The sequence below is a fragment of the Schistocerca cancellata genome, chromosome 4 (assembly GCF_023864275.1).
Source record: "Schistocerca cancellata isolate TAMUIC-IGC-003103 chromosome 4, iqSchCanc2.1, whole genome shotgun sequence".
Classification (NCBI taxonomy): domain Eukaryota; kingdom Metazoa; phylum Arthropoda; class Insecta; order Orthoptera; family Acrididae; genus Schistocerca; species Schistocerca cancellata.
Window position 1 is genome coordinate 143,869,155 of NC_064629.1, and position 134,954 is coordinate 144,004,108.

General features: G+C 41.9%; 1 protein-coding gene across 1 annotated transcript; it reads right to left on the reverse strand.

The window, feature by feature from the left end:
- Window positions 1–16,037: 16,037 nt before the first annotated feature.
- Window positions 16,038–92,885, reverse strand: LOC126183933 (uncharacterized). The gene is made up of 3 exons (XM_049926280.1): window positions 92,753–92,885; window positions 40,009–40,121; window positions 16,038–17,035 (listed from the first exon to the last, which is right to left on the reverse strand). The coding sequence occupies exons 1-3, from the start codon at window positions 92,883–92,885 to the stop codon at window positions 16,862–16,864; spliced, it is 420 nt and encodes a 139-aa protein (XP_049782237.1). The 3' UTR covers window positions 16,038–16,861.
- Between the last annotated feature and the right edge of the window lie 42,069 nt (window positions 92,886–134,954).

Here is a 134,954-nt window from a genome sequence, read left to right on the forward strand (position 1 = left end):
GAATCAACAAAATTATAGAAAAAATAATATTTTATAAGGAAAAAATATAACAATTAAAATGTAGGGTGCGATTTTTTTTCCTTATAATGTACATAATAGGTGGAATTAAGTAGGTTTAGTATCTCAGCTATCATGTTGTGCATATGTGGTAAAAATTTGGTCTCTCCCAAATGTTTAACATTGGATTAAATGGTACCTTAATTTGAGGAAGCATTTTGGAAAAAAATTGCATCAATTTCGTTGTAATTTTTTTATAAACCTAAGCATGTTAAAAAATATTCAAAATAATTCTAATTTGTTTAGAAATTGTGGTGCATTACCTGATATCAACAAAAAATTTGTAAAACATATACACTCCTGGAAATTGAAATAAGAACACCGTGAATTCATTGTCCCAGGAAGGGGAAACTTTATTGACACATTCCTGGGGTCAGATACATCACATGATCACACTGACAGAACCACAGGCACATAGACACAGGCAACAGAGCATGCACAATGTCGGCACTAGTACAGTGTATATCCACCTTTCGCAGCAATCCAGGCTGCTATTCTCCCATGGAGACGATCGTAGAGATGCTGGATGTAGTCCTGTGGAACGGCTTGCCATGCCATTTCCACCTGGCGCCTCAGTTGGACCAGCGTTAGTGCTGGACGTGCAGACCGCGTGAGACGACGCTTCATCCAGTCCCAAACATGCTCAATGGGGGACAGATCCGGAGATCTTGCTGGCCAGGGTAGTTGACTTACACCTTCTAGAGCACGTTGGGTGGCACGGGATACATGCGGACGTGCATTGTCCTGTTGGAACAGCAAGTTCCCTTGCCGGTCTAGGAATGGTAGAACGATGGGTTCGATGACGGTTTGGATGTACCGTGCACTATTCAGTGTCCCCTCGACGATCACCAGTGGTGTACGGCCAGTGTAGGAGATCGCTCCCCACACCATGATGCCGGGTGTTGGCCCTGTGTGCCTCGGTCGTATGCAGTCCTGATTGTGGCGCTCACCTGCACGGCGCCAAACACGCATACGACCATCATTGGCACCAAGAAGCGACTCTCATCGCTGAAGACGACACGTCTCCATTCGTCCCTCCATTCACGCCTGTCGCGACACCACTGGAGGCGGGCTGCACGATGTTGGGGCGTGAGCGGAAGACGGCCTAACGGTGTGCGGGACCGTAGCCCAGCTTCATGCAGACGGTTGCGAATGGTCCTCGCCGATACCCCAGGAGCAACAGTGTCCCTAATTTGCTGGGAAGTGGCGGTGCGGTCCCCTACGGCACTGCGTAGGATCCTACGGTCTTGGCGTGCATCCGTGCGTCGCTGCGGTCCGGTCCCAGGTCGACGGGCACGTGCACCTTCCGCCGACCACTGGCGACAACATCGATGTACTGTGGAGACCTCACGCCCCACGTGTTGAGCAATTCGGCGGTACGTCCACCCGGCCTCCCGCATGCCCACTATACGCCCTCGCTCAAAGTCCGTCAACTGCACATACGGTTCACATCCACGCTGTCGCGGCATGCTACCAGTGTTAAAGACTGCGATGGAGCTCCGTATGCCACGGCAAACTGGCTGACACTGGCGGCGGCGGTGCACAAATGCTGCGCAGCTAGCGGCATTCGACGGCCAACACCGCGGTTCCTGGTGTGTCCGCTGTGCCGTGCGTGTGATCATTGCTTGTACAGCCCTCTCGCAGTGTCCGGAGCAAGTATGGTGGGTCTGACACACCGGTGTCAATGTGTTCTTTTTTCCATTTCCAGGAGTGTACTTTATAAACAGTGCCTGAAAGAAATAGGTGTTCATTTTTACATAATATTGAGCCAGAAAAGTATCCTGTACCCTTAAACAATCCCCAACAACCAGTGCCAGCGTCAGATCTGATTCCCTCCCACCTGCTGAGTCTCAACTGGAAACGCCTCTGCTGGAAGAACTTCTACCGGAAACGCCTGTTCTGTTTATCGAACCAGAGTCGCCTATTCCAGACTTGCAGAAAGTAGAAGTAGGCCTGCCACCGTCAGAAGTACCACTGGTTGCAAGACCTCCTTCAAACGCGCTGCCAATAGGATACGCAAAACCATTGCAGTAGGCTACATATCCACTTACTAACGTAGCGACGATAACTTAGACATATAGGCTACTATATATATTCGTAAGTTACAATTTCCCTGTTAAAATGAGCAAGAACAAATGCTGGTTCCACATCCCATGAAGGCTTATAATTTCTATTTTGGGCCTACTCCCACAGGAGTTAGGCGATTTGCCTACACGAATGCTCTTGCATCTAAAAGAAAAGTGCCGAAAAATTGGACAGTAAATGAAATCGCAGGGCCTGACTAGTTCACTTCGTTTTTAATAGGAAACACTAAAATTTCAATCAGAACTCCACAGGCCACTAGTATTCCTCGGTTAACTGGCTCAAATAGCTCTGAGCACTATGGGACTTAACATCTGTGGTCATCAGTCCCCTAGAACTTAGAACTACTTAAACCTAACTAACCTAAGGACATCACACACATCCATGCCCGAGGCAGGATTCGAACCTGCGACCGTAGCGGTCACGCGAATCCAGTCTGAAGCGCCTAGAACCGCATGGCCACACCGGCTGGTCTCTCGGGTAACTAGCTTTAGTAGGACAAACGTTGATATGTTTTTAATAATTTCAGAACTGTGATAAAGCGATTAAACTTTGGGCCTAACGGCATATGGAATGTCGACGAAACGGGGATAACCACAGTCCAAAAGCCAGATACAACAGTAGCAGATAAATTAAACTCAGCAGAAAGAGGAACTGTGGTGACGGCAGCATTTGCTGTAAATGCTGCAGGAAACGTTATCCTAGCATTTCTGATTTTCTCGAGGGTAAAATTTCACCAACATTTTGTACGTGATGGCATCACTGGATGTGATGGTGATGCTAACCCATCAGGTTGGGTGATAGAAAAAAGAATTGTTAAATTCGCCAAGCACTTTGTGAGCTATGCATGTTGCTCAGATAAACGACCGAGTCTGCTTCCTCTGCACAATCGTGATTCCCATCTCTCAGCAGAAGTCCTGGGCTACTTCAAGGCTAACGGTGTTACTTTGCCATTCCCTCCTCACTGCAGTCATAACCTGCAACTCTTAGATCGCAGTGTCTATGGGCCCCTGAAAAATTAATTTAATATTGCTTCAGATGTCTGGGTGCGTATAAATAAAAGACCTACGACAGTTTACGATATTCCGTCTATTTTGGATAGAGCTGCTCCAGTGGCGTTAGCACCAGTCAGTTTTATGGAGGGTTTTAAAGTTTCGTGGATTTTCCTACTAATTCCTGAAATATTTACAGACACGGATTTTATGCCATTCTACTTTGCTGACTGGCCAGCTGCTGCCGTATCAAATCTTGAAAGCACCAACAATACTGAACAGACTTCAAACTTGCCAGAAAAACTGACTGTTCATAGTCTCAATTCAAACATATTGGAAACGTTTGATCCTTCTACACCAACACAAGCTAGAACTTTCGAAGAAGCTGGTCTGTCGAGTTCCACTCACACTTTCGATGTTGCTTATCGAGAAGGAGTTCCTTCTACAGCCAAACAGACTTGGCCTACACCAGAAGTAATTTGGACTTTTGTGAAGGCGGCATAAAATCCGACTTATCATAGAAAGAAAAAATGGAAGTCAGCTGTACTGACTGATACTCCTGTTAAAAATCAGCTGAAAATGGGGAACGATTTATCTAGAAAAAGGAATCACATAAAAGGGGTGAGAAAAAATGAAATCTAATCCGGGACAGGAAGCTTTTTGGACATTCGTATTCAAATGTAAAATGTATTAGAACATCAAATCCTAAAAGAAGTTATAAAACGCTTACCTTCAAGTGATGGACAAGATGAAGACTGTTTATGCATTTATTGCTTTGAACTTTACGGCAAATATGTAAGAGAAAAGTGGGTGTGCTGCACAAAATGTGTGCATGAAGACTGTACCAAAAGGGGTGTTACATGTTTTGTTCGCCTTCATTGTGATTCAGACAATGACGACTTCTGTTAAAAAAACTGTCATTGTAAAATCGTTAAGTGATAGTTATTGTATAATCATTAAATGGCATTTATTTTCTATACCCAACTACTTCCTCTATCCTACTATTGTTATGCCATCGAAGTTAACAATAAAAAATACATATTCAGCTAAAAGCAAGATTTGTGACCTGTGTTTTACCATTTTAAATAAATTTGAAAATTTGCTCATGTTCATTTTCAGTAGGCTGGAAAACGTGCCCTGCATATGGGGCACTTTTTCGAACATAACACGATCAGACTTTGCCATTTGCTGTCAGAAACTGTATTCACTTCTTTGAAAAATAATTGTGCTAGTTCGTAGGTAAAGGTATAGGAAATATAACGATATCCTATTTACCTAAAAAAAAGATAAAAATGAAAAATACAAAAATAAAAGTGTAAAAAGTTGTAAAAATTACCCTAGTCTCCCATAACATTTGCAGAGATGACATCTGCACTGACGGCCGTAACGTGTTTCTCGTGTGTGTGTGTGTGTGTGTGTGTGTGTGTGTGTGTGTGTGTGTGTGTGTGCGTGCGTGCGTGCGTGTGTGTGTGTGTGTGTGTGTGTGTGTGTGTACGTATGCGAGAGAGAGAGAGAGAGAGAGAGAGAGAGAGAGAGAAGGAGAGGGAGAGAGTGATGGCGACAATTTATGCAACTGAGAGGCAAATATCTTTGAACATGACAGTAATTAAAGCTAAGCTTATGTATTTTCTTGACATGGAATTATTGAACATAACGCCATTTTACGTAACACAGAAGCACACATCTGTAAAAATGGCGCCAATTCAAGTGAAATTTACCTGATTTTTTTTCGGAAATACTGCATCCCTTGAACCTGCTACCATTTTTACGCAATTAATACGCATCACCATCAACAGTGTCAGATGCTCTCACTTCAAGAGACACTGTGGAGAGATTTGTAATTTAGTCCACGACATTGACACAAATTCTGGTGATCAGGAACTTTATGCTACCACCGTCCCCCTTCTCCTCCCAAACCCCCGTTGCCATCCAAATACTGGCAGTGAAACTGTTCCACCAGAAGGATTCGAGCTGGCTGAGATCAGGCCACAGCAATTAGAGACAGTGGCCCCTGTGTGGTGTGAGTTCTGTTTGTGTGAATGTGTGTGTGCTTTCTATTTCCGAGGAAGGCTTAATGTCCGAAAGCTTAGTTTAGTAGTCGTTTCTTAGTGTCTGTCTGCGACTCATTTCCTCCTTTATGTGGTGAGCAGCAATCTATCTTTTCACAATAATGTTTTATTCCATCCTGGATTTCCATTATTTGGCTTGAGACAAATTAATAAACACTGCGCAAGAGAATTAAAGGATCATTTTTTCGAAACCCGATAACTGTCTCCCATTGCGATGCATAAATTTGAAATTGGACTCCAAGGTGCCTACAACCTTCTTCTGCAATGATACAAAAGCGTGACGCCCAGCAACGTTACTCACGGGCTCGGCGATGCTTCAAACAGCAAGGTGTCGATGCATCCGAAAAACGGGACGCAGCTCAAAAGTTCATGTGAGCTGTAAGGTGCGTTAATAATGTCACATTGGCACCAGATTTCACCACAGATCTTCCCAGCACCACGTGGACGTGTCACACGATGAGAAGGTCGTCAACACTGTCTTGCCCGTATTTCATACCTTATTTAGTCGTCTCTATAATGGAGGTCAAAACCGTGACACCCAGCAACGAAATCACATGGATTACTTATGTGTGGCCGATGAAAACATTTCAGACAAACCACCGCCCAGAATCAGCACGAAAAGGCCTCAGGGGTGGCATAAAGGGCGTCAATGAAACCATCCTTCTCTTGGGGCACTGATCCCACTCATTTCGCGATCGAAAGCGACAGTTCACAGTGCGATGAGCAACAGGGAGATGTTCCTGAGAACCTTTGGCACTACTGACACACTCAGATGTTTCAGCCCTTCTCTAAGGACAATATGGGGTTGCATACCCACTGAATGTGATCGCACCCCTTTGGAGTGCAGGGCAACCCCAATGTTTGCTCTCGTGTACAGGTTGGAACCACTACAGACCATTCGAAACCATTCTACGAAATTTGGTCGTGATCTGAAGCATCAAATGGTAGTTACGCTTTTCCAACCCTCCCGTTTTCCACCCTACTGTGGCGTGATCAGACAGGAGTACAACGTTAACATTTGCCTGAATACAATGGCAAGCGGTCCTTCTAAGAGCCTCCAGTTCGGCAACATCATTGGTGCCACCCACGCACATTTGTTGAGAACGTTAGAAATATACATTGAGAAATTTCTCTACCAAATCCCCCTTGCGGCCTCTCCAGCACCCGAGGGTTAAGGCAACCCCTTCGACATCTCTTTGGTCAGTTTTGCCTACCTTAAGGCGCTCGAGCAGTAGCCAGGCTGAAATGGTATCGAAGTTTCTGACAGCTGCATTTTTAATGTGCTAACAAAGTTGCGTGGCTGGCACCAAGGGTTTCGATGAACTGGGGGAGGGGCCCTTTGCCGTTTTATTCACGCACATGTTAATGTTGCACTCAGGTCTGATCATGTTGCAGGAGGATTGAAAAAGCGTAAGAACCCTTCGATGCTCTGGATCACGTTCAGTTTTCGTCGAACGGTTTTGAATGGTCCGTTGTCGTTCCAACCTATACACGAGAGCAAACATTGCAGTTTCCATGCACTCCAAAGGGGTGCGAACACGTTCAATGGGGATGCAGCCCCACAGTGACCTTAGAGAAGGGCTGAAACGTCCAAGGGTGTCATCAGTGTCAAAAGTTGTTAGGAACGACTTCCTGGTGCTCATCGCACTGCGAACTGTCATGATGTTTATATCTTGTGTGTGTATGAGCCACGCAAACAAACTTGTTATTCACGCCATGCCACGCATTTCCATGTGGTCTATACCGCAAATTAAGAAGTCTTCGTCTGAACATCCACAAAACTACACAACACATTAAATTCAACAATATATGTAAATGTAACGATCTTTTACCTAAATATATCAATGTAAAGATTAAAAACATTTCACCCAGCGCCATATAAGCAATGCATGCTGCTCAGAAAATGTGGCTAAAATACGAAATCAAATTCCTATACTCTAAAAAACAAGAGCTAAATTATGAGTTGTATAAGACACATTTACAACTCTCACACACAATTAATAATATGACAGTTTTTTTCCATCTGGTCAACAAGGTCGATAACCACAAAAAAACTGCTGTACAAAGAATGGAAACAGTTCATAGAAGAAAGATCAACTAACTCAAAAAACTGCAGTCACAACATGATACCTTTACACACAGCCAAGAAAAACACACACTCAAATACTACCCAAGATTAGTGAACCTTACTGACACACAGTTAAACAGTAAAGAGGGACAGCTGTTGGAGAAAGGATTAAAATACAATATAAATTCATAAATGGATGAATGTTACTTAGAAAATCTAATTACAGAAGGAAAAAGTATTTTAACAAGGGAAGATAGGAATGAAAACAGCAGTGTCAACATTGGACTAACTAGAGAACCAGTAAAAAAAGAAATACAGAATATAATAAGCAATATATAAACACAACACAAAAACAACAAAAACACAGAATCTACAACACTCAGGAAACTTAGGAGAAAACTTAAAAATGAAAATATTATCATTTCAAAACAGACAAGGGGAACACAGTAGTACTGATAGACAAAGAACAATACATTGAAAAAACACAAGAATTCATCTCACAAAATAACATTACAAAATTAAAATCAGACCCAAGAAACAGATTCCACACAAAAGTAAAAAACACTCTGAAAAATATTGACGTCATACTGGATAACACAGAGAAAAGAAAGTTGACACAGGTAAATCGGACTGCACCTATCCTCCAAAGCCAATAAAAAATCCACAAACTGAATCTTCATGTGTGGGCAATACTGTATTCTTGAAAATCCCCCTCTTACAAGATTGCAGAATACATGTTAAAATTACTGTCTGAAAATTTCAAAGTACAAGAAGACAGAACCATTAAAAACACTACAAAGCTAATACACTCCTGGAAATGGAAAAAAGAACACATTGACACCGGTGTGTCAGACCCACCATACTTGCTCCGGACACTGCGAGAGGGCTGTACAAGCAATGATCACACGCACGGCACAGCGGACACACCAGGAACCGCGGTGTTGGCCGTCGAATGGCGCTAGCTGCGCAGCATTTGTGCACCGCCGCCGTCAGTGTCAGCCAGTTTGCCGTGGCATACGGAGCTCCATCGCAGTCTTTAACACTGGTAGCATGCCGCGACAGCGTGGACATGAACCGTATGTGCAGCTGACGGACTTTGAGCGAGGGCGTATAGTGGGCATGCGGGAGGCCGAATTGCTCAACACGTGGGGCGTGAGGTCTCCACAGTACATCGATGTTGTCGCCAGTGGTCGGCGGAAGGTGCACGTGCCCGTCGACCTGGGACCGGACCGCAGCGACGCACGGATGCACGCCAAGACCGTAGGATCCTACGCAGTGCCGTAGGGGACCGCCCCGCCACTTCCCAGCAAATTAGGGACACTGTTGCTCCTGGGGTATCGGCGAGGACCATTCGCAACCGTCTCCATGAAGCTGGGCTACGGTCCCGCACACCGTTAGGCCGTCTTCCGCTCACGCCCCAACATCGTGCAGCCCGCCTCCAGTGGTGTCGCGACAGGCGTGAATGGAGGGACGAATGGAGACGTGTCGTCTTCAGCGATGAGAGTCGCTTCTGCCTTGGTGCCAATGATGGCCGTATGCGTGTTTGGCGCCGTGCAGGTGAGCGCCATAATCGGGACTGCATACGACCGAGGCACACAGGGCCAACACCCGGCATCATGGTGTGGGGAGCGATCTCCTACACTGGCCCTACACCACTGGTGATCGTCGAGGGGACACTGAATAGTGCACGGTACATCCAAACCGTCATCGAACCCATCGTTCTACCATTCCTAGACCGGCAAGGGAACTTGCTGTTCCAACAGGACAATGCACGTCCGCATGTATCCCGTGCCACCCAACGTGCTCTAGAAGGTGTAAGTCAACTACCCTGGCCAGCAAGATCTCCGGATCTGTCCCCCATTGAGCATGTTTGGGACTGGATGAAGCGTCGTCTCACGCGGTCTGCACGTCCAGCACGAACGCTGGTCCAACTGAGGCGCCAGGTGGAAATGGCATGGCAAGCCGTTCCACAGGACTACATCCAGCATCTCTATGATCGTCTCCATGGGAGAATAGCAGCCTGCATTGCTGCGAAAGGTGGATATACACTGTACTAGTGCCGACATTGTGCATGCTCTGTTGCCTGTGTCTATGTGCCTGTGGTTCTGTCAGTGTGATCATGTGATGTATCTGACCCCAGGAATGTGTCAATAAAGTTTCCCCTTCCTGGGACAATGAATTCACGGTGTTCTTATTTCAATTTCCAGGAGTGTACAACAAATAAAAGATATAAAAATCCCAGACACAGCAACACTCCTCTTATTTGATATAGAAAGCATGTATTCCAATATACCAGTACTAGAAACAATAGTAATCATAGATAAGAACCTGAAAACTTAGTCAACTCCCAGATGAACCGATTAAGGATATACGCACATTAATAAAGCTCATAACAGAGCAAAATTACTTCCAATTCAATGATTAATTTTATTTACAAGAAGGTGGATTACCAATGGGGTCCCCAGTTTCAGGAGCCCTAGCAAATACTTTTGTAAACCACACTGAACAAATCAGTTTCACAACTGAAAGACAACAGAACAACCAAATTAACTTTCTGGATACAATAATCGAAAAAAACAACAATAAGCATATGTTTGAAACATATGTTTTAAATAACAATAAGCATGTGTTTGAAATTAACTGTTAACCCACAGCAACGGACATTATCATTCCCCAGTCCTTGAACTATCCACACTCACAAAGGCAAGCAGCACTTTGACACGTGCTCCATAGACTCAACACAGTGCCACTCACCAAAGAAAGCTACCAAAAAGAACTGTACATAATAATGCAGATAGCACAAAACAATGGTTATAATAATAACATAGTCACAAAGCTAAACAACAAAATTAAAAGTAAAATAAAAGCAGAAAGCATCAAACCGCAGACAACACAACAGAACCAAACACAAACACGCAGGCCGGCCGGTGTGGCCATGCGGTTCTAAGTGCATCAGTTTGGAACCGCGTGACCGCTACGGTCGCAGGTTCGAATCCTGCCTCGGGCATGGATGTGTGTGATGTCCTTAGGTTAGTTAGGTTTAAGTAGTTCTAAGTTCTAGGAGACTGATGACCTCAGTAGTTAAGTCCCATAGTGCTGAGAGCCATTCACAAACACACAGTCCCATAACAGCTACACAGGATAATCAGAAAATGTTGAAAGAAAACATACGATGGTACACAATGACATACAAACACAAATTCACCAATGAAATCACCAAATTTTCAAACGACAGGGAATAAACATGGCATACACAACAGACAATTCTATACAAAAATACACCTTAAAAGTGACAAAAAATAGAGACATACACCAGAAAGCAGGTATATATCACCTAGAGTATAACACTTGTGAAGGCAGATACATAGGACAAACAGGTAGAACATTTGATGTAAGGTACAACGAACACATGGGAACCTGGAGAAACCACTCAACATTTGTAAACACCTAAGACAACATGACCACAAACGAACCACTAGAGAAGATGATATGAAAATAATTCAAATCAACAATAAAAACACTTCCTAACCCTGCCTAAAAATTACCACATACAGAAAACCAAACAGAAAGGAAAACCCTGCTGAATGATCAAGTACATGTGCCAAGCAATTCATTATTTACACTACTAGATAAAATAATAGAATAACGCTCCCAAAGGGGATTAATATAATAATACTATCTAATATAATAATAATACCACTCAACATGTTTACACTCACTTATCCACGAACCCCTCCAAAGAATATTGAAACAAAAAGTCAAATCAGCTGTCACGAAAGCTTTCAACCACTCGCTAACGGCTACTACAACACTAAACAATTCAAACCGACAACCTCCCCCACTCTATCTCTCTCTCATACACACACAAGGTATAAACATCATGAACAGAAGTTAGTCTTAAACATATACTTCGTTAGGTTGGCAACAAGTAGGTAAACATGCCAAAGAAGGGGAAACGTAATGGAGTTGCAATATTTACGTTGTGAAAAGCAGCGAACGACGAAACAGTTATATCGAGTGGCAAAAGAACAATAGTACACCACAAACAGAAAAAGAACATGGTGAACAGTGTGAAGAAGGTCAGAGCGCAAAGTTGTGCTTATATGTCAGTAATAAAGTGGCAGTGCGACCTCCAGACAAGGTGTCAGGAAACGAAGATCAGCAAATCAGAAGTAATTACTTTTTTACATAAGAAATCGAAACGTGAACTGTTTAATAATCCAAAACTAACAAAACTGTATCGTTATAGATCCCACTGATGATGCCTTACAACGAGAAAAGGGCGAAACGCGTCTGGGATAAATAAATTACGTGGCAGCAGGAAAAGGTGGTTTTATTTACAAAACAAGTACAGGGTGTCCCAAAAAGAATGACCCGACTTTAAACACACTTATTTATTAGGAAGAAGGACTTAACACCAACAAATTGCATACTAAATTACTCAGAAAAGACGGAAGTTCATAAAAATCCATCATAAATGTTCAGTATGTCCTCCATTGGCTGCACGAATGACATCTAGCTGATAGCCGAATTCATCCCAAACTGAGCGTAAGGTGTCTTCTGTCACTGAAGCTACAACAGCTGATGTTCTGGTTTTTAGTTCATCAGTGTGACGAGGTTAGGGAGGAACGTAAACACATTGTTTAATATATCCCCACAGGAAGAAATCGAATATGAAACGCCCGCTGAACTGCGATCATTGATTGAGTACGATTAAATTCAATAATACAATACGCCTTCTGTTGCGATCATTGATTGAGTACGATTAAATTCAATAATACAATACGCCTTCTGTTGCGCGGACGCGCTATTGCGCCAGACTGGCTGCACGCTCCAGGTCAGCGCTCGTAGCGACATCTAGCGGATTTTTTCTGAAACTTTAGACCACGCCGATTACATCTAACGTTGTGTCTCTTACCTAGTGACATTTGTCTCACTATTATTACAAGTTAAAATCGGGTCATTCTTTTTGGAGCTCCCTGTATTTCAATGCTTGCTGCGGAGGATAACCATGCAAACAATCTTGTCATATAATTAGCTAATTTGGATGTCAGGAGCATCGCCATTGAAAATATGTAATATCCTAATTTGTTAGTTAAAACCGCCATATAAGTTGACAATTATGTGACCGTTATTGGTAAACGTCTATGGTATGTGCTACAAAAGTTGTGCATGAGCTGCCAGTCGATGATAGACGTGCGTCCAGTGCTATTACTGCAACAGATAAATTAAAAAAGTAATATCTTTTGGGCATCTTAGGTCAATATATACCGGATGTCTGTCCTAAGAGTCACCAGGCGTAGTTTCTCTCGTGTTTCGGCGGGTATTTGCAGTTTCCTTTTTGCATTGTATAGCTGGAGTCAGCCTAAGCAGTCACTGCTCGTCACACAGCAGAAGCGTCGATTTGTTTCCTGTTACAAAGAAAATTGTTTTCAAATTTGTATTCGGCGTGCCCGTTCGTTAAAGCGCTTCCAGATTACTCTAGTCAGATATTTATTTTATCGATATGCATTAACAGGGACAGTAAAACTGGGGGAATGAACAGCTATCTAATAGCGACTCTGTAGCGCTGCATTCTTGGCGGCAGCAGTCAGCGCGGGCCAGGTCAATGGTTTCGCTGCCGGAGTGCTGGTTATTCCTCGGGTTGTACTGTCCCTGTTGAGATATACGGATAAAACAAATATCTGACTAGAGTAATTTAGGAGCGCTCTGCCGAACGGGCACGTAAAATTCCGCATTAAAAATCATTTTGTTTGTAACGGGAAACAAACCCACGAGTTCCGTCGACGCTGAGCGTCGCATGGAAGACGTGGTAAGCATTATTTAATAGGGCTGATTCCAGCTACACTATGCTAAAACTAAATTGTGAATACCTCATGAAATACCACAGAAAATGCGCTAGACAGCTCGTAGGAGAGACAGCTGAGAAACTCATCGTTGCCCGGGTATTTATTTATTCCGTTCTGTTACTCCGCCTCTTCCTCCCTCCTTTCTCTGTCCAATCCCTCCTCCCCCCCCCCCCCCCACGCCTCTCTCTACCCATCCCTCTGATACTGTCCACCTCCTCTCCCTTTGTCTGTCCATTTCCTGCTCGCCTTCCCTCTGTCAATCGGCTTCTCCCCCTCTCTCTGTCAATTTCCTGTTCCCCTCTTACTTACCATATCCTCCCATCCTCTCTCTGCCCATCTCCTCCTCCACCTCTCTCTGTCCATCTCCTCATCGCATCTCTCCCTCTCCACCGCCTCCTCCCCCTCCCTCCTCTTTCCACCACCCTTCTATCGCCTCCATTCTCACCCCTATGGGAAGTTGGTGGCTTGTATACCCAAAGTATTTATTTCCAGTTAGTAAGTAATATGTGTGCCTAGTTTGGATGAAATCGATACAGGGGTGTAGGAGGAAATGTTGAACACTTGAGTATGTGCCATATATTGCACACATATATGTCTTATTCTCTGCTCTTTTGAACTATGCGACTCTAGAGAGGATGCTGAACTTATCTGAGGTATTTAATAGCATGGTTTGATCTTAGGCTCAGTTATACATTGACATAATTATTGGCTCATCACAGCGCTCATTCTAGCGATCTGGTTGACACACTGGATAGCACAAATAAGAGACAAATTGAATTTCATACTTTTCAAAGCATTCCAAGTCAACGAAACACAGGAAACAGACACCAAGAGGTTGTTTTAGAACGTTGTTACGTCACCGCCTCTCATCTAAACCCTCACCCCTAGCGGTCGTGTGGAATCTTACTCCCACAGTATTTTTATACAAGTAAGAAGTCATATACCTAACATATTTGGTTGAAATTGCTCCAGATGTTGATGGGTTATGCTCCAGTGACATCCCCTTTTCATTCCCACCTCCGTGGGCAGTTGATGGTTCTTACCCCCAAAGTGCTCCTCTCTTAGGTAGCAAGTGATATGTGTACCAAATCGGCCGAATAGTTTAGGAGATGCTACATGTACAAACACACATATAAGAGGAGTAAATCGTAATCGCGTAGGTAGAGATCATGACTCTACAGAGGACGTGTAAGGGCTTGCCAGCGAAACATCTTCAGTATACTCGAAACAACCTTGGCGACACGTGAGTGGGCCCTTACACACACTCCATATCGTCCTGATCTTTGCCCATGCGATTTCCACGTTTTTGGAGGCCTGAAGAAAGACATTCGTGGTTGTCACTTTGGTTTGGACGAAGAGGTGCATGTCTGGGTTCAGTCATGGTTCTGCAGGCAGCTACAAACATTTTTCCACAAGGGCACTGATTGTCTTGTTTCACAGTATGATAGATGTACTGACAGTTAGGGTGAATACTTTTGAAATAGTGAAGTGGGAAATGAAATGAAACTTCTCAGGTTGAGATGGTATGTGATTACAAAATCGAGTCAAATTTACATAGAACTTTGCACGATGAGCCCAATTACCAATATGATGTTGCCCTCCCCCTCCCTCAACCCTCCTTCTGGCCTGGATGCATGCACTGATTCGGTTGGGAAGGGTGTCATAAGCCATTGCATCCTCTCCTGAGGCAAGCTCACTCACTACTGTTGTAACTTTTTCTAAATATCTCAGATATTGGCAGTCGGAAAGATATGAAGTTCGAGCCAATTTTTACACATGTGCAATATGCGTACAATCATTGTCTTGTTGCTTAACGGCATCACGATACTGTCACGTGGGAGGTAATGGATGAGGATGCAGGATGTCTGTGACATACCACTGCGTCATTACAGTACACTCAGTCACTGCTAGCCCTAACCTGAAGTTACACCCAATGGCTCCCTACACTACGAGTAACGCCACTGTGCCTCTCCAAAACATTGGCAAAATGGAACCTCCCCCCAGGTTGGCACTATAGTTGCCGACGGTGGTCATCTGGAAAAGTGCAGAACAGCGATTGATCGATGTCGTTCCTTAGTATTCCATGTGCCCACGTCACAGAAGCCTATTTGTGGAATGTTAACTCTCTAATGCAGTTTTTGCATACCAGAATTGTTTAGTTACAGTTCCCTGAAGTATGTATAACGCTCACAAGAATGCATTATTGTACTTCATGGTTAGTGTGTTACAAGGCGCGGTAGATCTGTTGATCTGTAAATGTAATTTTCATGTCGTACATATACACTGTTGCAACAATAAACTGGGAGTCAGTTGGAAACCTCTGACAGGGTGTACTAATTTTTTCCTGTGTAACAAGAGCCGAGAAGCTTTGACCTAAAATGAGACCATTTTGAAATTTTTGTAACAAGGTGGGTCCAACTACATCGCCTGAAAAATCCATGGACGTTTAGTATGCCAGTTATAAAGGCTTCTGAATCGCCAGTTACAAACCCAACAGTTGCTGTTTGCTCTAAATTGGATACTGAAATCAGGAAAAAGTAAGGCTCTTTATGACAAAAAGCAAATTCCAGCCTGGGCGCAGATCACCATAACACAATTTATAGGTATACCTAATACTGTACGTTTGATGCTTCGCAAGTGACAGGAGATTAAGGCTGTGACAGGATGTCACGCAAGATACTAATTAAGGTTTCAAGTTCGTCTACGGCACACAAAAGCATAATGTACAAGTAGTCTATGCATCCAGTTATATAGTTTCTTTAACTTTCAAATATTTTAGCAGTAATAATTAATTGCTGCTATTTCTGGTCGTATTGTAGCTTCTTTTATTTGTGTAAGCTGCCAACAAAGAAATTGATATTGAAGACACCAACAGATACTTAATGTTTTTTGGGTTTATTTTGCTACAATTGAACGTATATTGAGAGCGGATGACAATTTTAAAGTAAAAAAATACTGCTGGAACACAAAGCGGTAGTAAATATTTTACGATACGGCACAACGGATGTCAGAGGGGACATCAAGGCCCTAAACTCGTAGGCTAAACAAAACTAGAAATAAATATACAAAATAAATATAATTTTTTGCTATAAATACCTAATAATTCCTGTAATGAGGCAAATATTTATGAATAAATATTTTCAAATTTAAGTATGTAAATACCTCACTTGCACTATATGTACGTACACAAATAGAACAGGCTTTAACACAATACTCAGTTAACTTACATGATACAGAAATAAATAAAATGGAAATTGTTTATGATAATGACACAACAAACAGATGATTCTGATAAAACCCAGAAATATAGCTGAAAATGTTTATACCTAAATAAAATCATATTGTAGTGAGACGATATGCTGCAAAATGCAAGTGACATTATAGTGGTTACATGAACATTTGATTTAAAACACTGGAAACTAACAGGTGAAATAAAGGAAATATGTCTTAGTATATCACCTTTTTCATTTGACCCTTTACGATAGTATGAATCTCTGACAATAGGAACAATGATTTAAGTGAGAACACTTCAATCAGTTATGCAGTATTAATGACAGGAAAACCAAATAGAGTACGAAATTTTGAATTGCCAATACTGAAAAAATATGTAAGAAGGTGAACTGAAGGAGGTCTGTTTGCCACAGATTTAAATAATGATCACATGCATGAAAGACGTTACATCCGTGCAGCTATAAAATACACAAAGTACAATGGCTCAGGTATTCAGAAGCAAACAGAAAGCGTTCATCTGTTGAACCATGCTCCAATTTCAGGGCCTCCATTGTAGCCATAGTGTGCTTCGGCAAGATTATCCTTGTACACATTGTCTTGCGACTGCAGCGCCGCATTCCGCAACACGTTGAAGAGCAGCAACAAGAGTGCAACCTTCCCAACAAACAGCGACTTTACAGCCATCATCTGTGAACAGAAAGACGATCTCTCATGAGCCTCGCCAAGTCACATGTCTGTATGAAAGAGTAGTTCACTATATGGTGTAAGGGTCAGTCAAATGAAAACGAGACATATGAAAAAATGCAAGTAAACTGTTTATTATTTCAAAATAAATCACCATAACTTAATATATTTATTTCACTGTGAGACAAGACGGCCAGTTCCTGCATGGGAAAATGTTTTTGGTTGCCTAGAGAACGGTGATTGCACCCAAGCGTGCACCTCTTCGTCCACAACAAATCGATGGCCAAGAATGTCTTTTTTCAGGGCACCAAAAATATGGAAATTGCATGGGGAGATATGTGGGTGGCATGGAGGATGTGTAAGGGCTTTCCACCGAAACTTCCACAGTAGACTCGAAACAACATAAATGAGTGAAGTTCGATGGAAATAAAATATCAATACGAGATACAAAATTTCAGAAGATACTTTACTCATAACCAACGGGTATACACAAAATCATTTGAGCGTCGCCATCCCTCCCTCGCCCCCCTCTCCCTCGAATCCTAACATTCCACATGGGAAAAAATGTTCTTTGCTGATAACGCAATATTACAGTTTCTCACAAAACGAGAGAACTCTTACAGAGAAATCAAATCGAGCAACCCTCAAGGAAGTTTACAAGGGGCCAACGTGCAATTTTTAAAAATATTTGTGCCCTTAGAATACTATCATCAGCGTGTAACAGCCAGTGTTTTTTAATTAAATCATATTCATATGTACATTCAGTTTTAGCTATGGAATTCTTTTCTGGAGAATAAATGCATAAAACATGAACATTATTTTAAAAGTACACAAGAGGACCATAAGAATAATAACGAAAAATTGTAGTCTAGTCAATTGTAAATATCTGTTCAAAACATTAAGGGTTTTAACTATACAGTGTGAATACCAATCAGTTATGCACATAAAAATAACATTATAAAATGCACATACTGCTCAGTCAGTCACATGGTACAAGATCTGAACTCAGTTCACTTTTACTAAGAACAAATAAACATAAAACTGAAACTGGTATTTTCTTCCAAGCAATAAAACTACAATATATTACCCAAGCATATCGAAAAGAGATTACTAAAAGGAACCTATTTAAAGAGGTAGTTAAACAGTACCCATTTTGCAATACATTCTGTACCATAAAAGATTGCTTAGAGAGCACAGAGTAGGAGTATGGTACAAAATTTAACATAAGTAAATATAATTATGATAGTAATAATAATCATAGCTGTGGTCCAGACATCATATGGTAGAGTTACATTATGAAGTAATATATGTATAGTATGTGCAGTGATTGGTGGCTAGAAATGAATGAACTGTATTCTGCATTATTAAATAAATTATTTGCAAAACAATATTCTACATTAGGGGTAAACAGAATGATGTAGCTCCACTTTAAGCTAACAGGTCTTGTATTGAAAGGATAGAGGTTCCAGTCTTCATCCAGCCATCTTGGTTTAGGTTTTCCATGCTTTCCCTAAATTACTTCATGCAAGTGCCAAGATGTTCGTACTGTAAGGCCACAACTAACTGCTAGTCCCATCCTTATCAAATTAGATCTGTAAATATGTAAATGTCTATATATATAAATTATTTTTGTTCATGTTAAATTGAGAGACCCAGTATCCTTGTAAAAGTGATCTACAGTCATCTGTGGATGAGTAATACTACTGCTACTACTACTACTATTGTATCCTGCATCTCTCAGAATTGTGGAGTGCTGTCGTGCCTCTGTCACCAAGCTCACAGCTCAGCATACTCAGTGTCTTTCCCACGGAAATTTTAGCCGCATTTCCTTCCCAAACTATGAAATCATTCCTGAGATTGACAAACCTTATCAACTGGCCTCCTGTTACCTAAGGCCCATTTCTTGTCTCTTGCCAATATAGATCCCACGTCCTGGTTTTTATATTCCTGCCTCTCCAGTACAATCTAAATCGATATGCTTTTCTATAAAATGTTACTGGTAGCCCGCAATACAATCATTCTCACTGGATTGACGATGACACACATCACCAGCATCTCTTCAAGCATCAGCATTTAATTATCATTCCTAGTTATGTGTTTTTATGTATTATATTCGTGGCCAGCCCATCCACTACCAGTGGGATGTAAATAACAGATGAGGTCTTTAAAAATGCTACATGACAGTATATTGGCCACATATTTAAACTCCATTGGAATGCACTTCCAGTTAATTATATCCACCTAACTCCAGGCTTTCTACCTAACCATCCACCCTATGTAGTCACAAAGAATATCACAACTACTATTTCATAACCATAAATAGGCATATCTCATGGACCCACCCCATTACAAGTCTTTTATCTTCTTATGCATAGCTCATGTCTCAAAACCATTCTACCTCATGTAGATACACAAATATGTTAATGATGTCGCCTTATGGAACTTACAACTCTCCATTCGCCCCGAATGAACCCACCTGAATAGCTTCTCTACTTGGTGCAAGCAGTGCTACCTCTCCACCAACCCTGCAAAAACACAGGCAATAGTTATACAAAAGTCCACCTAAGCCTGCCACCTTCGTCACCGCTACTTAACAGACCACAAGAAGGCATCACACGAAAATACCTAGAACTAAGACTGCAGATAAACTAATTTGGAATCCTCGCTGACTAATCACAAGAAAGAAAGCTCCTATTGGAATAAAGTGACTAGATTTACTAACCAACTAAGAATGGTGAGTAAACCTCAAGACCATTATCCACACATGAAAGACTCATCTGTACCATCCTCACCTATTCAAATGCTTCACAGACCTCCATTCCTCCCAAGCTTAACCACTCCCTACAAATACTTGAACCACATGCACTCCATCGTCCTTTCTACGTTCGACAAAGTGCTTCCACCCACATCTTGCTGTACCAGCTCAATATTGCGACACCTGCTCAGACATATGGAAGACCTTCTTGTGTTCTATAACTGCCATAAATGTGACTCTCAAATCCTCATTCTATGACCCACGAGTTGGGAGACTCCTTCGGAAATCACAGTAATCCAGTCATGATCTTAGATTACGTTTGAGCAGACAGACAATTTATTTTCGACCTCCCAGTAAGGTACTTGAATGTATCAAGTGCCACGTCATCACTGGAATGTGCTGAACAATTGAACACAAAACTTGCAAACAAGTTAGTAGTAGGGAATTAGGAAAGCTGGCACAGTCTGCATTATTTCAAAATTTTCCCCATCTGATAATGCCAGGCAGTGTTGCCATATTTTCCCCTACTCCTCTCCTCACCCCTATGATGTCACAATCAAAGATGGCGGAAGTAGTCCACTTGTCCTAAATTATTCTCCCATCTTGATGGTTCAAATGGCTCTGAGCACTATGGGACTTAACATCTGACGTCATCAGTCCCCTAGACTTAGAACTACTAAAATCTAACTAATCTAAGGACGTCACACACATCCATGCCTGAGGCAGGATTCGAACCTGGTTACAATGGCCAGCCCATCTTGAGGTTCACACCCCCTCATGAGTGATGTCTTCACGCAGTATAGGAGTGTGTGGTCCAGGGCCCAAATTGTGGTACACTGGTTTGATGATGTACATATTTGACAATAGGGACAGTTTAACACATGCAGTCATGGCACTCCTGCTCACCTTTGTTACCCTGCTTCATTAGTAGCGTACCTGTGGTTGCAGATTCATGACAGTTATGCACAGTTTAAAAGCCTTACAGAGAATAGGCTAAATGACCAGTCTTCAGACAGGAGACCACAACAGCACACAATGCAAGAATATTAAAAGTGTTGTGCAAACGTGAAGATAGAAGTATAACATATAACTGCTAAGAGTATCAGAAATGGCCGAAAGGCAATTACAAAACAATGCTAGACAAAGAAGTTCAGGTCAAGCTCCACACCCTATTGACGTCTGTGTTCGCAATTTGTGGGAGTTGTCACAAGTTAAATTCTTCCACCATAAATAATAATATAGGCAAGTGTAAAATTTACAATGTTTTCATTTCAGAATGCACACAATTTTGTTATAGTTTTTTTGAATAGTTAAAACTTTCATTCTTCTAGACATATCAGTTGCATAAGAAGGATAATTTTGAATGAAAATGAATGGACTTAAATTTACATCACTATTTAATTGAGTTATTCTGGTAAATTCTCTGTGAGAATCATGAGCCTTTAAGAAATTATTTGGTGGTTTGACACCGAATAGTTTTCCAGAAAAAACTTCATTTCTACCATCTTTAACACAGATATTTTTAATTTAACATAATCGAATAAAGAAGAATCAAGAAATTAATTAGTTTTTCGATTAGCTTGAAAAAAAAACGAAAATGAAGCAATGCATAAAAATTCTATAGATTTATAATGATTAGTAATACCTACTTCAAAATTTCTTTTTCCCTGTAATTCATGAAATTGAATTGTTTGAAGTTCAAAGAAAGAAACTGGAATTTTTGGATTTTTAAGGCTCTCTTGATCTAATTCAAGTGACTGTTCTGGTTCAGGAACATGAATTTCCATAATTTTTTACCTTCCTTTCAAAGTGTAGAGTCATCGTTTCCGTAGTCCAGGAAATTAGTCATCACGATATTTTTTCGAACTCCAAGTAATAATTACAATTAAATCACCTTCAGACATAATTTCTATATAATCTTCAAAAACTTGACCAAATAATTCTAAACGATAAACATCTTTGTTTGGTTTAGTTTCAATATATCCATTGTTAAGAATATGTCCTTCCATATTTCATTCACTCAAAAGGGAAGAAGATACTTGAATAAGAGTTGAAGAAGAAATAAATGGCTGCTAGATTCTAAATAAAATATAATTTCCTTTTTTAATTGTAATAAAATCAAATGTTTTTAAAATATAATTATCAATTAGTTTAACATTTGATTTACGTTCACATGCAAAAAAAATCACTTCCATCTCTGAAAATATCAAAAGTGATATAAAGTGGTGTAAAATTTGGATGAATCCAACCACTACCAATATTAATATTAATTTTAGTTTCCTTGCTAGAATTTTTAAATTCGTTTTTGTTTTCTCATTAATGGAAAATGAGTAAAACTTTGGATGTGGTTCATAAATTATTATGGGGAAAAATTTATTAATTCATTAATAAAACAACTGTAACATAAGAACCATTAAAGTCAATTACATTATCATTTGCATCAGTTCTAGTTATTTTTAAATTCTAAATAGTATTGAAAATCGTAATTTTTATAGGGTGATTTGGTTCATAAATTATTGGACCACCAAATTCAGAATGCTTAAATGAAGCAATAATATTAGTTTCTCCATGAAAATTATCGTTATGCTTAACAAACATTCCATCATTCAAATTAAAATTTACAATAATTAATTCAAAGAGAATAGTTCTTTGTCCATAATTAATTTTTTATGATTTTCGATAGCAATTCTATTTAAACTTTTATCTGCTTTAATATGAACATTAGTATTGTTCAAATGAATAAATTTTTATAAACTTTTCAAACGAAATTCACTGACCATAAAATTCTATTGTTTTTCCACTTCTGTAAAGTTTATTATTTCTTGAAGTAATATTTGGAGTTAAAAAAAGTTGAATAAAAACCAACTAGTGCAACATTTTTATGAGTTTCTCTTATTGGAACAGTTAATATAATCTTCATAATGGAATAATTATCACACAATAGAAATAATCTAATCATTAATATTAGCAAAACTTAAGTAAATAAATGACAGTCTGGGAACAAAAAATGTGAAATCCAGAAAGGAAATTAAAAAATAAACATGCTAAACTTTTACCAAATTCTATTCAATGTGCTGTTAGAGGACCAAATGGATGTAGAAAAACCACATTAATAATTGATGATTATATTTTAAATGCTGGACGGTTTAATGGGAAAAAATAAACATTTGTATGTTTATTCAAAAAGTTTTGATCAATCAAAATATTAAGAAATTTATAAAAATATATAAAAAATTGAGGACCAGGTTAATGAAATAATTGTTAATTTATTGTAAATAAAAGACGAAATTTTTCTATTGGATGAATGTCAAGATAATTCAGTTTTAGTTTTTGATAATTTCTTTCTTGAAATTCAAGATTTTGTTAGAGAATATTGCACTAGGGGAAGACCTAAAGGAATAGATTGTTGTTATTTAAGGCTAACATATTTCCAAAAAATTAGTTAGAGATAATTTTAAGTATTAAAATATATTCAAACAAGATGAAACAAGTCAATTTATATTTATCATGCATTTGTTGGCGGTGATTTAAAGTTTGTTAAATGTAAAGAAACATGTAGTAAATATTGGAAAAGATGATTTTGGTTTTATAACAATATATATGACAAGGCAAATTAATGAAGGTATAAATTAAGAATTTCTTAAATGCTGAATATAAAAAAATATAATGTCATGAAGTGTAGCCAACAGTTACACTTAAATAATACATAAATTTAATGTAAATTTTAAATTGCATTAGTTATTCTAAATAATTTTTTGCAAAATACGATCTAGAAATTGTTAAAAAGCCAAACAAAATAAAAAATAAAACAATTAAAATAAAAGTTTAAAAATGAAAAAAAACAAAAACAGAATATGAAAAATTTGAAAAAGAAGATCAACCAGTTTCAGTTACAGGAATAAAAGTTACCCATGGAATTGAAGAATTAGGATTAAAAATTTTAAAAGCAATTGGAGAAAACAGAGAAATTAAAAAACAAATGGTTCCTCATAACCAACATCATTTAGAAGAATTCAATGATATTCAAACAATTAAACAATATGTGAATCAGAAATAAATAGTCTGTTAGAGAATTATGAAAAAGAAAGAAAATTGGAAAACTAATATGTTGAAAATAAAAATATAGGCAAAAGAATGTTGGAGTATGTTAATCATAGTGAAGATAATGTTTTTGGTTTTAGACCAGCTGGACAATTTAAATATGTGTAAAACTACCAGTAGAATTCAATGGAGACAAATTTAATAATTGGTGAAAAAGAATCTGAAGGAACAGATGAGTTAATGAAACTTTTAACTACAAAACAAATAACTATATCTGATGTTGGAACAGAATTTGAATACGTTGATTTTCAAAATAATGCAAGATCTTTATTCGATTCAGATGTTGTATATAATGAAAGTAATAAAAATAATATAAAATCAAGTACAGGAAATTAATATATAAACTTGATAGAAACAATTGTTGATCATATTTTCCTGGTTTTCCAGAAATCTTGGTAATCATTTGAATAAGATTGTGAAGGTTAAATAAAAAATTATTCAGAAAAACCAAATAAATATACTTGGATGAATCATCTCAGAGATTTAATTGAAAGATTAACAGTTCCACATGTTGAAGTATTAGTAGGAAACAAAAAATATCGTAATGATAAAATTGGAATAACTCAGATATTATCAAACAAATTTAGTCAGTTTATTAAATGATCCCAAAAGGAATTCCTTGATTTAATTATATTTAAGAATAATTTACCACACATATTATGGAAAAGTCAAAAATAAGGAAAATGTTTAGTTAATACATCAATTAACAAATTACTATTTAAATACATTTATCAGGTTGCAGTTGTTGTGGTTTAGGAACAAAATTATGAGAAAGATTATCTAGAAATGATAAAAGTATAAACAGATAAATTAAAAAATGTGAAGCACATATTATTTTTTATAAAAGTAATAAAGAATTAGAAAAAAAGACATGAAGGAGATGAAAAATTACAGTTATTTGCAAAAGAAATATTGTATGCATATGACTCCTCATTAGGAAATAAACTGTTGAGACAGCAGTTAGCAGAAAACGAAATTTAGGAATGAGTTTAAATGCTGACAAAAATGGATGGCATATATAAAGATTCTTTATTAATTTTCAGTCTACATAAATGAATAACTTTTAAATTGATTATACTTTGTTACCTAGTGCCAAACTAAGACCAAAATCAAAAACTTAAACTCAATAATGAATAATAAAATATTATTAACCAATTTTAACTGATGTGCAAAAAAAAGAGAATAAAACTGGTAGAAATTTTCTTACATCATTAACTGTTCTTGTTGTGAAAATGATTGTTTTGTTGAATATTTAACAAAGAAAAAAGAAACAAAACATGAAGGTGGATTTTTACCATTATTTTTAGCTGCATTACCTTATGTGGCAATAATTGGTTCACTTGCTGGTGGAGCTGCAGTAATCACAAATGCAGTTTTATATAGGAAAAGGCAATAAAGAATCAGAAAAACAAAAAAAAGACACAGTTTGTAAATGGAAAAAAAGGAAGGGAGTAAAAAATTTCAAAGGAATAATCACACATTTTAATAATCCCTTACCTAATTTTTACATAGAAGAATTATTTAAACAATGAAAAATTAAACATTTTCATGCTGATTTTATGACTAATGAATTTCCTAATGAACCAAAAAAATTAGAATGTGGAATAGTAAATTTAGATACTTTTGATCATTTTGTAACTCATTGGATTGTTGTTATAGAAATGAAGATGTAAAATTAGTTTCTGATTCATAAGGAGGAAATATACCAAAACAACTAGTTAACTATCTGGGAAAAAATAGTTTATATCACAATATCGATAGAAATCGAAATTTTAATGAAGCAATTTGTGGGCATTAGTGTTTATTTGTTTTAATGCTATTATTAATGAATTATAAGTTAGTGATGTTTGAAATTTAATAAATAGACATTTTTGGACTAAAATCATTGAAAATTCGTAATCGTTAGAATGTGTGAACATTACGGAAGGTGAACTACTCGCTGTTGAGAGGAATGTTGTTACATGTATTGCCAAATGCATTGAGGTTGACAGACATCATTTTGAGCATTTATTGCATTAATGTGGTATTTACAGGTAATCATGATGTAACAGCATACGTTCTCAGAAATGATACGTTCACAATGGTACATGTAACACATTGGAACAACCGAAATAAAACGTTCAAACGTACCTACGTTCTGTATTTTAATTTAAAAAACCTACCTGTTACCAACTGTTCGTCTAAAATTGTGAGCCATATGTTTGTGACCATTACAGTCCCATCTATCACAAAGCGAGAAAAGTGGTCCAACTAAAACATTCATATTTCTTTATGTGCTACACGAATATGTAATAAAAAATGGAGGTTCCTATTTAAAAAGACGCAGTTGATATCCGTTTGACCTATGGCAGCGCCATCTCGCGGGCCAAACATAGCGGCATCCGGTTCCCCCTTCAAACTAGACGAGTTTCTTTCTTTGTAGTTTTTTCGTTTGCTGCTTATTTTGTGAGGTATTTGGCCCGGTCACTATCAAATGGATCACCCTGTATGTCAGGAATGACGGTTTGCCCATCATTCCGTTAATGGTCACAGTTATTGTGATATTTACGTAAAGTAAGACACTACGCGAAATTCGGAAAAATTGTGCAATGAAAAATAGAAGTCGCTATAATTTTATATTTGATGCATATTAAATAATATGTTGTTGCATATGAAATTTAGCTAACATATTGAATATTTCTATAGACTTGGACAGAGGTAGCTATCTGCCACCAATGTCGAGGAAATTCATCTGATGTAGCACTCTCATTCGCTATCGCGCGGCGCCAGTGATAAAGCTAGAGTGAAATATCTACCAGTTTCCTCATATTTAATAAACGGTTTCAGATATCGAAATGAGATTTTGGCAAATCATAGCATGCAAAGAGGAGAGTATTTTACCATACCGTTATTATGTAAAACTTCATTATCTACATACTTTTTCAGTGAAAGAATGTAATTTTTAAGGCAATCGATAGCTGGTGAAGCGAGAAATGTTATGGGTTTTTACACTTCTTTTGTACCAAGGATGTGCTTTTTGATAAGCTATCTAGTTTACTTTTCCTCAGTTCCTCACTCAATAAACCACTGCTTCAGAATTCTCACGCAATTGTGTCTGCACGTGTTAGTGAGGTGAGACAGTGTAAAATCCTCTGTGTTTTGTCAAAAGAGGCAAATTTTGACATGGTAACCAAAGAAATGTGTAGGTTTTACTCAAAATTCGCCACTGATGACGTTTCTCTGAAAATAACATATGGTTGACAAGCCAGGTAAAAAATAAATCGCTGCATTTTCGGCGGAATTCATTTTAGATACTAACGAAAGCAGTGGCGACAGAAGATCTTTCTGAATGGCCACCATGCAAGTGTGGATGTGGAAGGGCCCTATTTAATATTTATAAAAAATGTGAGCATAGGCTTCACTTTAGAACGGCACTCCCCTTCCAGCGCTTCCCATTTCCCCTACAGCACTCTAAGCACCCCCCCCCCCCCTCGACCACCACCACCGCCACTGCCACTCTCCCCATGCTTCCCCAGCTTCAGATTTTCCTGCTTCGTTATCATGTCGAAATATTTATTTCTCAACATAGTTACACTGGCGACAAACAAATATCTCCCAACGAGTGACCAGTTTGTTGAAACCGTCACTTTGGAATGTTTGACTTTTTTGATGGAGTCACAACATCGCCTGTGCTTGCACAGCTTCATCATTATCAAACTGAAGTCCTCAAAGGTGTTCTTTAAGTTTTGGAAACAGATGAAAACCGAATGGGGCCAAGTCGAGGCTGTATGAAGAATCGTCCATGACAGTGAACCCGAGGGGTCTGACTGTTGCAGATGTCGCAGCACACATGTGTGGTCTTGTTTTGTCATGCTAAAGGAAAGGACTAACTCTTCGAATTCGAAACTCAATTACAGCACGCCGTTTCTCACGGACTGGCATTGTTGAGTTATACACCACCACCTTACACGCAACTTGCGTCAGCGAAGCGGGAAAGTCGACCGAGAAACATGCTTGACATACACACATCGAAAAAAATTTTGCATCACCCAGGTTCCCAGGACTCCTGAAGATAGACGTTGACTGTGGACATTGTATCACAGACACAGTCCCTTACACTGTTCAGAGATGTCACTAAGCGTAACCAAAAATGTAAACAACCATGCATGAGCAGCGCCAATTACACGGAGTTGGGCCGACAGCCGATCAGTTCCAGACATTCCACCAGGAAGGAGGTACACGGCTCGTGTTGTCTGTAGTCCGTCAATACCGCGGTTCGATCACGACCGCATTGTTACTTTTTGCCAGGAATGGCTCTCAACAAGGGAAGTGTCCAGGTCTCTCGGAGTGAACCAAAGCGGTAGCATGGAGGAGATACAGACAGCAAGGAACTGTCGATGACATGCCTAGCTCAGCCGCCCAAGGGCTACTACTACATTGGATGACCGCTACCTGCGGTTGTGGCTCGGAGGAACCCTGACAGCAACGCCACCATGTTGAATAATGCTTTTCGTGAAGCCACAGGACGTCGTGCTACGACTCAAACTGTCCACAACTGGCTGCATGATGCGCAGCTTTACTCCCGACGTCCATGGCGAGGTCCATCTTCGCAACCACGACACCATGCAGCACGGTACGGATGGGCCCAACAACGTCTCAAAAAAATGGTTCAAATGGCTCTGAACACTATGGGACTTAACATCTGTGGTCATCAGTCCCCTAGAACTTAGAACTACTTAAACCTAACTAACCTAAGGACATCACACACATCCATGCCCGAGGCAGGATTCGAACCTGCGGCCGTAGCGGCCACGCGGTTCCCGACAAGCGCCTATAGCCGCACGGCCACCCCGGCCGGCCAACAACATCTCAGATGGACCGCTCAGGATTGGCATCACGTTCTCTTCACCGATGAGTGTCGCATATGCCTTCAACCAGACAATTGTCGGAGACGTGTTTGGAGGCAACCCAGTCAGGATGAACCCCTTAGACATACTGTCCAGCGAGTGCAGCAAGATGGGGGTTCCCTGCTGTTTTGGCGTGGCATTGTGAGGGGACGACGTACGCCGCTGGTGGTCAAGGAAGGCGCCATAACGGCTGTACGATACGTGAATGCCATCCTCGGACCGATAGTGCATCCGTTTCAGCATCATATTGGCGAGGCATTCGTCTTAATGCACGACAATTCGTGCCACATCGTGCACATCTTGTGAATGACTTCCTTCAGGATAATGACATCGCTCGACTAGAGTGGCGAGCGTGTTCTCCAGACATGAACCCTATCGCACATGCCTGGGATAGATTGAAAAGGGCTGTTTATGAACGACGTGAGCTACCAACCACTCTGAGGGCTCTACGCCATATCGCCGCTGAGGAGTGGGACAATCTGGACCAGCAGTGCCGTGATGAACTTGTGGATAGTATGCCATGACGAATACAGGCAGGCATTAATGCAAGAGGACGTGCTACTGGGTATTAAAAGTACCGGTGTTTCCAGAAATCTAGACCACCACCTCTGAAGGTGTCACTATATGGCGGTACAACATGCAATGTGTGGTTTTCATGAGCAATAAAAAGGGCGGAAATGATGTTTATGTTGATTTCTATTCCAGTTTTCTGTACAGGTTCCGGAACTCTCGGAACCGTACAGGTTTCGGAACTCTCGGAACCGAGGTGATGCAAAACTTTTTTTGATGTGTGCATTTTTGTGGAACATTAATACATTGTATTCAAACTAAATTAATTTTAGTATGTTTTTGTACGATGTAAAACGGAATATTTAGACCTGTTTAAATAGTATGAAAAATAAAAATAATGAATGACTACATGTCAATCCATTTCGAAAGGTTGCCACAGGTCCGTTTGTAATGTGCTCGTGGCACTGCGCTGGTAAATACGTAGTTGTCGCCAGCAGTAGTGAGGTACTGTGTATACACATCTACTACAGGGTGGTCCATCGATAGTGACCGGGGAAAATATCTCACGAAATAAGCATCAAACGAAAAAACTACAAAGACCGAAACTCGTCTAGTTTGAAGGGGGAAACCAGATGGCGCTATGGTTGGCCCGCTAGGTGGCGCTGCCATAGGTCAAACGGATATCAACTGCGTTTTTTTTTAAATAGGAACCCCCATTTTTATTACATATTCGTGTAGTACGTAAAGAAATACGAATGTTATGGTTGGACCACTTTTTTCGCTTTGTGATAGATGGCGCTGTAACAGTCACAAACGTATAAGTACGTGGTATCACGTGACATTCCGCCAGTGCGGACGGTATTTGCTTCGTGATACATTACCCGTGTCTAAACGGACCGTTTACCAATTGCGGAAAAGGTCGATATCATGTTGATGTATGGCTATTGTGATCAAAATGCCCAACGGGCGTGTGCTATGTATGCTGCTCGGTATCCTGGGCGACATCATCCAAGTGTCCAGACCGTTCGCCGGATAGTTACGTTATTTAAGGAAACAGGAAATGTTCAGCCACATGTGAAACGTCACCCACGACCTGCAACAAATGATGATGCCCAAAAAGGTGTTTTAGCTGCTGTCGCGGCTAATCCGAACAACAGTAGCAGAAAAATTGCGCTAGAATCGGGAATCTCAAAAACGTCGGTGTTGAGAATGCTACATCAACATCTCTTGCACCCGTACCATATTTCTATGCACCAGGAATTGCATGGCGAGGAGTTTGAACGTCGTATACAGTTCTGCCACTGGGCACAAGAGAAATTACGAGTGATGACAGATTTTTTTGCACGCTTTCTATTTAGCGACGAAGCGTCATTCACCAACAGCAGTAGCGTAAACCGGCATAATATTCACTATTGGGCAATGGAAAATCCACGACGGCTGCGACAAGTGGATCATCAGCGACCTTGGCGGGTTAGTGTATGGTGCGGCATTGTGGGAGGAAGGATAATTGGCCCCCATTTTATCGATGGCGATCTAAATTGTGCAATGTATGCTGATTTCCTACGTAATGTTCTACCGATGTTATTACAAGATGTTTCACTGCATGACAGAATGGCGATATACTTCCAACATGATGGATTTCGGGCAGATAGCTCGAGTGCGATTGAAGCGGTATTGAATAGCATATTTCATGACAGGTGGATTGGTCGTCGAAGCACCATACCACGGCCTGTACGTTCAGCGGATGTGACGTCCCCGGATTTCTTTCTGTGGGGAAAGTTGAAGGATATTTGCTATCGTGATCCACCGACAACGCCTGACAACATGCTCCAGCGCATTGTCAATGCATGTGCGAACATTACGGAAGGCGAACTACTCAGTGTTGAGAGGAATGTCGTTACACATATTGCCAAATGTATTGAGGTTGACGGACATCATTTTGAGCATTGATTGCATTAATGTGGTATTTACAGGTAATCACGCTGTAACAGCATGCGTTCTCAGAAATTATAAGTTCACAAAGGTACATGTATCACATTGGAACAACCAAACTAAAATGTTCAAACGTACCTACGTTCTGTATTTTAATTTAAAAAATCTTCATGTTACCAACTGTTCGTCTAAAATTGTGAGCCACATGTTTGTGACTCTTACAGCGCCATCTATCACAAAACGAAAAAAGTGGTCCAACTAAAACATTCATATTTCTTTACGTACTACACGAATATGTAATAAAAATGGGGGTTCCTACTTAAGAAAGCGTAGTTGATATCTAGCGGGTCAACCATAGCGCCATCTGGTTTCCCCCTTCAAGCTAGACAAGTTTCGTTCTTTGTAATTTTTTCGCTTAACGCTTATTTCGTGAGATATTTGGCCCGGTCACGATCAATGGACCACCCTGTATACTGTTTGCGCTTGGCTATCTGCGTTTTCAAACCAGACAGTCATGTGATTCTTTCAAAGAGAGTTCATTCAAGAGAGATGAAAAACTGTATGCTATATTGCATTTAATTCCAACGGCGATAGTGACTCAGCACATAAGATGCACACAGTGCGCCTGTGATTACTTCATTACGGACCTAAAGTCACTAAAACACCTTCACATGATTCGAGTTTCGATACTATTATGATTTTATGGCAAGCTCGGGTGAGAAGCATAAGACAAAGTCCACTTTCTTCAATGAAGGTGACTGAAAGGACAATGGCTCGCTACATTATCAGAAAATATGAAAAATATTACTATAAACGTACAGTAACGTCTGAAACAAGCATTAAGACAAGGACACCAAGCAATTTACTAGGATTCGATGCTATAGGTCTATGGTAGCGTTTTTATTTGTACATAGTAAGATGGGTGACCCCCCATGAACCATGGACCTTGCCGTCGGTGGGGAGGCTTGAGTGCCTCAGCGATACAGATAGCCATACCGTAGGTGCAACCACAAAAAAATGGTTCAAATGGCTCTGAGCACTATGGGACTTAACATCTGTGGTCATCAGTCCCCTAGAACTTAGAACTACTTAAACATAACTAACCTAAGGACATCACACACATCCATGCCCGAGGCAGGATTCGAACCTGCGACCGTAGCAGTCGCGCGGTTCCGGACTGCGCGCCTAGAACCGCGAGATCACCGTGGCCGGCTGCAACCACAACGGAGGGGTATCTGTTGAGAGGGCAGACAAACGTGTGGTTCCTGAAGAGGGGGAGCAGCTTTTTCAGTAGTTGCAGGGGCAACAGCCTGGATGATTGACTGATCTGGCCTTGCAACACTAACCAAAACGGCCTTGCTGTGCTGGTACTGCGAACGGCTGAAAGCAAGGGGAAACTACAGCCGTAATTTTTCCCGAGGGCATGCAGCTTTACTGTATGGTTAAATGATGATGGCGTCCTCTTGGGTAAAATATTCCGGAGGTAAAATAGTCCCCCATTCGGATCTCCAGGCGGGGACTACTCAAGAGGATCTCGTTATCAGAAGGAAGAAAACTGGCGTTCTACGGATCGGAGCGTGGAATGTCAGATCCCTTAATCGGGCAGGTAGGTTATAAAATTTAAAAAGGGAAATGGATAGGTTAAAGTTAGATATAGTGGGAATTAGTGAAGTTCGGTGGCAGGAGCAGCAAGACTTCTGGTCGGGTGACTACAGGGTTATAAACACAAAATCAAATAGGGGTAATGCAGGAGTACGTTTAACAATGAATAGGAAAATAGGAATGCGGGTAAGGTACTACAAACAGCATAATGAACGCATTATTGTGGCCAAGATAGATACGAAGCCCACGCCTACCACAGTAGTACAAGTTTATATGCCAACTAGCTCTGCAGATGACGAAGAAATTGAAGAAATGTATGATGAAATAAAAGAAATTATTCAGATAGTGAACGGAGACGAAAATTTAATAGTCATGGGTGACTGGAATTCGTCAGTAGGAAAAGGGAGAGAAGGAAACGTAGTAGGTGAATATGGATTGGGGGTAAGAAACGAAAGAGGAAGCCGCCTGGTAGAATTTTGCGCAGAGCACAACTTAATCATAGCTAACACTTGGTTCAAGAATCATAAAAGAAGACTGTATACATGGTAGAAGCCTAGAGATACTGACAGATTTCAGATAGATTATATAATGGTAAGACAGAGATTTAGGAACCAGGTTTTAAATTGCGAGACATTTCCAGGGGCAGATGTGGACTCTGACAACAGTCTATTGGTTATGAACTGTAGATTAAAACTGAAGAAACTGCAAAAAGGTGGGAATTTAAGGAGATGGGACCTTGATAAACTGAAAGAACTAGAGGTTGTAGAGAGTTTCAGGGAGATCATAAGGGAACAATTGACAAGAATGGGGGAAAGAAATACAGTGAAGAAGAATGGGTAGCTTTGAGAGATGAAGTAGTGAAGGCAGCAGAGGATCAAGTAGGAAAAAAGACGAGGGCTAGTAGAAATCCTTGGGTAACAGAAGAAATATTGAATTTAATTGATGAAAGGAGAAAATATAAAAATGCAGTAAATGAAGCAGGCAAAAAGGAACACAAACGTCTCAAAAATGAGATCGACAGGAAGTGCAAAATGGCTAAGCAGGCATGGCTAGAGGACAAATGTAAGGATGTACAGGCTTATCACACTAGGGATCAGATAGATACTGTCTACAGGAAAATTAAAGAGACCTTTGGAGAAAAGAGCACCACTTGTATGAATATCAAGAGCTCAGATGGAAACCCAGTTCTAAGCAAAGAAGGGAAAGCAGAAAGGTGGAAGGAGTACATACAGGGTCTATACAAGGGCGATGTACTTGAGGACAATATTTTGGAAATGGAAGAGGATGTAGATGAAGATGAAGTGGGAGATATGATACCGCGTGAAGAGTTCGACAGAGCACAGAAAGACCTGAGTCGAAACAAAGCCCCGGGAGTAGACAACATTTCATTAGAACTACTGAAAGCCTTGGGAGAGCCAGTCCTGACAAAACTGTACCATGTGGTGAGCAAGATGTATGAGGCAGGCGAAATACCCTCAGACTTCAAGAAGAATATAATAATTCCAATCCCAAAGAAAGCAGGTGTTGACAGATGTGAAAATTACCGAACTATCAGATTAATAAGTCACGGCTGCAAAATACTAACGCGAATTCTTTACAGACGAATGGAAAAACTAGTAGAAGCCGACCTCGGGGAAGATCAGTTTGGATTTCGTAGAAATATCGGAACATGTGAGGCAATACTGACCCTACGACTTATCTTAGAAGCTAGATTAAGGAAAGGCAAACCTACGTTTCTAGCATTTGTAGACTTAGAGAAAGCTTTTGACAATGTTGACTGGAATACTCTCTTTCAAATTCTGAAGGTGGCAGGGGTAAAATACAGCGAGCGAAAAGTTATTTACAATTTGTACAGAAACCAGATTGCAGTTATAAGAGTCGAGGGACATGAAAGGGAAGCAGTGGTTGGGAAGGGAGTGAGACAGGGTTGTAGCCTCTTCCCGATGTTATTCAATCTGTATATTGAGTAGGTATTAAAGTCTATGGAGAAGAAATAAAAACCTTGAGGTTCACCGATGACATTGTAATTCTGTCAGAGACAGCAAGGGACTTGGAAGAGCAGTTGAACGGAATGGATAGTGTTTTGAAAGGAGGATATGAGATGAACATCAACAAAAGCAAAACGAGGATAATGGAATGTAGTCGAATTCAGTCAGGTGATGCTGAAGGAATTAGATTAGGAAATGAGACACTTAAAGTAGTAAAGGAGTTTTGCTATTTGGGGGGCATAATAACTGATGATGGTCAAAGTAGAGAGGATATAAAATGTAGACTGGGATTGGTAAGGAAAGCGTTTCAGAAGAAGAGAAATTTGTTAACATCGAGTATAGATTTAAGTGTCAGGAAGTCGTTTCTGAAAGTATTTGTATGGAGTGTAGCCATGTATGGAAGTGAAACATGGACGATAAATAGTTTGGACAAGAAGAGAGTAGAATCTTTCGAAATGTGGTGCTGCTGAAGAATGCTGAAGATTAGATGGGTAGATCACATAACTAATGAGGAAGTGTTGAATAGGAATGGGGAGAAGAGAAGTTTGTGGCACAACTTGACTAGAAGAAGGGATCGGTTGGTAGGACATGTTCTGAGGCATCAAGGGATCACCATTTTGGTATTGGAGGGCAGTGTGGAGGGTAAAAATCGTAGAGGGAGACCAAGAGACGAATACACTAAGCAGATTCAGAAGGATGTAGGTTGCAGTAGGTACTGGGAGATGAAGAAGCTTGCACATGATAGAGTAGCATGGAGAGCTGCATCAAACCAGTCTCAGGACTGAAGACCACAGCAACAACAAAGATGGGTGATTACTCAAATGGTTTAGACACATGCGCTCTTTGTTAAGTTTGTTTCACATCTTTCTTTCTTTTATAACTACTATTTATGAGTGATTCTTCGAGAATAAACGCGGTAGTATCGTAAAAAGTGTCATTGTTTTATTCGTAAGTATGTGAGATGTATTACAAAAACTTCTGCTTCGAAGGGATGGTCGAATGTCAAAATGAGACGCTGTACATGTTTTTATGTAAAAGGCCCGCAGTTGATTCAGTATCTCGGTATATACAAAAGATACTACTGTTGACCTGACAGGAAAATAATTGTCCTTTGCTCACTAAAAGTTCTCGGAAACCTTGTTTCGATACCTTGAACCGTCTATGAAATATTAGCGGTGCCTGCGTGACGTGTGACATCGTAGAGATATGTTCGAATGGGCCGTGATACATTCTCCGTCGTTAATAAGAGCGAGGAGTGATGCTGTCTGCTGCGAGACAAGGCACTCCTTGACCTGCTTCCGGATGGCCAGAGGAGGTCAGCCATCCACTGACCCGCCCAAACATCTCGTCGGACTCGCCGCCGTCCCGTTTCCTTGGAGCAGTCCGCGCCGACTTTCGGAACAGGTGCCGGCTTCAGAACCTGTTTTTATTACATACCGAGACCGCGGGCAACGGACCTGGACTCTTCGTCACTGCGGGGTTCATCTTCCAGCGTCACTAAAGGAACTCGGTATGCCTGACTCCGTCTCCTCCACATAAGAAAGCTAGCGTGGGAAAGCTTACTTTTGTCACAGAGAGCGCTAACTACAGCAATAACTCGTTAGAGTTTCTTTCGCTTTATTACTGGACTGACAGGCAGGAAAAAAAGACATCGGCAGCATCCGAGAATCTTGAAATTTGTGCCACATGTAGGTGAACTTCGGGTATCATGGAATAGTCGGGCAATACGGAATACCATGATTTTCCATCTGTCCGCCCCCGGTAGCTGAGTGGTATGCCGGCACGGTAGCTCAGCGTGTTCGGTCAGAGAGCTGGTTGGCCTCTGTAATAAAAAAAAACTGAGTGAAACGATCAACAACGAACTTGAACGGATGTCATGTGACGTCCGCAACGACCAACAACAACGATCAACAACGAACAAAAATGAAAAAAAAAAAAAGAGTGGTCAGCGCGACGGAATGTCAATCCTAAGGGCCCGGGTTCGATTCCCGGCTGGGTCGGAGATTTTCTCCGCTCAGGGACTGGGTGTTGTGTTGTCATAATCATCATCATTTCATCCCCATCGACGAGCAAGTCGCCGAAGTGGCGTCAAATCGAAAGACTTGCACCCGGCGAACGGTCTACCCGACGGGAGGCCCCAGTGACACGACATATTTTTTTTTTTTTTTTTTGTTTTTCATCTGTCGAGTGATCTCCCAAACGAGAGATGCACGAACTATTTCAAAATGTTTCCGTGTTTCTCTGTTGCAAGTCTAGATCGTCTCCAGACATCGTGTGAGCTGTGGCGCGGAAAACACTTTTCGCTCCCGCGCAAAACTTTTGCAGATAGGTTTTAAAAAATATAAAATAATTATTGAAAATGTACCATAACGATTAAAAATATGCAATTTATTAAGTAAATGACTAGTAGATCGTTATGTTTTCCTCGATTTTTGGCTATGGATACAGTTGATTCTATTGACATGTTATGAAGCCTAAGATGGCATGTTGGCAGTATGAAATACTTCGTAGTCCATATAATATGACATAAAATCCAGTATATTCAACGCAATATGATAGCAGATTATTTCTTATAAGCCATAACATATATTTAAGAAAATCTCTGTTGTAATTGGCCTACCTCCGTAGTTCAGTGGTCAGCGTGTCTGACTATGTGGAAGGTTGGTTGGTTGGTTTGAGGATTAAAGGGACCAAACTGCAGGGGTCATCGGTCCCTTGTTTCATAAACACACAGAGCACAGGTAAACCATCCATTAGTCATTCGAAGCACAAGATAAAAATTTCAGGGGAAGAACTATGTGGAAGGACACGGCTTTGATTCCCGACACTTCCTAGGACTTTTCCTCGGTGGGAGCAATGGAACTAGGTGCACTCAGCCGTGATAATAATGATGTAGAATTACTGCTTTGCGAAAGAAAGTTTTCAGATGATGGAAGAGAAATAAGGATTGGGTGCGTTGTTTATGAAATGTGGACCCATCTTAACTGTACGAAGACAGTGAATGAAGATTACATGTGCTACTTTTAAAATAGACGAATGTAAAACAAATCATCTCCGTCACGTAAACGAATACCCCTATTGAATGGAAAACAAGTCATATCTGTTATGTAAGCAAATAATTGTTTTAGAACTTCATTTAGAGGATAATAAACTTCGACAGTTTACACTGAAGCGCCAAAGAAACTGATACAGGCGTGCGTATTCAAATACGGAGATATGTAAACAGGCAGAATACGGCGCTGCCGTCGGTAACGCCTACATAAAACAACAAGTGTCTGGCGCAGTTGTTAGATCGGTTATTGCTGTTTTAATGGCAGTTTATCAAGATTTATATTAGTTTGAACGTGGTGTTATAGCCAGCGTGCGAGCGATGGGGCTCAGGATCTCCGAGATAGCGATGAAGTGGGGATTTTCGCGTTCGACGATTTCACGAGTGTACCGTGAATATCAGGAATCCGGTAAAACACCAAATCTCCGACATCGCCGTGGCCGCAAAAACATCCAGGAAGAACGGGACCAACTACGACTGAAGAGAATCTTTCAACATGACAGAAGTGCAACCCTTCCGCTTATTGCTGCAAATTTCAATGCTGAGCCATCAACAAGTGTCAGCGTGCGATCCATTCAACGAAACGTCATCGATATGGGCTTTCGGAGCCGAAGTCCCACTCGTGTACCCTTGATGACTGCACGACACAAGGCTTTACGCCTCACCTGGGCCCGTCAACACCGAAATTGGACTGTTGATGACTGGAAACATGTTGCCTGGTCGACGTCTCGTTTCATATTGTATCGAGCGGATTGACGTGTACGGGTATGGAAGCATCCTCATGATTCCATGAACCCTGCAGGTCAGCAGGGTACTGTTCAAGCTGGTGGAAGCTCTGTAATGGCTGGTTCAAATGGCTCTGAGCACTATGGTACTTAACATCTATGGTCATCAGTCCCCTAGAACTTAGAACTAACTAACCTAAGGACAGCACACAACACCCAGCCATCACGAGGCAGAGAAAATCCCTGACCCCGCCGGGAATCGAACCCGGGAACCCGGGCGTGAGAAGCGAGAACGCTACCGCACGACCACGAGATGCGGGCGAAGCTCTGTAATGATGTGGGACGTGTGCAGTTGGAGTGATGTGGGACCCCTGATACGTCTAGATACCACTGTGACAGGTGAAACATACGTAAGCATCCTGTGTGATCACCTGCATCCATTCATGTCCATTGTGCATTACGGCGGACTTGTGCAAATCCAGCACGTCCAGAACTGCTGCAGAGTGACTCCAGGAACACTCTTCTGAGTTTAAACAGTTCCGCTGGCCACCAAACTCCCCAGACGTAAGCATTATTGAGCATGCTTGGGATGCCTTGCAACATGCTGTTCAGAAGACATCTCCACCCCCTCGCACTCTTACGGACAGCCCTGCAGGATTCATGGTGTCAATTTCCACCACTTCAGACATTAGTCGAGTCCATGCCACGTCGTGTTGCGGCAGTTCTGTATTCTCTCAGGGGAATTAACACGATATTAGGTACGGCTGGCAAATGGCTCTGAGCACTATGGGACTCAACAGCTGTGGTCATAAGTCCCCTAGAACTTAGAACTACTTAAACCTAACTAACCTAAGGACAGCACACAACACCCAGCCATCACGAGGCAGAGAAAATCCCTGACCCCGCCGGGAATCGAACCCGGGAACCCGGGCGTGGGAAGCGAGAACGCTACCGCACGACCACGAGATGCGGGCTATTAGGTACGTGTAACAGTTTCTTTGGCTCTTCAGTGTACTGCAGGAAAGACATACGTGGTTCTTGTTATGTGTACAATAAATACATTCTTGTACCAATGCTCATTGTCAGTGCTTCGTTTTTACTTTATTAAGTGACAAATTAGTTCACTCAGAAGCTTTGCCTTTCAGCTGGTACTGTGTAACACAGCAGATCATTAGTACTGAATAACGTGTAATGTAACTTGATCAACACAAGTAGGTTCAATAGTAAACGTACAATAGCGTATTACAATGGAAATACTTGTCAGCTTAGTAAAATATCGATTCCTCATAAACAACAGTTTCAAAAACACTGGTGATGACTCTGTTCTATTTGAAACTCCATATTTAACTCGATGGAACTACCATTCTGTGAAGTACAGTGCATACTAAAGGAGCTGTTTCAAATTCCAAGTATATAAGTGTGGCATACCTTCAGTGAAGTGAGGAAAAATGGCAGCACCACGGCCTGTATGATGAATGGTATGAGCAGCATCGGCCACATGTCTCCGATCTCTTGTTTCTTTTTTCTGGCATCGTTCATGTCTGGAAAAGTTATTAGTGCGATGGTGAGAAAGTCAAAAAGCAAGCCAAATTCAACATTCACAAACGTTTTTTTCCAAATCCAAAATAAACTTTGTTGCGCTGTTGATGCATAGTGTTCCGAAAATAGTTACGTACGTCAACACTTCACATTCTGTGCTACATATATTAAGGAACCAAGAGGAAAGTTGCGTAGATCTGAAAAGTTTTGAGAAAGAAAATTAATGAGAACATGATGCGAAATAACGAAAGGTTAATGTATCCCAAACGCCCGTATTCTATAGCTCCATAGCAGTGTGTCTTGAATGACAACGGTGCATTCTGAAATTACTGAAGGATAAAAGGTGAAATACGAGGACAAAATTGTACGCATTGTAGAGGATTCAAAACTGAACAAATTGAGAGAAAAAAACTAATCGGCGCAGATGAAAATATTTTTAGTAGTGCAAACAATTTAAATCTTATTACGACAACTTAATCTCATATCAGCTGTTCAAAGTGAACAATACAAAATGTAAGAAGTTAGGTAATGCAGTGTGGCGCTGAACAACCCATTAGCAGAACTGAACTCTGGGGTCAAAATCATTTGACCCCATAGCTTCGAGTCGTTTTTTACTATAGGAGTATAACTGTTGCTCCCCAGTCCGCAGATTATTGCAAGCTGACGTGTGTTTATAATGAAGAATTTTGTTCCAGACGATCCAACTCCATCTGCTCAAACGGTACTGTGCGAACAGCCTTTCTCGAGAACGTTAGTCAGCTCTGTGTATCTTGAAAGACTCAGTTCCTTGAACGCTTACATACCTTGCCATAATTTTTTCCCAATTCGGATAGTACCTGTTGCGAAACTTTTCTCTATACATTCCGCTGGCTTCCCGAACACTAAATCCTACTGTACCATGCATAAAATGCGATTCTACAAGATCCTATAACGAGTAATGCTCCAATTTCGACTGCCACTCAGAACTGTAGACTGTGGTAAACCAACCAACCAAAAAACACAAAACAGGATTTTCTACAAGGGAATAAAATTGTACAATAAATTTCCCGAAGATATTAAAGAGACAACTGAAATCCAAATGTTTAAAAAGTCAATTAAAGCATGCTTATTAAATCATTCATACTATAAAGTCAAGGATTATTTAGGTAACAGAGAGTAGGCAATAGTACGAAACTGATATTATTTAATAAGAAAAAACTGTCATTCTACACCGAACTGTCATAGTTGAATGAACCACATTGTAAGATCCTATTCTGTAATAGATACTTCTAACTCCTCCCCATTTTATTGAATTCAACATCTCATTAATTGCGGTGAGGTGCTTACTACAATATTTCAGACAGTGCTGGGGCACAACACGTTGAATGCAATAGATTGGCGAAAGTGTCATTAGTGTATCGATGCCAGCCGAAAGTGCGCGAGAGCGCGCGTTTGTGTGTGTGTGTGTGTGTGTGTGTGTGTGCGTATGTGAATTTCTAAGGGACCAAACGGCTGAGCCCATCGGTCCCTAGACTTGCACACACTTAAACTAACGTATTACGCTAAGAACAACACACACATCCATGTCCGAGGGAGGATTCGAACCTCCGGGGGTAGGGACCGCGCAATCCGTGACATGGCGCCTCAAACCGCGCGTCTCTCTCTCTCTCTCTCTCTCTCTCTCTCTGTGTGTGTTTGTGTGTGTGTGTGTGTGAGTGAGACAGACAGACAGAAAGAGAGAGATAGAGAGAGAGAGAGAGAGAGAGAGAGAGATTGAGAGAGAGCAATATAGTGAAGTGTTTAATTATGTGTAGTATGGGCAGTGACAGGTGATGTGATACAGTGTAAAATCAATTTGGTTTAGATCACTTGCAAACTCTTTTGCAAATATGACAAAAAATATTGTACTCAATACATCAAAATTAGTAGCACAACTTCAGATAATACTATTGTATGCATGACTTGTTTAATTTCTTCAAAACTGTTTCCTTTTTAATTAAAAAGACATGTCTGATATTTTGTAAATGATCTATGGATGAATAGAGAACTAACTAAATAACCAACGTGAGCAATTTATTGACGATCGTGTATTGTTTTTAAGGCAGTGTCTATAAAGAGGATGCTGCAGGAAGCTACATGCTGTAAAATATATCCCCTTTACAAATATTTGACTCACACGCATTGCCGATTCAAGACCTTGCGTTGCTTGAAATATTCCGACCACTGGTTCCTTGTCTCAAACCACTGAGTTTAACGTCCTGTCTACCAATGCTGTAAGCGGTACAGTGACATTTGCTCTTTAGATAATCAGACAGATGAAACAGGAATTCGGAATTTTACCTTCAATGGTAACATTTATATTTATAAATAAATCAATTTAAAAATTACAGAACCACCAGTATATTCGAGACCGATGAAGCATCCGCTACTAGGACACGGAGAGGTGAGCCACCCTCGGATCGAAACCGCCCGGCGTATTAATGGCGAAGGCCTGAGTGGCGGGCAGCCTGCATGTAGCTTTTAGGCGGTTTCTCACATCCAACTACGTGAATAATGGGCTGATACCCACTTCCCGTCCCAGTTACAAGATTCTAAAACTGTTGAAAAACGTTCTCACACTTGCACATGATATAACACTCGACTCAGGCAGGTGGAGTACACAAATTCCATCCATGAGGGGGAGAGGTGGTGGGAGGGGGGAGGGGCGGGAAGAGGTGGTATCACTAAGGGCAGCCGGCCACCCGCAACCACCAACATTGCCAAATCCGAATTAAAATTGCCGACCTGTTGGAGACACAGAATAAGACCAGGAAGAAGAATTTCCAAAATTTCACAGATTACTTTCGGAGAATAAAGAAGCTTGGAAACTATATCGGAGTCTCGGAAATGACAAAGAGTTCTCGACCTTATAAATTACATTTAATAAAAATATTTTTCAGTTGCTTGCGGCGAGCCTGCTCGTGTGGATGGACTTGCGGCCTGACCAGTAATTCCAGCCAGATAAAGGCACCCAGTCACGGAATGCCAACAACACATCCGACGTAGTTCGTGAATCCACAGGTACATCCAGCAAAACGCAGAATGTTGACTGACGGATGTTAGAAAGGAAATTATCTTGTCTAAACTAAAATAAATAAATAAACAAATAAAACGCGCACTTCCCGAGCGTTCTCGAAAACGATGTGTGCTAGTCATAGTCTGCAGACCAGCATATACACTACTGGCCATTAAAATTGCTACACCAAGAAGAAATGCAGATGATAAACGGGTATTCATTGGTCAAATATATTATCCTATAACTGACATGTGATTACATTTTCACGCAATTTGGGTGCATAGATCCTGAGAAATCAGTACCCAGAACAACCACCTCTGGCCCTAATAACGGCCTTGATAACCCTGGGCATTGAGTCAAACAGAGCTTGGATGGCGTGTACAGGTACAGCTGCCCATGCAGCTTCAACACGATACCACAGTTCATCAAGAGTAGTGACTGGCGTATTGTGACGAGCCAGTTGCTCGGCCACCATTGACCAGACGTTTTCAATTGGTGAGAGATTTGGAGAATGTGCTGGCCAGGGCAGCAGTCGAACGTTTTCTGTATCCAGAAAGGCCCGTACAGGACCGGCAACATGCGGTCATGCATTATCCTGCTGAAATGTACGGTTTCGCAGGGATCGAATGAAGGGTAGAGCCACGGGTCGTAACACATCTGAAATGTAACGTCCACTGTTCAAAGTGCCGTCAATGCGAACAAGAGGTGACCGAGATGTGTAACCAATGGCACACCATACCATCACGCCGGGTGATACGCCAGTATGGCGATGACGAATACACGCTTCCAATGTGCGTTCACCGCGAAGTCGCCAAACAGGGATGCTATCATCATGATGCTGTAAACAGAACCTGGATTCATCCGAAAAAATGACGTTTTGCCATTCGTGCACCTAGGTTCATCGTTGAGTACACCATCGCAGGCGCTCCTGTCTGAGATGGAGCGTCAAGAGTAACCGCAGCCATGGTCTCCGAGCTGATAGTCCACGCTGCTGCAAACATCGTCGAACTGTTCGTGCAGATGGTTGTTGTCTTGCAAACGTCCCCATCTGTTGACTCAGGAATCGAGACGTGGCTGCACGATCCGTTACAGCCATGCGGATAAGACGCCTGTCATCTCGACTGCTAGTGATACGGGGCCGTTGGTATCCAGCACGGCGTTCCGTATTACCCGCCTGATCCTCCGATTCCATATTCTGCTAACAGTCATTGGATCTCGACCACCGCGAGCAGCAACGTCGCGATACGATAAACTGCAATCGCGATAGGCTACAATCCGATCTTTATCAAAGTCGGAAACGTGATGGTACGCATTTCTCCTCCTTACACGAGGCATCACAACAACGTTTCACCAGGCAACGCCGGTCAACTGCTGTTTGTGTATATGAGAAATCGGTTGGAAACTTTCCTCATGTCAGCACGTTGTAGGTGTCGCCACCGGCGCCAACCTTGTGTGAATGTTCTGAAAAGCTAATCATTTGCATATCACAGCATCTTCTTCCGGTCGGTTAAATTTCACGTCTGTAGCACGTCATCTTCGTGGTGTAGCAATTTTAATGGCCAGTAGTGTATAATGGCAGTGCTTTGAGAAATTATTATAAATGTGAACGCACACTTCAGTTATATATTCTGTAAATTATAAAGTTATCATAGTTGTAAGAGTATGTTGCTATTATGGTGTTTAAATTAACTGAGTGACGCATGTACTTCTCAAATTTCAAACGGTATACTTTTTGAATTGTAATTTCTTCGTCGTTGCGCTAAAAGAATGTACTATTAAGTCAAGTAAACAAGTTATTATTATTATTATTATTATTATTATTACATTAAAATGTTTAATCTATTTCGTATACAGGGTGAGTCAGGAGGAAAAATGAAATGATAGGGTGGTACTGATGGCCGGGAGGCTCCATCCGGGGAAGATCGGCCGCCGAGTTGCAAGTCTTATTGCAGTCGACGCCACATTGGGCGACTTGCGTACCGGTGATAAGGATAACACAACATCCGCTCCACGAGCCGAGAAAATCACCAACCCGGTCGTGAAGCGAACCCGGGCCCACCACATGGGAGGCAAACACGTTATCACTTAGCTGAGCAGGCAGACACTCAGCAAGAAAGTTACATGCTTCGAGGGGTGATGGTATTAGTGATTCTGAACGATAAGTCATGTCAAAATATATCCTGCTCTTAACGGTTTCCGAGGAAGCTAATAAAAGCAACAGGGACCAGGATAAATGCAAGGGATAGTAAATGGAACACTGTGATATCATATTTTGTTTAACTGTGTACATTTCCTCTCAAAAGATGGTCAAAAAGCCCATCATCAACTGTTTTGACTGTACACGTAACAGCACCACAGTACCGGCACACTGGTGTAACCACTTTGGTACTGAGATTGGAGGCAAACAACATGTGCACTTGCAGGACTCGTCGCCTCACCACATGTGAACTGCGCCTTGAAATGGCCAGTACAGACAACATCTAATGTTGCTGTGGATGTATTCGCATGTGACAGCTGGTGAAGAAAGACCTGCGACTGATGCCTGTGATTTTCAAACAGCCTTATGTCGGACACGGCTAAGAAAATTGTGTGTGTTCATTTGAAGATTTTTGTTCAGGATCACCAATACTATCAACCCTCAAAGTATGTACCTTTCCTCCTGACTCACCTTGTGTTTTATGATAATTAAACAGTACCTTGGACCCGAATCTGGTCGGCCTTATGACGTCCAAAAAATCCAGAGAAACACGCACAAATATCTTGACTTAGCTGGGAGTACGAGACGGTACTCAAGTGCTGGGAAATATTTCAGCCACGACGAAGAAAAACAATATCTCTCTGAAGTGATGATGTAGTTAACCAAAAGTATGCCCCAGCTCTTTTGTGCCAAGACGGAGGCGAGAAGTGAACGAATGCCACCAGTTCTAGGCACCTGACGGTAACAATTTTGGAGCAACCAGTATGTCATGAATTGTGAGTCACATGATAAACCCACACAGAGGGTACAGGAATGAGGTGATGACGGAATCTTAGGATGCAGCAAGGAAAGACGGCAGATGCGGGCGACCGGAAAACGCCAGGACGAACTACTTCTTACGAGGCAAGATGAATCAAACGATTCGAACAGTGTTTTTCAAACCCGTTGCTTTTTAAACGGAAAATTAGAAGTGACTGAAATGAGATTTACATCAGGATGTATTAGTTAGTAGCGTTACTGGAATAGTGAGACTCTATAGCTCGATATCAGTTAGGGAAAGTTTGGACGGTAAAGCAAATGTATCAAGTATTGTACTAGCGAAGGTTGAGGTACTGAAACTATTAATTAATGTTTTGACACACATGCTTGGAATGTCATGGGGTTTTATTAGAACCAAAAAAAGTTCACAAAATGTCCGACAGATGGCGCTGGACAGTAAAACGTCTGTGACTGCGCATGACAATCGTGTATAAAAGGAGCTGCAATGAGAGAGAGAGAGAAATCCCACCCCGCATTACCCCATCCTCCATGACGATCGACCCTTTCCTGACAACCTCAGTAAGGCTAACCATTTTGCTTCCCACCTATCCGAGGTCTTCTCCATTCCTGACGATCCCCATTTTGATTACTCCCTCTTCCCCACCGTCCTTGACCGCACTGACACCTCTGTCCCCCCACTCGCCCCTAGCTTCCAGTACTTGGATCGGTTACCCCCCTCCGACATCAACACTCCCATCACCACGCAAGACATCACACTCGTCCTCCACTCCAAACTCAACACCGCCCCTGGTCATGATGGCGTCACCTACCGTCACCTCAAGGAATCCCCTCCATACTTCCTGTCTGTCCTTGCTACCCTGTACAATGTCCTCCTCTCCACTGGAATTTTACCCTGACCTGTGGAATACTTCCCGTGTCCTGCTGTTCCCTAAGCCTAACAAACCCCCCTCTGCTACCTCTTCCTATCGTCCCATCTGCCTCACCTCCGTGTTCAGTAAGGTCTTTGAGGCCATCCTCTCTCGCCGTATCCACCGCCACCTTAACCGGCACCGCCTCCTTCCTCTTACCCAATGTGGCTTCCGGCCTTCCTTCTCTGCTGATGACCAGCTCCTTAACCTTACCCATCTTCTTTCCTTCCAACTTAACTCCCGTCGCTCTGCTATCTTTGTTTCCCTTGATCTCCAGAACGCCTATGACCGTGTCTGGCATCCCGGGCTCCTTTTCAAACTCCAGACCTATGCTCTCCCCATCAACTTCGTCCGTCTCGTTGCTTCCTTCCTCTCCCATCGTCCCTCCTATGTAACTATCCACAATTCCAACTCCAGTACTTTCTACCCCTCTGCCGGCGTGCCCCAAGGTTCTGTCCTTTCCCCTCTCCTCTATCTCCTGTACACTGCTGATATGCCCAAACCTCCCCCTCCTGTTCATCTTCTCCAGTTCACTGATGACACCGCCTTCCTAGCCCTTTATCCTACCATTCAGCGGTCTCAACGTACCCTCCAAACCCACCTTGACCAATTCACCGCTTGGTGCAACCAGTGGTTCCTCCGTGTTAATCCCTCCAAGACCCAGGCGATCATCATAGGCCGCACCACCCGCTCCTTCCGCCTCCATGATTTCTACCTCACCATTTATGGCCGTCCTATCCTCCTCACTCATACCCTCAAATACCTTGGCCTCACACTCGACCGCCACCTCACCTGGACTCCCCATCTCCTTACCATCCAAAACAAAGCTCACAACCGCCTCCACCTCCTGAAACTCCTGTCCGGCCGGACGTGGAGTCTGCATCCTTCCACCATCCTTCACATCTACAAATCCATGATCCGCCCCATCCTTTGTTATGCCAGCATCGCTTGGATTTCCGCCCCTCCCCGGTTCTATAAAGCCCTCCAAATCCTCGAACGCCATGCACTCCGCCTCGCCTTCCGCATCCACCTTCCGTCCCCCACATGCATCCTCTATGACCTCATCCCCTTCCCCCACCTTCTCCTTTTCCTTGAACACATCCGCACACTATATATTGTCCGCCGCCTTGATCCCCCTCACCCCCTGGTGTCTCCCTTCCTCTCCACTCCCAACCAGTTGCCGCGCCTTTACCGTTGTGTCCCTCCCTCTCTCCATCTCCACACCCTTCATCTCCTTTCCCAACACAACTTCCACCGTCTACCCCTCCCGGATGATGAGCTTCGCCCTGACATCTACCCTTCCTACCAACTCTAACCACCTCTTCCTGCCTCCTCCTCAGGGCTCCCTCTCCTCCCCCTCTGAGCGGATTTCCCCTCCTACTCCCCCTCCATCTCTTGTGCCTTCTTTCAGTGTCTCTGCGCTCCCTCCTGCCTTGTCTTCCCTTTTCCTCTCCCGCCCCATGTGTCTCCTGCCTCTTCGTGAACCCACGGTTGCCCCTCCTCTCTTCATCCCGCCGCTTCTCCAGCTGCCCCATGCTCTCCCCTCCTTTTCCATCCTCTCTGATCTTTCCCTTGGCAGGTCCCACCTGGTAGTTTCATTCTTCGTCGTGTGTGCTCCAAGTGGGTTTTAAGTGTGCTGTTTCGGAGTGTTTTTAATACTGTGGCCAACTTTTAACCTGTGCATGCGCATCCAGTGTCTTCTCTGTGTTTTAAGAATCGCCAACTGTGTTTTTTAACTTTCTGGTGACTTTTTTAACTGTCCCCAATGAACGTCTACATGTCAGTGTATTTTTACCTCCATTTTCTCCCCTTACTCTGTTTTATGTTCCCCTTTTTTATCTCCTTATGTATGTATTATTTTATTCTTGTTTTAGTTGTCGTGTCACTCGGCTGAAGAGCGGCGGATTGTGCTGCTGACAGCCCTCCCCTGCCCATATGGGGCAGGGGAATGAAATCACAATAAAGAAAAAAAAAAAAAAAAGAGAAAGAGAGAATCAGATGCGCCTGTAGTCACAGCATGTTGACGTTACCTGAAAAGGCGCTTTTAGTGAAGGTGTATTATCAGAATGGGGAATGTGCTAGTTCAGCGTTACGATCCTATCGCCATAGGAAGGGGATTCGAACAGGTGAAGGTCCGTTGACAAATGCAGGTGTGGCGAGAATGATTTCGAAGTTCGAAGCCACGGGTTGTTTAGACGATAGACTCCGTAGTGGCCGACCGAGCACAAGGCGTAATGCTGCTGAGACAGTTCAGGAAGAAATGGAGACTGTAGCGGGTTCGTCTATGCACGGGAAAGTCAGCGCTCGTGCAGTCGCACATCGCACCGGAATTCCATCCACTACTGTTTGGTTGGCACTTAGGCGTACCCTCCGATGCTATCCGTAAAAAATCCATCGGCATCATGAACTGTTACCTGGCGATTTAGTGACACGGAGGGCATTTGCGGTGTGGGCGTTTCAAAAGATGGTGGAAGATGACGATTGGTTGAGTAACGTGTTGTGGACCGACGAAGCTCATTTCACGCTCCGAGGGTCTGTCAACGCCAACAACTGCAGAATTTGGGCTTCCGAAAATCCTAGAACTGTCGTGGAAACTCCATTGCACGACGAGAAAGTCACAGTATGGGTTGGATTTACTACATCTACCATTATCGGGCCTTTTTTCGTCGAGGAAATGCGTGATTCTGGTTTTGTAACTGCTACCGTGACGGGTGAGAGGTACGCCGATATGTTACAGAATCGCATCATCCCCAGCCTGGCTGATAAACACCTGCTGGAACGTACGATGTTTATGCAGGATGGCGCTCCACCCCATATTGTTAGACGCGTGAAAGATCTCTTGCGCGCGTCGTTTGGTGATGATCGTGTGCTCAGCCGCCACTTTCGTCATGCTTGGCCTCCCAGGTCCCCAGACCTCAGTCCGTGCGATTATTGGCTTTGCGGTTACTTGAAGTCGCAAGTGTAACGTGATCGACCAACATCTCTAGGGATGCTGAAAGACAACATCCGACGCCAATGCCTCACCATAACTCCGGACATGCTTTACAGTGCTGTTCACAACATTATTCCTCAACTACAGCTATTGTTGAGGAATGATGGTGGACATATTGAGAATTTCCTGTAAAGAACATCATCTTTGCTTTGTCTTACTTTGTTATGCTAATTATTCCTATTCTGATCAGATGAAACGCCATCTATCGGACATTTTTTGAACTTTTGTATTTTTTTTTTTTTTTGTTCTAGTAAAACCCCATGATTCGAAGCATGTGTGTCAATTTGTACCTCTCTCTCTACATTATTCCGTGATTTATTCTGACTTTTTGATCATCCGGTATAGAAACACAAAACCAAACGAATTATTAAATTTAGAGTAATGGGATTTCGGGAATACATTTGTCTAAGTAACATATGTAAGTGATTAACATTTCAAGATCACAGATTAATCTAAATGTGAGATAAGCCGGTGCAAACGTGAAATGCTGGTATATTAATAACCGGTGTAACTGCCAAAATGGTGAATGTAAGCATGCAAACGTGCATTCATTGTGCTGCAGAGGTGCTGGATGTCAGTTTGTGGGACGGACGTCATTGCCTGTTGCACTTGGTCGGTGAATACAGGGACGGTTAATGCTGGTTGTGGATAACGCTGGAGTTGTCATCCGATGATGCACCATATGTGATCGACTGGAGACAGACCTTGTGATCGAGCAAGGCAAGGCAACATGTCGACACTCTGTAGAGCATGTCAGGTTACAACAGCGGTATGCGGGCGAGAGTTATCCTGTTGGAAAACAACCCCTGGAATGCTGTTCAGGAATAGCAGCACAATAGATCGAATCACCAGACTGGCGTACAGATCCGCAGTCGGGATACGTGGGATAACCACGAGAGTGCTCCTACTGTCATACGAACTCGTAAACCAGTCCATAACACCAAGTGTGAGTCAATTGTCTCTACCATGCAGGCAGGTTGGTTGCAGGTCTTCAACTAGCCTCCTTCTAACCAACATATGGCCGTTGCTGGCACCGAGATAGAACCAGCTTCCATCAGAAAGCACAACAGATATCCACCCTGCCCTCAAATGAGCTACCGCTTGACGCCACTGAAGTCGCAGATGGCGGTGGTCTGCGATCAATAGATCGCACGCTACTGGGAGTCTGGCTCGGAGTCGACCTTGAAGTAATCGATGTGTGACAGTTCGTTGTGTCACTGTGGTGTCAACCTGCTTCTCAGATTGCTGCTGCAAATGCAGTACTATGTGCCAAAGCCATACGCTGAACACGTGGCCGTCTGGAGTCCGATCTCCTTACGACCGTACATTCTCGTGACCACCGCTGCCAGCAATCATGTATAGTGGCTACATTGCTGTCAGATCTTTCTGCAATATCGTAAAATGAACATCCATCTTCCCGTTGCCCTATTACATGAGCTCGCTGAAACTCAGTGAATGTTGATAATGGCGCCCTTGTCACCTTAAAGACGTTCTTGACTAACATCAACTCATCATGTCCAATCTCAAAGATAACTAACACTCACGACCGTTACAGCGTATATTTAAAGCAAAACTGATTTCCATCCTCATAGAGATACTACTAGCGATATATACTGAAGCACCAAACAAACTGGTATAGGCATGCGGATTCACGTATTCAAATACAGAGATATGTTAACAGGCAGAATGCGGCGCTGCGGTCGGCAACGCCTGTATAAGACAACAAGCGTCTTGCACAGTTGTTAGATCGGTTACTATGCCACAATGGCAGGTTATCAAGATTCAAGTGAGTTTGAACGTGGTGTTACAGTCAGCGCACGAGCGATGGGACACAGGATCTCCGAGGTAGCGGTGAAGTAGGGATTTTCCCGTACGGCCATTTCACGAGTGTACCGTGAATATCAGGAATCCGGTAAAACATCAAATCTCCGACATCGATGCGGCCGGAAAAAGATCCTGCAAGAACGGGACCAACGAAGCCTGAAGAGAATCGTTCAACGCGATAGAACTGCAACACTCCCGCAGATTGCTGCAGATTTCAATGCTGGGTCATCAAAAAGTATCAATGTGCGAACCGTTAAACGAATCGTCATCATTATGGGCTTTCGGAGCTGAAAGCCCACTCGTGAGCCCTTGATGACTACACAGAACAAAGCTTTACGTCTCGCCTCGACCCGTCAGCACCAACGTTGGACTGTTGATGACTGGAAATGTGTTGCCAGGTCCGACGAGTCTCGTTTCAAGTTGTATCGAACGGATGGACGTCTAAGGGTATGCAGACAATCTCATGAATCCATGGACCCTGCATATCAGCCGGGAGCTGTTCAGCTGATGGGGGCTCTCTAATGGTGTGGGCCGTGTGTAGTAGGAGTGATATGGGACCCCTGGTACGTCTAAATACGACTCTGACAAGTGACACGTACGTACGCATCCTGTGTGATCACCTGCATCCATTCATGTGCATTGTGCATTCTGACGGACTTGGGCAATTCCAACACGACAATGCGACACTACACACGTCAACAATAGCTACAGAGTGGCTCCAGAAACACTCTTCTGAGTTTAAACACTTTTGCTGCCCACCATACTCCCTAGACCTGGACGTTATTGAGCATATCTGGGATGCCTTGCAACGTGCTGTTCAGAAGAGATCTCCACGCCCCTCGTACTCTTACGGATTTATGGACAGCCCTGCCAGGGTTCATCGTGTCAATTCCCTCCAGTACTACTTCAGACATTAGTCGAGTCCACGCCACGTCGTGTTGCGGACTTCTGCATGCCCATGGGGGCCACGCAATATTGGGCAGCTGTACCAGTGTCTTTGGTTCTTCAGTGTGTGTGTGTGTGTGTGTGTGTGTGTGTGTGTGTGTGTGTGAGGCGGATTTTAGCTGGTGTTTCGGCAGATGTTTGCAATTTCGTTTTTGCAACGTGTTGCTGGAACCAGCCCAAACAGATAGTGCTCATTATGTCTTTCATACAACATCCAGCGTCGACGGATTACATTGGTTTGTTTCCCATTACAAACAGATTTCTAAAGTGGAATTTTAGGTGTCAATTCGATAGAGCGGTTCCAAATTAGTCTAGTCCGATATTCGTTTTATCGATATGTATTGACATGGATAGTACTCGTAAAACACGAAGAATAGCGCTGCTTGCTTGGCGGTAGCAGTCAGCGCAGGGCAGGGAAAACTTCGGGGCTGGTTCTAGCCCCTAAATAGCCATCTCCAGCCAATCAGGTTTTGGCGTAGTGATACTTCCTGCAGGCCGTGGCTCGAGCTCCCCCTGCAGGAAGTAGTGCTCGGAATGTCTGTTTCCATTATCTTGTATGTAAATAGCCGGTGTTTACCATGGTGCTTTTGGTACGCCTAGGACATAGACAACCTCGTCCTCTGTGGTGTAATATGGGTTGCCGGCCCTCAGGGGCTACCTTGGCTGCGATATAACAAAGATCATTTTATTTGTGACATGAAACAAACCGACGAGTTCCCTCGAAACTTGGCGTCGCATGAAGTACGTGATGAGCACTATTTTTTTGGGCTGATTCCAGTTGCACAGCGCTAAAACGAAATTGCAGATACCTGCTGAGCCATCAGGGAAAATGCGCTTGACGACTCTTAGGATAGACATCTTATATACTGGACCGGTATCAAGCAGCATGCCCGTTTCAGCTGTCGTGTAATGAGAAGACATTAAGTTTAGAGAGGAGGAAAGTGCCGCGATAAACTGCGGCGGAAAAAAAATCCTTTACGATTGGGAGACATGCAGCATAATGCAATGTTTAGGGTAAACGCAGCCACTAAGGATCAGCTAGTGATATTTGGCACTTTTTCTGTCCTTTCTCACTCTACAGTACGACAGTGCGATAGGTATATCTGAAACTGCTAGATAAACGAAATGTAGACTTTTATTGTTCTAGGCCACCACTGACGCTCTTTAAAATACCGGTGCGTATTCGTGAAGCATGTGTTTTGAGGGGACATGCAGCCTCGACCAAAGCGACGAGAGTAACATAACAAACTAAGCATTTTATTATATAAATGTGTCTTAGAACCTCTGGAATATCTCTAGTCGAAATCCACAATTTTTATTGTGAGAGCAAACGTGGTTGCACTGTAACAACTGAAAAAAATATTGTCGTATTCAAACTTATAACGATGAACACGTGTAGTGCGCAATGTCAGCATGCAACAAATATTTTTATACCAATATACAATAAAGACAGTTTCCACATACATACATAAATGTATAAACACCTCTCAATTGAGGTATTGATGCTAATAATTGCTTACTAGTGCAAGACGACACGCAGTTTTCTTATTACATCGCTCTCTGCCAAATTGACATCACACACATCAAGTGCATTTCATGTTGTAAACACAACGAAATTCACCTGATGATGAAGGCATAACCATCGAAACACGTGTTGGATTTTAAAACAGCAAGTGACTGAAGCAGACATTTAATAGTTTTTAGTGTTTAATCACTGAACGTAGCTTCTTAAACCAACGAAATTTAAGAAATTCATAATGTTTAAAAATCATCAAGAATAATTTTTTACGTTAACAGATATGAATGTAGACAGACAGCGATTTTAACAGCAGTTAGTCTGTTGAAACAAATGTTATGAAAACATTATTTCACGTCTTGTACAAACACTTAGTACCCTGCAGCCCAGCAATATAAACTGAAAAGTCGACGCTGTTTTGCTTTAACTGGTGGCTGGTGAACCGAATATAACGGTAGGAATACTGCGCTGTGCATTTCAGTCTCTGCCTGGCATTTGTAGGTGAACTGTCTTGGCCATGAACAGATCTCTCCGTCACGCCCCATAAACACTAAACTGGTTTGACGTTGTCCGTAGGTGAGCGCCTGGCACTGGACTTTTGAATACTGGTTTTTAGACATTTTTTTGGCAAGTATGCTACAACATTAAACTCTTGAAATATTCTATAGGTTTCGACGTACATGAACTCGTTAAAGTTCTTGTAAATCATCCAGAATCGCTATACTTGTCTGTTGGTTGGTACCGCGTAAGATTAGCACCGTCTAACAATTATTATTATTACAGGCCCTCTGACTAACTTTTCTCCAAGTTCTGTACAGAATCCATCACTAAATTTCAACTAAATCAATGGGAAACGACTATGCTAGAGAATCATCTACTCATCTATTTCTATAGCAAAGGCACATAATACACAAATGGGACAAAACTAAGTTGTGAAAAATAATAAAGAGTTGTGATTATATCTGTTTGTTATTTTTGATAGCTTATAAGGGAATGTCACCAACTTGACCTTATATTTTTAGTAAAAAACACACTTTCAAGATACGAGCCACAGCAAAGGTCCTCTGTAGAAACCATAACAAACATTCAAGGAACTTCTCAAAAAAATCTGCAAAAAATACATGACCTAGCTGAGAGCGTACCAGTGGCCAGACACGCACATGTGTACTGTTAACATCACAATTCAGGAGCTGAGCAAAAACGTATATATCAGAGGTGACAATTCGTATCTTGGTCACTATACAAGTGCGTGTGCAGATGGACTCCATTTTCTAACAAGAAAAGGAAGACGGGAAAAGAAATTTCCCGTCATCTCTCCGGTTATTCGTAAACAGCGGTTTTACAGAGTCAGTTATTTTTAGTTTATTGATGACGAACGTTCGTTATCCATGTGTTGTCCATATAATTTATAGCCGGTCAGCAGTATTTGTCGTTCGCAGGTAAACTCTGTCAACAGACTTGCAACGGTGTAATATTTATTGACAGAAAACATCTTCAGTTTATTAATAACTTTAGTGGAAGCTAAATTTGTTGCCCGAATTGTTTAAAATGCTGCCAAATGTGAACGTTAAACATACGAGGTGATAAATGAATCAGCACGCTGCAACAGTCCATGGACATGCTGGTATAAGCGATAGCCGGCTAGCCGGCCTCCTCTACCAGAACTTACTGCTGGGACGAAGATCGTGCAAGTTTTTGAAAGAGCGAAGTATTGCACTTCTCGCTCTCTCCACCCGGTTGCTACTGGCAGTTGTATCCGCAGGTGATGATGAAAAGTGTACAGCACGCTGCAAAAGTCGTCTAAAATAAACAAATAATAAAAGACATTTCCTTGGAGAAAACTGCTTTGCAAGATGGTGGAGTAGTCTTGGAGTATCTAGATTAAACCAACAGAAGACCCCCAAAATTTAGAGGTATGCCTGGATTTCTTAGTGTATTTCAACAAGCTTCTTTGCAGTACGTAGTCGCATTTTGTAAGAGAGGCGTTCAATATGTAACGCAACACATTTTTTTCCCTGAAAGCTGGGTGGTTTTATTCAGGATTCCAATACATAATATTATTCCCTATTCTTTTGGGTGCAAAATCCTACTTTTCAACATAATCTCCGTTCAATGCGGCAGCATTGCCCCACGTTACTGGGAGAGCCCGTGTAGCTGCATGGTGGCACTCTACTTGTCTACATCGGAACCAATCTGTTGCTGCATCAGTAACCTCACATCATCCACGTACTGTTTCTCACGGACTGCATCCTTCATTGGGCCAAATAGATGGAAGTTGGAAGGTACGAGATCTGGACTGTAGGGTGGATGAGTAAGAACAGTCCTATGAAGTTTTGTGAGCTTCTCTCTAATGCGCGTCATTTCCGGATGGGTTTGCGTGACCTTGTTGCGTTGATAACAGTCTCGCCCAACGACTCACCGTGCTTTTTTACACTACCTGGTCACCATAAACGTTCTGTAAGCGCCTCTGCATATTGACGACCCTCTGGTTTTACGCATAAAGAAAATAAATGACAGCTCTCTGCTTGGAACGCACCTCCGCTTCAGACGCCATTTTGCAGGCTACGTGTAGTACCGTTACTTATCAGAACTTCATGAAACTATAGGGACTGAGACAGGAACATTTCAGGATGTCCCACGACAAATTTCGCATTTTTTCAACCGAACTCGGCCGGGAAAAAAAGCTTTGCTTTCCTTACTAACCGCCCCTCGTATCTACATCTCAACGAGATTCATGAAATACGTTCGGCTATCCAGATTTAGGTTTCCCGTGGTTTCCCTAAAGTGCTCCAGGCAAATACCTGGATGGTTCCTTTGGAAGGGCACGGCCGATTTCCTTCCCTATCCTTGACACAATTCGAGCTTGTGCCCCGTCTCTAATGACCTCGATGTCGACAGGAAGTTAAACCCAATCTCCCTTCCTTCCAAATTCTTGAACTTATGCCATACCTGTTAGGATTTAAAGGCTATTTTCATGTCAGTGAAGTTGCCAGAGACGGCTAACTTCAGTTTGTTTGAATCTGACGTGCACGTGAAATGAATTGAGCCATGTTTTTACTCTAAGAACCGTCACAAAGTTCACAGTGATTGATTTGTGGAGCCGGGGAAACATGTATAGGAATGGATGAATGGGTTTCAACAACAGTTCTCACAATTATAACAAAAATGTCCACCAGATCCTAGGTGTCGTACAGCGTCGCAGAAGCAGAATACACGTCACTAATAACTGAACAGAAGTTGCATGTTTTGGTACTGAAGTAAGTTATAAGATAGAGTTCCAACTCCGAAACTTGAAAGCTCTTAGGAAATTCAAATTGGTTTTCATTCGTCGCATTCGTTATCCAAGGAAGTAAAAGGTATTTCCTGAGGATAGCAGAAATTTACAAATGAGTGTGTAGTCGTTAAGTATCAAAATAAGGAATCGCAGCTCGCAACCAATCCATTCAAATCACTGAGCGAGGTGACGCATTAGTAACACACTGGATTCATATTCAGGACGACGGAACAAATGCCCGTCCAGACCTCGTGCTTTAGGTTTCCCGTGAATTCCCAAAATCACTTAAGGTAAATTCCGGGTTGTTCCTTTGAATGGGACAGGCGATTTCCTACTTTTTCAATCCGAGACTGTTCTCCGTCTCTGACGACGTCGTTGTCGATGGGAAGCTAAACGCTACTCTTCCTTGCTTCTGTTACAGGACTTAAAAACACTGATATCCTCCTAGGCATGCCATCCACGAGATGGTCGAGGCGTTGCTGCTCAAGGATGCCCCACTTTACGACGGCGGCCGCCCTGACGTCATCCACTGCGTAAAGAGGTTCAAAAATGGTTCAAATGGCTCTGAGCACTATGAGACTTAACATCTGAGGTCATCAGTCCCATAGAACTTAGAGCTACTTAAATCTAACTAACCTAAGGACATCACACACATCCATGTCTAAGGCAGGATTCGAACCAGCGACCGTAGCACTAGCGCGGTTCCGGACTGAAGCGCCTAGAACCGCTAGGCCACAGCGGCCAGCGCGTAAAGAGGGTTCCCGAGACAATTCACTGAAAGCTTCATCTGGTCCGAAAAACATTCAGGCAGGTTCATGTCAGCAGACACTCAGGCCATTCCATTACATTGATTCCTATCTCACGGGAAACGATGTTCATGAGGTGGATGCGAAATGTTTGTACATTATCTCTTGAAACATGAACCCTTTCCCGATATGTCTGCTGTAAGGCTGCACATTAGGTTAAAGGGCCCTGTCCAGATACAGCACAGCTCTCGAATTGTCCTATATAGCGACGAGAAGCGTCCGACATCCGTAAGTGACACTGGTCCAACACATGACAGACTCACCTTCCTTCTTTCTGAAGCTGTGGGTCTGCATGTCTGAGGCTTGCATTGGTACCTGACCGCCCCCACACTCTTCTGTTACGATCATCAGGCGTCAGACAAATGCTGCTCTGATCGGTAAAGACGGGTAGAAGTCACTGATTCGTTTCAGTTAACCCTTCGTCTGCCTTCTGCGAGCTCCATTTGTTGGACAGTTTGAACTGTTGTTCGTAATGGCCCCCTAGAGACCAAATTGATCGTACGGATATGGTTGCGTAGTGTGTGGATTGACACAATCCTCCCAATTACCCCTGAAGAGGCGACACGCAGTTTTGTTGCATCTAACCTCCCGCAAAGGGCCAGATAGCGTTCGAGGCATTAGATGGCACCGAGAACATGTCCTAGCAGTAGGTATTTGCCCAGCTAATTTCGTCGTTCGGTAGCGTCGTTGTATTACGTTTCTGGGCACGGCTTACTGCCATCAAATCATTCCTTAAGACAACCTCTACAGCTCTACGAAGTTCTACTTTGTTACACCAGAGATTTGCAGAAAGGGAGAGTCTGCAACAATTTAGGAAGTACTGAAGTCACCCATTTAAAACTCGCCTAAGAACACAACGTGACAAATGAAAATTAGTGCCACATCAGTATTGTAAATCATGTAATCTGCTTTTCGCAAGCAGTTTCTTCAAAAAATTAGATCATCCGAGCACAGCTCTATTACCAGCCCAAATATTAAATACAGCATATCGTTCCAACCTATTATTTCTGAACACTACAACAACACTATGTGTATGGGAGTAGGTTCATTGGGTGGGAACGAATTTGGTGAGAGAGAATACCGGTCTGACACAAATATTCATTTGTCATGATATGTTTATTCCTGAGCGTAATCCGTGTACATTATTTCATATTACTGCATTTCATGTTTATGTATACCTTTCATTTCATTTCAGTGAATTTAATTAAGTTCATTAAAATCATGTGTCAATAAGTGACAATCGCCCAAATCATACTAAGTACTGATTATTGGCACAGTCCTATTACAAACATACGAATTACTTATTCAATTTCTCAGTTGCATTTTTGCAGCAGTACAGCTCCACCAAGTAGTTAGTTTTGATACATGTCTGATTGGAGACCCTCATTATTATTTGGATCTGCTGCTGATATTCTTTTTCTGCATTTAACTGTCATGTATTACTTCCTCTGCTTCAGGAGACACTCTCAATCAGACATATTCTGCATCGTTCCCTTCTCGTACTCGCTTTAGAAAGTATTTCTCAGTGGTTCAAATGGCTCTGAGCACTATGGGACTTAACATCTGAGGTCATCAGTCCCATAGACTTAGAACTACTTAAACCTAACTAAACTAAGGACATCACACACATCCATACCCGAGGCAGGATTCGAACCTGCGACCGTAGCAGCCGCGTGGTTCCGGACTGAAGTGCCTAGAACCGCTCGATCACAGCTGCCGGCCTAAAGTATTTCTAACAGTCTCAGTTATACAGTATACGTCTGTTCGTGATCTGTTCTTTCGTCGTGGTCATCCAGTTTAAGCCCAACTTCTGAGGTCTCGTTTACTTCAAACTCCGTCCGAACAGGCTTTGCAAGGTCCAACGGTACCGATCTACCGTCGTGTCATCCTCAGCGGATAGGCGTCACTGGATACGAATACGGATAGGTGTGCGGGCAGCACACCGCTCTCCCGGCCGTTGTCAGTTTTCGTGACCAGAGCCGCTACTTTTCAGTCCAGTAGTTCATCAATTGGCCTCACAAGGGCTGAGTGTACCCCACTCGCCAAGAGCGCTTGGCCGACTCGGACAGTCACCCATTTCAGTGATAGCCAAGCCCGACAGCACTGAATCTACACTCCTGGAAATGGAAAAAAGAACACATTGACACCGGTGTGTCAGACCCACCATACTTGCTCCGGACACTGCGAGAGGGCTGTACAAGCAATGATCACACGCACGGCACAGCGGACACACCAGGAACCGCGGTGTTGGCCGTCGAATGGCGCTAGCTGCGCAGCATTTGTGCACCGCCGCCGTCAGTGTCAGCCAGTTTGCCGTGGGATACGGAGCTCCATCGCAGTCTTTACCACCGGTAGCATGCCGCGACAGCGTGGACGTGAACCGTATGTGCAGTTGACGGACATTGAGCGTGGGCGTATAGTGGGCATGCGGGAGGCCGGGTGGACGTACCGCCGAATTGCTCAACACGTGGGGCGTGAGGTCTCCACAGTACATCGATGTTGTCGCCAGTGGTCGGCGGAAGGTGCACGTGCCCGTCGACCTGGGACCGGACCGCAGCGACGCACGGATGCACGCCAAGACCGTAGGATCCTACGCAGTGCCGTAGGGGACCGCACCGCCACTTCCCAGCAAATTAGGGACACTGTTGCGCCTGGGGTATCGGTGAGGACCATTCGCAACCGTCTCCATGAAGCTGGGCTACGGTCCCGCACACCGTTAGGCCGTCTTCCGCTCACGCCCCAACATCGTGCAGCCCGCCTCCAGTGGTGTCGCGACAGGCGTGAATGGAGGGACGAATGGAGACGTGTCGTCTTCGGCGATGAGAGTCGCTTCTGCCTTGGTGCCAATGATGGTCGTATGCGTGTTTGGCGCCGTGCAGGTGAGCGCCACAATCAGGACTGCATACGACCGAGGCACACAGGGCCAACACCCGGCATCATGGTGTGGGGAACGATCTCCTACACTGGCCGTACACCACTGGTGATCGTCGAGGGGACACTGAATAGTGCACGGTGCATCCAAACCGTCATCGAACCCATCGTTCTACCATTCCTAGACCGGCAAGGGAACTTGCTGTTCCAACAGGACAATGCACGTCCGCATGTATCCCGTGCCACCCAACGTGCTCTAGAAGGTGTAAGTCAACTACCCTGGCCAGCAAGATCTCCGGATCTGTCCCCCATTGAGCATGTTTGGGACTGGATGAAGCGTCGTCTCACGCGGTCTGCACGTCCAGCACGAACGCTGGTCCAACTGAGGCGCCAGGTGGAAATGGCATGGCAAGCCGTTCCACAGGACTACATCCAGCATCTCTACGATCGTCTCCATGGGAGAATAGCAGCCTGCATTGCTGCGAAAGGTGGATATACACTGTACTAGTGTCGACATTGTGCATGCTCTGTTGCCTGTGTCTATGTGCCTGTGGTTCTGTCAGTGTGATCATGTGATGTATCTGACCCCAGGAATGTGTCAATAAAGTTTCCCCTTCCTGGGACAATGAATTCACGGTGTTCTTATTTCAATTTCCAGGAGTGTATGTGATCTGACGGGAACCGGTGTTACCGCTGCGGCAAGGCCGGTGGCGGCTTACTTCAAGTTGTCCCCTTATTACGTCAGATTTCACTTTGTTCAGTTTTGTGTCTGTCACTACGAATCTGAGTCTGTTAGTGACTGTGGCAGTTATCTTATCAGGACCTTCTTCTCGTAACGTGGCTGGGTGCCACCGTATAAACTGTTGCTGCTATGACCATTGAATTGTGGATTCCGTTCCGTGGTGCTAACTGCATCTGGCTTGTTATTTCATTTTGAAAAGTTTTTAGCCATTCTCCCATATATTCTTCTCCCCTCCTCACTCCCTTCCTTGTATCTTCACAAATAAGGAGAGTGAACCAACTGCATCTTCATCAGTGTACCCAACGCTATACCTTATCTTGTTGTTCAAAACAATCGCGTTCCATAGGGCGAGGAGACGCTATTCTTCAGACACTGAACTCCCAGTTGCAACGAGATTTGTTATAATTACCGTGTCGTCACCCAGATTTGTGTTTACCTTCGCATTCCTATATGGATTAAAGCAAATGCCCGGAAGCTTCGTTTGAAGAGATCATACCCAATTGCCTTCCCCATCTCTGTCATATCCGATCTTTTGCACCATCTCTAACAACCTCATCGTTGACGAGACAGTATGTCCTAAGCTTCCTTGAGTTGCCACTTCAACGACACCATTCTTTAGCAATGGAGATATTGTCAATTTTAAAATTTTCCGGCGCACTGAATATTCGAAAAAGTGTCCATCACGCAGTCGGTCGTCATATGATATAAGTCCACTCCCCTATCTTTCGCCTGGTCATTTGCCAGAGATATTCAGGGGAGCCTTCAAAGACTGACGGAGACTTCCCTCGACCGGGAAACTGTCAAATGGTTCAAATGGCTCTAAGCACTATGGGACTTAACATCTGAGGTCATCAGTCCCCTAGACTTAGAAACTACTTAAACATAACTAACCTAAGGACATCACACACAACCATGCCTGAAGCAGGATTCGAACCTGCGACAGCAGCAAGCGCGCGGTTCCTGACTGAAGCGCCTAGAACCGCTCGGCCACAGCGGCCGGCGGAAACTATCAGCACGCTGTATGTGTATACTACGCATGTGTTAAAATCAGACTGACAACACTACCCGGTGGTCAGCGCCACTGCTGGTGGGATTGTGGAACCTAGTCGTGCTCGGGGTTGCCGGCCGCGGTGGTCTAGCGGTTCTGGCGCTGCAGTCCGGAACCGCGGGACTGCTACGGTCGCAGGTTCGAATCCTGCCTCGGGCATGGGTGTGTGTGATGTCCTTAGGTTAGTTAGGTTTAAGTAGTTCTAAGTTCTAGGGGACTTATGACCTAAGATGTTGAGTCCCATAGTGCTCAGAGCCATTTGAACCATTTGAACGTGCTCGGGGTTGCCGTTCGCCGTAGCCATGACGTACTCTGTCACCTTCTGCTGGGGCAAGTTGTGGAAGTAATGGCATTGCACGCATTACCCGACTGGTATCCGCTATCATTGTTCATTAGATTCATCCCACACATATTTCCACGGATTTTGTTGGTTGCAAAAGGCGCGTGCAACGTTCTTAAATGGAGCGTGTTGTCTGGCCTATGTAACAATATATGTCTGAAAGAACAGATCTTATGTAAAAATGCTGTTTCATTCTACCTCATACTCGAGCCAAGGAAGAACCCACCCCGCCCACATGTTGTTAAGTGAGAAAAAGTAATTTAGTGTCTTTCACCATGACATAATGCTTTAGAATCAAATGCCCTTTGCAGTAATGCTCATCCTGACAATTGACTAGCATCAAAAGAGAAAATCCAGTTACATTTAGTGACAGAAGTGTTACACAGACACTGCATGTGTAATTTCGGCGATGGCGGCCAATGATCCATTCTGTGCAGATGCACACCAAGTGTTGTGTCTAGGAATCCTGCATGTTAGGTTCGCTAGACAAACAGTCAAACAACTCGTATTAATGTGTTTTATTACAATAAGACAATTACAATTACTTAACTTTGATATGTGTCACAAGCAAAGGATGACATGCAAAATAATCATTCTTCTTCAGAATAGACAAACAAAAGTCTGTACTATATAGAGACAGCTAACGATAGAGGCTACGATGCGTCTGCTAACGAAGTGGCTAACGTTGGAGCTGCTATCGAAATGGGTGCCACCAGTCGGACGCGGCGCTTATGTCTTCTTCACATGGGGGCCGCTGGTGTCGTCCTAGAGGGAGGTCGGTCAGCGTGCGATTGGCTGACTTCTTCTCACAGCCGTCTCTTCTCTGTCGTTCCCAACCGGCGGGCCGGCGCTGACTTTACGCCTTAACATCACGCTGGAACTCTTATGGGAATCGGTGAGAGCCATGAGCACTGAGGTTAATAAGCAGGGACACTACACCAGTAGCGTGTGGTATAAGTTGACAATTTGGATCTGACGGGAAACGTCCTAGGGTAGACCGCGCGGCTGCGATGACAACTGTGTCTCTATTGGTCAGCGCATCTGACGGGTAAGCAGAAGACCCAGGTTCGAATCCCAGTCTGGCACAAAGTTTCAACTTGTGCCATTGAGATAAATCAGTGCCCACTGGCAGATAACATCCTTAATTCCTTTGGCCTATGTAAGCCATACCACACTGGCAAGGCATCTGTATAAATTCCAGCTTCTGCAGTAACAAATCGTCCTCCATTGATCTAAGATCTGTGATCTTCGATGGTGGGCAGAAAACCATATTAACCAGAAATTTCCGGATTCTCAGTATCTTGAACGAAATATTGCCAACAAATGCAAGAAAAAGCTATGGATTTTGCCTGTATGGTCTCCTCTTTATCCACTTCCTGGTTTTTGGCTTTCACTGACAGCCCATGTTAATCTGCTGGGTGGAATATCCATTTTTTCTTAACACTGTCCTTAGGTGGACGAGCTCTTTAGACATGCTATCTGGGTCCGACGACGTGCAAGCTCTTCTTCACGGAGTGCTGCAGCCGGCCGTTGTGGCCGATCGGCTCTAGGCGCTTCAGTCCGGAACCGCGCTGCTGCTACGGTCGCAGGTTCGAATCCTACCTCGGGCATGGATGTGTGTGATGCCCTTAGGTTTGTTAGGTTAAAGTAGTTCTAAGTCCAGGGGACTGATGACCTTAGATGTTAAATCCCATAGTGCTCAGACCCATTTGAACCATTTTTGAACGGAGTGCTGCACTGAGGAGATGTATCGATGTCGGCCGATGAGGCCTGGCACCAAGTAGGCGTTCAAAAACATCCCAAAGGTGTACTATAGGATTCAGATCAGGACTCTCTGCAGGCCAGTCCACTACAGGGATGTTATTGTTGTGTAACCAACCCTCCACATTTTGATTCGTCCTCGTGTCGTTGCGAAACGCGACTACAGTACTGAGTAATTTGTGGAAGTCTGAGCTTCGTGAGTGGTTGATTTTAGGAGATATTCGCATGTGAACATTTTCTATTGTTCATAAACTCCGCGTGAGGTGTTTCGTGCAGATTACGAGACGTTATGGCGAGCACTCCTTTACAAGCAGCCTGGCGAATGTGTTAACTCGCAAGTTATCGTGGGTCAGTGACTGTTCAGGACGTTCAAAATGTCGTGTCGGACTAAATATCTTCTGGTTGCTTTCAGATGTGAACTTGTAACAGAGATAATCAGTAAAATTGCATAATTCATGTCGGGATATTAAATATGGAGTAGTTTAACTTCCAGCTACTGCCCATGGAATGGAGTTATGTGGCCTTTGCGTTGTAGGTATTTAGTAGAATTTTCGTCAACGCTGTTTTTGTCGGCTAAACCAGTATACCATCGCAAAGTGAAGGGGAAGACAACCTGAAACCTATTCAGTTAGGTGGACTAATTGTTTAATGGATAGTGAGAGAGCAAATCAGCTCCGCCGCACACGGATTCGTAAACTCACGTTGCAGTGTCCAGTTGAGTAAAAGATGTCGGTAAGAAACCCCGCCAAGTGCGAGCCACGTGCTGTGACCTGCTTTCTACTCAGGGGAGGAATACCTCCTACTGTAATTTTTTTCGCGAAGGTGGTACGAACAGAAAGCGTGTGTAATTGGTGTATGGAGTTTACATGATGCAGAACGAATGTTCATGACGAACTGAGGACTGGAAGACCTTCCAGTTTGACTAATGAGTTGGCGCTAAAATAGAGTAAACCGTTTGTGACGACAGCCGATTGACAGTGGATGAAATTTCTGCGATGTTGCAACAACTATGCCTAATTCTTTATGAGACCCTCAAAGAAACTCTGGGATGCCGGAAACTGTGCGCAGGATGGGTCCAAAAAAAAGCTGACACAGCAGCACAAGAAAAATGCGTCAGTAGCATCCTCGAGTTCCTTGAGTGACTTGAACTGGAAGGTGAGGACTTTCTGAGCTCTATTGTGACTGGAGATGAAACGTGGATGACTCATTACACGCCTGAGACAAAAAGACAGTCGTCATAGTGATTTCACACTGATTCCTCATCTGCGAAAAAATTCAGAACTAGAATTTCGGCCAAAAAAATTATGGCCTCGGTGATTTGGGACCAAAATGCACGATTTTGTTCGAATTTCTGCCTCAGGAGAGACCATCAATGCACAACGAAATTCTGAGAACCTAAATACACTAAAGGAGCATTCAGAACAAAAGAAGGGGAATGCTGACAAGAGCAGTGAGCCTGCTGCATCTCAATAGCCCGTCCTCACACAGCCTTCGTCACCAAGGCACTCTCGGTCTCATTTGATTGGGGTGTTTTGAACCACCCCCGTATTCCCCTGACTTGAAGCCTTCAAATTTTCATCTTATGATGAGACACACGAGTGGACTTAAATTTTCAACCAACGAGCAGGTGCAGAAATGTCCTGAATTAGGATAGGATAACATGCGGTGAATGGGATGGCGATTATGTGGAAAAATAGTAAAAAATAGCCTGTAAATATTTTCTATTTTCAAATATGCTTTTGCTAAAAAAAAAAAATAAAGATCAAGTACACTTATTCTCGGAACATGCCCCTTACATACACACACACACACACACACACACACACACACACACACCACACACGACGCTGCGGTCGGCAACGCTTATATAAGACAACAAGTGTCTGGCGCAGTTGTTAGATCGGTTACTGCTCTTACAGTGGCAGGTTTTCAAAATTTAAGTGAGTTTGAACGTAGTGTTAGAGTCGGTGCATGAGTGATGGGACACAGCACCTCCGAGGTAGCGATGAAGAGGGGATTTTCCCGTTCGACCACTTCACGAGTGTACCGTGGATATCAGGAATTCGGTAAAGCATCAAATCTTCGACGTCGCTGCGCCCGGAAAAAGATCCTGCAAGAACAGGACCAACGACGACTTAAGAGAGTCGTTCAACGTGACAGAACAGCAGCCCTTCCCCAGATTGCTGCAGCTTTCAATGCTGGGCCATCAACAAGTGTCAACGTGCGAAGCATTCAACGAAACATCATTGATATGGGCTTTCAGAGCCGAAGGACCACTGGTGTACCCTTGATAACTGCACAACACAAACCTTTACTCCTCGCCTGGGTCCCTCAACACCTAAATTGGACTGTTGGTGATTAGAAACATGTTGCCTGGTCAGACGAGTCTCGTTTCAAATTGTACCGAGCAGATGGACGTGTACGGTATGGAGATAACCTCATGAATCCATGGACCTTGCATGTCAGCAGGGGACTGTTCAAGCTGGTGGAGGCTCTGTAATGTTGTGGGACATGTGTAGTTGGAGTGATATGGGACCCCTGACATGTCTAGATACGACTCTGACAGGTGATACATATGTAAGCATCCTGTCTGATTACCTGCTTCCATTCATGTCCATTGTGCATTCCGACAGACTTGGGCAGTTCCAGCGGGACAGTGCGACAACCCACACGTACAGAATTGCTACAGAGTGCCTCCAGGAACACTCTTATGAGTCTAAACACTATCGTTGGCCACCAATCTCCCTTGACATGAACATTATTGAGCATATCTTGGATGCCTTGCAACGTGCTGTTTAGAAGAGATCTCCACCCCCTCGTATTCTTACGGATGTATGGACAACCCTGTTGGATTCATGGTGTCAGGTCCCTCCAGCACTACTTCAGACATTAGTCGAGCCCATTCCACGTCGTGTTGCGGCACTTCTGCGTGCTCTCGGGGGCCCTACACGATATTAGTCAGGTGCACCAGTTTCTTTGGCTCTTCAGTATATACAGGGTGTTACAAAAAGGTACGGCCAAACTTTCAGGAAACATTACTCACACACAAATAAAGAAAAGATGTTATGTGGACATGTGTCCGGAAACGCTTAATTTCTATGTTAGAGCTCATTTTAGTATCGTCAGTATGTACTGTACTTCCTCGATACACTGCCAGTTGGCCCAATTGAAGGAAGGTAATGTTGACTTCGGGGCTTGTGTTGACATGCGACTCATTGCTCTACAGTACTAGCATCAAGCACATCAGTACGTAGCATCAACAGGTTAGTGCTCATCACGAACGTGGTTTTGCAGTCAGTGCAATGTTTGCAAATGCGGAGTTGGCAGATGCCCATTTGATGTATGGATTAGAACGGGGCAATAGCCGTGGCGCGGTACGTTTGTATCGAGACAGATTTCCAGAACGAAGGTATCCCGACAGGAAGACGTTCGAAGCAATTGATCGGCCTCTTAGGGAGCACGGAACATTCCAGCCTACGACTCGCGACTGGGGATGACATAGAACGACGAGGACACCTGCAATGGACGAGGCAATTCTTCGTGCAGTTGATGATAACCCTAATGTCAGCGTCAGAGAAGTTGCTGCTGTACAAGGTAACGTTGACCACGTCACTGTATGGAGAGAGCTACGGGAGAACCAGTTGTTTCCGTACCATGAACAGCGTGTGCAGGCACTATCAGCAGCTGATTGGCCTCCACGGGTACACTTCTGCGAATGGTTCATCCAACAATGTGTCAATCCTCATTTCAGTGCAAATGTTCTCTTTACGGATGAGGCTTCATTCCAACGTGATCAAATTGTAAATTTTCACAATCAACATGTGTGAGCTGACGAGAATCCGCACGCAATTGTGCAATCACGTCATCAACACAGATTTTCTGTGAACGTTTGGGCAGACATTGTTGGTGATGTCTCGATTGGGTCCCATGTTCTTCCACCTACGCTCAATGGAGCACGTTATCATGATTTCATACGGGATACTCTACCTGTGCTGCTAGAGCATGTGCCTTTACAAGTACGACACATCATGTGGCTCATGCACGATGGGGCTCCTGCACATTTCAGTCGGAGTGTTCGTACGCTTCTCAACAACAGATTGGTGACCGATGGATTGGTAGAGGCGGACCAATTCCATGGCCTCCACGCTCTCCTAACCTCAGCCCTCTTGACTTTCATTTATGGGGGCATTTGAAAGCTCTTGTCTACGCAACCCCGGTACCAAATGTATAGACTCTTCGTGCTCGTATTGTGGACGGCTGTGATACAATACGCCATTCTCTAGGGCTGCATCGGCGCATCAGGGATTCCATGCGACGGAGGGTGGATGCATGTATCCTCGTTAACGGAGGACATTTTGAACATTTCCTGTAACAAAGTGTTTGAAGTCACGCTGGTACGTTCTGTTGCTGTGTGTTTCCATTCCATGATTAATGTGATTTGAAGAGAAGTAATAAAATGAGTTCTAACATGGAAAGTAAGCGTTTCCGGACACATGTCCACATAACATATTTTCTTTGTTTGTGTGTGAGGAATGTTTCCTGAAAGTTTGGCCGTACCTTTTTGTAACACCCTATATATATATATATATATATATATATATATATATATATATATATATATATATATATATGACAATTATTGAACTACAAGAAGAAAAACGTAATTTAGTTACAAACTACGCGTGCACACACGTTATTCAACACGCATATGTCACTATAGATATTTGGATTTAGGTTATGACATGTTCGATATGCCTGCCATCATGCGCGATGATGTGGCGCAGACGAATAGACCTGCTGAAGTGTCGGAACATCGGTGCTACTGAATGGCTGTTTTCAGCTCGGCAATGGTTTTGGGGTTATTGCTGCACAATTTGCCTTTAATGTAGCCCTACAAAAAGGAGTTGCAGATCCGGAGAATATGGCGGCTAACCGAGGAGCATGACAGTGGCCTCTGGGTACCCCGAGTCAGAATGTGGTCCCCAAAGTTCTCCTCCAAGACATCGAACACTCTCCTGCTTCGATGGGGTCGAGCTCCGTCTTGCATGAGCCACATCTTGTCGAAATCAGGGTCACTTTGGATAATGAGGATGATATCATCTTCCAAAACCTTCACGTACCATACGGTAGTCACCATGCCATCAAGGAATACCGCATCAGTTATTCAGTGACTGTACACTGCACACCACACAGTCACACGTTGAGGGTGAAAAGACTTCTCGATCGCGAAATGCGGAATCTCAGTCCTTCAAATACGCAAATTTTGCTTATTGACAAACCCAATCAAATGTCATGACTAAACCAAGCCATACAATTCTCATCATGACCCGCGGCCAACCATGCAGTTTGAACGTCCTACCGCAAATTGTTCAGAAGTTAGGACGATTTTATTTCATGTAGTTCAGTAACTGTCACCCTGTATGTATAAACTTTTAAACGCATTTCACACACACACACGCACACGCACACACACACACACACACACAAAAACGATACCACTACAGGTTCAGAAATTTTTCTGTGAACTAGGAGTTGTCAAACAGATTTTTTTTTTCAATTTGTGTTTGAAGTTAATTTTATTATCCGTTAAATTCTTTACATCACAGGGTAGGTGCTGAAAGATTTCTGTGGCTACATACCTCACTTCTTTCTGTGCCACACTAAGGCTGTGTGATGTATAGGGTAAATCATTTATGAGAGTTATTGTTGTTTTAATACCGTAGTTAAATGTTGATAACAAACTTCATAAGTGAGTAAACGTAATGTGAGACTGTTGTTACTATGCCCAACTGTTTAAACAAATGCTAGAGTGGACACCATACATCATCCGTATTTTACGCTTTTGTGCAACATACACTTATTCCATAATTACAAGTTACCCCAGAACAAGATGCCATAACACATTACTGAATGAAAATGTAAAAAGTAAGTCAATTATTATATTTTATCTGCATAATACATTATCCATAACGCAAATACTGCAGGGCTAAGACGTTTACGATCTGTAATATATGACTTCCAGTTCAGGTTCTACCGAGCGGGGTGGCGCAGTGGTTAGACACTGGACTCGCATTTGGGAGGACGACGGTTCAATCCCAAGTCCGGCCATCCTGATTTAGGTTTTCCGTGATTTCCCTAAATCGCTCCAGGCAAATGCCGGGATGGTTCCTCTGAAAGGGCACGGCCGACTTCCTTCCCAATCCTTCCCTAATCCGATGAGACCGATGACCACGCTGTCTGGTCTCCTTCCCCAAACCAACCAACCAACCAGTGCAGTTTCTTATCTACTCATATCAGAAAAATATTTGCATCACGCCGGAACTACTGAAGATAGACGTTGACTGTGAATATTGTATCACAGACACAGTCCCTTTGACAGTTCAGAGATGTCACTAAACCCACCAAAAAATGTAAACAACCATACATGAGCAGCGCCTATTAGATGGAGGGGGTCCGACAGCCCATCAGTTCCAGTTATTCCACCAGGAAGGAGGTACACAGTTCGTGTTGTCTCTAGTTCAACCATGCCGCAGTTCGATCGCTTCCGCATTGTTACTATGTGCCAGGATGGGATCTCAACAAGGGAAGTGTCCAGGGGTCTCGAAGTGAACCAAAGCAATGTTGTTCGGACATGGAGGAGACACAGAGAGACAGGAACTGTCGATGACATGCCTCGCTCAGGCCGCCGAAGGGCTACTACTGCAGTGCATGACCGCTACCTGCGGATTATGGCTCGGAGTAACCCTGACAGCAACGCCACCATGTTGAATAATGCTTTTCGTGCATCCACAGGACGTCGTGTTAAGACTCAAACTGTGCGCAGTAGGCTGCATGATGCGCGACTTCACTCCCGACGTCCATGGCGAGGTCAACCTTTGCAACCACGACACAATGCAGCGCGGTACAAATGGGCCGAAAAACATGCCGAATAGACCGCTGAGGATTGGCATCACGTTCTCTTCACCGATGAGTGTCGCATATGCCGTCAACCAGACAATCATCGGAGACGTGTTTGGAGGCAACCCGGTCAGGCTGAACGCCTTAGACACTTTGTCCAGCGAGTGCAGCAAGGTGGAGGTTCCCTGCTGTTTTGGGGTGGCATTCTGTGGGGCCGTCGTACGCCGCTGGTGGTCATGAAAGGCGCCGTAACGGCTGTCCGATACGTGAATGCCGTCCTCCGATCGATAGTGCAACCATATCGGCAGCATATTGACGAGGCATTCATCTCCATGGCCAACAGTTCGTGCTCCCATCGCGCACATTTTGTGAACGACTGCCTTCAGGAAAACGACATCACTCGACTAGAGTGGCCAGCATGTTCTCCAGACATGAACTGTATCGAACATGCCTGGGATAGATTGAAAAGGGCTGTTTATGGACGACATGACCCACCAACCACTCTGAGGGATCTACGACGAATCGCCGTTGAGGAGTGGGACAATCTGGACCAACAGTGCCTTGATGAACTTGTGGATAGTATGCCACGACGAGTACAGGCATGCATCAATGCAAGAGGATGTGCTACTGGGTATTAGAGTTACCGGTGTGTACAGCAATCTGGACCACCAGCTCTGAAGATCTCGCTGTATTGTGGTACAACATGAACAACCACAAGGGCGGAATTGATGTTTATGTTGATCTCTATTCCAATTTTCTGTATAGGTTTCGGAACTTTAGGAACTGAGGTGATGCAAAACTTTTTTATGTGTGTATATAAACACCAAATAATTTAGAATGTTCTGTTTCATTCACTGATTTATCCTCATGCATTATTTCTAATGATACTGCAGTACTGAATTGCATGTATTTTGTTTTAATTAAATTCAGTGATAGTCCATTTGCAGAGAACCAGTTGTTAATTTGAAGAACATTTTATTTACATTTTCAAGTGATGAATTTACTCCATTGGGCTTGGTTATAATACTTGCATTATCAGCAAAGGGAACCATTTCTGCTTCTTGGATATATAGTGGAAGATCATTTACATATAACAAGAACAAGAGCGGATTCTGTATTGATTCCTGTGGTACACCCGTAGTGATTATTCCCGTTCTGAAGATGCTGTTTCATTGTGTACACACCCTGAATTTCTTAATGGAACACTCTTCGCAATTCTTGGCGTCTTCAGAGATGATCCAAAGACCAAAGAAGAATTTCTCAACTAGGTGTATTAAAAGTAAAGAAGAGAAATACATTGTGGCATTACAATGGTAAAATACGAATGTCCGAATGAAACAATTAGTAGGTAACATAATTAAATACAGGAGAAAAATATTACGATATCTACTACTTGAAATAGGGACAAGTCAGCCGGTCGCTGTGGCCGAGCGGTTCTAGGCACTTCAGTCCGGAACGGCGCTGCTGGTACGGTCGCAGGTTCAAATCCTGCCTCGGGCATGGATGTGTGTGATGTCCTTAGATTAGTTAGGTTTAAGTAGTTCTAAGTTCTAGGGGACTGATGACCTCAGAAGTTAAGTCCCATAGTGCTCAGAGCCATTTGAACCATTTGAATCCATGGTGCTTAGAGCCATTTGAACCATTTTTGACAAGTCATTTGCTCTTTACACTATGTGATCAAAAGTATCCGGACACCTGGCTGATGCCCGCATCTCGTGGTCGTGCGGTAGCGTTCTCGCTTCCCACGCCCGGGTTCCCAGGTTCTATTCCCGGCGGGGTCAGGGATTTTCTCTGCCTCGTGATGGCTGGGTGTTGTGTGCTGTCCTTAGGTTAGTTAGGTTTAAGTAGTTCTAAGTTCTAGGGGACTTATGACCACAGCAGTTGAGTCCCATAGTGCTCAGAGCCATTTGAACCATTTGAACACCTGGCTGAAAATGATTTACAAGTTCGTGACGCCCTCCATCGGTAACGCTGGAGTTCAGTATGGTGTTGGCCCACCCTTAGCCTTGATGAGCGCTTCCATTCTCGTAGGCATACGTTCAATCAGGCGCTGGAAGTTTTCTTCGGAATGGTAGCTTATTCTTCACGGAGTGCTGCTCTGAGGAGAGGTATCGAAGTCAGTCGGTGAGGCCGGGCACGAAGTCGGCGTTCCAAAACATTTCCCGCCCGCATCTCGTGGTCGTGCGGTAGCGTTCTCGCTTTCCACGCCCGGGTTCCCGGGTTCGATTCCCGGCGGGGTCAGGGATTTTCTCTGCCTCGTGATGGCTGGGTGTTGTGTGCTGTCCTTAAGTTAGTTAGGTTTAAGTAGTTCTAAGTTCTAGGGGACTGATGACCATAGATGTTAAGTCCCATAGTGCTCAGAGCCATTTGAACCATTTGAAACATTCCAAAGGTGTTCTATACGATTCACTGCAGGACTCTGTGCAGGCCAGTCCAATTCAGGGTTGTTATTGTCGGGTAACCACTCCGGCACAGGCCGTGCGTTTTGAACAGGTTCTCGATCGCGTTGAAAATGCAATCGCCACCCCTGAATTGCTCTTCAACAGTGAGAAGCAAGAAGGTGCTTAAAACATCAATGTAGGCCTGTGCTGTAATAGTGCCACGCAAAACAACAAGGGGTGCAAGTCCCTCCATGACCACACCATAACACCACCGCCTCCGAATATTAGTCCGCCGCTCGTGGTCTCGCGGTAGCGTTCTCGCTTCCCGAGCACGGGGTCCCGGGTTCGATTCCCGGCGGGGTAGGGATTTTCACCTGCCTCGAGATGACTGGGTGTTTGTGTTGTCCTCTTCATTTCATCATCATCCAGGAAAGTGGCGAAATTGGACTGAGCAAAGATTGGGTAATTGTACGGGCGCTGATAACCACGCAGTTGAGCGCCCCACAAACCAACCATCATCATCATCATCCGAATATTACTGTTGGCACTACACACGCTGGCAGATGACGTTCGCCGGGCATTCGCCATACCCACACCCTGCCATCGCATTTCCACATTTTTGTACCGCTATTCGTCACTCCACACAACGTTTTTCCACTGTTCAATCGTCCAATGTTTTATACTCCTTACACCAAGCGAGGCGTCGTTTGGCATTTACTGGCGTGATGTATGGCTTATGAGCAGCCGCTCGACCATGAAATCCAAGTTTTATCACCTCCGTCCTAACTGTCATAGTACTTGCAGTGGATCCTGATGCAGTTTGGAATTCCTGTGTGATGGTCTCGATAGGTGTCTGTCTGCCTATTACACATTACGACCCTCTTCAACTGTCGGCAGACTCTTTCAGTCAACAGACGACGTTGACCTGTACGCTTTTGTGTGCTGTACGTGTCCCTTCACGTTTCCACTTCACTATCACATCGGAAACAGTGGACCTAGGGATGTTTAGGAGTGTGTAAATCTCGCGTACAGACGAATGACACAAATGACTCCCAATCACCTGAACACCTTCGAAGTCCATGAGTTCCGCAGAACTGCCCATTCTGCTCTCTGACGATGTCTAATGACTACTGAGGTCGCTGATATGGAGTACCTGGCAGTAGGTGGCAGCATAATACACCTAATATGAAAAACGTATGTTTTGGGGGTTTCCGGATACTTTTTATCACATAATGGACCTGCAGAAAGCACCGCAAAAGTTCTATTAGTTGTCCATGCAGTATTTTTTTCTTTTTTTAGTATAGATACTTTTGTGTAAGTCACCTATTAAGCGTTTGGACAACAATGGATTGTGCACAGTCCAGTTCCGTGGCCAGCATGGACATCTACATTAGACCATGTCGAGATTCAGTTTACGAGAGTCTAATTGATGTCATGGGCCTGGTAGTTAGGACACCAGGCTACCTGCGACGCTCCATGATGCATCATAGTAGTCTGTCAAAACTATGATGGACGGCATCTTGTTAAATGATTCAAAGAAACACTGGAGTGAAGAATCAGAAGGTATGTTGAGGAGAGTTGTAACAAAGACGTAGGCCTACATATTTTGCTCAAGAACTGTTACATTACTTACATACATTGAGGTGGCAAAAGTTATGGGATAGCGACATGCAGCTATACAGATGGCGGTAGTATTCTACCGTATCTTCATTCGCCGTCGGCGTTGTCGTTGATACCGTGAGACACCGTTATACCAAGAGGAAAGGCGCGTCGATCTTAGAGCATGAGATATGATGACCTTAAGCCATTGACAACACACAACGGTCACGGTAGCACCTGATTCCAGAATAGCTGCAGTAGTTAAGATCTACGAACTATCCCTTGTTGACCAGGTCCCCAAAACTTAACTCGTAACGAGATCCCTTCAAAGCAAATTGTCAGAACGATCGTCTATAAAGGCTTTGTACAACGAGAAGAAATGTTACGGTTGATGGAATAATAACAGATACGACCAAACTGTCTTGTCTCTTCTGCTTTATTTAACATAACTTCGTTCACAGTTTCATTTCGCATTCACCACTCATTCACCGAAACCCTTTGATGAACAGTTTTGGTTGCTTAACACCAACAGTCAATGATAATGATACAGCTTTTCTCCTTTTTATAAATTGAAGCCCGCTCTCCGTGATATAATAAGGAAAAAACCGGTCTCAATACCGCGTCCCTCGTGAGATGCGAATAGACTTATCCCGGAATTGACCGCCCTGTAGGTGTACTCAATTTAATGACCACACTTCGCTGTCCGCTATTTCGCGTAACTGAAAGTCCATTTGTTAGTCTGATTATACACTGTAGCTATTTAAAATTCGCCCCTATATTTTTCACAACGCACAATTAGCACTTCATTACTTATTTGTTTTCTTTCTAAGAGTAAATGAAAAAAAAGACGCCGTATCAATGGGCTTAGTCGACATAAAGCAAAACACCTTAATATGCCCAATTTCACCTCTTCTTATAGGATCGGCTACCTTACTCATTAATTTACTACATATTGTTTCCAATAACACTAAACAGGTATCGCTGTTATATTTTAATTGTATTCAAAAGCATGTTACTACTATTATGACCAAACAAATCGTCACAAATCGCGCGGCGTGCGTTTTTAATGATAACTTTACGCCATTCAATTAAATCGCGCGGCGTGCGTTTTTAATGATAACTTTCCGCTATTCAATTTCCGTTACAGCTATCTTGACTCGTAATGTTACACGGCCCCCCAGACTGTGATGTCTTGAAGAGGGTTCCAGACAGAACAGGCTTTTTTTTTTTTTTTTTTTTTTTTTTTTTTTTTTTTTTTTTTTTTTTTTTTTTTTGAACAGTGACAAGAGAGGGTATTTGTTTCGGCGAATACACTCACTCTCAGATTCACTCAACAAGTCAGTACATACATTCTACAATATTTAAGTTGAGTTAATGGGCCTAGACGAAATGCCCTTAACTAAATTTCACATTTGTTTATAGGTTGTCTTAGAAACACTTCGCACTAATCACTTCATATTCACACCACATTTTTTTTTCTTGGATGAAGCCCTCAGTTCTTCAACCGACTGTGCAAGGCAGGGATCACAGCCGGGTTCGACGATTGGCATCCTAGGCCAAAACCCTTATTAGGCCACTTGTTTAACCAGAGAGGATTTGGTCCTTTTCTGTTCCTCTTAATTCCACTTTTAACTCATCCATCCTCGCTGTTCGGTGAGAAGATAAATCGTATTTCAGCGTCGACATTGTTGCTGATACCAAGAAGGTATCTCATGGAAATCGTCGGTACATTCTTTAATTTTCTTTGTAAGTTAGTATAAGTACGTATTTATCCACTGGTGCTTTTATTTAGTCCACTGAGTGTAGTCTTGGTATCATTCAGTGTTTCTTGAATCTGTATTTTGCTCATTATTGATAATACTTCTTCAGGTCTATGTGAGGGAACAAGCCTTCAATTACATCAGTATCACAATCTGCCAGGAGGTAGCTCCCTTCATGAGGTATTTTCATTATTTTGTATGAACCTGTATATAAATATTGCCATTTCTTATTCAGTCTTTTCCTGGTTGATGCTTTTGGGTGATTTCTCAATAAAATTTCTTCCCCTACATCATATGTGACTACTTTCTTCACATTTTTATCAAAACGGGTTTTTCTCAATTGTGCTTGATGCTTCAGGTTTTCGTAGACCTTCTTCACCATATCTTCTTTCTTGGTAATCTTTTGTCCTATCGCAGGTAATTTCTTCATCCATTCTGGCACAATACTTTCACCAAATACTATTTGGTTAAGTGAATAACCTGTCGATAAGTGTGGTTAGTCATTATACACTTTCTCAAATTCATAAATCCAATCGATCCATTTATAATGTTGTTTGGGTATGTACGTTCGTAAAAATCGGTTCAACTCTCGGAAGATTCTCTCAACCGGATTTCCACAAGGGTAAAATCTTGAGATGTAAATGTGCTGGATTCCTTCTTCTTTCATAGTGTCTCTCCATACTTTGCTTGTATAATAAGCAGCGTTGTCTGTCAAGACCATTATAGGTTTGCCAAGCTCAGTTATATAGTTGTTGATAAATTTGCGTAACATGGGTCGAACGTGGAGATTTTTCAAAGGATATAATTTCACATATTTTGAAAAGAGATCATAGAAAGCCAATACATATTTGAACCGTCCACGTGTCATGGGACATGGCCCACAGACATCACATGACACCAACATTAAAGGTTGTTGTGGGATGATAGGATGTAATTCTATCTTCCGACAATAGTTTATGGGTTTCGCCTTCTGACATATTTTGCACTTCTTAAGAATATTTGTAGCTATACGTCCCAAATTTGGATGATAGCAGTATTGTGCTATTTTGGCTGTACATTTAGCGGCACCAAAATGACCCCAATTCAAGTGAGTGTACCATACTAGTGATTCTAAATATTTATTTGGAACACAAACTTTCCAAACATCTTCTTCATCCTTCTTTCGATACAATATTCCGGATTTTAATTGATACTGTTCTTGAGAGTGACTTAGCGTTTTGCTTTCAACAGCATGCCTAATGGCTTTCCACAACTTATCATCTTCTTGCAGTTGTGGAAGACTTCGACATAGCTGTGAAATCTGCCTCTCACAATATTGCCTTGATAAATTCATGACTTTAAAGTCAATAGTCTGTTCTTCACACTCGTTGTCATTCTTTCTTTTCGGTTGTCTTGAAAGAGCATCGGCTATGATGTTGTCTTTCCCTCTGATGTATTTGAGCGTAATATCATATTCTTGCAGTAGCAAGGCCCACCGGGTTAAACGTGAATGGAACATCCTTCCTGTTAAAATAAAAGATAAAACTTTGTGGTCACAGAATACAATGATCTTCTTTCCATATACAAAATAGCGAAACTTTCTAAGGGACCAGACCACGGCCAGTACTTCCAATTCAGTAGTACAATATGCACGTTCACAGCTGGAGAGTGTTCTGCTGGCAAACCCAATTATTTTGATGGTACTGATATCTTCTGGATTGTCCATCTGGAAAAGAGTGGCACCCAATCCTGTTTCAGAAGCATCCGCAGCAATATAAAAATCTTGATCAAGTCTCGGATGATGTAACAGTGGAGCATTAGTCAAAGCATTGCGGATGTTATTAAAAGCTTGTGTGCATTCGGAATTCCACTCCCACATGACATTTTTTCTTAACAGCCGTAACAAACAGTCTTGGCTTCCTAACTGATTGGGTAAAAATCGTCGAAAAAATGAAACTAAGCCGATAAATGACTTTAATTCCGTCCTATTTTTTGGATAAGCACATCTGTTAATCGCATCCATCTTTTTAGGATTTGGTTTTATCCCTTCAGGAGTGATTATATGTCCAAGAAATTTCAATTGGTTATGAGCAAACTTGGATTTGCTCAAATTTACAGTAACTCCGTATTCCAAAAATTTCGCAAAAACTCTTCTTAATAAGTCCAAATGTTCCTCCCAAGTTTCAGAAGCAATTAGCAAATCATCCACATATAACGTAACTTCATTCAAAAGGTCTCTGCCCAGTACGGTATCTAATGCCGATATGAAAACACCACCACTTATTTTCAACCCAAATGGCATGACGGTAAACTGGTAACTTCGGCCCAGAAAAATGAATGCAGTATATTTTCTAGATTCTTTCGATATTCTAATTTGCCAATATGAACTACGCATATCCAAAGAAGTTAAGAAGCGGGCACCATAAAACTTTTGTACTAACTCATCTAGGTTCTCCGGTCGCGTTTGTACAGGTATAATGATCTTATTGATCTCTCTGGCATCCAACACCAATCTGATGTCACCATTGGGTTTAATTACCGCCACAAGAGGGTTACAATATTCGGAATCTGAGGGCTCAATAATACCCCATTCTAACATTTTATTGATTTCCTTTCTGACTACTTCTTTCTTTGTCCATGGGATAGGATAGGAAGTATGACAAAAAGGTTTATGTGCATACCTCTTTATATGGAATTCAAAGTCTTTTATTATACCCGGACGTTTACTAAAAATCGACTGATATGCTTCCAACAAGTAGTACAGTTCGTCCCTTTGGATAACAGATAAATATTCTGATTCTAACACCTTTTCCTGCAATGACATTTTATCAATCATTTCTTCAGAACATTCAATAAGGCATATATCATACACATTTTCATCATCAATACTGACATATTTTACCATTAGATTCATACACAACTGATTTGGAATTACTCGGCCCTTTCTCTTTTTGGCTGTCAAAACATTACCATTGGAATTAAATATACATTCACCTTTCTCTAAATTAATGATTGCACCGGTCTCACATAAAAAATCCAAACTCCAGATACATGGTACTGTCATTTTAGGAACAACCAGGAATGTTCTTTCTATTTGAGCCCCCCGTATTGTAACGTCGACACGTACCTGTTTCACAACTTTTTGCATTTTTGCGCTGAACGCGCCAGACGCGGTACATCCTGTGATAGGAAAAGTGGGTATTTTTACCCCTCGGCTTATCTGTTTTAAACAGTCCAGCGTCATGACACTAATAGTTGCTCCAGTATCAATTAATATTTCAACATCAACATTATTTATACTTGTTGGAATTATTGCCTGTAAAATTTGTCCACATTTATTAGAAACTTCAGGTTTTTCTTCAATTAATTCATTCCTTATATCCTGATCATTATTGTACCTTAATACTCTCAGTTCAAATTGATGCCTGCCTTCCTTCTCCTTTCCAGTCATCCTAGGAAGGCATTTGGTGACTGGTATTAGTTTAATCTATCTCGTTGAGTCATCGGTGGGGGTTCATGAACTTCCACAATCCGTACAGTATGATCCGAGTTATGGTATTCACCCCGTCGCACATTGGAGGCTCCTTCGCCCATTGGTATAACTCCTTGTGCTGGATGAGGACTCGAGGCATTTGTTCCTTCCTACCGATGAACATTATGCTTCGAATTATCTTCCCAAGGTTGAATACAATGGGGATCATCACTTGGGTACCTATTACTCTTATTACTATCACTACTACGCACATTCGCGTCACCATATCGAGGTTTACCTCTAGCACAGTAAGTATCTCTTCTATATTTATTATAATCATTGTTTTTATTGCAACCATAGGATGAAGATTGTCCACGTTCCTGTGATGCGGGTTTGACCTGGTTTTCGGTATTATTATTATCATACGTTAAATTATTATTATTATTATTATAATTATTCGTATTACTATGAGTGTGAGTCGACATTTGATTACCACTCATTTGTCTTGCGTCTTCCATAATCATATCTATAGAGTCAATCACCGACAAGAACTGTTCTACATCGTGGTCAGGAACATTTATTAACTTTTCACGTATATTTATGGGCAACCTTCCCTTCAAAATTCTGATCACTTCCTTGTGAGAAATTGGATCACTCCAATAACGTGTCTTATTTATGTACTTTTCAAAATATTGCCTTAAAGTACTCCTTTTACTGTTAAAATACTCAGGTTGGTAAACCTCTTTTCTTAATTTCTCTTGTTTACTCGACGACCAGTATTTAGCCAAAAAAAGTTGTTCAAACTCAGCGCAAGTATGGCAACTTTCACTTACTTCGGCGGCCCATAATGCGGCTTCTCCGGTAATTTTGGATACTATAAATTGAAGTCGGTCGTGTTCTGACCAGCTACGTGGAAATATTCTTTTGAAATTATTGATAAAGATTTTCGGATGCAGGTTGTTCTTTTCAGTGGAGAATGTTGGGAATTGTCTACTTTTAAAAATGCTGTTCTCCACCTTTAAAGAAGACAAATATCCTCGCTGACCAAAAGAATCATCATCTTTACCAACCGAATCATCAACTTCCCAATGCAAATTTTCACCACAATTGTACTTCGTATTTTCACATGTTCGGTTGTTTTTCGACCTATTCTCCTAACGTTCGTCCTCTGTCAACAAATTTTGTGATGACTTTCGTTCTAACTCCGCCAATTTATGATTGGTTTCCTTTTGCCATTTAGGTAACTCATCAACTATTTTCTCTTTTATTTTCTGAATTTCGCTAGTGAAGAGCTTAATTAATTCATCATTTCTACTTAGGTGCTCATTGATATTTTCATCTGGCTGGGATCCAATAGTAGTCTTAACCTTGTCTACAATTTCATTTTCTTTTATTTCTATCCATTCAGATAGATCTTCGTCAAGTCTTTTAGTTTGATCTACTAAATACTTGTCAATCCCCTTACGAGCATCGGACTCAAACTCGACTATTTGTTTCGAAAGCTCTTCTATCTGTGCGCTAGCATTGAAACAGCTGCTTTCACACTTAACCATCCGATTGGACAGGCCATCATAACTCTTCGAAACTACTTCATATTTCTTTTCTACGTCATGAAGTTTTCCCATTAAATTATTATATTGCCTTTCTAAGGTGTTAGAAAACTCTACATCTAGTTCTCCAAATTTCGCATTTAATTGAGTCTCCCAGTCCGCCTTTAATTCTTTCTTAGTATTTTCCAGTTTATAATCAAAGGTGTTCAGTTTGCTTTCCAAAGAATCCATTTTAACTTCTAATGAACCAAATTTGCCCTCAAATTTTTCGTTTAACTTTTGATTGGCCTCTTTTAATTGCTTATTATCTTTTTCTAGTGAACCAAGTCTTCCATTCACTACACCCATTTGAGTATTTATTGATACCAGCATATCAAACATTTTTTGATTAATATTTCCATTTTGAGGATCAACTTGCTGATCTACTTCCGAAACCTCAAGATCTTTATGTTCTCCCACGCTGCTTACCTTACTTATCATTGTATTTGAATCTCCTAACGGCTCTAAATCAATAACTGTATTATTATCTGTACATGTCTCCTGTCCCAGATTGAGCTCATGGGATGCATCATCCATATCCTCTTCACTTTCCTCTCTCTCTCTACTCATTACTCTACTCAACTGCACAATATCATGTATTCTTTTCGTTCGTTTTGACATGATTATTCACTACCAAGACATACACTTATTTTCACTATGTATGTATATATATTTATCTACCGAAATCACAAGTCTTAACTTCTTTTTTTTTTTATAATTATACAGTTATTTTAATCATACCTGGTAGTATTGCTCACTTTTAGCGATTATTGAAGAATACCTCTTTCATTGGACAGACTCACTGGCTGCTACAATATTTTCCAACTCTAGGGTTCGTGAATCCGGATGACACTCGACTCGATGCAGCAATCCTCCTCGATCGAGCCCCACGTTGGGCGCCACTTCTACCGTATCTTCATTCGCCGTCGGCGTCGTCGTTGTTACCGTGAGACACCGTTATACCAAGAGGAAAGGCGCGTCGCTCTTAGAGCATGAGATATGATGACCTTAAGCCATTGACAACACACAACGGTCACGGTAGCACCTGATTCCAGAATAGCTGCAGTAGTTAAGATCTACGAACTATCCCTTGTTGACCAGGTCCCCAAAACTTAACTCGTAACGAGATCCCTTCAAAGCAAATTGTCAGAACGATCGTCTATAAAGGCTTTGTACAACGAGAAGAAATGTTACGGTTGATGGAATAATAACAGATACGACCAAACTGTCTTGTCTCTTCTGCTTTATTTAACATAACTTCGTTCACAGTTTCATTTCGCATTCACCACTCATTCACCGAAACCCTTTGATGAACAGTTTTGGTTGCTTAACACCAACAGTCAATGATAATGATACAGCTTTTCTCCTTTTTATAAATTGAAGCCCGCTCTCCGTGATATAATAAGGAAAAAACCGGTCTCAATACCGCGTCCCTCGTGAGATGCGAATAGACTTATCCCGGAATTGACCGCCCTGTAGGTGTACTCAATTTAATGACCACACTTCGCTGTCCGCTATTTCGCGTAACTGAATGTCCATTTGTTAGTCTGATTATACACTGTAGCTATTTAAAATTCGCCCCTATATTTTTCACAACGCACAATTAGCACTTCATTACTTATTTGTTTTCTTTCTAAGAGTAAACGAAAAAAAAGACGCCGTATCAATGGGCTTAGTCGACATAAAGCAAAACACCTTAATATGCCCAATTTCACCTCTTCTTATAGGATCGGCTACCTTACTCATTAATTTACTACATATTGTTTCCAATAACACTAAACAGGTATCGCTGTTATATTTTAATTGTATTCAAAAGCATGTTACTACTATTATGACGAAACAAATCGTCACAAATCGCGCGGCGTGCGTTTTTAATGATAACTTTACGCCATTCAATTAAATCGCGCGGCGTGCGTTTTTAATGATAACTTTCCGCTATTCAATTTCCGTTACAGCTATCTTGACTCGTAATGTTACAGTATCACGTTCACATCATATAAAAGGGCAGTGCACTGGCAGAACTGTCATTAGTGCTCAGGTGACTGATGTGAAAAGGTTTCCAAGGTTGTTAACAGACTTTGAACGAGGAATGGTAATTAGAGGTAGACGCAGTGGACATTCTGTCTCGGAAATCGTTAGGGAACTCAATATTCCAAGATCCACAGTGTTAAGATTGTGCCACGAATACCAAATTTCCTACATTTTCTCTTAATAGGGGCAGCACAGTGGACCACAGTCTTCACTTAACGACCGAGAGCAGTGGCGTAGAGTTGTCAGTGCTAACAGACAAGCAATACTGCGTGAAATAAGCACAGAAATCAATTTGGAACGTACTACGAATGTATCCGTTTGGACAGATCGGCGAAATTTAGCGTTAATGGTCTGTGGCAGCAGACGAACGACGCGAGTGCCTTTGCTAACAGCATGACATTGCCTGCAGCACCTCTCCTGAGCTCGTTACGATATCGGTTGGACCCTAGACGACTCGAAAACCGTGGCCTGGTCGGGTATGTCCCGATTTCAGTTGGTAAGAGCGGATGGTGTGGTTCGAGTGTGGCGCAGACTTCACGAAGGCATGGACCTAAATTATCAACAAGGCAACAAAGTATTGTGCAAGCCGGTGGTGGCTCCATAGTGGTGTAGGCTGTGTTCACATGGAATGGACTCGGTCCTTCAGTGCAGCTAAACCAATCACTGTCTGGAAATGTTTATGTTCGACTACTTAGAGACCATCTGCAACCATTCATGTACTTCATGTCCCTAGACAACGATGGAATTTTTGTGGATGGCAATGCGGCAATCACTGGGCCATAATTGTTCGTACTTAGTTTGATGAACAATCTAGACAATTCGAGCTAGTGATCTGACCAACCAGATCGCCCGACATGAATTCCATCGACCATTTATGGGACATAATCGCGAAGTCATTTTGTGCACAAACTCCTACACCGGCAACACTTTCGCAATTATGGACGGCTATAGAAGCAGTGTGGCTCAGTAGTTCTGCAGGTGGCTTCCAATGACTTGTCGAGTCCTTGGCCCATCGAGTTACTGCACTATCTATCTATCGCTTGCGCCTTGTCCCGCGGTTATGCAGGGTCGGCCATGGTTAAGCGGATTTGGCATGTTAAGTTTAAGGGGTGGCCGGATGCCCTTCCTGCCGCCACCCCGTACCCCCCCCCCCCCCCCCCAGGACAGAATTAGTGTACCCCAAACTGTCTGTGTCTACTGGAATCCATGAAATAGTGTGAATGTGTTGAGATGTCTGTGACCCGTGTAACAGAGGCGGAATGTGGGGACCAGCCCGGTATTCACCTAGGGGGATGTGGAAAACCGCCTAAAAACCACATCAGGGCTGGCCGGTACACTGGCTCTCGTCGTCAACCCGCCGGGCGGATTCGATCCGGGGTCGGCGTGCCTACCCGAGTCCAGGAAGCAGCGCGTTAGCGCTCTCGGCTACCCTAGCGGGTCGTCGAGTTGCTGCACTACGTCGGGCAAAAGGACGTCCGACACAATTTTAGGAGGTATCCCATGAATTTTGGTACCACAGTGTAGTTTGTGTCGCAAATTTTGATTATTTGGCGCTGTATCCACTATATTATAGTCCTAAAATACTAGTGACTTGATGAGTAATTAATTCTTACTGTACAATCCATCTGACTTCGTCCCAGAAGCATTAAGTATCTAGTATATCAATACCAAATCATATGGTAACGAGCCTCTGGGGATCATGAACTCCCCGTAATAAGGCACTCAGCAAACAGATCTGAACAACCTCTACTAGTAGTTCTGCCACGTTCATATGCGCTCTATCGACGCACGAAACTTCTAATGCAACTCAGCTTCTCTCCCTACAACCTGCTTAACATAAACAGAGTCTCGTTACTCTAGATTAAAATTCGAACCATCCACCATCACAAACGTACGGTCGTCGTCGTGAATAGTATGTGGCAGCTTTATTACTAAAAATTAATTTGTGTTAATAATGGACTTCAGAAAGAATTCATTCTCAAACTGCAGGAAACATTAAATGCCATATTATATTAAACATACTAACACACCGCGGAATACAAACCGCTAGACTCCACAGCTGTCTACCCTCTGACTGAATTAGGTGTTACTTCCTTTTTAAGTAAGGTATATGTTTTATTCTGGAAAATGCTTCTGACATGCATGCATCCTCTACTGAAGTCCTGTCAACCTAATTTCAACGAAACAATGGGCACTGTCTACTGAACTTGAATAGTTTGCAGTACTCATGCACTGCCACAATTTGCTGTTACATTAAGTTCTTTGTCCTCTAAATTATAATAACGTATCTGGATTGCCCGAAAATTTTGCTGTGATCCACATTGATGAACCTGAACTTCTGTACGAGGTGACTGTATGTATTTCAACAATGAATGCTATGAAAAGCCGAGATTCTGTATTCCGAATAATTAAAAATATTAAATTATATTCTTCTCTTAACTTCCACATAATCAGCTGGAAAATCTATTTTAAACACGCAAACAACATATTACTATTCATCTTTCACAGTCGCTGTACGTATTCGGAGTTAACAACAATTGCTACTTATTCTTTCAGTATTAATTCAGTACCACGTAAAATATTCTTGCTGCTAAATAGACAGGATGTATGATAATAGAGAAAGCTGACAATAGAAGCAAGAACGTTCTAGTAAACAAGGATCAGCAAACGAGCCGTTGCGAATCTGTGGTTGGGAGCCGCCACAGACCTCATTACCAAATATTATTCTAGTTAGTATAAATTTATTTTAAATGTAAATTTTTCGATTAAGTCCCCATGTAACTAGACTCACATGTCGCCCATGGCCCATGGCTGGGAAATGTAGCACGGCATCACCACGTTTTGCTGCTGATGTAAGAGGACCTCTGACGCGCCATTATGGTCCGAGATGGAAAGATCGAGCAGGGCCTGTACATCGGTCCCCTAGATCAACTGACCTCAGTCCTCAGAATTTTTCTGTCTAAAACCACCTCGAAACTTAAGTGAAAAGCGCTCCTGCTGATATGGTTCAAGAAACGGGGCAGTGAATTTTATGGTCTTTTCAATATTTACGAAATGATCCGGGTGTGTTTGAAAGAATTTGTAAGCCACTATGGTGACTAGTGCAGTATTACATTCAAATGCGAGGACGATACGTCGAACACCTTCTTTATGCCATAAACTGTATGTTGTATAACGTGAAGGAATAGTATTGTATTTCTTGTCAAGGTAGACCCTTGGTGATATTCGAGCCCAATTTGCGGCGAATTTAATCGAAAAGTTTACATTTAAAAATTTTTTGTACTAACGAGGGCGATATTACCTACTGAAATCAGTGGCGGGTAGCAACCACAATTTCGCAGTTAATCACTCTAACAACTCTTTTGCAGACTCATGTTAACTGATACGTTCTCGCTTCTATTGTCGTATGCTTTCACTCGTATCAGTTTTCGCTATTGATTATGATTCTACCTCTACACTCCGCAAGCCACCTTATGGTGTGTGGCGGAGGGTTGTGTGTCAGTGTCAGCTCCCCCTGAAATATGAAATTTGCGTATGATGGCCTTGCCACGGTTCGCGCTGCCTCCTCCCCCCCCCCCTCCTCGGAGGTTCGAGTCCTCCCTCGGGCATGGGTGGGTGTGTGTGTAGCTCAAGTTAAATTAAATTGTGTGTAAGTCTAGGGACCGGTGACCTCAGCAGTTTGATCCCATAGGAACTTACCACAAATTTCCAATTTACGTATCGCATCCCTTCTGGATAGTTCGGCTACCTGGTGCAACTCTTTTTTATTTGAAGCCTCTTCGGAGACATGCGCGTCGTTGATAATGACAGTACACGCAACCGAGCAAAGAAAGTCCCCGACCGTCCGGGAATCGAACCCGGGGTCCGTTGATCGAGCGCCAGCAACGTTAACTCTACCCATTTGTCCTGTTCTAGTCACAAACGGTTAACGGGTAGAACGATTGCTGTTAAGCTTCTGAATGGGCTACGATCTCTCTGATTTTTATCTTGATGGTCTTTTCGAGGGATATATGTAGAAGGAAGCAATATATCGGTTGACACTTCTAGGAACGAACGCTCTCGGAATTAACAATAAACCACAGTGTGATACAGAACGGCTCTCTTGCAGCGTCTGCTACCGGAGTTCACTGGGCATCTCTGTGACACTTCTGCCCTTACTAAATGAACCTGTTACGAAATGTGCTGCTCTTTTTTGGGTCTTCTCTATTTCCTCTATCAGTCCTATCTAGTATGCATCCCAGAGAGCTGAGGAATATTCAAGTAACGATAGAAAGAGGATTTTGTAAGCTACCTCTTTTGTTGATGGACTACATTTTCTGAGGATTCTACCAACGAATCTCAGTCTGACGTCTGCGTTACCAGCGATTAATTCTATGTCGTCGTTCCTGTTCAAACTGCTCCGTACGGATACTCCTAGGAATTTTCTGTTTTCTGTTTCCAGTTGTTGTTCTGTGAGCATGTAATCATGCAATAACCGGTCTTTCTGTCTACGTATATGGCAAGGAAAGCGTTTCTGAAGAAGAGTAATTTGTTGACATCGAGTATAGATTTACGTGTCAGGAAGTTGTTTCTGAAATTATTTGTATGGAGTGTAGCCATGTATGGAAGTGAAACATGGACGATAAATAGTTTGGACAAGAAGAGAATAGAAGCTTTCGAAGTGTGGTGCTACAGAAGAATGCTGACGATTAGATGGGTAGATCACATAACTACTGAGGAGGTATTGAATAGAATTGGGGAGAAGAGGAGTTTGTGGCACAACTTGACTAGAAGAAGGGATCGGTTGGTAGGACATGTTCTGAGGTATCAAGGGATCACCAATTTAGTATTGGATGGCAGCGTGGAGGGCAAAAATCGTAGAGGGAGACCAAGAAATGAATACACTAAGCAGATTCAGAAGGATGTAGGTTGCAATAAGTACTGGGAGATGAAGAAGCTTGCACAGGATAGAGTAACATGGAGAGCTGCATCAAACCAGTCTCAGGACTGAAGACCATAACAACAACATACGCAGTACGTTACATTTGTTTACGTTGTGGGTCAATTGCCACTTCATGCACCTAGCGTCGATCCACTGCAGGTTTTCCTGCATTTCATGACGATTTTCTAACATCGCGACTTCTCAGTATACAACAGCATCATCCACAAAAAGCCTCAAAGAACGTCTAGCATTATCTACTGTGTCATTTACATATAATGTGAAGAATAATTATCCTGTAACACTGCTTTGGAGATGCCCGAAGTTATTTTTAAGTCTGAAGACTGCTCTCCGTTGAAAATGACACGCTGTGTTCTGTTTGTTAGAAACTCATCAATCCAGTCATATAGCTGGTCTGATTTTCCGCATGCTCATGCTTTGTTCATTAGGTGGCAACGCAGAAAGCTGGGTTTCACAGGCTCTTTGTTTGCGGAACCCATGTTGATTTCTAAAGCGGATATTTTCGGTCTCCAGAAATGTCATGAAATGAAATCATCGTGTAGCATTGATGGCCAGGAGGCCTCATCTGGGGAAGCTCGACAGCTTCAGTGCGAGTCTTATTTCAGGCAATGCAACACTGGACGACTTTCGTGTGATGAAATGATGATACGATACACAGGCCACTAGCGGAGAAAATCTCCAACCCGGTCGGGAATCGAACCCGGACCCGCTGCATGGTAGGCAAACACGTTACCACTCAGCTAAGCAGGCGGACAGGAATGTCATAATACATGAGCATGAAACACGCTCCACGATTCTAAAACAGACCAGTGTCAAATATATAGGCCTGTATTTTTGCGCGTCTGTTCGACGACCTTTGTTGGCCTGTGCTCTTTTCCAATCATTAGGAACGTTTCACACCTCCACAGAGCTGCAGCACACTGCAGTTGCAAGTTCTTTCTCATACTCTGTGTAGAATCGTATTGGTATCCCGTCAGGTCCAGTGGCCTTTCCTCTCTTGAGCGACTTCACTTGGTTTTCTATCCCGTGGTCATTTATTACGACGATTTAAAGGAGGAACTATAGTGCGGTCTTCATCTGCAACACAGTTTTAGGAAAATACGTTTAGTATTTCGGTCTTTTCTACATCGTCCTCCGTTTCAATGCTATTACGGTCACAAACTGTCTACACACGCAGTTGGCTTCGATCCGTTTACCGATTTAACAAAAAAAAAAAAATGGTTCAAATGGCTCTGAGCACTATGGGACTCAACATCTTAGGTCATAAGTCCCCTAGAACTTAGAACTACTTAAACCTAACTAACCTAAGGACATCACACACACCCATGCCCGAGGCAGGATTCGAACCTGCGACCGTAGCAGTCCCGCGGTTCCGGACTGCACCGCCAGAACCGCTAGACCACCGCGGCCGGTCCGATTTAACATAAGACTAAATGTTGATAAGACTTAAAGTATATCCACATTAATATTTAAGCATTTCTCAAGCTTATTAATCCTGTAATGTATATTACGAAACAACTCGTGAAATGTCACGTATTTCCTGACCGGATATTCCCCAGGCTCTCCCAGAGTTTATATACTTGGCAACGACCTGTATAAACAGTCGAGTAGATGTAAACAACAGGTTTTATACGTCTTTGATATACGGTATCGTTCAAACCTGTAACATCGCTGCCATAGTTCATACACTGCGAAGAACGCACCGACTCATCGCATTAATAACAAATCTCACCACAATCACAGAATTTAAACGGATCAACGGACGATAGTGAAATTTACCGGCCATACTAAATTTCATAGTTAGCCGAATGCCGGGCCCGTTTCCCATCTCCGGCTCAGTATCATGATACACAAAGCAGTTAAAATACGATCTGCATAGTTAACATGTTTCACAGGTAGGTGACGTACCACAACCTCAGTGCCTTAGGGTAACTGAAAATTGACAGGACCCCCGCAGAATTGAGTAAAGCATACAGAAAAATATCAGATAATAAGCTTAGCATTACTGTGAGAGATCAATGTGTCATTGGTGACCACGTGTGTGATACGCACAGCTATTCTCGCACTTCTGGTGGTCATTAATCTCGCTATGAGTTAATGCGGTGTATCTACAAAACGACAGCTTACAGTCAAGGTGAATACTTTTTCATCTATGCAGAAACATGTCTGCTATGTAAGCGTATTCAGAATAACTTGAAGAGATCTTACAAGAAGCGCGTTTGACTCCTTTTACCAACGAAAGTACAAATCTGTGCAGATAGCAAATGCGTATTAGTTATATGTAATAACAATACTGATGCTTGTATGTTTAACTTCATGTCAAGGCAGCTATGTGTAATGCATTGGAAAGCAAGAAGTTATAACAATTTTTTTGACGAGTAAGGACATATTGGGACTTGCCGCAGTGGATACACTGGTTACCATGAGATCACCGAAGTTAAGCACTGTCGGGCGTGGTCGGCACTTGGATGGGTGACCATCCAGGACGCCATGCGCTGTTGCCATTTTTCGGGGTGCACTCAGCCTCGTGATGCCAATTGAGGAGCTACTCGATCGAATAGTAGCGGCTTCGGTCAAGAATACCATCATAACGACCGGGAGAGCGGTGTGCTGACCCCACGCCCCTCCTATCCGCATCCTCCACTGAGGATGACACGGCGGTCGGATGGTTCCGGTAGGCCACTCGTGGCCTGAAGACGGAGTGCTTTTTAATGTTTTTACAATTTGCTATTGGTATTGCGGTCTGTTTTGTTTATAATTACAAGGTGCCAGAAGAAGCTCCACGTATGGACCGAAATTTACTAGCAAGTTAATTAAGTTTATGACAGAAGCTGGTGATACGTGTTTCATGAAAAGTGATTGTCTAGTGAGGGGTAGCCGATTGCCGTTAGTCAGCGGGACAGACTTTGGAGAGGAAGGAGACTCCCAGTACAGAAGGAGAGGCTAACCTCGAGCGAGTGCCGTTCCACCGGCGGTGAGTCCGCGTGCCGGCCCGCCGTCGTCGGACGCAGCAGGCGAGGCGTCGGCGGAGAGCGCCAGGGCGATCCCTGCACACAGACACAGCCAGCCGCTGGGCCGCATGCCGTCCTTCTGGCTGCGTGACCACTCGCGCTCCGCTTCCCCCAGTCTAACCCACTTCTTCGCGGACCGCGCTGCTACGGCCAGTTCCCGCGCGTAACCGTAAACTCGAGACCGGCCTGCCGACCGCCGGAAGTGGTTTCCTGCACGCGATTGCCGAAAAGCGGCGGCTGTCTCGGCCAATTCTGCCTCCTCCTTCACATGCGACTCGTTATAAAATACGCTACAGTCTGTCGGGAGGTAGGTGTTGTATAGCTAGAGAAGGCCGAAATGCACGCGTTAAACTCAAGCAGTCTGGCGTGAGGTCTGAAACAGGATACGTAATGAATGCTATAAAGAAAAGTGCTGTAGCTTCTGGAATACTTAACTTTAATCCACATTTGTAGAACATTGCTCTTGATGATACAGAAGTATTATAGCAATTGAATACGGCGCCTTGCTAGGTCGTAGCAACTGTAGCTGAAGGCTATGCTGACTATCGTCTCGGCAAATGAGAGCGTAATTCTCAGTGAACCAGGGCTAGCAACGTCGGTTGTACAACTGGGGCGAGTGCTAGTACGTCTCTCTAGACCTGCCGTGTGGTGGCGCTCGGTCTACAATTACTGACAGTAGCGACACGCGGGTCCGTCGTATACTAGCGGACCGCGGCCGATTTAAAAGCTACCACCTAGCAAGTGTGGTGTCTGGCGGTGACACCACAGTAGGTATCCAGAAAGTCAGTTCTGTTGGCCAATTAAGACTACAGACAACGTAACGGAGAAGCCGATTTAGACTACTGGACATTAAAATTGCTACACCACGAAGATGACGTGCTACAGACGCGAAATTTAACCGACAGGAAGAAGATGCTGTCATATGGAAATGATTAGCCTTTCAGAGCATTCACACAAGGTTGGCGACACCTACAACGTGCTGACATGAGGAAAGTTTCCAACCGATTTCTCATACACAAACAGCAGTTGACCGGCGTTTCCTGGTGAAACGTTGTTGTGATGCCTCGTATAAGGAGGAGAAATGCGTACTATCACCTTTGATAAAGGTCGGATTGTAGCTTATCGCGATTGCGGTTTATCGTATCGCGACATTGCTGCTCGTGTTGGTCGAGATCCAACGACTGTTAGCAAAATTTGGAATCGGTGGATTCAGGAGGGTAATACGGAACGCCGTGCTGGATCCCAACGGCCTCGTATCACTAGCAGTCGAGATGGGAGGCATCTTATGCGCATGGCTGTAACGGATCGTGCAGCCACGTTTCGATCCATGAGTCAACAGATGGGGACGTTTGCAAGGCATCAACCATCTGCACGAACAGTTCGACGATGTTTGCAGCAGCATGGACTATCAGCTCGGAGACCATGACTGCGGTTTCCCTTGACGCTGCATCACAGACAGGAGCGCCTGCAATGGTGTACTCAACGACGAACCTGGGTGCACGAATGACAAAACATCATTTTTCGGATGAATCCAGGTTCATCTTTAACACAGGCAGAACTTATCCACTTTATCTATGAATCACCATATTACTGAGGTCTGTGATCCTATGTCAACAAGTAGCTTGAGTTTTCTTCCACAATGTAAAGAATCTATCACAAAGTAATTTTTGATCTGATTCTTGGTGGAACTAACAGGAATCACTGTCTTGGGCAGGGGGTGGATGGTGTGGTGACACATGTATCCCCATTCTCAATTACCGATCTGCTAGGTTGTCTGTTACTGACATTACTTTTCTTTTATTGTGGCTACCTCTTGATGCATGAACCTATAACCCACAATTAAAGCAGACTCATTTCTCGTTAAAATCCTAGTGCTTGTGATGAGGCTTCTTACATCTGTAACATTCTACAGCTGTGTTTAATACATGAAACTCTCCTCCTCACATAACATTTGATGGCCTTAATGGTTCCTAAAAGATCTTTCATCATGCCAAGCTGACTGCTTTGCTACTTCCTCCCCATACAATACAGTGATGAATGTTTCCAAGTTCCCTGATTAGCTTTGAAGAGCTGAATATGATACTCTGTATTGTCCTCTACCAGCTCGTATATTTGAGTGTTAATGTTCCAAATCCTGTTGGCAGACTGCTCAGTAGATCCATCCCACCACATCTGCAAATTATGAAGTTTCTCTCTGTAGAATCTGATTGGATTTTTGTGTTTAAATCTCTGGACAACTGTGGTTTTGAACTTATTATAATTTTCTGATTTTACACAAGTGGGCTCCGTGCTAATGAAATATTGTGCAGCTCCCTGAATTCTTAATTTAGCAACTGCTAACCTACTGGAATCAGTCAATGAACCCAACAAGTCAGCTCCTTTGAGTTTCTGAAGAATGCTTTCACACCTTCAAGTTTACCATTTAACACTGGTACTAATGGCAATAATAAAAAATTCATTATTGGGTAAGACTGCATGAGTTATTATTTAACTATTTATTTAGGAGACTATGCTCATTTCTGTCAGTTTGTAACTGTTGAGTCAGTTTTTGCAATTCATTTGTAGCAGTTTAGAGATCGACCATGTTACTCTGACTGAATTCTGCCATTTTGACTAATGTGCACCAATGTGTCTCTCAAGCACAGGAAAGAGTGTTACAAATCCATTACTGCATTTCATACTATAGCAAAACTGAGCAGATCTCTCTGGATTCCAGTGTCGCATGTCCTTGTGTTGTTGGATGATGACCATGCTGCTGCTTCACCATGGAAAGGTGTCAGAAACTCAGAAGTTCACATTCTGTTGTACCTCATCAGGACAGTTTCCAAAATTTATCCCTTTCCTGACACTAGTTCTGTAAGGAGGCTCCATCCTCAGCTTAAGACCTCTCATACTAGTTATAAGGAAATGTAGCAATGCGACTCTGAAGAACGTAAATACGCAAGCACTGAGTAAGTCACAGTCACCAGTTTATTCCCATAAAAGAGTTTATAATATTGTAAACACTATGCCAATCTGTCATCACTATGTCTAACCCTGGATAATTATGGGCTTAGAGAGACTCCACCGTGAGCTGAGAAAGAGAGAATTACTTTAGGTCTGAGCCATGCTTGTTAGATCAGCTTTACTATGTGCAGGTAGCCAGTGACGCACTGCGTAGCCACAATGCAGCCGGTGTCCTCTTGTACTGGCACAAGTAGTTCAACAGCACTTCAAGATGGTGGTATCTCACTTGCATGTATGCACTAGACACTGCATGCAAGCCTCTAACCCTTACACTGTGTATCTTTCATATCAGCTTTGTAACAAATTTCATGTGTGGCCAATGTTCAGTTCACAAATGAATTCCCAGTTTCATTATGGGATAATATTCTGGAGGAACGCCTGTGATAATGGTAGACACAAACAGTGTGGTCACAAAGAACAAAAGTTTATTTATTCCTGTCCAAGTAAACAAATGGTTAAAATGGCTCTGAGCACTATGGCACTTAACATCTGAGGTCATCAGTCCCGTAGAACATAGAACTACTTAAACCTAACTAACCTGAGGACATCATACACACCCATGCCAGAGGCAGGATTCGAACCTGCGACTGTAGCAGTCGCGCGGTTCTGGACTGAAGGGTCTACAACCGCTTGGCCACCACAGTCGGAAAGTAAACAACAAACATAGAAATGGTACAATAACCAACAGAACACAGTCTGAGGACAGGCACCTGCAGCATGGTCCTTACATAGAGGAGAACTTTGTTAGACAGCATGGCATGAAGGTGTCGTTGTCAGAGTATTTGAGTGTAGCATGCTGGCAGCCTGGTGCTGCAGATATGATATACATGTTTATAGCATCTCTTACACACTGGGAAGAGAGAGGGCACTCCACTGATTTGGGCATTGAGGCAACTGATGATACAACTATGGCCTCTGTGGTGGACACTGCAGGTAATGGCAGTGATTGTGGAAGGAGATTCTGGGCCAGAACTGGTGAGTAAGGATGGAGGTGGTGCAGCTGCATGCACATATGGTGGCTGTCCCCACAAAGGATTATAAGGGAGGATCTGCAATAAAGGCAATCGTAGCATCTTGACATCAAGGTCCTCGATGTGGTGGAACTGTGTCAACAGTGAAGGTGCTAGCCACTTAGGTGGGGTTGCTGGGGCGCCGGTGGTGAGGGACCTGATAGCATCAGTCCAGCCAATGGAGGAAGTGTTGGTGGCAGTGAAGCATCATGGGATGAGCCGGCAGCATGCGTCAGGTCACCAGACCATGGAGAAGAGGCAGGAGGCTAACAGTAAACTGCAGGAGCGTCTATAGAAAGGTCCCAGAACTGCTCTCATTAATAAACGGTCACACTGCCCATATAGTACTAGGGACAGAAAGTTGGCTGAAACCAGACGTAAACAGTAATAAAATCCTAAACTCAGATTGGAATGTATACTGCAGAGACAGGCTGGACAGTGAAGGTGGAGGCGTGTTTATAGCGATAAGAAGTGCAATAGTATCGAAGGAAATTGACGGAGATTCGAAATGTGAAATAATTTGGGTGAAGGTCACGGTTAAAGCAGGCTCAGACATGGTAATTGGATGTCTCTATAGGCCCCCTGGCTCAGCAGCTGTTGTGGCTGAGCACCTGAAGGATAATTTGGAAAATATTTCGATAGATTTCCCCACCATGTTATAATTCTGGGTGGAGATTTTAATTTGCCGGACATAGACTGGGAGACTCAAACGTTCATAACGGGTGGCAGGGACAAAGAATCCAGGGAAATTTTTTTAAGTGCTTTATCTGAAAACTACCTTGAACAGTTAAACAGAGAACCGACACGTGGCTAGTGTAAAAATTCGTTGTGCGTGTACGAGAAAAAGTGTTAATTTTGCCGTGAAAAAGAAAAATTGTGACAGTTGTAAGGATGAAAGTACAAAGCTCAGCGAACGGGTGTCTAGTTTACAATTTATTATCAGTTCCTTGAAGATGGATATCAAGAAACTTAAAGAAGAAAAAAGTGAACGGAACATGAAAAACTCGCGCCATGAAAATACGAATATGTCGGAGAATTGGACGGAAGTGAAGTACAAAAGACGCAAACAGATAATACAAGATACAGAAAACGGCAAAAGAAACATAAATATAGTGAACGAAAATTACTTTCAAGCTCTTTCGACTTCGGATTGTGAAAGTGAAGTTAACAGTGCGAGCGTACCATGTGGGAAACCAAACGACTTTGTGAATAAGGTAAAACATGGAATATTTCAGCAGCAGTTAAGTAAAAGATCATATGCGAAAGTGCTCACGAAAAATCTTCCACCGCTAAGCTGCTCTACTGAGACAATATCGACATGTGTTAGCAAAAAAGACATAATAAATAGTGCCAAACAAGACTTCGCTTACTGCAAAGATAGGCAGCAAACAGGTAATCTCGGAACAGCAAGTACCGGTAAAATTGAACTGTATGCCGACAGCCAAGGACGAAATACAGCAGCTGAATTTCGGCGTACAAGTAGTCAGAATTTTAGTTTTAACTGTACAATAAAACCAGGAGCAAAATTCAGTGCTGCTACGTCAATGAGTCAAGACAAAATTTCCTCATTGAGCAAAAAGGACTTTTCCATCTTCCTGGCGGGATCAAATGATATAGCTAGGAACGAAAAAAACGATCTCTTAATCTCGCTAAAAAGAAAACTGTATGAGCTGAGAGGAACAAATGTTATTGTTTTTTCAGTGCCACACCGTTACGACTTGATAGAATGGTCCTGTGTAAATAAAGAAATTGAAACTGCAAATAAAGAGATGCAAAATATTTTCAAGCGGTTTGAAAATGTAACATTTGTGAACATCAGCAATTTAGGGAAAAGATTTCACACAACACATGGTTCCCATCTAAATGTACTTGGAAAAAACGTAATAGTAACAAAAATTTTAGAACTTGTAAATAAAATCTCAAATGTGCAGTGTGATGATAGAAAAGTCATACCTCTCATGGACAGGAAGTGTGTGTATCCTGTAGACTCCAATGTGAAATCTGCTGTCAGTGAAGCTACACCTCTCCAAGACAAATGTAAACTTTTATTAATGCAAGTGAACACTCCAAATGTTAATAATTCACAGAAAGGCACAGCAGTTATGGAACAACAAACACCAGAAATAAGTGAAACAGAAGCAGCACCATCATTATCAGCAGAAGCAGCAACAGCAGCAGAACCAACAACGACTGGAGCAGCAACACAGCAATGCTTAAGGAGGAGCCAAAGGAAAAATACATCTGTGTCATTCAGTGATAATTTTTTATGGTTTCAAGCCAAGAAGAAAATAAAAATGTGAAAAACCAGCCTGCTAACTCACAGATAAGTCACAACAACATCCTATTTTTAAACATTCAGGGTCTTGAAAATAAAGTTGAAATTCTGGAGGAGTCATTGCCACAGAATAAGTATTCTTTCATATGTCTATCAGAACATTGGCTTAAACCAGAACAAATACAATACTATGTACCAGAAGGTTATAAATATGGAAATAGTTTTTGCAGATCTCAGTACCGTAATGGTGGTACTGTTATCTATGTTTCAAATGAAATAGAGTGTAGAGAACTAGATCTTAGTTGGGCATGTGTAGAGAAACACTTTGAAACTACCGGGATCATATGTGATATAATGAAACTTATCATAGTATGTATCTACCATTCCCCTGACTCAGATGGTAAAACTTTTTTAGATAATTTAGACAGTGTACTCTGCTACATAACGAAATGGAAACAATATGTAACTGTAATTGGGGGAGACTTTAATTCAAGTTTTGATCTAACATGTAACAAACCCAGTGTAAATAAGTTACTGAATATGCTAAGGCAGCACAACTTCCATCATGTAAATTCAGAACCAACAAGACTACAAGCGTGCTTGGATAATGCTTTTGTCAACTGTGCACGTGATATGTACTCCACCAAGGTAAAGGAATTTGTTTTCTCAGACCACTCCATGTTAACAGTAGAGTTAAGACATTTTATAAAAGGGGATGAGAGCAAGGCTGCACAAAAGTTAACAAAATCTAATACCTTAATATTAACAAAACACAATCTCATAAAACTAACACACCAGCTGAGCATAACAAACTGGGACAAATTATTTCAAAACTGTGATTCCAGTGCCCAAACAGTTTATGAAACATTCCACAATTACTTAACAGGTATTTTAAAAGCCCATCTTGTTCAAAAGAAATACCATAAAACAAGAAAGGGTAAATTTTGGTACACCAAAGAACTGGAGAATCTAAAAAATAAGCTACTGCTGTTGAAGCGCCTTGCCAAAGTAAACAATTCTAATGAAATTAAGGATCTCGAAAAAATCACGAAGAAACTGTATAAGAAAGAGTTGCAATTGGCGAAACTAAGATACAACACAAATTTCATAAAAAATAGTAAAAACCAATGCAAAACAGCCTGGTCAGTAATTAATACTGTTAAAGGTGAAGTCAGAAACTTTGACAAGACAGTCCCAATACCAGCAGATACATTCAATAAATATTTTGTAAGCTGTGCTGATGATATCAAAAAGCTGATCAGTAAACCCAATGTAACATGTATAGATTATCTGAAGAGAGCAAACCTAAATCATAATAGGGCCAGATCATCATTGAAACACTTCAAAGAGGTATGCCAACATGAAGTTCTTAAAATAGTCAAAGAAATGAAAAATTCATACAGTACAGATATTTTTAATATGTCAAACAATCTATTGAAAGAAATCATACATTACATTGCAGCACCATTAACATATTCTATAAACCTGTGTCTCATAGAAGGGTTTTTCCCTGATCCTCTCAAACTATCCAAGGTAACTCCGGTCTTTAAGAAGGGTGTCAAATCAGATCCTGCAAACTACAGACCAATTTCACTAATTCCAGTACTAGGAAAAAGTCTTTGAAGGCATAATATATAAGCAGATGTATGAGTACCTAGAACTAAATGATATGTTAAGTGCATCACAATTTGGTTACAGAAAAGGAAGGTCAGCTATACATGCCATAGAGCTCTTAGTCAGAGACATTCTAGCGGCATTTGAGGACCATGCGCACGCACAGGTAACCTTATGCGATCTGAGCAAAGCTTTTGACTGTGTTGACCACTCACTTCTACTCTCTAAACTTGAGTACTATGGAATATGTGATAAAAGTTTAAAACTCATCAAATCATACCTCAATAAAAGGAACCAGGTGGTGAGTTCAGGATGTCATCTGTCAAACATACTCGAGGTTCATCATGGAGTGCCACAGGGATCTAAATTGGGACCACTTCTTTTCCTTGTACATATAAATGACTTACCAGGAAATATAGATGTAAAGACATATATGTATGCAGATGACACAACTTTTCTATCTGTAAACCATGTACTTGATAACCTTGTAAGTGATATGAAATTGGCAAAAGAAAATGCAACATCATGGTTTAATGCCAATGGTCTGCTATTAAATGAGGAAAAGACCCAGAATATATGGTTCAGTCTATCAAAGACTACAAAAATAGAAAAACAAAAGGCAAAGTTTTTAGGTATTGTACTTGACAACAGTCTAACATGGAACTCTCATGTTGATCACATAGTGGTTAGGTTGTCAAGAGTTATATATTTGTTGAAGAGACTGATGTGTTGTGTGACATTTGAGTATGTAAGGACAGCGTACTTTGCCTTTTTTCAATCTGTTTTAAGGTATGGGTTAATACTCTGGGGAAACAGCAGAAAAATAAATGAAATTATGGTGATCCAGAAGAAAGCAATCAGAGTAATGGCTAAGGTAGATAATAGAACACATTGTAAACCATTGTTCATTAAATATAGAATTTTAACAGTAATTAATTTATATATTTTTGACAGTGTTAACTACATACTTGCTGAACTACCTAATTTAAGTGTAACAAATGAAAGGCATGGCTACTATACAAGAACGTGTACTTCTCTGCTGTTGCCACAAAATAGATTAGCTAAAACTAACAATAGTCATAAGTATATGGCAATTAAAATATATAACAAATTGTCTAAAAATGGGTCAATCAAGCCTGACAAATTATTTAAAGACAATGTTCATAACTTCTTGTTAACTAATCCATTCTATTCATTAGAAGAATTTTTAGAAATGCCCAATATCAACTTAAATATGTAAAAATTTATTTTATAAAATTAATAGGTTAAGTGAACTGGCGAAGTCTATTGCATGTAATAATGCTGAATGACTAATAAAGAATCTGAATCTGAATCTGAATCTGAACATATTAGACCTTCTGGTGACAAACAGACCCGAACTATTTGAAACAGGTAACGCAGAACAGGGAATCAGCGAACATAAAGCGGTTACTGCATTGATGATTTCAGCCGTAAATAGAAATATTAAAAAAGGTAGAAAGATTTTTCTGTTTAGCAAAAGTGACAAAAAGCAGATTACAGAGTACCTGACGGCTCAACACAAAAGTTTTTTCTCAAGTACAGATAGTGTTGAGGATCAGTGGACAAAGTTCAAAACCATCGTACAATATGCGTTAGATGAGTATGTGCCAAGCAAGATCATAAGAGATGGAAAAGAGCCACCGTGGTACAACAACAGAGTTAGAAAACTGCTGCGGAAGCAAAGGGAACTTCACAGCAAACATAAACATAGCCAAAGCCTTGCAGACAAACAAAAATAACGCGATACAAAATGTAGTGTGAGGAGGGCTATGTGAGAGGCGTTCAATGAATTCGAAAGTAAAGTTCTATGTACTGACTTGGCAGAAAATCCTAAGAAATTTTGGTCTTATGTCAAAGCGGTAGGTGCATCAAAACAAAATGCCCAGGCACTCTGTGACCAAAATGGTACTGAAACAGAGGATGACAGACTAAAGGCCGAAATACTAAATGTCTTTTTCCAAAGCTGTTTCACAGAGGAAGACTGCGCTGTAGTTCCTTCTCTAGATTGTCGCACAGATGACAAAATGGTAGATACCGAAATAGACGACAGAGGGATAGAGAAACAATTAAAATCGCTCAAAAGAGGAAAGGCCGCTGGACCTGATGGGATACCAGTTCGATTTTACACAGAGTATGCGAAGGAACTTGCCCCCCTTCTTGCAGCGGCGTACCGTAGGTCTCTAGAAGAGCGTAGGGTTCCAAAGGATTGGAAAAGGGCACAGGTCATCCCCGTTTTCAAGAAGGGACGTCGAACAGATGTGCAGAACTATAGACCTATATCTCTAACGTCAATCAGTTGTAGAATTTTGGAACATGTATTATGTTCGAGTATAATGACTTTTCTGGAGACTAGAAATCTACTCTGTAGGAATCAGCATGGGTTTCGAAAAAGACGATCGTGTGAAACCCATCTCGCGCTATTCGTCCACGAGACTCACAGGGCCATAGACACGGGTTCACAGGTAGATGCCGTGTTTCTTGACTTCCGCAAGGCATTCGATACAGTTCCACACAGTCGTTTAATGAACAAAGTAAGAGCATATGGACTATCAGACCAATTGTGTGATTGGATTGAAGAGTTCCTAGATAACAGAACGCAGCATGTCATTCTCAATGGGGAGAAGTCTTCCGAAGTAAGAGTGATTTCAGGTGTGCCACAGGGGAGTGTCATAGGACTGTTGCTATTCACAATATACATAAATAAACTTGTGGATGACATCGGAAGTTCACTGAGGCTTTTTGCAGATGATGCTGTGGTGTGTTGAGAGGTTGTAACAATGGAAAATTGTACTGAAATGCAGGAGGATCTGCAGCGAATTGATGCATGGTGCAGGGAATGGCAATTGAATCTCAATGTAGACAAGTGTAATGCGCTGCGAATACATAGAAAGATAGATCCATTATCATTTAGTTACAAAATAGCAGGTCAGCAACTGGAAGCAGTTAATTCCATAAATTATCTGGGAGTACGCATTATGAGTGATTTAAAATGGAATGATCATATAATGTTGATCGTTGGTAAAGCAGACGCCAGACTGAGATTCATTGGAAGAATCCTAAGGAAATGCAATCCGGAAACAAAGGAAGTGGGTTACAGTATGCTTGTTTGCCCACTGCTTGAATACTGCTCGGCAGTGTGGGATCCCTACCAGATAGGGCTGACAGAAGAGATAGAGAAGATCCAACGGAGAGCAGCACGCTTCGTTACAGGATCATTTAGTAATCGCGAAAGCGTTACGGAGATGACTGATAAACTCCAGTGGAAGACTCTGCAGGAGAGACGCTCAGTAGCTCGGTACGGGCTTTTGTTAAAGTTTCGAGAACATACCTTCACCGAAGAGTCAAGCAGTATATTGCTCCCTCCTATGCATACCTCGCGATGAGACCATGAGGATAAAATCAGAGAGATTAGAGCCCACACAGAAGCATACCAACAATCGTTCTTTCCACGAACAATACAAGACTGGAATGGAAGGGAGAACCAATAGAGGTACTCAAGGTACCCTCCGCCACACACCGTCAGGTGGCTTGCGGAGTATGGATGTAGATGTAGATGTAGGGGTTGTGACATCCACAAAAATGTCAGCCCCTGCCGCAGGGACATCCCATAAGGCCTGACAGGTGCTGAGGAGGAGGCAAAAATGGCAACAGCAGACCAATGGACCTCATCATGACTTGAGGCTTCAGTTAATCGTGATGGCATGCCACCAGCCCTTCGCTAGTGCACACCACACAGAGGGGGTGGCTATGGCAGCTGTAGACCATGGCCGGAGTCCACTTTGGTCGGCGACTGAACCCTTGAGCCCAGGCTGCGGAGCCCGGAGTGAAACATGATGAGGCTGTGACAATGTGACAACAGATATTGATGGGGCAAAATGAGCAGATGCAGGAAGGAATGTGGCTGGAGCCATGGAGTCTCTTGGCCAGACTCCAATCCTCCACCAGCGCAAATCTGTAATAACTCAAGAGGCACATCAAGGTGTCATCTGCGGAAGAATCTGTGACATATTTCTTCATTTGAACCTTCAATGTATGGATGAGACATTCCATCTTGCCATTAAATAGGTGGGGCAGTCTTGTAGAGAATGCCATGACAGGCACAGAAATTGTAAAAGTCTGAGACATGAATTGTGCACCATAATCCGCCACAAGTGTATAAGGCAAACCTTAAATGGAAAAAAATTTGGAGAGTACCTCAACTGTACCTGTGGCTGACATGGAACAACAGTGGATAAGATACAGAAATTTCAAGAAAGCATTGACAACCAGCAACCAGTAAGGACGGAGCAACTGGCCTGCAAAATTAGCATGGACGAAGTCCAATGAACACTGTGGAGTGGACCACAGAGAGAGAGCATTGCCTGTGGTGCCACCTGTTGTGTAGTATAGTGAGAGCAGGTCATGGGAAAATGCACAATATCACCATTGATACCAGGCCAGAACACATGCTGATGGGCCAATGACTTGGTACAAGAGACCTCTCCAAGACCAAGATGTAGAAGCTGAAGCACGTCCCACTGTAGGGTGGCTGAGATCACAGCCCTGGGTGACAGCCTGTCTGTAGCTAAGAGAACAACACTATGAAACACCAAAAGTCAGTGACAGAGTGCAAAATAGTTACGTAAAGGATCAGAAGTGTGGCCTGGAGGCCTATCTGACCAACCATACTGAACAAGTTGAACAAGGTGCAAAATCGGATCAGCAGCAAAAGCACCTGTGATTCAGGAGCCCGTAATAGTAAACTCTTCCAACTGTAGATTGCATCTTAACATCTAAGTGAAAACAAATGAGCTCATTCTGATCAAAAGTAATATCCAGCACCATTGGAAGTCAGGACAGTGCTTTGGTGTTGGCATGCTGTGTTGCAGGTCAAAAATGTATTCCATAATTGTAGCAAGACAGAAACAAAGCCCATCACTGTAGCCTATGTGCTGCTTTGTTGGGCAACGAAGCAGAAGGCTTATACAATGAAACCCAAGAGTGATGGCGAGTAATGAGGTGGAACTTAGACATATACAGAAACATATGAGCTTTTCTGAAGGCATAGATGATAGCAAACACTTCCTTTTCAACTTGAGAGTAGCACTGCTGAACAAAGTAGAGCTTTTTTGATGTATAAGTTATAGGACAATTGGAAACATCCTCAAAGTGATCTGCAAGAATGGCCCTGCAGCCGTACTGAGAGGTGTTTGTAGCTAAGACCAGGTGGTGACCAGGATGGAAGATAGCCAAACAATGAGCAGAATGTAATTTAGATTTCAAAAACATGAACATGTGCTTGCAGGACAGTCCTCCACTGAAAAGGAACTTTCTTGTGGTGCAATTTGTGGAGAGGATGGGCCAACATGCCACACCTGGAATGAATTTGTGACAGTAGGCAATTTTCCCTAAAACACCTGGAGTTCTTTGACATTGGAAGAGTGAAGCAGAGCTGTGACAGCAGCAACAAAATGATGTAAAGGCTTTACACCATCTCGAGAATCTACAAACTCTGAATATGAAACTATGGTTGCCTGAAAAAAATGGGACTAGGTCAAGTTGCACTTCAACCCTGCAGTATGTAAGACCATGAACAAGGAGCATTAGTTACATGAATGCACTCCTGTGGATGCATCCATCACAATGATGTCATCAAGATAGTTGATGCATGCCAGAATGGATGTCATCAATTATTCCAGAAAATGATGAAAAATCACAGGGGTGCAAACCATCCTGAATGGGAGGTACTGATACTGGTTCAACCTGAAGGGTGTATTAATCACAAGGAGCCTTTTCGAAACCTCATTCCACAGAACCAGTAAACAGGCTTCAGATAAATCAGTTTTAGAGGAAAACTGGCCCCTACGAGTTTGGCCAACAACTTGTCCTGACAAATCAGAGGGTAGGTGTCAGTGATAGGCTGAGCATTAATGAAAACTTTAAAGTTGCCACAGCCGCAAACCTGGCCATTTGATTTTTTAACAAACACAAGGGATAGACTGCTCACTTGATGTAATAGGATGTATGACCCCCAATTATGTCAGCCTGTCCATTTCTGATTTCACTTGAGAGAGACAAAAACTCAGAACACAGAGAATCTAAAAGCTGCTAAGGAACCTTGTTGGAAAAAGAGGTGCACCACATCTGCAATGGAATAACCAAAACCATTGAAAGCATCCAGACCCAACAAATTGTTGGCACCAGCATCATTCACTATCAGAAAAGTTTACACACGAATCACAATTTATATGCAGTGGGAGCCATAAATTGCCCCAAAATTGGAATATGCTGTTTGTTGTAACTCACCAAATGTCAAGTAATCAAAGACAATGCTGGAGATCCTAAGTTCACATAGGTTTGTGAGTTCAGCAATGTCACAGCTGCACCTGTGCACACTCATAGTCTGAGCTCTTTGTCATGTCTTGCACTTCAATAAACAGTTTGTTGTTATTTGTAGTCTCTGGAGGTGCACAATTAACATCCAAATCGATAACTGAATGAGGGAGTTGGTAATGACACAGAGATGCTATACATCCTTTTTCCTACAGTTGTTGCAAGTCACCCAGCACTTAGGTTACATGGTCCTATCATGCTGCATGAAACAGTGTGGGCAAGATGAGACTGCTGAGCACTGCTGCTGCTGTGGTTGTTGTTTGGCATGTCACTGTCCAGCATGGCACAGAAGTCATGTTGTCATCCCCTCCCCCCCTCCCCTCAAGAACTAACACATGTCTGATGATGAGGAACAGGAGCCACCAAAGCAATATCACAACAAGCCTTAGTCTGATTGCCAGCATACTTTGAAAGACTGAATAATATTAACACTTCAGCCAAAGACGGATTCTTGCACTGTACTATGCATTGATGCACCTCCTTGTCTGGAGCCAACTGAATGATTGTGTCACAGACCATAGAATCAGCATAGAAATCCCAATGGACATCCGTAACAAACTGACATTTGTGACTGAGGATGTGGACTTCAGCCACCCATTTGCACTTGAGGCTGTGGACTTTAGCAGTGACACTAGAAGTGAGTAAGTGTTGTTGAAGCTGTTTCTCATGAACCTTCAAGTCTCCAGCTGCATCATTATAAGGGGGAAATGGTGGCGGATATGCCAACAGCACAGAAGTGTGTATAGTCAATGTGGCTGACAAATTTGTGATATTAATCATAAGAGCCTGCTGCTGTTGCTGCTGCTCAAGGAGAGATTTGAGCACTGCCTCCATGGACATCAAACCAATGGAATAACCAAACAGACTGACCACACAGAAGTGAACAACACACTCTTTGCCAATTTTGTTCTAATGCTAGACACAAACAATAGTACAGCCACAAAGAACAACAGTTTATTTATCCACATTCAAGTAAACAACAAATATAGAAATGGTATCATGCAATAAGCAGTAGAACACAACCTGAGGACAAGATCCTGCCATGCTGTTCTTCTGTAGACAGCTCTGGTAGATGGTATGGTGCATACCACACATGTGTACAAGTTGTGGGTGGCCTTTGGTGGCCAGCCCACACAGATGCCATTGGCGAAGTGAGTGTAGCACACTGGTGGACTATTGCCACAGCACATATGCAGATATGATTTACAGGATTATAGGAACTCCTCACTTACACAAGAGTGTTCATTGCACAGATGAAAGTAACTGGAATTATGCATGGAGTTGACACATTTACATCTTCTATGCATCTCTTTAACCAGCTGGGTATATTAATGACAGACTCACAGTACAGTCATTCACTTGTGAAATTTGTTATCAACAATTTTTGTGAGTTTGAGAGCAACAGAGATATTAAGAATTACAGCACTAGAAGCAAAAGTGATGTGCACTATACTTTAATTAATCTAACTTTAGCATAGAAAGGGGTGAATGATACAGCTCTATAACTCTTTGACGATCTGTTCATGGAAATAAAATAGTAGTAGTAGTTTCAAATGTAGAGTAAAGATTTTCATCTTAACAGCCCCTTTTATACCATACAAGAATTCTTGAATAAAAATAGTGGTTTTTAAAGAAAAATACCTGTGAATGGCCCATAAACTTAATCCAACCAGCATCAGAGAGCTACAAAAAGTGCAACACGTTACTTTTCAAAGAAGCGTTGAGTGCAGTTTCCTCTGCTGGATGATACATTTTTAAGCACTCACACAGAAAAGTCAAGACTCCTCAATTAAAGATCAACTAATAACAACCATGAATCATGTGTATGAATCAATGAAAAAATTAAATTTTACCATTGTATTGTATTGTATTCTAACCGGGGACCTAGAAATGACGGAGAGGCTCCGCCCCTGTCGCAGCCGCAGTGGTCCACAACCCCACGACGACTGCCGCAGTCCACTTCACCCCTCCACCACCACACACTGAACCCAGGGTTATTGTGCAGTTTGGCACCTGGTGAATCCCCCAGGGAACGTCTCACACCAGACGAGTGTAACCCCTATGTTTGCGTGGTAGAGTAATGGTGGTGTACGCATACGTGGAGAACTTGTTTGCGCAGCAATTGTCGACATAGTGTAACTGAGGAGGAATAAGGGGAACCAGCCTGCATTCACTGAGGCAGATGGAAAACTGCCTAAAAACTATCCACAGACTGGCCAGTTCACCGGGCCTCGACACAAATCCACCGAGCGGATTCGTGCCGGGGACCAGGCGCTCCTTCCTGCTCGGAAAGCCGAAATTTTACCATACTTATTAATAGGAATTGGATATTATTGAAGAAAATTGGAGAAGCCACAAGTATTTGATGGATACAGAACATAATTAGATAGAAAAGAACCTGAGACAAACCACTGAAAGGCGTTGTGAGAAGGAAGAAAAGGAGAAGTAGTTGGCTATGAAAGTGAAAAAGGGAGCAGTAGAGACCCACGCCACTGAGAAAGATGATGAAGCTAATGGAAACAGAAGAAGCAGTCATCTGCTTGAAACTAATGTAAATAGAAATATGTACAGATAGTGTACTGCTAGAATTTCAGTATTTGTGATATCATACTAACAAGAATACACACAGAGTGCCTTGTTTGGCTAGTGTCTGGAAATAAGTCACTGTAAAAGCCATCTGGAATACAAGTAAAATGGGTAACTGTCTAATGATCAGGCTTCTTGCCTTGTTCATTCTACAACTTATTTGTGACAATTGTAGTAATATTTTTAGGGCTATAGCTCCTTTAAACCAAATTGTCTCTGACTAGTAGTAGCTCGTGACTAATATGAGTTAGTTAATTAGATGTTCCATAAATAATATTCACAATAAATGTTATGAAGTGGAACATGCCAACAGAAAATTCTCTCTCTCTCTCTCTCTCTCTCTCTCTCTCTCTCTCTCTCTCTCTCTCTCCCCTTGTCCTCTTCTTTTGATATACAAGCTCATTGAACAAAAAATTTGTCATCCCAGTGCGCATGCACAGATGAATTGTTAAGCCTTTACAGAGGGCACAACAATCAGGTCACATGCTCAACGTGCATGCACTGCCTCTATGTGACTATAAGGCATTAGTGCTCAGTGAAACATTTATGCTTCAAGTGAACATAAACAGGGGTAAATGTAAGGATGTTACAGAGTGGAAAAAAGGGGAAATGGTGTTTGGCCATGCCCATGGCCAAATGGTGTGTGAAGTTGCTGGAGTTTTTGGTGTATTGCGGCAGACTGTTCAGCATGTCTAAAGCAGGGGTGTAAAAACAAGCCACAAAATGCAACATCAGAATTGTGGTCAGAAAAGTAGCCTGACTGAAAGGGTCCAGAGCTGTGTTTCATGGCTTGTGAATCAAAATTGCATCCAAACCTGACAGTAATTGTTGCAGGCAGTGAATCAAGGTCCATATCAACCTGTTAGTGAGAGAAAATTGTGATGGGAACTGCATGCAATGAACATTCTGAATTGGTCACCTTGCAAGAGGCCATTGTTTACACAGATACATAAAGATGGCAAAAGCAAAGTTCATTAGGCTGGAAGAATATGTGACTGGTTTTCTGAACACTCCCCCATGCTATTAAATCTCGATTGGCATGCAAAAATCACCTGACTTGAACTCCATAGAAAATCTGTGGGACATATTGGAACAGCGGATCAGCATCTCTGCAATCTGCTAGAATTGTGAAATCAAATTCTCAATGAGTGGCTTAACTTGGATGTGATGTACCTGTAAAATATTGTGGACTGAATCCATGATGTTATAAAGTCCAGAGGTGAAATTACTTGGTATTAAATTATGCTTGTAATGATTTCTCTGTGGGTGACTATTTATTTATCCAGTAAGCTTATAATATTTCCTTTGTAAAACACTCTGCATGTGTATAAATAATATCTCTGTAAAACACATCTTTTTTTATATGGGGTTGTGACACTTATTTACACATATTCGAGTCACACTAATGTGACCACCACCTATATTTGATATCAGTGTGCATTAATCACTCACAGGTGGCAGGTGGTATGACTAGCAGTGGAGGGTACATAAAGTGAGTCAGGGGACGGGGGAGGGATGGAAAACAGTGCAGCCACTGATGTATTGTGGAATGGAGTGATTTATCTCATGTCCAATAAGGTAGAAGCATTTCTGAAACAGCTAAGTTCTAAAACTTTTTGTGTGCTGATGTGATTAAAATATACTGTAGATGGCAAAATGGCCCTACCCAAAACTGGTGCTGAAGCAACTGTGGTGCCACAGTCCATAGATGATAGGGGTGAACAACGGCTGTGATAATGTGTATGAGTGAATAGATGTGCAACTGTTGAGCAACTGACCATCCAGATAAACCAAGTGGCTACCAGCAATGTCTCCTCAATGTCTGTTCAACAAACATTGCTGCATATAGGCATTCACAGCAGGTACTTGGTTAATGTAACCATGCTGACTTCTGTTCATCAGAGATGAAGGCTGGGATTTGCACAACAGTATTGCTTCTGGACATCTACAGAGTGGCAACAGGTGGCATTTTCAGCTGAACCACATTTTATGCTCCATCAGACTGAAAACAAACACCATGCAATAATCATCAGAAGAGTGCAGTCTGGAGAAGAGAGCATTATGCTCTGCGGAATGTTTTTGTGGCATTCCCTGGGTGATCTCATCATTCTAAAGGCTCAACAGATCAACACAAGTATGCATTATCCCTGGGGACCATGTCCACCCCTACATGCAGTTCATTTTTCCTTGGCATGATGGCATCTATCAGCTGTACAATGTAATGTGTCACACAGCTCACAGTTTATGCATGTGGTGTGAGGAGCGCCAGGATGCATTCACTGGACTTCCTTGGCCACCACACTCCCCAGATTTAAACCCAACTGAGAATCTGTGGAACCACCTCAACTGAATTGTTCATGCCATGGATCATCAACTGAGAAATCTAGTGCAACTGGCCATGACATTGGAGTCAGAATGGCTCTACATCTCTGTCAGTACCTTCCAGAATCTCACTGACTTCCTTCCTGCACTTCTTGCAGCTCTCCATGCTGTAAAATGTACTTGTTAGGCTTTTGAAAGGTGGTTACATTAATGTGACTGGACAGTGTACCTAGTAATGGCCTAAAAGCTTAAAACAGGTTTTTGATTAAAAAAATAATAGTTGAGAACATCAGAATAATGTCTCACTTTTTATATTTTACATTGACTTTAATTACTAAAGTGTATGCCAACTCTCACTCTTCAGGGCACTGGGTCCATTAAAGGAGGACCACACCTATCTCCTTTTCTTTTTCTTTTCTTTCTTTTGCTTGTGCCTGGTTTCCCGTGGAGATGCAGGGTCGGCATGATTAATCGGATGTGGGAATGTTAGTTTAAGGGGTGGCTGGATACCCTTCCTGCCACCAACCCGTACCCCCCGGGAAGGGATTTGTGTACCCCAACTGTCTGCGACTAGTGTAATCCATGGAATAGTGCAAAATTGTTCAGATGTCTGCGAGCCCTGTAACTGACGTGGAATATGGGGACCAGCCCAGTATTCACCTAGGGGGATGTGGAAAACCGCCTAAAAACCACATCCAGGCTGGCCGGCACACCAGCCCTTGTTAATCCATTAGGCAGATTTGATCCAGGACCGATGCGCCTACCCGAGTCCAGGAAGCAGCGTGTTAGCGCTCTCGGCTAACCTGGCGGGTGACCACACCTATCTCCTCTCTGGATAAAATTCTATCCAGACCCCCTGCCTTCATATTTTTACAACCTTCCACATTGAAATTCTTTATGTTAAATCTCTTCATCATATAGCTATGCCTCAAGAACCTTTTCTTTTTAAATTGTGCATACTTTTTGTTGTTGTAAATGGTCACTACATTTCCTGGAAGATAGTATCATATCACAAGAAGAGGAAGCATTTCATGATATGTTCCATGTTGTCCAGGGTCAAGTAGTTCACTGATGGAAGCAGCAGTAAGGGGAAAGAAATTAAGGAGAAGCTAAAAATTAGGGTGTGTGACACAGACTAAAGAAGAACTTGGCTATAGTAGATATGTTGAGCAACGAGAATTATTTATCAAATAACATTGAGAGAAAAATGTGATGACATAAAGACATGCAATATGGGAATGATTCATTAATTCCACATCTAATAGAAAAGCTTTTTCTGATGAAATGCATTAAAACCTGATATCTGAGAGCACCGGACACTCAGCTGTATTTGGTCACAAAGAGACAATCTTTTCTTTTCTTTTTTTTTCAGAAATCAAACTGAATATAATATGTCACATAACACTATGTATATGAAGTTGTAGTGCAGACACAATGCATCATAAAAAAATGAATGAACTGAATGGACTCAGTAAAACATGAGTATTGTAATGGAACAAACTGCATAGATCAACTGAATATTTCAGCACCACATATTAGCATACAACCCAATATAAAACATCTCACATCTCTATATATTTTAAAATACACGTATCACACAAACTATATGGTGGGATGCAATATTAATGATGCCCGTAAATCTTTGATTAGCTGATCAAGCAACAGAGTAGTATTTCAAAAGTAATTTCTCAAAATGAACTGTGTACAAACAGTAAATTTTTATATTTTGATAAAACCTGTACATTTCATAAAAAACTGATGAGCCAAAACATTATGACCACCTGCTTAATAGCCTGTTTTTGTCTGTCTTTGGAGTGAAATAAATCACTGATTCTGCATATCAAGGATCCGACAGTTTGTTGGTAGGTTTGAGGAGATATGTGGCATTAGATGTCTATGCACGTGTCATGTGATTTGCATAAATAACAGGCTGCTGATTTGTGTATGCAGTGATGGTGCCCAATAGCAACCCAGATGGGTTCCATAGGATTTACATCAGGTGAATTTGATCACAGAGACATCAACATGAGTTCATTATAATGCTCCTCAAACCACCGTAGCACAGTTCTGGCTCTGGGACATGGACAATTATACTGCTGAAAGATTATATCACTGTCGGGGAATACATCAAGCATGAAGGGATGCAGGTGGTTCGCAGCTGTCACTGTGTTTTTGATTCTACCAGAAGTCCTTTACAAGCGCAGGAGAATATCTCCCATAGCATAACACTAATCCCACCGGCCCACATCAGCGGTGTGCTGCCATTCGACATGATGATGGCATTTGTGGAGATGACCACCGACCTGGTGTAGCAAAAATGTGATTCACCCGAAGAGCCAATATGTTTCCATTGATCGACAGTCGAATCCCAATGGTACTGTGCCCATTGCAATCGTAGTTGATGATATTGTTGGGTCAATGTGTGAATACGTAGGGGTGGTCTGCTGCAGAGCTCCATGTTCAACAATGTACACTCAACAGTGTGCTCTAAAATGCCTTGTGCATGCACCAGCATTGTGCTCTTTTTGGCATAGATGCCACAGATCACCATCTATCCCACTTTACAGAGGAGACAAGCCTCTGAACCCCATGTTCAATGAAGAGTCATGGACATCCAACTATTTACTGTCTAGTGGTAGTTTTAATGTGCTTCTACCTCTTTATATAGATGCTCATGACAGTAACATGTGAAAATTTGAACAGCTTTGCCATTTTCGAGATACTCGTTCACAGGCTGTGCATAATAATAATCTGCCGTTTGTCAAAGTCACTTTTCTCAATGGATTTCCCCATTTGCAGCCTATGTCTTTGCTAGGATGATCCCCTGTCCATATCTGCTCCACTTATATACTTTTTTTACTGTGTTGTGAGCCCAAAACACCACCAGGTGACATCCTAAGTTGTTGTGGGCACTGGTCATAATGTTTTTGCTGATCATTATATTTTGAGCTTAAGGAAATGTAAACTACAAAATATGAATTGTAATTAAGAAGAAACTCAACATCATATCTTTTCCATTGTTGTATTTGACACAAAATACTATTTTCAACAGAAACTCATGAAATGGGAGATAATCAATATTATGCTTTAATTTGTTAATTTATTCCATGTAACACTACAGTAATACAAACTTACATAATTGACTTTTTAATTACAAGCTTACAAAATGTATTGTAAACAAATATAATACTTTCATATTTTGCCAAAATCTGTTCACTTTAAAAACAAAAACAAAAAAACAAAAAATGATAAACACAGATTAATGAGGGTATCAAGCAGTATGCCTGAAATTCATGAAAATGTTATCCACAAATGACAATTTGTAATTATGAAGGAAATCAATATTTTATATTTTGTATTATTGGATCAGATATGAAAGATTATTCTACACAGTAAATTACAAAATTGACAATTACAGCCACTACGTATCAATCTGCCAATTTATTTCACCCAAAACTACTACAGCAGAAACTTTTGTAATTCACTTTTTTAACTATAAGTCATGTATCTGGCAATTTCAAAAATTACTGTTTGTTTACTTGGTTTTTGAAATGATATATATACCCAAGCTGCAGAGGCAGTAAGGGAGAGAATTTAGTTGTTGTGAGTTTTGTTACTGCTTATGGTGTAGTGGAGGAAATTCACACCAAGAAGATATAAAGTGGTGTTAATTTTTTGAAAACTTGGATCTCATAAATTATGCTCACTCAGGCTGCAAAAACAGATTTACATCTTGGTTTCTACTTGGAGTATTTCCAACAATGAGATGGATATTCCAGTCAACTAAAAATTACTTGTAGTGGCAAATACTTGTTTGAAAGTTCCACCAGATGTAGAAATGGAAAATGTAGATGCACTGATATGCATAGTCGACATCCAGCAAGGGCGTCTGCAGCAGCAGCAGCACTGCCAATAATAGCCAGTAACACAAATTTCTGGAGTGGGAAAACATAAGGTCACTTGGCAGCAGTTTCTTCCTCAGTTGCTGTAATCCAACTTACTTTACAAGTGGACTTCCAACCACTGTGACTCTTTACCTGTACCAATCCAAATCTTTGTGTATAGTGATGCTGTTGTTTTTGTTGTGGTCTTCAGTCCTGAGACTGGTTTGATGTAGCTCTCCATGCTACTCTATCCTGTGCAAGCTTCTTCACCTCCCAGTACCTACTGCAGCCTACATCCTTCTGAATCTGCTTAGTGTATTCATCTCTTGGTCTCCCTCTATGATTTTTACCCTCCATGCTGCCCTCCAATACTAAATTGGTGATCTCTTGATGCCTCAGAATATGCCCTACCAACCAATCCCTTCTTCTAGTCAAGTTGTGCCACAAACTCCTCTTCTTCCCAATCCTATTCAATACCTCCTCATTAGTTATGTGATCTACCCATCTAATCTCCAGCATTCTTCTGTAGCACCACATTTCAAAAGCTTCTATTCTCTTCTTGTTTAAACTATTTATTGTCCATGTTTCACTTCCTTACATGGCCACACTCCATACAAAGACTTTCAGAAATGACTTCCTGACTCTTAAATCAATACTCGATGTTAACAAATTTCTCTTCTTCAGAAACGCTTTCCTTGCCATTGCCACTCTACATTTTATATCCTACCTACTTCGACCATCATCAGTTATTTTGCTCCCCAAATAGCAAAACTCCTTTACTACTATAAGTGTCTCATTTCCTAATCTAATTCCCTCAGCATCACCCGACTTAATTCGACTACATTCCATTATCCTCGTTTTGCTTTTGTTGATGTTCATCTTATACCCTCCTTTCAAGACACAATCCATTCCATTCAACTGCTCTTCCAAGTACTTTGCTGTCTCTGACAGAATTACAATGTCATCGGCGAACCTCAAAGTTTTTATTTCTTCTCCATGGATTTTAATGCCTACTCCAAACTTTTCTTTTGTTTCCTTTACTGTTTGCTCAATATACAGATTGAATAGCATTGGGGAGAGGCTACAACCCTGTCTCACTCCCTTCCCAACCACTGCTTCCCTTTCATGTCCCTCGACTCTTATAACTGCCATCTGCTTTCTGTACAAATTGTAAATAGTCTTTTGCTCCCTGTATTTTACCCCTGCCACCTTCAGAATTTGAAAGAGAGTATTCCAGTCAACATTGTCAAAAGCTTTCTCTAAGTCTACAAATGCTAGAAACATAGGTTTGCCTTTTCTTAATCTAGCTTCTAAGATAAGTTGTAGGGTCAGTATTGCCTCACGTGTTCCAACATTTCTATGGAATCCAAACTGATCTTCCCCGAGGTCAGCTTCTACCAGTTTTTCCATTTGTCTGTAAATAATTCGCGTTAGTATTTTGCAGCTGTGACTTATTAAACTAATAGTTTGGTAATTTTCACATCTGTCAACACCTGCTTTCTTTGGGATTGGAATTATTATATTCTTCTTGAAGTCTGAGGGTATTTCGCCTGTCTCATACATCTTGCTCACCACATGGTACAGTTTTGTTAGGACTGGCTCTCCCAAGGCTGTCAGTAGTTCTAATGGAATGTTGTCTACACCCGGTGCCTTGTTTTGACTTAGGTCTTTCAGTGCTCTGTCAAACTCTTCACGCAGTATCATATCTCCCATTTCATCTTCATCTACATCCTCTTCCATTTCCATACTATTGGCCTCAAGAACATCACCCCTGTATAGACCCTCTATATACTCCTTCCACCTTTCTGCTATCCCTTCTTTGCTTAGAACTGGGTTTCCATCTGAGCTCTTGATATTCATGCAAGTGGTTCTCTTTTCAATAAAGGTCTCTTTAATTTTCCTGTAGGCAGTATCTATCTTACCCCTCGTGAGATAAGCCTCTACATCCTTACATCTGTCCTCTAGCCATCCCTGCTTAGCCATTTTGCACTTCCTGTGGATCTCATTTTTGAGACCATAATGGGATTTTCACTCTGCAGTGGAGTGTGCACTGATATGAAACTTCCTGGCAGATTAAAACTGTGTGCCGGACCGAGACTTAAACTCGGGACCTTTGCCTTTCGCGGGCAAGTGCTCTACCAACTGAGCTACATAAGCAAGACTCACGCCCCGTCCTCACAGTTTTAATCTGCCACGAAGTTTCATATCAGTGCACGCTCCACTGCAGTGTGAAAATCTCATTCTGGAAACATACCACAGGCTGTGGCTAAGCCATGTCTCTGCAATATCCTTTCTTTCAGGAGTGCTATTTCTGCAGGGTTCACAGGAGAGCTTCTGTAAAGTTTGGGAGGTAGGAGACGAGATACTGGCAGAAGTAAAGCTATGAGGACGGGGCGTGAGTTGTGCTTGGGTAGCTGAGTTGGTAGAGGACTTGCCCGTGAAAGGCAAAGGTCCCGAGTTCGACTCTCGGTCTGGCACACAGTTTTAATCTGCCAGGAAGTTTCATTTTTCAGATGTTCGTATTTCTTTTTGCCTGCTTCATTTACTGCATTTTTATATTTTCTCCTTTCATCAGTTAAATTCAATATCTCTTCTGTTATCCAAGGATTCTACTAGCCCTTGTCTTTTTACCTACTTGATCCTCTGCTGCCTTCACTATTTCATCCCTCAAAGCTACCCATTCTTCTTCTACTGTATTTATTTCCCCCATTCCTGTCAATTGTTCCCTTATGCTCTCCCTGAAACTCTGTACAACCTCTGGTTCTTTCAGTTTATCCAGGTCCCATCTCCTTAAATTCCTACCTTTTTGCAGTTTCTTCAGTTTTAATCTACAGTTCATAACCAATAGATTCTAGTCAGAGTCCACATCTGCCCCTGGAAATGTCTTACAATTTAAAACCTGGTTCCTAAATCTCTGTCTTACCATTATATAATCTATCTGAAACTGTTTAGTATCTCCAGGGTTCTTCCATGTATACAACCTTCTTTCATGATTCTTGAACCAAGTGTTAGCTATGATTAAGTTAAGCTCTGTGCAAAATTCTACCAGGCGGATTCCTCTTTCATTTCTTAGCCCTAAACCATATTCACCTACTACGTTTCCTTCTCTTCCTTTTCCTACTGTTGAATTCCAGTCACCCATGACTATTAAATTTTCGTCTCCCTTCACTACCTGAATAATTTCTTTTATCTCATCATGCATTTCATCAATTTCTTCATCATCCGCAGAGATAGTTGGCATATAAACTTGTACTACTGTAGTAGGCGTAGGCTTCGTGTCTATCTTGGCCACAATAATGCGTTCACTATGCTGTTTGTAGTAGCTTACCCGCACTCCTATTTTTTATTCTTTATTAAACCTACTCCTGCATTACCCCTATTTGATTTTTTATTTATAACCCTGTATTCACCTGACCAAAAGTCTTGTTCCTCCTGCCACTGAACTTCACTAATTCCCACTATATCTAACTTTAACCTATCCATTTCCCTTTTTAAATTTTCTAACCTACCTGCCCAATTAAGGGATCTGACATTCCACGCTCCGATCCATAGAACACCAGTTTTCTTTCTCCTGATAACGACGTCCTCTTGAGTAGTCCCCACCCGGAGATCCAAATGGGAACTATTTTACCTCCGAAATATTTTACCCAAGAGGACACCATCATCATTTAATCATACAGTAAATCTCCATGCCCTCAGGAAATATTACAGCTGTAGTTTCCCCTTGCTTTCAGCTGTTTGCAGTACCACAACAGCAAGGCCGTTTTGGTTAGCGTTACAAGGCCAGATCAGTCAATGATCCGGACTGTTGCCACTGCAACTACTGAAAAGGCTGCTGCCCCTCTTCAGGAACCTCACACTTGTCTGGTCTCTCAACAGATATACCCCTCCGTTGTGGTTGCACCTACGGTACGGCTATCTGTATTGTTGAGGCACGCAAGCCTCCCCACCAACGGCAAGGTTCATGGTTCATGAATTATGAATGTGTGGTTTCCAACACTGGTAGGATTAATGGAACATTGTTTAATGTCAGACATTCTGAATACATGTGTAGCGTGCTAGTATTGTTTGGCCTCTTACAGAAACTATCTCAAATTAGGTGCTATTTTGACTTATATTAAGTTCCTCCCAAAACTATTACTGTCTGGTTTCAGTGACTAAGAGACAATTTTAATTTGCCATTATAAAAGTTTATTTGTGTTCACTAAACACTGTTGGCCCTAAAGTGAGATATACAATATTTCTATGAGAAGGTCAAAATTTGGCTCATCAAACACTGCCATGGATGCAAAGTTTGTTAAGCTACAGTAGCAGCAACTAAATTAGGACCAGGAACTGGTCAGGCATTAATTCAATGTGACTTCAGTCACTGGCATTGTCAGCCATGCTGACATTTCAACTACTTAACAAGGCTCAAGAGGAATAGGGACATATATCAAAAATACCTCATGCGACACTTCAAGGTAAGTGATATCACATGTCCGGGATGCCAAGGGCCTTTCTGTTGTCTACAAATACACAGTTACATTATTGGTTCAAAGCCTATCCCCAATGTTCAACCCATCTGTTTTATTAGTATCTTAAATATTCTCTTTATTATCCAGTCACTTTTCCAACAAAATACACATGGTAGCTGCAAGGCTTGAATTCTTACAATACCATAAGTTAAACACTATAAGTTACGCACTTCACATTACAGATTTGCAGGGGTTGAGTCAAACATGTAAATTCATCTACATCTACATCTACATCCATACTCCACAAGCCACCTGACGGTGTGTGGCGGAGGGTACCCTGAGTACCTCTATCGGTTCTCCGTTCTATTCCAGTCTCATATTGTTCGACGAAAGAAAGATTGTTGGTATGCCTCTGTGTGGGCTCTAATCTCTCTGATTTTATCCTCATGGTCTCTTCACGAGATAAACGTAGGAGGGAGTGAGCCATGCATGGCTTGTGTTCCCGCCATCATGTATTTTACACCCTGTTTTTAATGAACTTCCATCTCACTAAGTTAATTTAAATTACTACTGTCACCGAGTTGCTGCTTTGCCTGACCATGAGCTATGTTAGCAGCGTGTATTGATATATCCCCTCTTGTAGTATCTTTGCTCGACTGCTATTACTTCCCGCTCATTGTCTGTTGGAAGTGAGTTGGTTGCAGTTTGGGTTGCAAGTGGTCTGCCAGTCAGTGGGAATGCATCTGGAGCGCAACCAGACCTGCCAGTCAGGGAGTTGCAATGCGGCACTAGCGTAGTTGGGATGGAGGAACAGTGAGCTCTGCATTGACATGGCTCACCCAAACATTGCCGCCATGCATCCCCTGAGCCAGGCCACGGTCTTGGTGGATCGTCAGTCAGTCGTCCTGCCAGACGATGCATTTTGGCTTGTTGATTTGTCTTCATGCATGCTTAGTTACTGTTGGGTATCATTCAAGTCTTCGTGCAAGTGTTTGTCAGGTTGTGTGTGTAGTTGGCGTTATTTCCTTGACAAGTTATTTTATATGTTGTCAGCGTACTGCCTCTGAGAGGTCGGTCATCTCATCGGGTGACGTGTAACTGGTTCTCAGAGCACTTCTGGGCCCCTTCAATTACCATCTTGTAAAACTTCGGTCGGCCCTTTCCTTGTGCAGGGATGTCGTTTAGCCAGTGGGCGTGTTTCCTCTGCATGGTTGGGTCTGAGCCCGTATTTCCACCATCGTGTGTCTGGAAGTGAGTGGGAGACGCACAAGCAGTGCAGTTGTGATGGAGCAGTAGTCACGATGGACCAGCAGGCAGTTGGTCGGTTGTTGCGGATGAGGGAAGTTATCTCCACGCCGTGCAGTCAGCTGGGTCCACTGGCTGCCCCTGCCCAGTGTCGGAGCATAGATGGAGCTGTCCAATTGCTACGAGCTTCATGGTTCACCGATCCAGGATGTCAAAGTTGAGTAGCGGTTTCAGCTACCCAAGCCACATCTATTCATGTTGTGGTGGTTCGTTTTGGTGGTTTGCTGTTGGGGAGGTTTTCCTGTGAGCAACACCAAGTGTTTCTACAGCTGAAATTTAGCCGCCATGCAGTGCAACTATCTATTTTGGTTCACTACAATTCGAGTGCACCAGTGGAATTTTCGGCCTAGTGGCCATTAATGTTCTGGTTACCTGGCCTGGCCACTTACATAATTCCAAGCAGCATCCTTTCCTCACCTGTTGTTGCTGTTCAATATGGTGTGTAATTTTGACAGCTAATACGTACTCCATTGTGGATTATCATGTTTGTAACCATTTTGTGTTTGAATTCTCATGTACTGATTGGTGGCAAGCAAGTTGTTTGTCAGTTGGTCCGTGGCTGTCACCTGGTTGGGTTCTGATGGATCAAGTGTAGTTGGGCTCACCACCTGTCTCACCTAAGTGAATGAGGGCAGACCAACCTCCCTGGATGCTTCTGAGCACCACCAGTGTTTAATTATCTGTTTTCAGCTATTTAAAATTTAAGGCTTATGGCTATTTTTCTTTTTTCTTAAAAATTTTGCAAAATTAATTCTTAAATTTATCTTTCAAGCTTAAACATTGTGGCCTTCTGCCTTTAAAAGATTATGGTAATATATTTTAAAATTTTGAAACTTATTTGTGGCCTTCAGCCATTGGTATTGCACCTTGCGTATGTTGTTCTATCTGTTTCGCCTTGAGGCTTTCCACTTAGCCATGATATGTTTTTTATTTATTTTCTTTGCCTTTTAATTGCATTTTTATCTTGTTGATTTTTAAGATTTCTTGTTTTTAAACATTTTGGCCTTCTGCCTTTGAAAGTCTATGGTAATATATTTTAAAATTTTGAAACTTAATTGTGGCCTTCAACCTTTGGTATTGCACCTTGCATATGTTTGTTCTATCAATTTTGCTGTGATGTTTTGTTTTTTTCTTTTTAATTATTTTATTGCTATCTTAATTGGATTTTTATCTTGTTAAGATTCTTGCTTGGAGGCCTTCAGCTGTAAAAGAGTTGCATTTGGTAAAGGTCCGGCTATGTGCCACTTTGGTTGTAAAAGCGTTATTAAATTACAATACAAAATTACAATAAATTACAATACAAAATTACAATAAATTACAACCTCCAACCTACTTGGCCCTTTCAACAATCCTAATTACCTGTTCTGCCCAGTGGGCTAAGCGGGTGTATCAGGGAGCAATATACTGGTTGACTCCTCAGTGAAGGTATGTTCTCGAAACTTCAACAAAAGCCCGACCGAGCTACTGAACGTCTCTCTTGCAGAGTCTTCTACTGGAGTTTATCTATCATCTCCATAATGCTTTTGCAATTACCAAATGATCCTGTAATGAAGTGCGCTGCTCTCCATTGGATCTTCTCTCTTTTATCAACCCTATCTGGTACGGATCCCACATTGGTGAGCAGTATTCAAGCAGTGGGCGAACAAGTGTACTGTAACCTACTTTCTTTGTTTTTGGACTGCATTTCCTTATGATTCTTCCAATGAATCTCTGAGTGTGAGTGTGGAAGATCACACTTAGAAAGTTCAATATCTGATGTAATAATTTGCTTGGCCCTGGATAAGGACCTCTCGCTGGCTGAAATGCTATGAATTTCATGAACACCTGAAATGTTGCAAGGGACACAACAAGTGTTTCCAGCAGAATTTGTCATTTCAAATGTGACCAAGAGCCATAGCAGTACAGTGCAGCGAAAAGTTGCCATCAAAGATTTCCCAATCGTAAAAAAAGTTCTGTTTTTCAGTGATATACAGCTGCATCCACCACAATTCTGGGCTAACGCCAGGTGTCAGTCACAGTCATAAACTTTGTTTCTAAGTTACCCACATTGTTTTTTTCTTACATTCCAAATGGGAATGTCCACATTTTGAGGTCAAGTGATGTAAGCATTTACATCAAAGTCATACTGCAGAAGTATACCTAAGCACACCAGGCCTCAGCCCCATCTGATTCAAATTAATAACATTTCAGGCAGTGACCATGTGTGGCACCTCATAAAACTTTATTACATGCAACAGTGCTAAATGTTCTGGTGGCCTTTCTTTTTTATATTGGTGGATTGGGCCTAGTCACTAACCAGTCTAAGTACAGGGTGATCATAATTAAAGTTCCACTTTCAAAACACTGTAAAAAAAAGAACTACTTCTCAGAATGATATCAAATTTAAATGCAATATTATTGAAGAAGGGGGAAAGATTATGAAAAAATTAACACATACTTTACCACAAGATGTAACTGTAAGCAGCAGTGTATGAAAAATAAGACACAGGGTACATGACTGTTCCTCAGTTTGTGTCTGAGATGCTCAGCATGAATATCTTAATGCAAGATTGTGCACAGCTAGTAAAGCTCTTTTACAAGAATGGTGACTGACACCTGTTGCTCTGCAGAAGCTCTGGACACTTAAGCATATGAAAAAAGGTGTTGGTCAAAGTCTACTAAGGGTCTGGAGAAAATGATTATGAAATTCAAAAAGACAGGTTTTCTTCTATAGTACAGTGTGGCAGAGTGAGGAAAACAATTGATCTGACATCAGTAGGAAATATGGCCACAGCATTGTAGGAAGGCTCACTTGGTGAAGGGAGTTGCTTGAACTTTGGACACAGCTGTGAGCATGGGCACTCCCTCACTCAGTGAGGTGCAATCAAAGCTGTGGGCATACAACCACCATGAGGTACCACTATTAGATCACGTACAACCATTGCTCACTTTGAGTCGGGTGCCTTGAATTGTGTCATATTTTCGATAATTGATATGACTGACATATATTTTCAGTTGCTTCTTGATGAAGACTCAAGGAAAATTTCAGTTTTGTACACACCAGAAAGAGATAATAGGTTGTTTTATGGAGTGGTTAATGTACCTGCCATATTTTCTATGAAAATTGAATTACTATGCACAATTTATTCCCAAAGCAGCCTCCTCAGCTGTACCTTTAAATCATCTTCATAAAACTGGAGCTCCTTTTCAATAGTCTGAAGGGTTTGATTGGACTTTTCAGAAGTTAAAACTGGCTCTCTGATCAGCACTCTGCTTGTGACTTACCAGTCCCTCTGTCGGCAACAGATGCATCCCCATGCAGCATCAGGACTGCTCTCTCTCATATATTGGAGGAGGGTATGGAGAACCCTGTTGTATTATTGTGAAAAATGCTTACTGCAGTTTGAGAACATTATTCATAGAGAAGGTGTTGGCCATCATTTATGATGTCCATAAATTTTGCATTTTGTTTATGTGGTCACAAATTTCATTTTTTTCTGACCAATAACTACTCTTGTCACTTTTTTGATTTTAGACAAAATTTCTGTAGGGTGCAGCACAATGCTCTGTATTCTCTGTTTGCCAAATTTTCAGTACTCCATTTGTGACTCCCCCCCCCCCCCCCCCCTACTCATCATTCTAATCTTTAATGTAGATGCACTTTCTTACTTTCCAGCAGGTACAGATCCTGAATTTGAGTTCTGGGAGACAGTTTGTTTTCACTTAGACAGCGAACTGGAACAATCACTAGGTGAATTCCATTTAAATTTCTGAGAAATGTCCAATCAATTTTGCCTACCAAGCTCTCATATGCAGGCCTTTTACTGTTTTTCTTTCTTTCTTTCTTTCCTTTTTTTAGGCAAGAGCTTCAGGTTCATCAAGGTGTGGTGCTCCTAATGGAAGATGATGAATCGTGCCTGATGGTGGTAACACCATCCATGCCATATCAAGTGCTCCACCAACTGCATCAATCCCACTGAAGGGTGTCTAGAACAAAGCGTCTGGCACACTGCTACATCTATTGACATTTAATGGATGATGATGTTGTGTGGGTGGTTTGACAGTGTGGCATTTTGTGAGCACACCAGCTGGCCCCCACCACAGTGGTCCTCTCTCTGGTCAATCTGACACAGTCATGAAACCAAGTTCACACCAACTTCATTCGCCCTTTCTTGAGGTTCTGTGGTTTATTATCATGGACACCTTTTCTTACTTCTTGTATGTCATCTGTCTCTGGCGGACAACAGCAGCAGCCATTGTGGGAGCCTTGGAGCAGATCTTCACAATATAGGGTGCACCTCGCACACTGGTGACCAACAACAGTTCCAAAATTCGTAGCATCAGATTCTCAAAGTACATGCACTCACAACAGAATTAAACATTTTACCAAACCCACTTTCCATTCAGCTTCTAATGGGCTGGAATAATAGTCTACACACACTTTCAGTGTGTGAATGTTAAAATCTTTAGGGCAGGGGCTACCAAGATTTTGGCTCACGGGCCGTGATCAGGCCCGAGTGTCAAAGCTCTCACCCTTGCTTCACATTTCCCCCACCACCACACCATGCTGTCTGAATGTGAGGAAGAGGAAGAGGGGAAAACTGCAAACATGCTGCATTTAAACGGTAGCGCAGTTGCACTGCATACTACTTGGTTTTTACTTGGTTTTATGTTTCACATTTCTCAACAACACAGGTCACAGACAGATCAAATTTTCGGTATTATTTAATTGTTTTTTGCTCACTGAAAACATAAAATAATTTTTATGTGGTACAAACTATTGGCATATGAAGTGATCTAACTATTTCACAGAATTTTGCACTTAAGTTGTCATGTGAGTGTGACTTATTTTCATAATCGAAAAAAAAAGTCTTTCACACAAATATGTTGATTTAAATATTGTGGCACTCTTGCAACCTCACTAAGGAGACTTGGAAACTCTACCTCAGGAAAGCAATGTAGATGGGCTGGACAGTTTTAATGAAAAAAGATTTGTCATTCAAACTGGAGTTACCTTGCAGGTCAATCATGTAGGTCTGCACATGCACAGGGGCACTTTTCAACTGCAATGCCAAATTGTCTTGAAAACAGCTAAAAAATAGATGTAAAGTTGACGGGGTCCTCAAAATCTTTATAAAACTATTCTTTTAATTCTTTCAAGGCCACAATGAATTCTACAAACCTCACATTTTCTTTAATGCCAATCAGCGTAGGAAACTATACTGTCTTTGTCAGAACGTGTCCCTTCTACAATGCGATTTTCTTTTTAAATGCATCCCTATCAAATCAGGAAGAAGTTACTTTACAGTGTCTCACTGTGGGCAGTGTGCAGTCAAGTCCACTTAAAATGTGAAATCTGCAATCCATTCTGGATGTTCTAATTTTTGTTTCTGCACTCCTTTTTCCTTCCTTTAAATTGAAATATCATTCCAGGCATGCCCCATGAGTTAACAAAAAAAATTGCAGTTATATATAAAGTCTCAAAACTCTTCATTCAGTTCCATTGAAAACTGTTTGCAACTGAAAATGGAATAATGCATGTGGCTTTAGGAATTTTACTATTTGTGCCATGAATTTCTTCACATTCTCTAGGCCTGTAAGTTTAGAACAAAGTGCTTCTTGATGTACAGAACAGTGAATCCCTTCTGTTCATCATTGTAATTTATTGCTATTTCATTGTCAACTTAATCTAAAATTATTTCTGCATGATATTATAATGTCGTTTCATAGCAAATATGCAGTACCTGTCACTTATAGGAACTGAGAATTCTCATCCCTCTCTTCTGTCATTCCCATTTGTTTTAAAGGATTATGATGATAGATTGCTAGACTGCCTCTTTTTGTGCAAACAGCCTCTGGACCTGTAACCATCCCTCTTACCACAAACAAATAGCAGATGTTGAACAGCACTGACGGCATAATTCTGCCGAACTCAGAGCTGTGCCGACCAAATGAAAAATGCTGCACTGGAATGTTAAATGAAATCTTGTACTGTTCCTTGTATTTCTAAGAAGGACCAAGCAAAACTGAGTGACAGGCCGGCCCTTGGCTGCCCGTGGCCCGCACGTGTTGCACACGTGAAGTTTGGCGTGCCATGGCCAGCCCTGCTTTAGGGTTGGCTAAATTGTATTCAGTGCTAAATCCCTTCCTAGTTTCTTACAGGTCCACACCCATTAATAGTTGGAACCTAGAGGAGATCCTTGATCTCCTGTATCCAACCCCAGAACATGAGGAAGACACAGACATGCTGTTTTATGTGGGCGCCCCAGTGTGGCAGAATATGGTGGGCAGAATCCAAGGTGGAGCCAGGGGTACATGGCAGAACACTAGGGCTGCCAAAAGGTGGTGGTGGTTATAAAATGTGGGATGCTTTATTGGCAATGCAATCGACTTCAGTTGAAGCACCATGGTCAGCAGCCTCCCTCATCGTGGAGCTCACTATCATCACCATTGTAGCCACATCATAATGCTCTCCACTTTCAGGTTACAAAAAACGGTTGCCTAGATGTCAATCAGGGTCCTGCAGGGATGCCTCCACTCCCAAAAGTCTCTAGGCCTGTGTGACATGCTCTGGATCCTGCACCGTCCTCAATGGCAGCCCTGGATGACTTCCAGGAGCCTTCCATCATGACACTGTCCAGCTCCTGGCCACTTCTGCATTGTTGGCATCCTCTGGACCCGATGGGCATGTTTTGGCCTTGTGTGCTGGTTCAGCAGGGTAAGGTATTTAATAACCCCACCAGATTCGCAAATGGTAGATTGATATGCGTGATGTTGCCCACTTCCCGTGAGGATGCCTATGAAAGAAGCACTGCTGATATAAGGCTGCCTGTCAGCACTCTTTCTCATTTGCTATAATCCAACTCACCTCTACCAGTAGACTCTGACCACCATGAATATTTACTGGAACTGATTCAAATCTGCATACACAGCACTAAAAATTTTGAACTTATGGTTGCCACAATCACTAGGGTTACTGGAACTTTGTTTAAAATCAGGATTAGTAAATGTGTGCATAGAATTCTATGCATAGAATTCTATTAGTTCTTGGCCTTTGTCAGGAACACACTGTTTTGTCTTACACTGAGTTCCAAGAACTAGTATTGTTTGGTGTCATGGATTAACAGACAATTGTAAGTTCTTGTTACAGGAGTTTATTTGTGTTGTATAAATTTTGTTGATCCTAAAGTAAGTGTTACAATACAACAAATAATAATTCACCACCCTTCAGAAAGAATGCAAACAACTTTCACTTTCATTGTATAAGAACTTAGTGAATGGCTTCCTTTAGGGTTAAATACTTAAAAGTAGCAAGAGGAGATTTTTTTATGGGACTTAACATCTGTGGTCATCAGTCCCCTAGACTTAGAACTACTTAAACAGAACTAACCTAAGAACAGCACACACAGCCATGCCCGAGGCAGGATTCGAACCTGTGACCATAGCAGCAGTGCGGTTCCGGACTGAAGCACCTAGAACCGCTCGGCCACAGCGGCTGGCCAATAGGAGATTCTACATGCTATTAGTTACATGACTATTTACTTACTGGATCTGTAGACAAAATACATTGGGTGGATCAGGTAAAATTGTAATACACACAACAATACATTGTTTACTAACAAGCATTTATCAAATTACAACTTTGTTTACATTTCTTATGCTATATGTACTTGTACATATAAGTTAAATCTCTTTTTGATATAGTAACTGCATTGCAATTTGTCTTAAACTGCAGTGCACATTAAATCACTTATGCTATAGTAACAGTTTTCTATCAAAAATTTTTTGAGATTTTTGAAAAATTTATCTTATTTACTATTTCTCTCAAGGGCATTTTTCTGGGAATTTTGGTGTTGTGTATGATAGCTTTAATTTGTATTTCATGGTATCATGTATTGGCTCATGGAAGAGTTTCTATTTCCTTGTGTCATAGTTGTGTTGTGCCTTGACATCTTGAGTATCAGCAGCACACTGAATTTTGTTCAGCATAAGAGTTTGTGTAGATAATACTGGGTACTGTTAGTTTCTTAAGTGCATTAAATGCTGGCCTACATGATTCTCTCCTTTTAAGGTTGGCTTTCATTCTTACTGCTTTTTTTTTTTTTTTTTTTTTTTTTTTTTTTTTTTTTTTTTTTTTTTTTTTTTTTTGAATACTGTGTTAATATTTGTTTTAGAGGTGCCTGCCAACAAAATTATGCCAAAGATATATACTATAATCAATATCATGTTTCACAATATTTCTGTCTTTTGGGTAGCTGAGTTTCTGCAGCACATATAGGTCTGAGCTGAGTTTCTTACTTATATATTCGATGAGCTTATCCCAGTTTACATTTTCATGTATTGTTATTCAAAGCAATTTTGTGTACCTGGAGTTTTCTGCTGTACACTCATTTATGCAAAAGTTGATATCTTCATTGCAAAGGTTTTATACTTTGAAATTTAGACAAGCTGAGTAATATTTCTAGGTTTCCCCACTGATGTAAATCAATGCTCACAAGCAGCTGCATATCATTATTGCTTTGTGTCTTTGTTTTAGTAATGCTGTTATGCAAATTTGTTTCAGTAACTCTTTGTATAACACTATTTACTTCTAACTCGGCTTTTATTTCTTGGTTTTCTGTGTCTTTATCCTTGAACAGTGGAGTTGTGTCAGCTGCATAGGTAACTATATTTCCATAATTAATAATGCTTGGGATGTGATTTGTGTATTAAATTAAAAGCAATGGGACAAAAGTGGATCCCTAAGATACAGAGAATATAGAATTCTTGCTTCAGATCTTATTTTCTCTTCTGTCATCTTCGCGATTTCTGTGTGTTGGCTCCTGTTGATCAGGAATGATAGGATACAATCTAATATGTTCCCTCTTATACCATATAATATTAACACTAAAGTTACTGGCTTGCTACAGATACAAATATTGGTTGTGTCCCTGAAATACCTACACAATACGAAATTAGCAATTATTAAATTTCAGAGGGTTCACATGAATAGTTCTTACTCACAGCAAAAAGATCATGAACTTCATCTTGACTCACTCATTTTGTTTTAAATTCTGTAAGTCAGTGGATAAATGGCTTGAAACTGAATGCAGCAACTGACTGTTGCTAATTTTTTGCATAACATGTCAGTTATATTTCCCATTTTATGTGAAACTGTTTATGTTTTGTCTTACATTCAGTTTGAGGGGTTTAATGTAATATTTTATGCCAATTCCTATAACTGTGCTTATCTTTTTCCATATTAGGCTACTAGTGCAATAAATAAATAGTACATAATTTCTTTTACTCTTTGAGAGTCGTTACTGTAATATGTCAACATGGATAACTCTCAGTCAAGTATTATTTATCTTCAGTGCTACAGATGACAATAAATAGGCTCACTGATTCTAAATTACTTAAAATGAGTTAATTATACACCAGTTTTCATTAAACATGCACTTCATAGTAGTTTTAAACTTTCTAGCTAATTACATCTTTGGGACAGACTGGGATTAAAATCTAGATGCTTTGCCTTTTGCCAGAAACTGCTCTATTGAACTGAGCTACCCAGGCATGACTCATGATCTGCCCTCACAGATTTACTTTTGTCAATGTCTGTAATTAATTTAATTAAGCTCTCAGTGTTAATAATACTGCATTTGAATACTTTTGTACCCTTAAATGTGTACGTATGCAGAAAAAAGACTTTACCTTATATTTGTACATATTTCCTTGTACTTGCAAAGTAGTCTACATCATAATAATACATTTCCTCCATAAATACATATAGTTCACAGTAGAAAAGGCAAGAAACAGGCATCAACCTAGTAATTACTATCTACAACATTTTATATCTCGTGAACATTGTAAGATGATATGCAGATTAGCTACTAGCACAATACATTTTGGATCCTACAGATGAATTATTATATTTAAAAAAGTCACCATTTCTATGCACAATATGCAATTCACTACTACATAACAAATTGATGCAAATACAATGTGTCTGTAGCTCTGTGTATCTATCATGTGACTATTCTTAAAGTTACAATTATATATACTATGTCACGTTGAACACTCCAGTGATTACAGCCGTTATACTACTTTATCCAGTCTAATAACCTACCAATAATTTAAATTTACTTCTAAACAAAGTGCTATAACTATATAATATTGTAAGTTGACTGCAGGCGCATATATGTTATCACAGGAAATTAACATTGTGGTAACAGATCGTAGCAGCAGTCAGATCCATTACATCACTGGTGACACCAGACTCCCAGTCATTGGTTGTATTATTTTTGTCTCCTCAGTGAGTGAAGCTCAGGGAATGCCATGAAGCTCCCATGTATCTTCCCATTGGCAGTTTTATTTTTGCATAATTTTAATGCCATCAGGTACTTATTCTACTGACTTGTTAAGTATACGTCATTCATGTATTTCTCAGACTATTCCTCTCAAATATGTCAATCACTTTCTTCCTATATATCTCATCTGCAGATATACTGTCCACTAATAGAGTAGCATGGAGAGCTGCATCAAACCAGTCTCAGGACTGAAGACCACAACAACAACAATATATTACATTATGTTGCATTCGTCCAGAAGCACCAATTTCACTATAGTGTATATGCCTTTTCCTTGCATCATGTGAATATGCTTGGTAGCAGCCATGGCTGGTAAGGAAAACAACCACCCTATATATATGGGCTGGAAAAATTGTAGTTTTAATCTCCCTAAATAACAGATAAACATTCCAAAAGGCTTGTGGCATGTATGAGAGGTTTCCTACTATCTCTGCCATGTGTGTTTTATAGTACTCTTAATTTACTGCTTGCTGAAAGTTAGTTGACTATCTATCTAACTTTGTTAAGGTTTCCCTTTTCTTAATCAATAATATGCAGCTTCTTATGAATTATCAAGTTCAATGGACAAACCCTTCGTGTTACTAGTGGTGCCAGCAGTGGGGAGATCTGAATACCTCTGAGAATAATCTCTCATTTTACTTTTCTATCGCAACCCATTTGAAAAGGTCAGATGTGTGGGCTCATACGTTTTTGCAAATACTGAAGCAAGGAAACTATTATGATAAATTTTTAGTTTAAGCACCAGTATGTTCATTGAACAACAACATAATTGACTGGTTTATTTGTTCAATGTGTAGGTGAAATATAATTTTTCTTCCAACAAATCCCAAGGTAACTAGCTTAAGACAAACTTTGCACAGACAAGCTTTGTATTCTCATGCCTGGGTTACACTAAACGTCCTTTTAGCATTATGTAAGTCGATTGCTTTGGTAACAATAAAAAGTTTTGTGCTTTTATACCACTCTGCTACCACCAAACAACTGTTAAGTCTTTGGTATGAAATAATGCTCCAAGGGGAAGCATTCTCATTTTGTAGTTTACAACAGTGGTTTCATAATGATGTAAACTTCCTTAATACTTTGATAATAAACTTCTTTCGAAATGACACTCACCATGCAATTATTGTAATAGTCTTTGAAACAATCAAAGAAATCCTCAAACACTATGTCTCCCATAACAAAAAGAACATACGAAACAACCATAGCTTGTCAAAAGTACTAGAAATATCTGGCATATTTCCTACTATAAACGGTGGTCAGAAACAGTCTGAAAGGCTTGTAAGTGCGTTGCAGGAAGATTGTGCTGAGAAATAACTGTTAAGAAAAAAATTGTTGTGTGAGCAAATTCAAGGGACCTACCAGATGCAATTAGTGTCAGTTCTCATATTGTAGATAATAGTGCATGGAACTGTTCAGCCTTTGGCTTAGGTTAGATCCTTATTACTGTCCCATGTCCAATTTTTGTATTGCTTTCTTATTTGATTTTAGGAAACTGGGGATTAATACGTCTGCTTGGTTTATTGCTTCCTCTGTCGACACACATAATCAAAATCCTAACTGCCACTGGTTCATTCCATGTATTTCATTACATGAGATTCTGCCATATTAAATTTATCTTCTCTTTCACCCATCACACTGAATACAAATATAGGGTGATAGGACTTTGGGTCCACTAGATCATTATCTGTTATTTTTCTACGAACAACATGTACTCACCTTCAGGCCTGAGTTAGACATACATTATAAAATTCGGTCTATACAGGAGCTATTTTGTGCATTAGTTTTTGAATTCTGTCTAGCCCAGAGGCTTTACCTGTGTATCACATCAATCATACATTCAATAAAGGAAGGTAATGCTCTTAGATTGTTTCCATAGATTTATATCTTGTATTTGTATTTTCACTATGGACATCCCATCATAGTGACATCTCTCACAACTGTCTTTACAAACATTTTGATCATGCTTTGCTTTTGTTCTGAGTAAAGCTATGACTACAAGTGAATTTGATGTAGTTCTCCCTGCCTCCTCACAATCTTTAACACACAGTTGTTAAAACATAACACAAATGAGTTGGAATGCAAGGTTCTTCCTCGCAGCCTGATGTTTTCTACTGTCTACACAAGTAATTAGTCTTATTATAGTAAGGCAAATTTCAGGATGTATACATCTAGTTGTACCACACTTTTCTTCTCCTGTCACTCCCTTCTGAATGAGCAACTAGTCAGTCAGTTTTGTTGCAGTCCTGAGTGTGAGTGTTCCAGTGTCTGTGTGTGTTTACATTACAAAGAAAGATATCTCGAAGTATAACAAGTTCTCAGCTGCATGTTTTTAAGCACCTTGTGTTGGTCTGCTACATGTAATTTGTTGTGTTTTCTCATTTTTGTTTACAGAATCAGTGACTGGTTTATAGTTGCAACTGCTGAACAAAACATTTTCCAACCTTTCTTAACATTCCTTTCACTTTCCTCTCAGGAACTCAAGAAAACAATAGACAAATACATACAAGAGAATGTTGTGGTTTAAATACCAGTGAAAGGCATAAGTGCAAAAAGACAGGGAGATCTGACTATTGAAAGGCCACACAATTGTTATTTCGTTGCTGAAAGTGGACTAGCATGTAGACTATAGTTGTGTTTTGGAGAAAGGATATATGGAGGAGAAAGTATCCTAATGTCTTGTTTTGTACACAACTGAAATAATCTCATTGCTTTCAGATACTTCATGAAAATAAAATTCAGTGGTAAGCAAGAAATGATACGAAATTCTCATGACAGAGAGAGAACATATTTTATGCATAACAACTTGCAATTTGATGGTAAATTCTCATGGTTGATATGCTATGGGTGTAACCTTAACACTGAGGCAGCAAGTAGAGCTGGTTTTCAAAACACCTGAACCAGCCTATTACCCTCAAGGTGCTTAGCATCTATTTTGTGATCTGTACATCCTTTTGAACCATAC

Excerpts from the sequence above, each read along its gene's own strand:
- LOC126183933 (XM_049926280.1), bottom strand. The coding sequence starts at position 92,885 with ATGCGGCCCAGCGGCTGGCTGTGTCTGTGTGCAGGGATCGCCCTGGCG. Across the intron at positions 40,122-92,752 it reads TGGAACGGCACTCGCTCGAG|ACATGAACGATGCCAGAAAA; the intron begins GTTAGCCTCTCC and ends TAACTTTTCCAG. Across the intron at positions 17,036-40,008 it reads TTTTCCTCACTTCACTGAAG|ATGATGGCTGTAAAGTCGCT; the intron begins GTATGCCACACT and ends TTCTGTTCACAG.